Source organism: Oncorhynchus kisutch, linkage group LG23 (genome assembly GCF_002021735.2).
Source record: "Oncorhynchus kisutch isolate 150728-3 linkage group LG23, Okis_V2, whole genome shotgun sequence".
Taxonomy (NCBI): domain Eukaryota; kingdom Metazoa; phylum Chordata; class Actinopteri; order Salmoniformes; family Salmonidae; genus Oncorhynchus; species Oncorhynchus kisutch.
In genome coordinates this window covers 33,269,307-33,412,833 of record NC_034196.2, presented here as the reverse complement: position 1 = coordinate 33,412,833, position 143,527 = coordinate 33,269,307, and the positions used below count along the sequence as shown (strand labels likewise).

At 43.7% G+C, this 143,527-nt stretch overlaps 8 protein-coding genes across 20 annotated transcripts in view; 3 read left to right on the top strand and 5 right to left on the bottom strand.

The window, feature by feature from the left end:
* Window positions 1-10,253, top strand: part of polm (polymerase (DNA directed), mu) — a 14,991-nt gene extending 4,738 nt beyond the window's left edge. Inside the window, exons 5-11 of one of the 2 annotated variants that reach the window (XM_031803228.1) lie at window positions 133-204; window positions 292-412; window positions 540-672; window positions 6,640-6,742; window positions 6,965-7,555; window positions 8,068-8,151; window positions 9,225-10,253. In XM_031803228.1, the coding sequence (XP_031659088.1) occupies window positions 133-204; window positions 292-412; window positions 540-672; window positions 6,640-6,742; window positions 6,965-7,555; window positions 8,068-8,151; window positions 9,225-9,311 (1,191 nt within the window). In that variant the 3' untranslated portion in view covers window positions 9,312-10,253. Of the gene's footprint in view, window positions 1-132; window positions 205-279; window positions 413-539; window positions 673-6,639; window positions 6,743-6,964; window positions 7,556-8,067; window positions 8,152-9,224 lie in introns of both variants that reach the window. The other variant, XM_031803227.1, reaches the window with a different exon arrangement.
* A 7,334-nt stretch (window positions 10,254-17,587) lies between these two features.
* On the top strand, window positions 17,588-19,894 carry LOC109868798 (homeobox protein engrailed-like ceh-16). The gene is made up of 4 exons (XM_020458522.2): window positions 17,588-17,918; window positions 18,251-18,313; window positions 18,401-18,531; window positions 19,535-19,894. Exons 1-4 carry the CDS (start codon window positions 17,633-17,635, stop codon window positions 19,892-19,894), a joined length of 840 nt encoding a protein of 279 aa, XP_020314111.1. The 5' UTR covers window positions 17,588-17,632.
* An 898-nt stretch (window positions 19,895-20,792) lies between these two features.
* h2az2b (H2A.Z variant histone 2b) lies at window positions 20,793-23,519 on the bottom strand. Its single transcript, XM_020458019.2, has 5 exons — window positions 23,392-23,519; window positions 22,443-22,520; window positions 22,168-22,281; window positions 21,891-22,020; window positions 20,793-21,737 (listed from the first exon to the last, which is right to left on the bottom strand). The coding sequence occupies exons 1-5, from the start codon at window positions 23,392-23,394 to the stop codon at window positions 21,676-21,678; spliced, it is 387 nt and encodes a 128-aa protein (XP_020313608.1). The 5' UTR covers window positions 23,395-23,519; the 3' UTR covers window positions 20,793-21,675.
* A 3,053-nt stretch (window positions 23,520-26,572) lies between these two features.
* Window positions 26,573-29,257, top strand: purbb (purine-rich element binding protein Bb). The gene has a single exon (XM_020458018.2). It carries the CDS (start codon window positions 26,588-26,590, stop codon window positions 27,650-27,652), a length of 1,065 nt encoding a protein of 354 aa, XP_020313607.2. The 5' UTR covers window positions 26,573-26,587; the 3' UTR covers window positions 27,653-29,257.
* Window positions 29,258-40,848: 11,591 nt separating this feature from the next.
* Window positions 40,849-41,483, bottom strand: il1b (interleukin 1, beta). The gene is made up of 2 exons (XM_031802661.1): window positions 41,365-41,483; window positions 40,849-41,250 (listed from the first exon to the last, which is right to left on the bottom strand). Exons 1-2 carry the CDS (start codon window positions 41,481-41,483, stop codon window positions 41,040-41,042), a joined length of 330 nt encoding a protein of 109 aa, XP_031658521.1. The 3' UTR covers window positions 40,849-41,039.
* Window positions 41,484-55,543: 14,060 nt separating this feature from the next.
* On the bottom strand, window positions 55,544-68,838 carry cnnm3 (cyclin and CBS domain divalent metal cation transport mediator 3). Of its 10 annotated transcripts, XM_020457575.2 has the most exons (14): window positions 67,989-68,759; window positions 66,454-66,648; window positions 66,143-66,282; window positions 65,607-65,783; window positions 65,322-65,479; window positions 64,925-65,068; window positions 63,475-63,633; window positions 60,885-61,054; window positions 60,166-60,262; window positions 59,105-59,235; window positions 58,885-59,014; window positions 58,494-58,562; window positions 57,871-57,884; window positions 57,551-57,651 (listed from the first exon to the last, which is right to left on the bottom strand). In XM_020457575.2, the coding sequence occupies exons 1-12, from the start codon at window positions 68,724-68,726 to the stop codon at window positions 58,513-58,515; spliced, it is 2,289 nt and encodes a 762-aa protein (XP_020313164.1). In that variant the 5' UTR covers window positions 68,727-68,759; the 3' UTR covers window positions 57,551-57,651; window positions 57,871-57,884; window positions 58,494-58,512. The 10 variants fall into 10 exon arrangements, 8 of the variants coding, with proteins under 8 accessions (XP_020313161.1, XP_020313166.1, XP_031658677.1 ...); XR_004204990.1 differs by lacking the exon at window positions 57,871-57,884 and having other exon boundaries at window positions 55,544-57,651; window positions 57,926-58,562; XM_020457572.2 differs by lacking the exon at window positions 58,494-58,562 and having other exon boundaries at window positions 55,544-57,651; window positions 67,989-68,760.
* Window positions 68,839-75,226: 6,388 nt separating this feature from the next.
* LOC109868799 (metal transporter CNNM4) lies at window positions 75,227-107,944 on the bottom strand. 2 transcript variants are annotated; one of them, XM_031803051.1, is made up of 7 exons: window positions 106,128-107,941; window positions 100,338-100,481; window positions 96,942-97,079; window positions 96,341-96,510; window positions 86,808-86,904; window positions 76,370-76,545; window positions 75,227-76,170 (listed from the first exon to the last, which is right to left on the bottom strand). In XM_031803051.1, the coding sequence occupies exons 1-7, from the start codon at window positions 107,539-107,541 to the stop codon at window positions 75,874-75,876; spliced, it is 2,436 nt and encodes an 811-aa protein (XP_031658911.1). In that variant the 5' UTR covers window positions 107,542-107,941; the 3' UTR covers window positions 75,227-75,873. The 2 variants fall into 2 exon arrangements, with proteins under 2 accessions (XP_031658911.1, XP_031658912.1); XM_031803052.1 differs by lacking the exons at window positions 75,227-76,170; window positions 76,370-76,545; window positions 86,808-86,904 and adding an exon at window positions 93,177-94,883 and having other exon boundaries at window positions 106,128-107,944.
* A 1,365-nt stretch (window positions 107,945-109,309) lies between these two features.
* On the bottom strand, window positions 109,310-137,523 carry sec14l7 (SEC14-like lipid binding 7). 2 transcript variants are annotated; one of them, XM_031802941.1, is made up of 12 exons: window positions 137,391-137,523; window positions 137,119-137,194; window positions 130,209-130,252; window positions 129,497-129,559; window positions 124,656-124,844; window positions 122,221-122,316; window positions 119,774-119,834; window positions 119,356-119,439; window positions 118,454-118,560; window positions 115,418-115,560; window positions 114,666-114,838; window positions 109,310-110,963 (listed from the first exon to the last, which is right to left on the bottom strand). In XM_031802941.1, exons 1-12 carry the CDS (start codon window positions 137,442-137,444, stop codon window positions 110,833-110,835), a joined length of 1,221 nt encoding a protein of 406 aa, XP_031658801.1. In that variant the 5' UTR covers window positions 137,445-137,523; the 3' UTR covers window positions 109,310-110,832. The 2 variants fall into 2 exon arrangements, with proteins under 2 accessions (XP_031658801.1, XP_031658802.1); XM_031802942.1 differs by lacking the exon at window positions 129,497-129,559.
* Window positions 137,524-143,527: the final 6,004 nt, after the last annotated feature.

The window sequence follows — 143,527 nt, the reverse complement described above, 5'->3', positions numbered from 1 at the left end:
TCTCGCTCTTTCTGCCTGTGTGTATTTCTCTCTCTTTCTGCCTGTGTATTTCTCTGGTCTCTTCTCTCCAAGTCTCTTATCAGAACCTCTCAATCTGCCTCTCAGTCCCTCCTTCTCCCTGTTTATCTTTAGGAGGTTCTGGAGGATGGTGTATCTCATGAGGTGGAGACCACCACGCATTCAGAACAGTTTAAGGCCATGAAGGTGAGTTAGGGTGCACTGAGACCTCCATCTCTGGTTATGGTTCTCTGTCCTTTGCTTCCACTTATTGGAGAGAAGGGTGTGTTTCAGGCCCTAACAGGTATTTTCGGGGTAGGGGCGAAGACAGCGGACCGTTGGTTCAGGGAGGGAATACACACCCCCTCTGACCTGCAAAGATCAGGACACACACTCAACAGAGCGCAACGAGCAGGTGTGTGTGTTTGTGTGAAGAGCCTCTCTGAGCAGTGGTAGTAAGCCCAAAGTGCCCTCTGCACAATAGTTTTCTACAGTCAGTGCAAAGGTCACTCAATCCTCTTTTCTTCTTCTTTCCCTCTCAGGTCTGCAGTATTATGATGAACTGAACCTGCCTGTCACAAAATCAGAGGCTGTTGCAATTGGTCAGATTGTGGAGAGTGCGGTCCATGCTGTGCTCCCGGGGGCAGAGATCACTCTGATTGGAGGATTCAGGAGGTACGCTGAGCAGTTTTCACTGCTCTATGCATTCAGGGACATATAACTGGTCTGTATCTCTCTACGTTTCTTTCTTTCCCCTCTATATCTGTCCTTCGTTGATCTTGTTCCTCTCTATTTCTTTAGTGTAGGGTTGTGAACGTTTAATCGAAATTTGGTTCTTTCCCCCCACAAAATTAAAATCACAGTGCAGCTGGCTCTCCTGCTCTCTCTTCACTAATGATGCCAGTGTGTCTTCAGTCTGTTGCGTGTAGAATATCCTAGCACATTCATTGATGATAGGCTTTACTGAAGTTGCGAGACATTGCAAGTTAAGAAATTGCGAAATACAGCATTCCATTGCGAGATACAGCTATTGATTGCAGCTCTCTCTCCGTCCCTCTCTAGCTCGCTATCAAAGATGGGCCTACTGCACGGTTCTGACTCCGTCTGCCTAGTGGCCGACCTGCCTATACTGTGCCCCTCCCCTCTCTCTCCGTCCCTCTCTAGCTCGCTATGAAAGATGGGCCTACTGCACGGTTCTGACTCCGTCTGCCTAGTGGCCGACCTGCCTATACTGTGCCCCTCCCCTCTCTCTCCGTCCCTCTCTAGCTCGCTATGAAAGATGGGCCTACTGCACGGTTCTGACTCCGTCTGCCTGGTGGCCGACCTGCCTATGCTGTGCCCCTCCCCTCTCTCTGCCTATGCTGTGCCCCTCCCCTCTCTCTCCGTCCCTCTCTAGCTCGCTATGAAAGATGGGCCTACTGCACGGTTCTGACTCCGTCTGCCTGGTGGCCGACCTGCCTATGCTGTGCCCCTCCCCTCTCTCTGCCTATGCTGTGCCCCTCCCCTCTCTCTGCCTATGCTGTGCCCCTCCCCTCTCTCTCCGTCCCTCGCTAGCTCGCTATGAAAGATGCGAGTGTTTGTTCTCGGAAGTACTGCAACTTATCAGTCTCCTCCGTTCCAAAAATACTGAATCTTAGTAGTCGATGCCTAGTGGAAAATGTTTTCTGCTAAATGTCTTGCTAAATGTCTTGGTAAGTGACAGTATTTTAAATAATGTACATACTTTTTTTAGGAGCGAGTGGTCTGCACGCAGGCAGCTCTAGGCCATTTTATTGACCGTTATGGTTGAATAGTGATGGAGGTTAGTAAAATGCCCGTTCAGTGGCGCTTCGAAAAGATTCCCAGAGAAGGTTTAGTTTCAGCATTTAAAAGGTTTTCAAGGCTATATGACTGTGGTAGGTTGAACTTCATTGAGGCGTTTTCAAGGCTATATGACTGTGGTAGGTAGAACTTCATTGCCTGGCCCTAGTGGTCATACGTGCGTAATAGAACCATCAAATTTGATTTGTCATATACACATTGTTAGCAGATGTTAATGCGAGTGTAGCGAAATGCTTGTGCTTCTAGTTCTGACCATGCAGTAATATCTAACAAGTAACCTAAACTAACAATTTCACAACAACTACCTTATAAACACAAGTGTAAAGGAATTAATAAGGATATATACATAAAAAATATTTGAATGAGTGATGGTCGAACGGCATAGGCAAGATGCAGTAGACGGTATAGAGTAGAGGTCGACCGATTATGATTTTTCAACACCGAAACCGATTATTGGAGGACCAAAAAAGCCGATACCGTTTAATCGGACAATTTTATATTTTTATGTATTTGTAAAAATGACAATTACAACAATACTGAATGAACACTTATTTTAACTTAATATAATACATCAATAAAATCAATTTAGCCTCCCAAGTAAATAATGAAACATGTTCAATTTGGTTTAAATAATGCAAAAACAAAGTGTTGGAGAAGAAAGTAAAAGTGCAATATGTGCTATGTAAGAAAGCTAACATTTCAGTTCCTTGCTCAGAACATGAGAACATATGAAAGCTGGTGGTTCCTTTTAACATGAGTCTTCAATATTCCCAGGTAAGAAGTTTTAGGTTGTAGTTATTATAGGAATTATAGGACTATTTCCCTCTATACCATTTGTATTTCATTAACCTTTGAATATTGGATGTTCTTATAGGCACTTTAGTATTGCCAGTGTAACAGTATAGCTTTCGTCCCTCTCCTCTCTCCTCCCTGGTGCAGCGTTACCCAAGCAGAGCACGGGGAACAACTACTAGAAGGCTCAGAGCGAGTGACGTTTGAAACGCTATTAGCGCGCGCTAACTAGCTAGCCATTTCACTTCGGTTACACCAGCCTCATCTCGGGAGTTGATAGGCTTGAAGTCATAAACAGCGCAATGCTTGACGCACAATGAAGAGCTGCTGGCAAAACGCACAAAGTGCTGTTTGAATGCATGTTTACGCGCCTGCTTCTACCTACCACCGCTCAGTCAGATACTTAGATACTTGTATGCTCAGTCAGATTATATGCAACGCAGGACATGCTAGATAATATCTAGTAATATCATCAACCATATCATCAACCATATGTAGTTAACTAGTTATTATGATTGTTTTTTATAAGATAAGTTTAATGCTAGCTAGGAACTTACCTTGGCTTACTGCATTCGCGTAACAGGCAGTCTCCTTGTGGAGTGCAACGAGAGAGAGGCAGGTCGTTATTGCGTTGGACTAGTTAACTGTAAGGTTGCAAGATTGGATCCCCCGAGCTGACAAGGTGAAAATCTGTCGTTCTGCCCCTGAACAAGGTAGTTAACCCACCGTTCCTAGGCCGTCATTGAAAATAAGAATGTTTTCTTAACTGACTTGCCAAGTTAAATAAAGGTATATATAAAATAATATATATTTAAAATATATATATATATATATATATATATATAATAAAAATCGGCAAATCGGTGCCCAAAAATACAGATTTCCGATTTGTTATGAAAACTTGAAATTGGCCCTAATTAATCGGCCATTCCGATTAATCGGTCGACCTCTAGTATAGAGTACAGTATATACATATGAGATGAGTAATGGAGGGTATGTAAACATTATATAAAGGCATTGTTTAAAGTGGCTAGTGATACATTTGTTACATACATACATGAAGGATGATAGTGGGGTGAACAGGCAGTGGCTCGGGTGGTTGTTGTCCTTGATCTTTTTGGCCTTCCTGTGACATCGGGTGGTGTAGGTGTCCTGGAGGGCAGGTAGTTTGCACCCGGTGATGTGTTGTGCAGACCTCACTACCCTCTGGAGAGACTTACGGTTGTGGGCGGAGCAGTTGCCGTACCAGGCGGTGATACAGCCCGACAGGAAGCTCTCGATTGTGCGTTTTAAAAGTTTTAGTGTTTTTGGTGACGAGACAAATTTCTTCAGCCCCCTGAGGTTGAAGAGGCCCTACTGCGCCTTCTTCACCACACTGTCTGTGTGGGTGGACCATTTCCGTTTGTCCGTAATGTGTACGCCGAGGAACTTTCCACCTTCTCCACTACTGTCCCGTCGATGTGACTAGGGGGCTACTCCCTCTGCTGTTTCCTGAAGTCCACAATCATCTCCTTTGTTTTGTTGACATTGAGTGTGAGGTTATTTTCCTGACGCCACACTCCGAGGGCCCTCACCTCCTCCATGTAGGCCGTCTCGTCGTTGTTGGTAATCAAGCCTACCACTGTAGTGTCGTCTGCAAACTTGATGATTGAGTTGGAGGCATGCATGGCCACGCAGCCGTGGGTGAACAGGGAGTACAGGAGAGGGCTGAGAATGCACCCTTGTGGGGCCCCAGTGTTGAGGATCAGCGGGTTGGAGATATTGTTACCTACCCTCACCACCTGGGGGCGGCCCGTCAGGAAGTCCAGGACCCAGTTGCACAGGGCGGGGTCGAGACCCAGGGTCTCGAGCTTGATGACGAGTTTGGAGGGTACTATGGTGTTAAATGCTGAGCTGTAGTCAATGAACAGCATTCTCACATAGGTATTCCTCTTGTCCAGATGGGTTAGGGCAGTGTGATTGCGATTGCGTCGTCTGTGGACCTATTGGGGCGGTAAGCAAATTGGAGTGGGTCTAGGGTGTCCGGTAGGGTGGAGGTGATATGGTCCTTGACTAGTCTCTCAAAGCACTTCATGATGACTGAAGTGAGTGCTACGGGGCGATAGTCCTTTAGCTCAGTTACGTTAGCTTTCTTGGGAACAGAAACAATGGTGGCCCTCTTGAAGCATGTGGGAACAGCAGACTGGGATAGGGATTGATTGAATATGTCCGTAAACACACCAGCCAGCTGGTCTGCGCATGCTCTGAGGACGTGGCTGGTGATGCCGTAAATGTTTTACTCACGTTGGCTGCAGGTTTTCGTAGCGGGCCATGTCAGTGGCACTGTAGTGTCCTCAAAGCGAGCAAAGAAGTTGTTTAGCTTGTTTGGGAGCAAGACATCCTGGTCCACGACAGGGCTGGTTTTCCTTTTGTAGTCCGTGATTGACTGTAGACCCTACCACATACCTCTCGTGTCTGAGCCGTTGAATTGCATCTCTACTTTGTCTCTATGCTGACCCTTAGCTTGTTTGATTACCTTGCAGAGGGAATAGCTACACTGTTTGTATTCGGTCATGTTTCCGGTCACCTTGCCCTGAATAAAGCAGTGGTTCGCATTTTCAGTTTTGCACGAATGCTGCCATCAATCCACGGTTTCTGGTTGGGGAATGTTTTAATACACGCTGTGGATGCAACATCAGCGATGCACTTGCTAATAAACTCGCTCACCGAATCAGCGTATTCATCAATGTTATTGTCCGACGCTATGCGGAACATATCCCAGTCCACGTGATCGAAGCAATCTTGAAGTGTGGAATCCGATTGGTCGTACCAGCGTTGAACAGACCTAAGCACGGGTGCTTCCTGTTTTAGTTTCTGTCTATAGGCAGGGAGCAACAAAATGGAGTCGTGGTCAGATTTTACGAAAGGAGAGTGGGTTATGGCTTTATATGCGTCGCGGAAGTTAGAATAACAATGATCCAGGGTTTTGCCAGCCCGGGTCTCGCATTCAAAATGCTGCTAAAATTTAGGGAGCCTTGTTTTCAGATTAGCCTTGTTAAAATCCCCAGCTACAATAAAGGCAGCCTCAGCATATGTGGTTTCCAGTTGACATAGAGTCAAATTAAGTTATTTCGGGCCGTCGATGTGTCTGCTTGGGGGGATATACACGACTGATTATGATCGAAGATAATTATCTTGGTAGATAATGCGGCCGGCATTTGATTGTAAGGAATTCTAGGTCAGGTGAACAAAAGGACTTGAGTTCCTGTATGTTGTTATGATCACACCACATCTCGTTAATCATAAGGCATACACCCCCGCCCTTCTTCTTACCAGAGAGATGTTTGTTTCTGTCGGCCCGATGCGCCCCACCCGGCGCGTGAAAAAGCCAGGTGGGGCCTCCCGGGTGGTGCAGTGGTCTAGGGCACTGCATCGCAGTGCTAGCTGTGCCACCAGAGATTCTGGGTTCGCACCCAGGCTCTGTCGCAGCTGGCCGCGACCGGGAGGTCCGTGGGGCGACACACAATTGGCCTAGCGTCATCCGGGTTAGGGAGGGTTTGGCCAGTAGGGATATCCTTGTCTCATCGCGCACCAGCGACTCCTGTGGCGGGCCGGGCGCAGTGCACGCTAACCAAGGTAGCCAGGTGCACGGTGTTTCCTCCGACACATTGGTGCGGCTGGCTTCCGGTTGGAGGCGCGCTGTGTTAAGAAGCAGTGCGGCTTGGTTGGGTTTTGTTTCGGAGGACGCATGACTTTCGACCTTCGTCTCTCCCGAGCCCGTACAGGAGTTGTAGCAATGAGACAAGATAGTAATTACTAACAACAATTGGATACCACAAAAAGGGGGTAAAAAACATATTTTTTTAAAGAAAAAGCCAGGTGGCTGTACCGACTCTGATGACGTATCCCGAGTGAGTCATGTTTCCGTGAAACAAAGAACATTACAATCTCATTATTCTGCATTGTGAATTGACTTGGAATTGTAAGATATTTTTTCTTTCTGTTTTTAATTGTGAGCAAACGTGTTCATTTGTCACATCCCTACTATAGAGGTAAGCAGACTGGTCATGATGTGGACTTCTTGATAACCCATCCCGACGAGGGCAGAGAGGAGGGGCTCATGCCTAAGGTGGTGTCCTGGCTTGAAGCACAGGTAACACACACCAGATGTTTCTATTTTCCATCCAAACAACTTTACACTATCTATTACAATTCCCAGAAAGCATTTCCCCATTTCCTTTTGTCAACTAAATATGGAATGTATGCTTAGCTGTTTACTATACGAAACACCATCAGGCCTGTTCAGTTCAACATGCCCACCTGAGTAAGGGTGTTTCTGTACCCCCACGGGTGTAACACTCTATTCTGTCCCCAGGGCTTCCTGTTGTACCAGAAGACCACTGGGAACTCTTATCTGGAGAGCAAAGAGGGTCCTGCGAGGCCAGCCTCTAACATGGACCGCTTTGAAAGATGCTTCTCCATCTTTAGACTGAGCACAGACAACGAAGGGAGGGAGAACCAGACGGGGAGGGAGAACCAGACGGGGAGGGAGAACCAGACGGGGCGGGAGATCCAGACGGGGCGGGAGATCCAGACGGGGCGGGAGATCCAGACGGGGCGGGAGATCCAGACGGGGCGGGAGATCCAGACGGGGCGGGAGATCCAGACGGGGCGGGAGATCCAGACGGGGAGGGAGATCCAGAAGGGGAGGGAGATCCAGACGGGGGATGGTCCACAGACATACTCACCGACACTGACCAATACAGATCCACACACCCACTCAGACTCTCCTCACCCACTTCCCCAGACCCTTGTGGTGGTGGGTGACCATGCCCAGAAGGTGAGCTGGGTGCTGGGTCATTCTCAGTGCTCAGGTCCCCGGTCCTGGAGAGCAGTGAGGGTAGACCTGGTGGTCTCTCCATACAGCCAGTTTGCCTTCGCATTGCTGGGCTGGACTGGATCGAAGGTACGGCCTAAACCTAACCCCCGACATCTAACTTGTGATACTGTTATAAGGCTTTAAGATGCAACTCACCCCCCACCAGCCTTCCATGTGAATCTTAGGCCTTATCTCATTTGGGGAAAAGTCTGTCCTCTGTCTTCTTTCCTCCGGAAACCAATAAGTAGTCAAGGAGAGTGTACATTTGTTAGTAGGAAGAGTGTCCTCCCCTCCTCAATAGCCACCTTTCATTGAGGATAGTCATGTGTATCCTACCAGAGTCCTTCCAGGAAGAGTTTTGATCTGCTACACCCCCTTTGAAGCAGTTGTTTTCTCAGAGGAGAAAAGCATGCAAACATTTAAAAACAATATGCTAATTACTGTCAAATGTCTTGCACAACTAGCTACATTTTGTTTGATCACTTTCCACGTTTATTTTGGGATTCCACCCCTGTAAATGTATTTTGCCTGATGACGTGCGAGCGGAGTGCATTTTCAACTAGACTTCTCTCTTTTACTCCCTCTCTCTCTCTGTGCAGTTGTTTGAGAGAGAGCTGCGTCGCTGGGCAGTACATGAGAAGGCCATGACTCTGAGCAGCCATGCTCTGTACGACAGAAAACGGGTACACACCCTCTCTCAAACACACACACATTTTCAATACAGTAGTGGTTCATTTCTGTATTATCAAATGAGATACAAACTTATCACACAAGTCAGAGTTATACTTAAACTAAATCTTTATTCACTTATTAATAAGGGAGCAGGTCAATACAACACACATATGAAGTGAATTGATTGCGTGCTCTGCGATAACGATGGCTGGTCGATGAACCACTCTTAGATGATTTGTTGAGACCCCTGAGACAGGATACCTTTTTTGCTACCTTTTTATAGCAAAGATACATCCTCTTAGTCTACATGACAAACAACAGATGTGTGGAATGGGTCAGAGGGTTAGGATTTGTATAAAATATACTAATAATTCACAGCAGACAGTATCAGTATCTTTACAGCAGAGAGTATCTGCTGTAAAGACTTCTCATTGTGTAGCAACCAGGGTATGGTCCCCAAAAACAAGGTTTGTCTCATAATTATCAGGACTCGAGCCATCTCCACCCTGGTACCTCCCAGCACACAAACACCAACTCATGCGATGAAATGCGGCCTTTTCGGTTTTATCACCAAAGGCATCGTAAATCTACTGTCTGCATTAAGCCCAAGGCCCACTGTTCACACAGACACAATATAGTTATAACAACCCCCTATTCTGTTGCATAACACAACCATTTGATGCAATAACAGTATTATAACAGTCTTGTAATTTCAGTCTCACAATACTTCATTTGAATCCTCACATCATAGTCAAGAAAGATTCAAACATTTCAAAGGGCACAGATACTTGGACACTAATGGATACAGACACACTCTCTCAAAAGTCATACACATGCACACATTTGAAATAGTTTATTTGGGTACACACAGCATTGTGTCTTTGTGTGCTCACTTCAAAGGGCTGGCACCTGCACAAAGACGTGATGCTGACAATCAGCTGTAGTGATCTGAGGGTTAAACTATGGTCTTATGTTTCCTAACTCTGTCTTTTCTATCTCCCTCTCTTATTCTCTCTCTTGCTCTCTCTCTCTCTCTCTCCCTTGTCTCTCTCCTCCTCATTGCTCTCTCTTGCTCTCTGATCAGACGCAGTATCTAAGGGCTAGTTCAGAGGAGGAGATCTTTGCTCATCTGGGTCTGGAATATATCCCTCCCTGTGACCGGAACGCCTGACGACAACATACTGGACTGATAACAAATACAGTCTAAGAGCAAACCCACGCTAAATTAAACCTAAACATAAGCCAAATCCAACTAAACCTTATCCCGAGAACAACACACAGGCCAGATACAGCCTAGGGTAGGCAAGAAGGGGAGGTGAGAGGTGGATAGATCGTTACATATCTGTATTTTATTAAATTATAAATAATAAAAAACATACAGACCCAGGATGTTGTAAAGTACCAAATCTATAGATGTGTTTAAATTAGTTAACTAAATTAAAATAACTTAACTTCTCGAGCCATTAATTGTACAGTATGTGCTTTTTTTCATATCTGACATAGATCATAGATCATTTTCTTTCCTTGGTGCCTTGTTATTGAATACGTTTTTAATATTTACTGCAATTTGTCTGCTTGTTTGTAATATTTAGAATGCAGTTAAACTATGTCAATTAAAATTATATCAATCATTTTAGACTTACCAAAAAGCTTTTAAATGTGACATAATGTAGGCCTAAACTGTGTGCATCATGAGGGATGCTTAAATAAGTGCCCTCATGCAGTGTGTGTGGTTTTGTTACATTTTGCATGATGACTGCAGTGGCCTATTTACACAGCAGGTGTACGCTACACACACACCACCATCCAACTTACGGTCTCAGAAATAGAAACATTATGTACAAAATAAGTTTTTAAAAATGCCAGAAAACACACACGTAGCATAATTGGTTAGGGGATCGTAAAACGGCAGCCATCTCCTCTGGCGCAGGTGACAAATAAAATGGGACTCTATTACCTCTCATGACATGTCTGAGCATATATATGTTTGTACATTGATATATGTATATACAGTGTACCATTTGATATATTATCAATTTATGCATTGTGGTGGTTTCTGTGTGTACTCTTGTTTTTAGTTGACAGAAATAAAACTCCCCTATTATTGAATGAGGATAATGTGGGTGCAGCAGTTTATATACGACCAGGGGGGGCGTAAGAGTTGGTGAGGGACAAGTTAAATATATATATATACTGAACCAATATAAACGCAACAATTTCAAAGTTTTTACTGAGTTACAGTTCATATAAGGAAATCAGTCAATATAAAGAAATTCATGAGGCCCTAATCTATGGATTTCACAAAACTGGGCAGGAGTGCAGCCATGGGTGGGTATGGGAGGGCATAGGCCCACCCACTTGTGAGCCAGGCCCAGCCAATCAAAATGAGTTTTTCCACACAAATGGGCTTCATTATAGACAAAAGTACTCCCCAGCACACCCACGCAGGTGAAGAAGCCAGGTGTGAGAGTCCTGACCAGTTGGATTTACTGCCAAATTCTCAAAAATGACATTTTATTTCAGCTCATGAATCATGGGACCAACACTTTACATGTTGCTTTCATATTTTTGTTCAGTTTATAACTGGGAATGAAGTGACAAAAGGTTTAATGCAGAGCTCCTGAGTGGCGCTGCGGTCTAAGGCACTACAGTCCCTGGTTAGATTCCAGGCTATATCACAACCAGACGGGATTGGGAGTCCCGTAGGGCGGCATACACTTGGCCCAGCGTCGTCCGGATTGGTGTTTGGCCTGGGTAGACCGTCATTGTAAATAAGAATTTGTTCTTAACTGACTTGCCTAGTTAAATGAAGGTTAAATAAATGTCCAGGTAGCTATTTGGCTAACTATTGAAATATTTAGCAGTCTTATAGCTTGGCGGTAGAAGCTGTTCAAGGTCCTGTTGGTTCCAGGCTTGGTGCATAGGTACCAAGTCTATGACTCAGGTGGCTGGAGTCTTTGACCATTTTTGGGGGGGCCTTCCTTTGACATTGCCTGGTATAGAGGTCCTGGATGGCAGGGAGCTCGACACCAGTGATGTTCTATGACTAATATAGTCATCGGATGAAATTAAATCCAGACAGTCAGCCAACCAATCAACAATTGCATAACATTTTGAATTTTGAGGTTGATTTGATTTAAATCGGCATGAGATACAATTACACTCTTCAGTCTTGAGAAGAAATCTGGTTAACCATACTTTATTTTCTGTAAATGTCTGCTTTCTCAGACTGCTGAACTACCAAACATACATTTGACACAAATGTACCCAAGATTCAAACTTGCAGTAGAAAATGATATACAAGAGAACATTCAGTTATTTTGCTCAACATTTAAACACGGGTCACATAATTAAAAGCTCCTCACTCTGCAACCCTGCATTATATTTCATGTTCACATAATCACCACCTCTTCCTACAGGGTTTTAAAGGTTTATTGGAAACAGACAGGGTCATTTCTCATATTGTGTGTGTGCCTCCACTGGCGTTTCCAGCACCTCTTCCTAACAGCCTCATTATCCTCTAAATGCCGGTCCAACTTCAAAAGCACCGTCACCTCTCACACACACACACCTCAGATCGCTCTGTCACACCAAACTCAATGGAACAGGATCAGCTTAGTGAAAGACCCCTAGGACCCCAAGGCATTTCTAATAGTCAAACTAGTTATGAGTTCAAATAAAAAATGTATTTATATAGATAAGCATGTAAAGGGGCTTGTCAATCTCAGAATGTGTGTCTGCATGTGCTTGTGTGTGTGTGAGAGGCGGAGCAGCAGTTCTTCTCCACGACGCCTGCTCCCGATTGGCACGTCACGTGTTCCCACGCCGGTGATGCCACACGTGTGAAACAAAAGTTTACTGACTGACTGGGAGGGAGAGACACACAGCAACACCTTTGTGTTCTGAGAGGAGCAGCAGAGACTGGAGGTCTGTGGGACTGGGTCGTGTTCTGAGAGGGGCAGCAGAGACTGGAGGTCTGTGGGACTGGGTCGTGTTCTGAGAGGGGCAGCAGAGACTGGAGGTCTGTGGGACTGGGTCGTGTTCTGAGAGGAGCAGCAGAGACTGGAGGTCTGTGGGACTGGGTCGTGTTCTTCAGGAAGTACTGAACACATCACTACTGGTGTGTGTGTTCATGCACTTTTGTGTGTGTGTGTATGTCAGAGAGGGTGTGTGTGTCTCCTATGTCTCACCTCTACAGGGACTGAAAAGTAGACCGCCTGTCTGTGGGGCCAGACTGGAGGCCTGCCTACTGTAGGTAATAATGGTTTTGTTGTGGGGGGGGGGGGGGTCATGACCAAAGGCTTGTCCCACCCCCCCCCCTCTCCTTTTGATCATAGGAGTCACAGTGCTTTTCTTCCATGACCAGTATATCAAAGCACCAGGAGCCTTTGAAGGAGCTGATGGGAATCTGTAAGACAAGGAGAAGAGGTCTGATTGGCTGGCTGTTATACACCACACAGGGCGGGACACTGGTGGACAACAGGAGCCAAACAGGTTAATAATCATTCCATCACAGATAAACTAACATGAACAAACAGGCCGTGAATAGCAGATTCACTGATATAAAACTTCAATCAGAGGGTTTATATCAGCAATGTTTAAGTGTCCTTCAACTGATTGTTCTGATGATACTGTACATGTATTGAATTAAGATAAAAGGCACCTCTGTATGTGTGGTATTTGGACATGTGTTACAATATTTTATCAATTCCCCTTTCCATTTTGGGCTGAAGTATAAATGCTGCCAGTTAGACTGCTTCCTGTCCTCTGTCTCCTAGTCCCGCACTGGGCACAGATCTTGGATCACCTTAACCTCCACAAATCCTAACCATAACCATTTGGGGGTTAAAGTGCTAAACTGCTTAGATCAGTGTCTAGTAGGGACAACTTCTGTTTGTGTATGTCTGTCTACACGTGTGCATGTGTCGTCCACGACAGTGCCTGTGTGTGTGCATGCCTGTGTGTATGTGCGTGCCTGTGTGTGTGCGTGCCTGTGTGTATGTGCGTGCCTGTGTGTGTGCGTGCACCCCTGCATGCTCGTGTGTGTGTCCTGAGAGGGCAAGGAGAGTGTCTGTGTCCATAACAGAACAGCAAAAAGGGCCAAACAGTACCATTAGAGATGAAAGGCTGTGAATGGAGCCAATCAAAGAGAAGCACAGCTGAAGACCGTCAGCCCACAGACAGAATGGCCTCTCCCTGGATCTCACACACACACACAAACCAACTAATAATGGTGAGCTAATAATGTAACTGTGTGAGTTAATACAGTTGAACACACACACATACAGCAGAGTGTTGGTCCATTTCATTTTGTCAAAAGTTGAATTTGAGAAAAGAGAAAAGGGGTCTATCTCAAATCGGGAGTGGAATTTAACATGAAGGTCAAATATGGCCCAGTTATGTAGTAGGGCGGGACCCAGGTGGAAACAGTGTGGCCATAAATAAGTGTAATGGCAGAGCAAACAAACTACATGAGCTATAGCTAATACAGTTGAAGACACACATACAGTGCCTTGCGAAAGTATTCGCCCCCCTTGAACTTTGCGACCTTCTGCCACATTTCAGGCTTCAAACATAAAGATATAAAACTGTATTTTTTTGTGAAGAATCAACAACAAGTGGGACACAATCATGAAGTGGAACGACATTTATTGGATATTTCAAACTTTTTTAACAAATCAAAAACCGATCAAAAACCTTTACTTTCAGTGCAGCAAACTCTCTCCAGAAGTTCAGTGAGGATCTCTGAATGATCCAATGTTGACCTAAATGACTAATGATGATAAATACAATCCACCTGTGTGTAATCAAGTCTCCGTATAAATGCACCTGCACTGTGATAGTCTCAGAGGTCCGTTAAAAGCGCAGAGAGCATCATGAAGAACAAGGAACACACCAGGCAGGTCCGAGATACTGTTGTGAAGAAGTTTAAAGCCGGATTTGGATACAAAAAGATTTCCCAAGCTTTAAACATCCCAAGGAGCACTGTGCAAGTGATAATATTGAAATGGAAGGAGTATCAGACCACTGCAAATCTACCAAGACCTGGCCGTCCCTCTAAACTTTCAGCTCATACAAGGAGAAGACTGATCAGAGATGCAGCCAAGAGGCCCATGATCACTCTGGATGAACTGCAGAGATCTACAGCTGAGGTGGGAGACTCTGTCCATAGGACAACAATCAGTTGTATATTGCACAAATCTGGCCTTTATGGAAGAGTGGCAAGAAGAAAGCCATTTCTTAAAGATATCCATAAAAATGTTGTTTAAAGTTTGCCACAAGCCACCTGGGAGACACACCAAACATGTGGAAGAAGGTGCTCTGGTCAGATGAAACCAAAATTGAACTTTTTGGCAACAATGCAAAACGTTATGTTTGGCGTAAAAGCAACACAGCTCATCACCCTGAACACAACATCCCCACTGTCAAACATGGTGGTGGCAGCATCATGGTTTGGGCCTGCTTTTCTTCAGCAGGGAGAGGGAAGATGGTTAAAATTGATGGGAAGATGGATGGAGCCAAATACAGGACCATTCTGGAAGAAAACCTGATGGAGTCTGCAAAAGACCTGAGACTGGGACGGAGATTTATCTTCCAACAAGACAATGATCCAAAACATAAAGCAAAATCTACAATGGAATGGTTCAAAAATAAACATATCCAGGTGTTAGAATGGCCAAGTCAAAGTCCAGACCTGAATCCAATCGAGAATCTGTGGAAAGAACTGAAAACTGCTGTTCACAAATGCTCTCCATCCAACCTCACTGAGCTCGAGCTGTTTTGCAAGGAGGAATGGGGAAAAAAATCAGTCTCTCGATGTGCAAAACTGATAGAGACATACCCCAAGCGACTTACAGCTGTAATCGCAGCAAAAGGTGGAGCTACAAAGTATTAACTTAAGGGGGCTGAATAATTTTGCACGCCCAATTTTTCAGTTTTTGATTTGTTAAAAAAGTTTGAAATATCCAATAAATGTCGTTCCACTTCATGATTGTGTCCCACTTGTTGTTGATTCTTCACAAAAAAATACAGTTTTATATCTTCATGTTTGAAGCCTGAAATGTGGCAAAAGGTCGCAAAGTTCAAGGGGGCCGAATACTTTCGCAAGGCACTGTACCACGAAAGACCAATCAGTGACTACATTAAGAGTCCAAATGGAATGGGCCTTTAAACAAGGAAATCACAGAACCAGGAATATGCCTTAGCAATGTATTAATGAGTGTGTGTTGGGTTGACTAACTCAATGCCATGTGAGTGTCACTCATATACCAGGTTTTAAGATTCTGGAAGTAGGGCATTGTCATGAATAAAATGTCATAACCTGTTTTTATTTTATTGAACCTGTTCTGTAACTGCAGATTAGAATGTTCCGGGAGCTTCCATCGATAGAATAAGAACTCATTCTAAAGTTCCGTCTTACACAGACAGCAGGGCTTCCCAATAGCACCCTCCCCCCCCCTCTCCATACCCTGCAAGGACTGTATGTATAAATTAGCAAGGAAATAGATTAATAAAATAAACTACATTCAAATTAGAAGTAGTAGTGCAGAGACACATTCCTAGGATTCATTTCCTCAAGAGATCTGCCTTCCACAAACACACACACACACACACTGAGGAATTTGCACACAGGCCTATTGACTACAGATAGGACTTCAAAAGATTCTGATCTTTTTGTTTACTCTCTCCTTCCATATCTCCATCCCTATCTCAATCTCTGTCTCTTTCACTGCTAGGCACTCAGTCTCTTCATGCTGTAGAGTGGGATGGGTACCTAGCCCACCTGTCTGTCTCCCCTGTCATTCTGATCAGTGATAGTGAGCTGGGTGCTGTGCTTTGATCTGGGGCTGTTGAGCAAGAAAGAGAGTTTACTGTTATTTTTTATAGTTTATTTCACTTTTGTATATTATCGAACTCACTTGCTTTGGCAATGTTAACACATGTTTCCCATGCCAATAAAGCCCCTTGAATTGAATTGAGAGACAGGAGTCTCAGACCGGAGAAGTACTGCAGGAGACAGCACGACCATCTCTCCCATACCACTGGCATACATAGGCCATCAAAGACCCTGATTTTGTGTGTGTGTGGCTTCCTACATAATAGAACAGGCCTCTGTCCCAGGAACTCCGCATTAATGATTATTTACCACAGAGTGACTATAGACGGTTATTACTTGCATTAATTAATAAGAGCCTTTTTGTACAGCAATGCAGCTCCTGTGGTGCTGTAGCCTATCTCCTCCACTCTCCAGCACTTTGTCTCCGAAGGCAGGGGAGGGAGAGAGGGCTGAGTGGCTGAGCGATTGATACATTGTGTTAGGGATTCAATCTAATCTAATCAAAGTTTATTGGTCGCATACACAGTTTTGCAGATGTTATTGCAGGTGCAGCGAAATGCGTATGTTTCTTGCTCCAACAATGCAGCAATATCTAGCAATAAAATAACAATACACAGATAATAATCCAAAATCGGCTTAATTACAAACTGACTCATTGATAAAATAGTTACGGTCTGTTATTCGGACCGGTGGGTGGAATGGATCCGAGGGCTGCTGCGCGCACTATCTCTCCACTTCTCCGCCTCCAGGCGGCTGTCTCTGCGCGCAAACGGAGACCGGTCCCTTCAGTGGAATGCGGATCTTTGATACTCAAAAACCCGAATGACATAGACGTCTCGAGGCGACCGTATTCAGAGAATAAATCACATTCGGTAGCTTCTCAGAACTCCAATGGGAAACTAAATAGCTTCCATAAATGTGAAACAGTGATGTGGTTGATTTGAATAATACTACGCTTTTGGCGACATGACCAGTTGAACACTTTAGAAAGCCTAAATACTACATACAATAGACCAAGGGGTTCAATACATTTTTTTGCGCAACCAAACAACAACCCAATTATTAAATCAGAGCTGTCAGTCCTCTCGCTCACCAGTGGAGACGAGACCCAATGAGACTGAACATTATTAGACAACAATGTCTTTCGGGATCAGGAAGATCAGACATTATTTCATTATGTTGAGCGGAGTGAGGACAGTACGAATGGGATGGTGTGTGTGTGTGTGTGTGTGTGAGGGGGGGGGGGGGGGGGTAAACTTTCCAGACTCACTGGAGCCAGTAGGTAATGGTCTCATCTCATTCAGGTTGATTGAGATGTCTTAATTACTGCAGTTGTGAAAACTGAAGGAGGAAGGGGAGGATGTTCTTTGATCCTTAGCTGAGTGAGTTGTAAATGAGGAGGAATTCCCTGGATAAATACTGACTCTACTCCTGAGACTCAGATGATTACTCCATTTACCAGGACACTGACCCGCTGAGAGAGAACACACAGTCTTCACTGGATTTACCCAGCTTTGAGAAAAGGTTGTTTGCATTTCTGGAACCCAAAGGATAATATTAGATTATATTTCTCCAAAAGGACAGTTTTTCCACCCAAACAACAGGACTTTTGCTGGATTTTGATTTATTTTGTTGGATATCTCCATCATACAACCATGAGGGGACATTTCTCCATCGAGTGGCTTGCCCAAAGTAGCCAGGCATTAGGAAGCATGAGACCCTCGCCTCTCCCCTCTTCCTGGTTCTCTGTTGGACCCAACAGCACCTCTGTGACCCAACCTGAGAGCCTGCCTGGGTTCTACTGCCGACCGAGACCCGAGAATCAGGAGAACCAGGCAAGGAGAGGACAGAGGCTCAACCCATTCAGCTATCCCTGCCTGGCAGGCCCTGAGATGTGTACACATACCAAGAGGAGTAGCCCCCTCCACCACAACCACCAAGGTAGGTTCACTTTTCCTCAAATGAACTCACCTCAGGATCTGAGCTTAGATGGGGAGCATACATTAATTTAAATAGTGTCTTGTTGTTTTGGGGTGTGTTTTAAGCTGTGTATTGGAGGAATTAATTGACTCAGAGATAGAGAATTCATAAGTAATAGCTACATCTGATTTAGCTCTTAAAGTGCTGAAAGCTCCATAGTTAGGACGCACCTCAGAGACATGAATTTGTTTGAAAGGTTCAGAGCACACAAACGTTTTGGGAACCACTATGATGTAACATATAGATGGATTTGAAATCTAACTTCTCTCCATTTCTACCCTCTCTCTCCTCAGAAGTGGCTGAGACTGGCTTCATCAGTAGAACAGAGGAGGGAACGTCAGGGTACGAGAGCGAAGGCGGGCGATCCCTCTCCCCCACCACCCCCCCGGACGGCACCTTCACCTCTCCCTCCTTGTCTCCCATCTCTCTCTCTCTTCCTACAGGGAGGCGGCCACGTACAGCCTACAAAGCGGAGCAGATCAACAGGCTGGAGACGGCCTTCAAGAGGAACGCCTACCTGGGCACTCAGGACAAGGCCGAGCTCTGCGAGAGACTCAACCTTACAGACAAACAGGTAGGCACCCCCCCCCCCAAAAAAAGGTTGCAAGATCGAATCCCTGAGCTGACAAGGTAGAAATCTGTCGTTCTGCCCCTGAACAAGGCAGTTAACCCACTGTTCCTAGGCCGTAATTGAAAATAAGAATTTGTTCTTAACTGACTTGCCTAGTTAAGTCAAGGTTAAAAAATGTGTCAAATTACCCGCCAAACCATGGGTAATTTTGTTAGTCACGCCCACTCAGATATCATATTTAAAACTGCAAACATTTATCTCTACCCCATGGCAAAATGTGTAGAATTGCAGCAAACCTGCTTTAAAAGTGCAACATTTTAGGGCCTCCCGAGTGGTGCAACGGTCTACAGCACTGCATCGCAGTACTAAAGGCGTCACTACAGACCCGTGTTCGATCCTGGGTTGGATCACAGCCGGCCGGGATCCCATAGCGCGGCTTACAATTGGCCCTGAGTCCTCCGGTTTAGGGGAGGGTTTGATCGGGGGGGAGCTTTACTTGGCTCATCAAGCTCTAGCGACACCTTGTGGCGAGCCGGGCACCTGCTAGCTGACCTCAGTCGTCAGTTGAATGGTGTTTCTTCTGACATTGGTGTGGCTGGCTTCCAGGTTAAGCGGGCGGGTGTTAAGAAGCGCGGGTTTGGTGGGTCATGTTTCGGAGGACGCATGACTCGACCTTCGCCTTCCAACCAGTTTGGAGTTGCAGCGATGAGACAAGATCAAAAAGGGGTTAAAATAAAATAGCAGGAATTTAACTCTAAAATGTAACGTTTTTTTCTCTCCGCTGTCAAGAGGTGGGCCGCTGAAATGTTTTGCCCGCAAGGTAGGGTGGACCCCCTCTCAAATTTCACTTAGGTCCCCCAAAAGGCTAGGACTGCAGGTGTGGGTATGGATGTGCGTATGCAGACCCACAAGCCACCTCGGCCCTTAATAATGAGTTCAGATTTTGTGGCCCCATCAATGTTGCCCATCAATCCCTGAACTAACTCTTCTCTCTGTTTCTCCTCAGATCCGTAACTGGTTCCAGAACAGGCGTATGAGGATGAAGAGGATGGTCCAGGATGCTCTGGCCCAAGCCTGCCAAGCTAAAGTAACATCTCACCTGCTGCACTACACCGAGCTACAGGCCTACCGCCCAGGCCCCAACCCCACCTACCATCCCTATCACGCAGGAGCCGAGGGGGGCACTTCCACCCCATACCTCCACAACCAATACAGCTCCTCCATGGCCGGTCCAGCACTGCCCAGCCTCCCTGCCACCCCCATGGACTCTTTATACCAATACGTCAGCCTCCCCGGGCTGGTGATGCCCACTCCAAGGTCTAACCCACTGATGGGGGCCTACCAGCCTCACTCTCACCTGTGTTAGAACTTTTGGATGAAATAGGGTGGTTCTCAATAGTCTGAAGTGATTTTAAGGAAGTGAGATGAGGGTAGAAGCTACTTTAGACTATTGAGATGTATCCCACTACCTCACCAGCTTCTATAATATTCTAATGTATTGGCAACTAAAAAAAGCTACTTAAAGGAGTGGCGAAATTGTTAAGTTTTCCAATCAGGGTAGAGTGCAATAATGAATGTGTTCCTGCTTTCTTTTGTATTGTCATACTGTAGGTTCTATTCAAGTATATTCACTTTTAATGAAACTATGTGGCTGCTGTATAAGTGTTCTAAAGAAGTGAGAAATGTTTTTTTTTGTTCTTCAATTTGCATTATAATCAAGATAATCTCTTTTCCTCCACTTGATTTCTATATTTGGAAGTATCGTGAAAAATAAACATAATGCCTGAATATAGACTGGATTTTGTTGTACTGTGATAATGTCTGATTTCAAACACCTCAATATCTCTGACCAGTTTACAAATGGTCGAGGGCCACCTACTGCCTAACAGAGAAGTTGTCATGCTGTGTGGATGTGACTCAGTATGCACCAGCTAACTCACATCTTTAGTTTTTATATTTTGTTGTGTGTATTTTCTATAATTGAAGGCTCATTAGTAAGAGACTGTGGTCTCAGTATGACTCCCTGATAAAATGTAGATTACATTAAAAACATTTAAGAGAAAGTCCACACTCACGAATGTGTCCTGATTTTTTTTTTAATTGATTTCTCAGAACAAATGTTTCACTAAACTTAGTTTTAGTCCCCCCCCCCACCTCAAATTCATGAGTGCCGACCGACTACTATATCTCTAAAGGTAAGAGAGGTCAAAGCTACATAGAAAACTATTAATCATATTCTGGCTAAAATATGAACACACACGGAGGGTTTTTAAAAAAAGACTTTATCTTTTGTAGGTATAAAACAAGTTTGTAGCAAAATCCAATCAACTCAAAGTTTTTCAAAACATGACAAGAACTTCAGCATTTGTTGGTCAGTAGCTAGGTCTCCATCCAATTGGCAACAGATTTATGCGAATACTCAAAAATGTAGATAATGAAAATATGAAATTTTTTCCATCAGTGGCGTTTCCACCAAACTGACCTTTTACAGATAGAAATCTGTGTGTGATGACAGTGCACACAAAATGTACTTCTAAAGTTCCATGTATGTGTTTCCATTGCATTTTCAACTCTACCGCTAGTTGTCACAAAAATTGTTGCATTAACTTGCAAATATGCCTACTCTGTGGTTATTGGACAGAAGCATCAAGCTCATCACCATACACTTCCACCACCACCCTGTGAAGTTCATCATAAAATTTCATCTGTAGCCTAATAAAATGCATGGTTTCTTCTAATCAATATTTGTGCATAAAGGAGTTTTCACTGGCATTTCTCACATCATACATTTTACCAACACAAAAAGATCCCACCACGTCAAACAAACAAATGGTCTGTTGGCATTTATAAAATTGTACCGAAAATTCCTGTTTCCATCACTGCTGTCTTGGTTTTTTATACACTATGACTTTACTCGCATAAAAACTGTGGATGGAAACGTGGTTATTGCACAAGTTTCTTGTCTGCAAAAAACCCTACCCTAAAACACACCCCTTTAAAACAGTACAAATCAACACATACCTCAAAGACTACACATCTCCCTCGAGAGACTACAACTATGGTTACAAAATTTCCCCCCAAAAAATATGAGAAACAAAATGAACATGGCTGCCCATTCCTTCCTGGTGATGTGGGAGGTCACTTCCTCTATGCAGTCTTCTGTTGGCCCTTCTTTCCAATCAGAGACTTGTGGATGTGAGGGATCACACCTGCAGGAGGGAGAAAAGGGGACATTACGAATGGGCGCTAGTGATACACATTGGTAGGTGAAGAGGTGAGTTTGCCCTACCCCATGTAATATAAAGTGCTTTGAGTTACTGGAAGAACAATACATAAACCCAATTCATTAGTTTACAACTCACCTCCTCCAGCAATGGTAGCCTTGATGAGCGAGTCCAATTCCTCATCTCCGCGGATGGCCAGCTGTAAGTGACGTGGAGTGATACGCTTCACCTTCAGATCCTTGGAGGCGTTCCCTGCCAACTCCAACACCTGAAAGGGAAACAAAAATATGTTCAGTAAGTGTGCGTTAGGGAAGTGTTGGAGCAAAAGCCTGCTCTATTGACCTTCGTCAGAGTCCTCAATGAGTCTCCTTTTGGGGGGGGGGGGGGGGGGGGGGGGTGAATAAAAACATCTCACTTCAGCGGTGAGGTACTCCAAGATGGCAGCACTGTAGACGGCTGCGGTGGCTCCCACTCTGCCATGGCTGGTGGTCCTGGTTTTCAGGTGTCTGTGGATACGACCCACCGGGAACTACACAAGGAGAAACATACACACAATGAGAAACACTCTAGGCAGAAGATGCCTATCTGTTATGTAGGATTCACTTGTGACTAATTCAACAGGGAAAACCCAGGAAAAGAGACTGATTCACATGTGACCACAGAAAACCAGGGGAAAGAGTGGGTACATGCCTGGAGTCCAGCCCTCTGGGAGCGAGAAACAGCCTTTGCCTTAGCTTTACCACTGTCCTTTCCAGCCTTTCCTCCTGCCTGGAAGGGGAGAAACAGAAATTCAGTATATGTTACATCAACTAGATAAAAACATTTTAAATTTTTTTTACTTCTCAATGCCTTGCTGAACTGTGGCCAGGATGAAAAAGACTCAATGGTGTACAAATTAATTATTAATACACTAGCATTTTCTTAATGTTATTTTTGTTTACAACTTCAAGCAACCTGTCATTACAATCACACTTATCCCGCCAATTGGAAGATAATGAACCATTTCAGGTATATAGTTTACCTAACTGTCATTTGATTTATTGAAGATGATTCATTCAAATGTTGCAAAAAAAAAAAAAATCTAAATATGCATAAAAACGCAGTAAGAATGGTTTTAGCTATCTAAAACTGTGAAATATTGGTATGCTTGTAGCTAGCTAACGTTAGCACAGGTTTTCTTGGCTGCTCGCCAGTAGTATCTCTGCTCGCTAGGCGGATTAGTGATAACCTGGTTTAGCTAGCTAGCTCGGTGGAAACTTGCTACCGTAACGTTAATTCAATACACAACCCAAACTTTGCGAATATCTTGGAATATTAACATAATAACAACCAAAAAGAGTCAGGGGATAACGTAGCCAGATATTAGATATAGTTAAGATGTGTTTGAAATAAGTATGAGAAGCGAGTCGGTTGTAAAACAGATGGCGTACTAGCTAAATGTAGATGGCGCTCTTTCGTTAGCTAGCTTTCGAGTGTCAATCGACGACGTCCTAACGTTATTTTGCACGCAAGCTTGAATTCGTGAATGCTACTTGCCCGTTTAGCATATCATTTACATTTAATCCAATTTACTATAATATGTCCTATAATACAGAGTGCACACACAGAATGTGCATAAAAATAATAAAAAACTCGTTACCATGTCGCCGGTGACTTTTCCCTGTTCTATTTCGAAACGGAGAGAAACAATAAACCACGAAGCAACGCCAAGCGGATGAATGAGGATTCCTCGAGCTTCCAGAGCCAACCAATAGCTTTTCTGCTTGCTGGTTCGAACGGTCTCTTCAACCAATTGCAATCGTGTTTGTACAGTGTTTACTCATTCCTGCAACTGTATTGGACGTTTTGGGATAGTAGAAAACACCAGAGAAATACTACCGCATTTATAATTCACTGAAGGTACGGTCACACAAGTAGGTCCTAGATGCAGATTAAGATGAAATACCAACAATTCTGTGACATGAACAAATTTAAACTACATAATCCATGTAATTGAGTTGATATATGATTTTTTTTCCCGGTGAGATTCAGAATGATCATTCAGATAGAACGAATGAGTAGCTACATTTGTACTTAGGTTTTTTAATACATGAATAATGATGGGATAAATATTGTGCTTTTCCATGTGCTCAGAGCGTTACATTGTATTAGAAAAACTCCTCTCATCCACCACACTACCATTAACTCTGACGTACCTGAATCGCATGTCACTCTGTTCACCATCTCTCACTTGATCAACGTTGTTGCTGCCAGACCCGGGTAGAATACATGAGTGCTGTGATTTAGTTTGGCTGGCACAATCGAAGCAATAAAAATGCCCCAAAAGTGCAAACTCCAAACTAGTAAGTGATGTGCCCCTCAACTAACCTATGCTGCTTTACAGTATTTGACCAATGTTACCTGCCAGTAGATTCAAAACCCTGTACCAGTGGACATTGATATTTGCAACCTATGTAGTAGGTGAGCAGGCTAGGCACTGTGTTGGCTGCTGCCCTTCCTCCTGGGGTGTATTCAAAAGGATGCAAATTTACAAATGTTAAAATATAAATGTAGTATATTGGACCAATGTTTGTATTGATATTGTCTTGTTAGGATTTAGGTTAAACCTTGTTTTACAAAGAAGTAAATAAAACATGTAATGTAAAGCCTAGACTGTGGCTTTAATAAGTATTTACTCTAATCTTATCAAATTGACAGAGAGAAGCATGTCTGTATTCTACTATCTGCACTTTATGTAGTGTTATGCTCTCTTGGGAAACCCTCTGGCTCGCCCATCTTCCTTGTGAGAGAAGCTCATCCCAGTCAGGCCTCCTTAGGGGTGGAGTGAGTCTCCCCTGCTGCCAGTGCTGCTGTGTTTGGAACTGGACTGGACTGATGGGCATTACCAATCAATTAATCTCCTCCTACATAGGAGATTAAATATCAATGTGGTTTGTGCACCCCCATAAGTGCCGCTGTCAAGAATATGTCAGGCACCCCAATATTCAATGTGTAATTTGTACCCATGACTTACATGATAAAAGGTGAAATATAATGGGATAAAACATCGATATGGGTGTTGCCTGCCTGCTGGATGTATACTGAGTGTACAAAACATTAGGAACACCTTCCTAATATTGAGTTGCACCCCCTTTTGCCCTCAGAACAGCCTCAATTCGTTGGAGCATGGACTCTACAAGGTGACTTCAATGCTTCACACAGTTGTGTCAAGTTGGCTGGATGTCCTTTAGGTGTTGGACCATTCTTGATACACACAGGAAGCTGTTGAGTGTGAAAAACCCAGCAGCGTTGCAGTTCTTAACGCACTCAAACCGGTACGCCTGGCACCTACTACCATACCCTGTTCAAAGGCACTTCCATCTTTTGTCTTGACTATTAACCCTCTGAATAGCATGCATACATTATCACGCTCAATTGTCTCTAGGCTTAAAAATCCTTCTTTAACCTGTCTCTTCCCCTACATTTACACTGAATTAAGTGGATTTAACAAGTGACATCAATAAGGGATCACATTTTTCACCTGCATTCACCTGGTCAGTTTATGTCATGGACATAGCGGTTCCTAATATGTTGTACACTCAGTGTATATGAGGTTAATGTAAACGGGGCCTCTTTGCCACATTATCAATATATTGTAGCGTGCTTGTTTTGGAACCAGAGTGACCTGGGCCCAGTTTTAAAAAAAATCCAGATCAAAATGACGCTTTGTTGTCTCAACCCAGTTTACCCCATTCGATTTTGTTCCCCCTTCCTTTTAGAAAATATTTAGACCAAATTTTATGGGATCATATAACATGATCTTTGTTGTAGCATATGATGTGATATGTTATGGTTTGATTCTGTTTTTGTCTTTTAAACTACATCAAGAAAAAAACGAGGGATCACATCTGAGGGAGGAACAGAATTTAACTCATGTTTTTATCTGGATTAAATGTTTTGAAAAACTGGGCACTGGGTTCGAGTCTTAACCAATCCACCACTGAATTCCCTACACTGGTGTCATAAGTGAGATAGTGGAGGAGGGATATATAGTGTAGTGATCTTTGGTGCTTGCCTCTGAATCAGAGACCCATGTTCAAGTCCAGTGTACAACCCCTCTGAATTTGCTACAGTACTAGCTGACTGATCATGGGTTGATTGTTTGATTGGTGGCAGGTAGTCTAGCGGTTAAGAGAGTTGGGCCAGTAACCAAAAGGTTGCTTGTTTGAATCCCCGATCCGACTAAGTGAAAACATCTGCCGATGTGACCTTGAGCAAGGCACTTAACCCTAATTGCTCTGGATAAAAGCGTCTGCTAAATGACAAAAAAATAAATAATAGTATGGGCACCACTGTGGTGGAATTAATAGCAACATTCATATCTGGATGACAGAGAAAATATTAGGAGTTAGATGGTTAAATATTTTTTGTACCAATGCCTAGGTTTATGAAAATGTACAAGGTAAAATGTATTAATCTCAGTGTAAATGGCTGGTCTTTTGTGACATTGTCAAATGACTGTCACTGTATAGTATAAGTGTAACAATTGATATGGAATTGCTTTTATTACTGCTGTTGTCTGTAGTAATCCACCAGTCTAAAGTTTCAGGTTTGCCCAGTTTAGCCTTAAATGCCATAGCAACTGCACAGAAAAGGATCAGCTACAATTTATTGGAACTTCATAGTAAAAATGGTTGTAAAAATGTTGGCCCGTTGATTGGACGGTGGTGTGGTCGTGATCCCGGTGTCCAGTAGGGTAAAAGCTCCACGAGAATTACGTCAACAGAACCTACATCTGAACCAATTACATGTTACAAGGTTAAGATGTAAGCGTGATTGACAGCGGAAATCGACCAATGAGGGAAAGAGAATTCGTTGAACCTGGAGTGATTGGCAGACCCAAGGCCAATGCGGGAGCGCTTGGGGCGGGTTTTGGTGATGACCATGAAGGGGGTGTGCAAGCCGAGAGGGAGATACGCAGGAGAGGGAGAAGCTGGCTGGCGGTGCTGAAGATGGCGGATGGTGACAGTGGGAGCGAGCGCGGCGGTGGCAGCAGCGGAGGAGGAGGAGGAGGTGGTGGAAGCGGGTTCCAGCACTCCCAGAGAGAGCAGGAGACCCAGGAGCTGGCGTCCAAGCGACTGGATATCCAGAACAAGCGCTTCTACCTGGACGTCAAGCAAAACAACAAGGGCAGGTTCATCAAAATCGCCGAGGTCGGGGCCGGGGGCTCCAAAAGTCGCCTGACCCTGTCCATGTCAGTTGCGGCGGAGTTTCGTGACTACCTGGGGGATTTCATAGAGCACTACGCCCAACTGGGGCCTAGCAGCCCGGAGCAGATCGCCCAGTCCTCGGTCGGAGAGGACGGCGGGCCCAGGCGAGCCCTGAAGAGCGAGTTCTTGGTCCGTGAGAACCGTAAATACTACCTCGATCTGAAGGAGAACCAGCGGGGGAGGTTCCTGCGGATCCGACAGACCGTAAACCGAGGGCCCGGGTTCGGAGTAGGGGGGCCTGGAGGAGGCATGCAGGCCGGGCAGACCATAGCCCTTCCGGCCCAAGGCTTAATAGAGTTTAGAGACGCCCTTGCCAAGCATATAGATGATTACGGTGGAGACGACGAAGAGTTGGCGGGTGGAACCGCAGCTGGGGCCTATGGGGAGCTTCCCGAGGGCACATCCATCATGGTGGACTCTAAACGGTTCTTTTTCGACGTCGGGTCCAACAAATACGGCGTGTTCCTGCGAGTGAGCGAGGTCAAACCGAGCTACAGGAACTCTATCACCATCCCGTTCAAAGCGTGGGGGAAGTTCGGAGGAGCTTTCAGCCGCTATGCGGAGGAGATGAAAGAGATCCAGGAGCGACAGCGGGATAAAATTTATGAGAGGAGAGAGGAGTCGGAGGGAGAGGAGGTGGATGACGACTGAGTAGTTGAAACTGCTTATATAGTTCAGTTCACACAGTAAGATCAGCAATAGATATGTGGCAGAAATGACAGATTTAAGTGCATGACGAATCGAACTTTAATACTAGAAAATATCGTGGCGTTAAAAAGTAAATTTGACACGAACTATTGATGTATTTAACACCTGGAGTTTGTTTATGAGGGTTATATGGGGTGTGAAGTAAAACAAAAAGTTAAAGTTATGGGACTAGTATAGTAGTGTGTAAATGAGACTTTTCTCATGGATTTAAAAAAGATTGCAATTGTGTTTTGTAGAAAAAGAAATATACCTAAAACCAGCAACGTGGTTTTCATAACAATTTAAGAAGCCAATGACATCTTTATAATAAATGTTTCCTTTCAAATATAGATATATATTTAAAAGAGTAAGGAGTGTACCTTGACCCCATTGATTTAGCTATTTCCATTTCTCCGTGTAAGGAGATAACCAGCATCCATTGTATTCCCATTCTAGGTTTCTCCTATGTGGGCAGTGTGTGTGGGATCCTTACAAGTTAGTGAAAGTAGTAGGAAGGAATGTCTAGAATGCTGCCTGCTGTCATTTCGTGGAGGTTTATATTTAGTGTGTTAACCGATAGAGATAGCTATATAACACAGGCAGGCCCCTTAACAGACGATTATGATGAGAAACGTTAGAGAGAACTACTATCTAAAGGCCTCAGAGACTAAATTGGAGCTGTGTGCTAATGTAGTTAGCTCACAGTATCACGTCACTCTCCAAGCAAATAGACCTAAACATGGAGTGATTTTTAAAAATTACATATAAATGCCAGGCAATATTTACAAAGTCTGTTTCCTCTGACTTAATGGGTTTGAAAGTAATCTGTAAGTCTCTGTAAGAGTGGAGCAGTGTGTCTCCTCAGTCCTCACGCAATGTGACCTGGTGTCAATAGATTGACAGGCCTGTTAACCAATCAGCAACCAGGAAGGACAGTATCTTCCTGCTGTATGAGTCCCATGGGAGCTTTCTCTCAGCGTTGACACACGGATGGGACCCCCACTTATCCACACACACACACACACACACACCAACACACTGCGGGAGCCTTGTGAGCAGGCCAATGCAAGTGATCACTGGGTGAAACCCAGAGCTACTACTACTACTGTCACCCAGCCAGCCAGGCTGTGTGTGGCATCAATGATAACATACCACCAGTTCCTCTGCTCAGGCCCAGCCAGGAGAGACCACACACACTCTGTGTCTCAGAGCCCAGGCCTCAGCACCGCCACACCACTAACATCACACTACGCCACTGGACAGTAACGTATGGATGGATGGTTTCCTTTTTATTTCGAAAGAGAACTATATTGAAAGAATATTATACGTATAAAAGAGAAGATACTGAACAAACCAGCATACAATATTTTTTAAATACCTTAAAAAGAAAAGGAAAAATGTATATGAATTATATAGCCTAAGTATTTCATGAAACATAGCTGGGATGTGACTAAATAGTCCATGATGTTGTTTTCTTTGAGCTTTTTCTTTATTTTCATTTGTTGGGTTTCTCCCAGAGAGTGAAAGAAATAACACTTCTGTGATTAAAAAGAATATAAATGCAATAGATATTGTGATTGTTACTTCAGAAAATCCCTTTCTCTCCCTCTCTCTCCTCACTCCAACAACCAGCAGCTGCTGAAAGGTACTTCATAGTTCTCCATTTTAACTTTCTCTTCTTAGGTTTTAAAGGTCCTACTACAATCAGTGAAAATAATTATAGTCCCTGCTATTCTCTGTTGCTTGTAGTTGTTCCCAAATAAACATGTAGAACCAGTCACAGACAGTTGATCTGAGTTGGGGGGAAAACTACCCAACGCATCATCAATGTCTAGGAGCCTTCATATTACACATTCTCAACTCCAAGCTTGAAGTTGCCTTTGTTTAACTTATGCCATATTCTCCTTTAACTTTGTTGCCAGTGCCATCAAGGCAATTAGGTGTTTTTGTAATTGAAAACGACTACTAAATAGTGTGCTATAACTACATGAGAAGGCAAACTCAAAGCACTGATGGACATTCGGGGCTCAGTTAGGTATTTAAAATGCATAGTAAACCAATTGCTTTCTGACACTAAGAATGTGTGGTGTTGGATTCTTTGCCACTTTGTTGTTGCACTTTAAGATCGTAAACACGATGTAATATTATTTCTCAGACTCAGCCAGTTTAGGGGGGGTGGGGGGCTCTGGGGGAGTTTCCAGTCTTCTCCCCAGCACAATCTCAACGACATGGCAGCTGTCGTAAACATGTGCCCTGCTGTTGCAACATATCAAGACCCTCTCTTCATCAGTCAATAAAGTAGCTCTTTACTTAGGAAAACAGCCTATCTTGCCACAACATTTACCTCAACACAACACAAGGTAAATGTCTCAAGCATACAGAAGAAATAGGAGCTAGAAGGCATATCTTTCTGGTTTTGATCTACACATTTGTCACAACTGTTCAAATAAATGAGTGTGTTTGAGATACTCAGACTAGGTTTATAATATGTCTGCACAGATGATCGGTTCATTATCAACAGCAAAATATCTGTTGATTTGTATAATCTGTTTATCTGGAACAAGTGCCTCCATCAGACCAAATTAAACTAGGGGTAACATGTTTGAGGTACCATAGAAGTTGTCCTTAACCATATGTCTCGCAGATTACTTTACCCCCAATCCCAACCTTAACTATTTTGGGGGTTGAAAATATATCTGACCCTATATCTGAGGTTAGGAGTAACATCTACCTACATATGTGGATTGGTGAAAGCACGTGCCGTGTCGGCTGAGAGGGGAGGGTGAGCCCTGTCATGCGAAGCAGCAGGAAGACGACTGTAGGCGTAACCTGACTCCTCCTCATCTGCAGTGGTCTCTTTCTCTGTTCTCTGGGCCTATCAGGTCTCTCGCCCTCTTTCTACCTCCTCTTTACTCTCTTTCCCTCTCTCTCTCCCTCTCCCTCTCCCTCTCTCTCTCTCTCTCTCTCTCTCCCTCTCCCTCTCTCTCTCCCTTTATTTCTTTCTTTCTTTCTGTAAATCTGGAGTGAGGACAGCCGTGTTTGTGTGTGTGTGTGTGTGCTGACAGGGCAGAGGGTGCTATTTTAATGTTGGAGGCCTGGACAGACTAACATTCCTCCTGTCGTGTCTAGGAGTCAGCTGTGCCATTAGATCCTGAGTGCCCCACACACACACACGCATGCTCATATACACACATGTACTCACATTCTCACACTCAGGGTTTGATAGTGTTAAAGCCTGTTCACACGCAGTGCACAAACCCAATTACAGACATACGACAGACTGCACATCCAGAGAGACGGAGCCTGGCCAGACTGGACTAGCACAGATGCTCAGTGTCTCAGATATTACACACACACACACACACACACACACACACACACACACACACACACACACACACACACACACACACACACACACACACACACAGAGCGATGTATACCTCACCCGGCTACCAATCTTTCTGTCTGGTCTAAGCAGCTGTGATGTGATGGTTAGAGGAGAGAGGTTCAACATAGTCAACCATTCTGACTGCCTGCTCTACCGGCTGTTAGTGGTGGGCTGTGATGTGTGTGCTGGTTGTGTAGCAGTTGGTGAGTCACTGATGGAATTGGTGGTGTGTGTGTGTGTCATTTTAGCAGTCATTGTGTGTCTCCAGGAGGAAGGGTTTGGCCAGTGAATCAACTGAAAGCGTGACACAGCTCTCTCTCTCTCTCTCTCTCTCTCTCGCTCTTACACACACACTCCCTTCCTCTCCCACTCTCTCCTTCACCTCTCCCCTTCTCTCCCTCTCTCTCCTTCCTCTTTCCCCTCCTCTCCATCGCTCTCCTTCCTCTCCCATTCTCTCCCACTCTCTCCTGCCTCTTCTCCCCTCCTCTCCCTCTATCTCCTCCCTCTTCTCCCCTCCTCTTCCTCTCTCTCCTCCATCTTCCCCTCCTCTTCCTCTCTCCCCTCCCTCTTCCCCTCCTCTTCCTCTCTTCTCCCCTCTAACTCTATCTCCTCCCTTTTCTCCCCTCCTTCCTATCTCCTCTCTCTTCCCCTCCTCTTCCTCTCTTCTCCCCCTTTCCTCACTCTCCTCCCTCTTCTCCCTCCTCTTCCTCTTCTCCCCTCCTCTTCCTCTCTTTCCTCCTTCTCTCCTCCTCTTCCTCTCTCTCCTTCTTCTCATGTCTTCTGGCAAACTGTTTTTGTGAGGCAGAGCAGAGAAGTTAACTGGCATGTGAAGGAGAGAGAGAGAGAGAGAGAGAGAGAGAGAGAGAGTGGTCTGTGGAGGGGAGGAACACACAGCATGACTACATCACCCTATCCTGTGATGCTTTGAGAGTGTGTGTGCACCACCTGACACACGTTAAGATCTTAGGTTAGACAATGAGTGTGTGTTGAGGGTTAGTAAAAGGGTTGTGGATGATTCTGGAAAATTATTTTCCCCCCTCGAGGCTGATAACGTGTTCTACTACCAGATTCCTGCAGTGCAGAATGGGTTTACTCTGTTATTCCTTCAGGCTGTGCAAGCTTTGATATGGAACCAGATACATTTCCCCATTGACACTGTTATGCGGTCAGTTTTACATCTAAACTGCACATAGATCAGTAATATCTCTGTTACTCCCTAGGCTAGAGTTTTACCCAGAGCTCCTGACACAACCATACGACGCAGCGTCGATAATGTCACCCGCCACAAACACACAGAGGCATAGTTGCAGACAAAAAGCTGGCAAATGCCCTTTTTAGCAAGCGACACAGGGTGGGGTGGAGGTAGAGGAGGGGGCATGAGAGGGAGGTTAGCTCTAAACCCCATGTCAGTGTGTAGACAGGAAGCAGCTTTCACGCACAGAAGGAAGGGCAAATGAGAACATTTCCTGCTGGACTCTCCACCCATCAGATTCCTCCTGATGACAAATTTGACTGCCTATTTCTCTTAGATGGGAGAACGATGGGTTTACTCTTATAAACCAATCTATGGTCATTTTTGCATTATAAGTCATCCCCTGGGCACAGATCTAGAATCTGCTTACCCTCCCCAAATCCTGACCTTAATAATTATGGGGGGAAACGCAATACTGACCTTAAGTCAGTGTCTAGGGGCAACGTCATCCTACAGTCCTACTGATCCTTTCCTTACAGACAGCCTCACGCTGACCTCAAATCCTCCCCCCAATGACAGACAAACTTTCTCTTCTTCAAGCACAGTAGATGTGTGAGAGAGAGGGAGAGAAAGAGAGAGAGAGAGGGAGGGAGGGAAGTGGAAGTAGTGAGACTATGAGCCATGTCATACCACACTGGGCTCTGTGCCAGATCAAGCTGGGATTATTCCACATGCTCCCAGCAGCTCTGCCATCACGCTAAGTGTGTGTGTGGATTCAACATTTGAGCAATTGAGGAAGCCTGTAAAACACCTTGGCTTGGACCCATGTGTGACTGTATGACATCATAGTGTTGGCCAGTATGTATAAAAGCACTTTATGAAGATAGAGTTAACACTATTATCCCTGTATGATTAGATCAGAATGGTAGCTAGCAATAATCAGCCTAAACCAACAGTAGTGTCTCATCAGTGGAGCTAAGCGTCGGCTGAGTCACTTCCTACAACCATATTTTATCATAATGTGAGAGTCCAGTGTGTATGTGTGTGTGTCTGTGTGTGTGTCTGTGTGTGTGTGAATGCGTACATGCATGTAAGCGTGTGTGTGTGTTGCATGATTCAGAGGGCAAGGTCCAAAAGGCTTCTTAACAGCTTCTACCCCCAAGCTATAAGACTGTTGAACAATGAATCACCCAGACTATTTACATTAACCCCCCACCCCCAGATGCTACTCACTGTTTATTATCTATGCATAGTCACTTTACCCCCTACCTACATGTACAAATGACCTCAACTAACCTGTACCCCCACACATTTACTCGGTACCGGTACCCCCTCTATATAGCCTCGTTATTGTTATGAAATATGATGTATTTTTATTTCACCTTTGTTTCACCAGGTCGGCCAGTTGAGAACAAGTTCTCATTTACAACTGGAACCTGGCCAAGATAAAGCAAAGCATTGCGACACAAACAACAACACAGAGTTACACATGGAATAAACAAACATACAGATTAATACAAGAGAGAAAGTATATATACAGTGTGTGCTAATGAGGTAGATTAAGGGGGTGAGGCAATAAATAGGCCATAGTGGCGAAATTATTACAGTGTGGCAAATTAAACACTGGAGTGATAGATGTGCAGAAGATGAGTGTGCAAGTAGAGATACTGGGGTGCAAAGGAGCAAAATAAATAACAATATGGTGATGAGGTAGTTGGTTGGGCTATTTACAGATTGGCTATGTACAGGTGCAGTGATCTGTGAGCTGCTCTGACAGCTGATACTTAAAGCTAGTGAGGGAGATATTAGTCTCCAGCTTCAGTGATCTTTGCAGTTCATTCCAGTCATTGGCAGCAGAGAACTGGAAGGAAAGGCAGCACCCACTCGTGCTGCGAGTGGGTGCTGCTATGGTGACCAGTGAGCTGAGATAAGGCAGGGTTTTTACTTAGAAACGACTTATAGATGACCTGGAGCCAGTGGGTTTGGCGACGGATATGAAGCGAGGGCCAGCCAACGAGAGCATACAGGTCGCAGTGGTGGGTAATATATGGGGCTTTGGTGACAAAACGGATGGCACTGTGATAGACTGCATTCAATTTGCTGAGTAGAGTGTTGGAGGCTATTTTGTAAATGACATCGCAGAAGTCAAGAATCGGTAGGATGGTCAGTTTTACTAGGATATGTTTGGCAGCATGAGTGAAGGAGACTTTGTTGCGAAATAGGAAGCCAATTCTAGATTTAATTTTGGATTGGAGATGCTTAATGTGAGTCTGGAAGGAGAGTTTACAGTCTAACCAGACACCTAGGTATTTGTAGTTGTCCACATATTCTAAGTCAGAACCGCCAGAGTAGTGATGCTAGGCGGGTGCGGGCAGCAATCGGTTGAAGAGCATGCATTTAGTTTTACTAGCATTTAAGAGTAGTTGGAGGTCACGGAAGGAGAGTTGTATGGCATTGAAGCTCCTCTGGAGGTTCGTTAACACAGTGTCCAAAGAAGGGCCAGAAGTATACAGAATGGTGTCGTCTGCGTAGAGGTGGATCAGAGAATCACCAGCATCAAGAGCGACATCATTGATGTATACAGAGAAAAGAGTCGGCCCGAGGATTGAACCCTGTGGCACCCCCATAGAGACTGCCAGAGGTCCGGACAACAGGCCCTCCAATTTGACACACTGGACTCTGTCTGAGAGGTGGTTAGTGAACCAGGCGAGGCAGTCATTTGAGAAACCAAGGCTGTTGAGTCTGCCAATAAGAATGTGGTGATTGACAGAGTTGAAAGCTTTGGCCAGGTTAATGAATACAGCTGCATAGTATTGTCTCTTATCGATGGCGGTTATGATATCGTTTAGGACCTTGAGCGTGGCTGAGGTGCACCCATGACCAGCTCTGAAACCAGATTGTATAGTGTATATTGAATCTGTTTGTTAACTTGGCTTTCGAAGACCTTAGAAAGGCAGGGTAGGATAGATATAGGTCTGTAGCAGTTTGGGTCTAGAGTGTCCCCCTTTGAAGAGGGGGATGACCGCGGCAGCTTTTTAATCTTTGGGGATCTCAGACGATACGAATGAGAGGTTGAACAAGCTAGGGGTTACAACAATTTCGGCGGATAATTTTAGGAAGAGAGGGTCCAGATTGTCTAGACCTGGTGATTTGTTGGGGTCCAGATTTTGCAGCTCTTTCAGAACATCAGCTATCTGGATTTGTGTGAAGGAGAAATGGGGGAGGCTTGGGCAAGTTGCAGTGAGGGCTGCAGTGCTGTTGACCAGGGTAGGGGTAGCCAGGTGGAAAGCATGGCCAGCCTTAGAAAAAGCTTATTGAAATGGTCAATTATCGTGGATTTATCGGTGGTGACAGTGTTCCCTAGCCTCAGTGCAGTGGGCAGCTGGGAGGAGGTGTTCTCCATGGACTTTACAGTGTTCCAAAACCTTTTTGAGTTTGTGCTTACAGGATGCACATTTCTGTTTGAAAAAGCTAGCCTTTGCTTTCCTAACTGCCTGTGTATATTGCCTGTGTGAAAAGTTGTATATCACGGGGGCTATTCTATGCTAATGCAGTACGCCACAGGATGTTTTTGTGCTGGTGAAGGGCAGTCAAGTCTGGAGTGAACCAAAGGCTGTATCTGTTCCTGGTTCTATATTTTTTGAACGAGGAATGCTTATTTTTGTGTTACTTTTTATTTAATTTTTTACTTTAGTTTATTTAGTAAATATTTTCTTGAACTGCATTGTTGGTTAAGGGCTTGTAAGTAAGTATTTCACGGTAAGGTCTACACCCATTGTATTCGGCGCATGTGACAAATACAATTGGATTTGATTTGAAACGTTGTATGGTATCGATGCCGAGGACTATGGTGAGAGCAGATGGGGTGTTTTCAATATTACAGAAGTGCTAAAAACAGCCCTGTGTGTTTGTGCATGTCAGCAACAGAATATAGCAGCCTATTTGCAACAAAATAAAGACACACAAGCAGAGAGAGAGAGAGATACACACCATATACTGGTGCTACTGTATCGTTTACACTGTAGTGTGTTTATAATTCTACTGCTGCTATGGGCTTCCCTAGTGACCCAGAGAGGAAGCCCACTGAGCATGCTCAAAAACAGAGGGGATGGAGCAGGGTGAGAATGAGGGAGAGGGAGCAGGAGAAGGAGAGAGAGTTGCATGACAAAGGAGAGAGAGAGAGAGGGTGCGAGTGAGCGATTAAGTGAGAGAGGGAGAGGAAGGGGGTGAGGGAGTACCATGATGGCTGGAATGAGAAAGAGGGAGGGATGGAGAGTAGCATGACGGAGGGATCCATGCCTGCACGAGGAAGCGCTGATCCTGCTGTGATGCCGGGTCTGTTGGGCTATATTTAGCTCGTGTTGCCATGTGCCCGGAATGTCCATGGCAGATGCACACACACACAGATTCAAACGTACACATGCAAAAACACCCGGGTGTGTATGTGTATGTATGCGTGCCACAGAGGGTAAAGAATGAAAATCAACAAATGATAACCATCTCTCTCTGTGTTTAGTTTCTAATGGTAACACAACATGTCTCTGTTCAGATTATAATGGTAACACAGCATCTCTCTCTGTGTTCCGTTTCTAATGGTAACACAGCATCTCTCTCTGTGTTCAGTTTCTAATGGTAACACAGCATCTCTCTCTGTGTTCAGTTTCTAATGGTAACACAGCATCTCTCTGTGTTTAGTTTCTAATGGTACCACAGCATCTCTCTGTTCAGTTTCTAATGGTAATACAGCATCTCTCTCTGTGTTCAGTTTCTAATTGTAACACAGCATATCTCTCTGTGTTTAGATTCTAATAGTAACACAGCATCTCTCTGTTCAGTTTCTAATGGTAACACAGCATCTCTCTGTGTTCAGTTTCTAATGGTAACACAGCATCTCTCTCTGTGTTTAGTTTCTAATAGTAACACAGCATCTCTCTCTGTTCAGTTTCTAATGGTAACACAGCATCTCTCTCTGTGTTTAGATTCTAATAGTAACACAGCATCTCTCTGTTCAGTTTCTAATGGTAACACAGCATCTCTCTCTGTGTTCAGTTTCTAATGGTAACACAGCATCTCTCTCTGTGTTTAGTTTCTAATAGTAACACAGCATCTCTCTCTGTTCAGTTTCTAATGGTATCACATCATCTCTCTCAGTGTTTAGTTTCTAATGGTAACACAGCATCTCTCTCTGTGTTCAGTTTATATTGGTAACACAGCATCTCTCTCTGTGTTCAGTTTCTAATGGTAACACAGCATCTCTCTCTGTGTTTAGTTTGTAATGGTAACACAGCATCTCTCTCTGTGTTCAGTTTCTAATGGTAACACAGCATCTCTCTCTGTGTTTAGTGTCTAATGGTAACACAGCATCTCTCTGTTCCGTTTCTAATGGTAACACAGCAGCTCTCTCTGTGCTCAGTTTCTAATGGTAACACAGCATCTCTCTCTGTGTTCAGTTTCTAATGGTAACACAGGATCTCTCTGTTCTGTTTCTAATGGTAACACAGTATCTCTCTGTGTTCAATTTCTAATGGTAACACAGCATCTCTCTCTGTGTTCAGTTTGTAATGGTAACACAGCATCTATCTGTGTTCAGTTTCTAATGATAACACAGCATCTCTCTCTGTGTTCAGTTTCTAATGGTAACACAGTATCTCTCTGTGTTCAGTTTCTAATGGTAACACAGCATCTCTCCGTGTTCAGTTTCTAATGATAACACAGCATCTCTCTCTGTGTTCAGTTTCTAATGGTAACACAGTATCACTCTGTGTTCAGTTTCTAATGGTAACACAGCATCTCTCTGTTCAGTTTCTAATGGTAATACAGCATCTCTCTGTTCTGTTTCTAAAGGTAACACAGTATCTCTCTGTGTTCAATTTCTAATGGTAACACAGCATCTCTCTCTGTGTTCAGTTTCTAATGGTAACACAGTATCTCTCTGTGTTCAGTTTCTAATGGTAACACAGCATCTCTCTGTGTTCAGTTTCTAATGATAACACAGCATCTCTCTCTGTTCAGTTTCTAATGATAACACAGTGTCTCTCTGTGTTCAGTTTCTAATGGTAACACAGCATCTCTCTGTGTTCAGTTTCTAATGGTAACACAGTATCTCTCTCTGTTCAGTTACTAATGGTAACACAGCATCTCTCTGTTCTGTTTCTAATGGTAACACAGTATCTCTCTGTGTTCAATTTCTAATGGTAACACAGCATCCCTCTCTGTGTTCAGTTTCAAATGGTAACACAGCATCTCTCTCTGTGTTCAGTTTCTAATGATAACACAGCATCTCTCTCTGTGTTCAGTTACTAATGGTAACACAGCATCTCTTGTTCTGTTTCTAATGGTAACACAGTATCTCTCTGTGTTCAATTTCTAATGGTAACACAGCATCTCTCTCTGTGTTCAGTTTCTAATGGTAACACAGCATCTATCTGTGTTCAGTTTCTAATGATAACACAGCATCTCTCTCTGTGTTCAGTTTCTAATGGTAACACAGTATCTCTCTGTGTTCATTTTCTAATGGTAACACAGTATCTCTCTGTGTTCAGTTTCTAATGGTAACACAGCATCTCTCTGTTCAGTTTATAATGGTAACACAGCATCTCTCTGTTCTGTTTCTAATGGTAACACAGTATCTCTCTGTGTTCAATTTCTAATGGTAACACAATATCTCTCTGTGTTCAGTTTCTAATGGTAACACAGCATCCAGCTGTGTTCAGTTTCTAATGGTAACACAATATCTCTCTGTGTGTTCAGTTTCTAATAGTAACACAGCATGTCTCTCTCCCTCTGATCATCACTAGCCTTAAGAGGGATGAGGAGTGCATTGGTGACTGTACATTTTCAAGGTCAAATGATGCACAAGCTAATACAGTGCAAATACACAATCAACACACAAGCAATGAATATATAGAACCTATATAAACCTATTGAAACATTAACATGTAGATGGCTGGAACGAGGGGGCAGGGCGACCTCTATTGGTCTTCTGTGAGTTTTCAAGGGTCCCCAAAAGCAGGAAGAAAACTAACAAGAACAAAATACCTGAAGCAAGACCAAACATTTCAATGTATTTTCAAAGAGCAGTACAGTATTTGACTTGCTTACAGATCACAATAGAATATAATTCCATTAATAGCGAACTCATATAAGCTAGCAGCATTTATTGGGGTGGGGGTCTGCACTTTAGAATCCTCTCTCCACCCCTGATATGAATCTGTCCTATTTTTACCCTCCTAGAGCCAAAACCGCATATCACCCCACAACCTGCATCTCTCTACTACTCCACATACATTATGTACAGCTACAGCATAGGAGCCAACATCGCCACACATGGCGGGAACCAACCACATGGCGTACAGAGATATCACTATGCAAACCAGCATACTGACGACCAATGAGGAGGCCTCTTCCTCCTCTGGTTGGCTGGGTCCATTTCATCCCGCCATGCGAGATTCTAGGTTTATGGGTTTGATGGACACAGAGCTCCAGAGCCCTGATTCACGCTGTGTATGTGTGTGTGTGTGTGTGTGTGTGTGTGTGTGTGTGTGTGTGTAAGAGTCGCTGCAGAGCAGCTTGTAGATATGTGTTTGAGGTAGATCGTCCATCCTCCTGTTATTGTCTGTTTTGCTCTCACATCTCCACTAAAACATCCAAATGCATTGAAATTTAATACCATTTTTTAACTTAACTTTCAACATATGGCAAAATACATCATATACTCATTGAAATTGTTTTTTTTAGTATTGCTTTAAAAAGACAAATAACATTGTGTATTACATATTAGTTGACGCTAGCTGTTATGTAATATATTAGCTTAGCTTTTTAAATAAATAATAATAGTAGAAAAGGGATAACTGACTTTCTTATAGAAAATAAACAAAATAGCATTGATGTCACAATTTCACAGTGGATAATACTCCAAATAAAAATGACATTTGCAATGTTAGACAAGGAAAAATAAGGAACTTTCTTATAGGAAATAAAACAAAATAGGTTGTAATTCTCCTCTTCACTGATACAAAGCAGATCATTCAGTCAGAGCACAAACAGACACATTAAAAAACATTTTCCCATAACTAGATATTACCCAATAGTACAGAAAGTTGACTACATAAAAACAAATGAGAACTGTCCTGCTTGGAGGACAATTAATGATTCTACTCTACTGTACTTAGCTGGTGGTACTGAAACCATAAGATAAAGAATTCAATATTAAGTTACTTTTTTTTATACTGAGCATTTACGGTCTGTGACGCAAACTTTGCAAAGCTAGAGCAAGGGCTCTTGATCCTGTCTGTAGCCAACAGCGTGATCAGTAGTAACTGGGCCGTCCCTGAAAGAGAGCTGGGGCTACTGAGCCACAACTCAACGCTGCAGAGAGAATGAACACACAGCACCACCTGCTGGTCACATCACACACTCACTACAAACAAACCACTTTCAAAAGACATTGGTGCACAGAAAAAAAGGTACTATCTAGAACCTAAAAGGGTTATTCAACTGTCCCCATAGGAGAACCCTTTGAATAACCCCTTTTGGTTCAAAGTAGAACAATTGTGGTTCCTGGTAGAATACCTTTGGGTTCCATGTAGAACCCTTTCCACAGAGGGATCTACCTGGAACCAAAAAAGGGTTCTCTTATGGGGACAGCCGAAGAGTGTGGTGGTAGAAGGGTCTATCAATTCAACACCTCTACAGTATCCATCTGTCTGATCTCTCTCTCTGGCTGTACTTGGTATATACACTCTTGGGACTGGGTCTATGTTGCGTGTTTAGTTGTTGACATAGAAGTTGGTGAGCTTTCTGAGGTCCTCTTTCTGACACATCGCTACGGGCTGGCGTTGCTCCAGTGAGGTGCTGATGAACCAGCCGGGGTACTTGGCCGACTCGAAGGTGGTCAGGGAGATGCCTTTGGTTGTCATGTAGAAGAGGAAGCGGGCTGTGTCTCCTTGAGCGCTGATGGTCCTCAACTGGTCGTCAGAACTCCGGTAGAGAAAGAGAGAATGGGAGGGCAGGAGAAATGATTAGGATGATGAGAGGTGAATTGAGTATGTAGAGGTAAGTGTGTATGTGTGTGTTTGTGAGAGTGAGAGACACACCTCCAACTGTAGGATGGGAGCTGTGCTGTCTGTCTGCTTGGAGCAGGACAAGTTGAAGTCGCTACTGGCAATCCTCAAGGCAACCGGCTGGGCCTGGATAGTGTGGGAGTTCTTCATATTAATATTATACATGGAGAGGTTGAACCTCGCTGAGAGATAGAGAAAGAGAGAGTTAAACTGTCCACCCTACACACATACAAGTAATCAGAATGATTACAAGTTGTCACACCCTGACCATAGTTTGCTTTGTATGTTTCTATGTTTTGGTTGGTCAGGGTGTGAGCTGAGTGGGCATTCTATGTTACATGTCTAGTTTGTCTATTTCTATGTCTGGCCTGATATGGTTCTCAATCAGAGGCAGGTGTTAGTCATTGTCTCTGATTGTGAACCATATTTAGGTAGCCTGGGTTTCACTGTGTGTTTGTGGGTGATTGTTCTTGTCTCTGTCTCTGCACCAGATAGGACTGTTTCGGTTTTCACATTTTCATTATTTTGGTAGTTATTCATGTATAGGTTTTCCTTTATTAAATTAACATGAATCATCACAACGCTGCATTTTGGTCCAACTCTCCTTCACCACAAGAGAACCGTTACACAAGTAGCAAAACATGTATAAATTCTGTCAAGAAATATATATATATATATATATATTTATTTATATTTCTGGAGTTGCCCCAAGTATCACTCAGTTTTAAAGGTTCAAAGAGATTTTAAAGACTGTTCTATTTAACATGCCACCACTTTTAAGTCAATTGAATATCATAGTGCCTTATTGGTCCTCTTTGTGTATGAGCACACTGACTCAACCTACGGCCACCCAAGCTCACAGAACAGGACCACTGAGTGCTGAAGCATCTCACTACCAAGTTCCAAACTGCCTCTGGAAGCAACTTCAGCACGTTAACTGTTTGTTTGGGAGCTTCATGAAATGGGTTTACATGGCCGAGCAATCAAATCTGGAGCAGTGGAAACCTGTTCTCTGGAGTGATGAATCACACTTCACCATCTGGCAGTCCAATGGATGAATCTGGGTTTGGCAGATGCCAGGAGAATGCTACCTGCCCGAATGCATAGTGCTAACTGTAAAGTTTGGTGGAGGAAGAATAATGGTCTGGGGCTGTTCTTCATTGTTCGGGTTAGGCCTCTTAGTTCCAGTGAAGGGAAATCGTAACGCTACAGCATACAATGACATTCTAGACGATTCTGTACTTCCAACTTTGGGGCAACAGTTTAGGGAATGACCGTTCCTGTTTCAACATGACAATGCCCCCGTGCACAAAGCGAGGTCCATACAGAAATGTTTTGTCGAGAGGAGTGTGGAAGAACTTGACTGGACTGCACAGGGCCCTGTACTCCCTGTTCACCCACGACTACGTGGCCATGCACGTCTCCAACTCAATCATCAAGTTTGCGGACGACACTACAGTGGTAAGCTTGATTACCAACAACGACGAGACGGCCTACAGGGAGGAGGTGAGGGCCTTCGGAGTGTGGTGTCAGGAAAATAACCTCACACTCAACGTCAACAAAACTAAGGAGATGATTGTGGACTTCAGGAAACAGCAGAGGGAGCACCCCCCTATCCACGTCGATGGGACAGTAGTGGAGAGGGTAGTAAGTTTTAAGTTCCTCGGCGTACACATCACAGACAAACTGAATTGGTCCACCCACACAGACAGTATCGTGAAGAAGGCGCAGCAGCGCCTCTTCAACCTCAGGAGGCTGAAGAAATTTGGCTTGTCACCAAAAGCACTCACAAACTTCTACAGATGCACAATCGAGAGCATCCTGTCGGGCTGTATCACCGCCTGGTACGGCAACTGCTCCGCCCACAACCGTAAGGCTCTCCAGAGGGTAGTGAGGTCTGCACAACGCATCACCGGGGGCAAACTACCTGCCCTCCAGGACACCTACACCACCCGATGTCACAGGAAGGCCATAAAGATCATCAAGGACAACAACCACCCGAGCCACTGCCTGTTCACCCCGCTATCATCCAGAAGGCGAGGTCAGTACAGGTGCATCAAAGCAGGGACCGAGAGACTGAAAAACAGCTTCTATCTCAAGGCCATCAGACTGTTAAACAGCCACCACTAACATTGAGTGGCTGCTGCCAACACACTGACTCAACTCCAGCCACTTTAATAATGGGAATTGATGGAAATTGATGTAAAATATATCACTAGCCACTTTAAACAATGCTACTTAATATAATGTTTACATACCCTACATTACTCATCTCATATGTATACGTATATACTGTACTCTATATCATCTACTGCATCTTTATGTAATACATGTATCACTAGCCACTTTAAACTATTCCACTTTGTTTACATACCCTACATTACTCATCTCATATGTATATACTGTACTCGATACCATCTACTGCATCTTGCCTATGCCGTTCTGTACTATCACTCATTCATATATCTTTATGTACATATTCTTTATCCCTTTACACTTGTGTGTTTAAGGTAGTAGTTGTGGAATTGTTAGGTTAGATTACTCGTTGGTTATTACTGCATTGTCGGAACTAGAAGCACAAGCATTTCGCTACACTCGCATTAACATCTTCTACCCATGTGTATGTGACAAATACATTTGATTTGATTTGATTTGACATCTTTTGGGCTGAATTGGAAGGCGACTGTGAGCCAGGCCAATTTGCCCAACATCCCTGCCCGACCTCACTAACGCTCTTGTGGTGAATGGAAGCATGTCCCTGCAGCAATGTTCCAACATCTAGTGAAAAACCTTCCCAGAAGAGTGGAGGCTTTTTTAGCAGAAAAGGGGGGACCAATGATATATTAATGCCCATTATTTTCAATATAAAATTGTAGGTCTTATTCTGGTGATATGATGATCGATGCTTGGCTGCCGTTTGGCAAATAAAAATAATCTTACTCTTTTATCCATAATAATCTCATCATGTAGCCATCATGTACCCGTTGCGAGCTGTTGGCTAGAAGGCAGGTTCCAATACCAGAGTGGGCACATTCCCTATATAACACAATTTATTTTGTGATAAAACTATCAGTAGAGTTGAAAATATGATGGAAACCCATTTAACTTGTATTTTTTATTCGGTACATAGGAATTTAGCACAAAAGTTATGTTTATTATGTGCACAACATCACGCACAGACTTCCATTTGATGGAAACATCTCTGGTGAGAAAATGCACATATTGTTTTAATGCATATTTTTGAATATTTGCATTCAAATCTGTTGCCAAACAGACTTGTTGTGGATAAAAAATCTGTGTGTGATAAGGAAGTGCACTGCAGTGCATAAAATGTGGTGAGAAGTTGACTGAAAGAGAAAGACAATAGTTGAACAGTTTTGAACATATTCATTTCTTAAAAAATGAAAAAATGAAAAAAAGCAAGAGAGAGAGAGAGTGAGCTACCTATATATATTTTTTTCACTTTCACTTACTTAGCTAGCAAATGCAGCTAGATAGTTTAGCCTACTCAAACACTTGGCTCAAGCAGAGAGGGATGCTATGTTAGCTAGCTGGCTATGGCTATCTAACACAAACTCTTCCAAGTCAAGGTTGTTTATTGCCAACGGGGCCCTCCGGTGTAACTGCTAAACTGCTTGCTAACTGTACACTGTACTGCATGATTGTTGCATGTTTACAAACGCGTTAGTCCTAGTAGCTATGTTGATGTTGACTTGACGTTAGCTAATATGGTGACAACGATGTAGGCTGTGAGTAGCGGTTAGCGGTTATGATATGAAGCTGGTAACAGACAGCTGATGTGTTGTGCTCTGAAGTCGCTATGCGAATGGAAAAGGTGAGAGGAGGAGAGCGCGTAGATCCTAGAAGGAATAATACAACGATCTGGCTGCTATGAAAGTGAACTTTGTTTGCGTGTGATTCATTCCGCCAGGTTCTGTTAAAAAACGTTTCTTAAATGGAAGCAAACGGAACGAAATGGGGATAAACATAAATTAATTTGTCCAATAGAAATTGGAGGTAGATTGGATTGAAACTCTAAACTCTAATATTTACACCCAAGATTAGCTAGATGTAGGCATGATTGTCCAAGGCGATATTAAATTAGTCAGTCTGTCACCTTGATTAGTCTAATTTCTCTCGACCTGTGCACCTACGTTGTAAACTTTCATTCGTAGGCTAGGTTGTAGCAACCTCATGATGGGTATGAAAATTAGAGTATCATGTAGTAAGTAGCCAAAACATATCCATGTTACATTGAGCTGGGTGTATAGAATATGAATTACAGTCTTCCAATAAGCTGTAATGGAAATAAGGCCATGCTCATTAAAAAAATAATTGTCCTCCCTCATCTTCAACGGCACCGACTGCCACTGAAGTGCACACAGAATGTTTTTCATGTACCAAATAAAAATCTAAAGTTGAATGTGATTCCATCGCATTTTCAACTCTACTGATAGTTTTGTCACAAAAACTGTTGCAAATAGTACAGTAAATGCGCCTAGTCTTGGCACTGACAGACACAGTGTGGCTAGGCTGGTAGTCATCATGATGACATTATTATGGATAAAAGTGTTGCCACTCCCATTTCTCACTAATTCATTTTAAGGACACAAAAAGATCCCACCATGTCCAACAAACACATTATCTGCAGGCATTTATTAAATTGCACCAAAACTTCCTGCTTCCATCACAGCTGTCTTGATACATGTTGTATAGTATGCATAATGGAAACATGGTTATTGATGGTAAAAGAATAAATTGTACAATGGTACACTTACAAATAGTGCCATCGAATGTGGTTAAGGTGTGTGTGGATGATTGAAGTAGCCTTACAATTCCATCTTCAGGTCATAAAGATCACAGGTTAATTGATATAATAATATTACTATTAGGTAATTACCATTAGACCCATAGACTCTAATTATATGTTTTATATCCCACAAAGTACAGAGCAAGTGTCTGAATCCTGAAAAGAGCCTATGCATTGCTTATAAGACTATTATTGTACTGTATTTAATTGACCCCCACAATGAAATTGGAGAGGGGACTGTGGATCTGTCTCCATCCCTACTATCAAACATTAATCATGCGCAATATATCTCAGACAGCAATGACAGCATAGCACAGTCACCGGATCTCAACCCTATTGAGCTGTTGTGGGAGCAACTTGACCGTATGGTATGCAAGAAGTGCCCATCAAGCCAATCCAACTTGTGGGAGGTGCTTCAGGAAGCATGGGGTGAAATCTCTTCAGATTACCTCAACAATTGACAACTAGAATGCCAAAGGTCTACAAGGCTGTAATTGCTGCAAATGGAGGATTCTTAATTAATTATAACCTTGTCAACATCTTGACTATATTTCCTAATAATTTTGCAACTCATTTCATGTATGTTTTCTTAGAAAACAAGGACATTTCTAAGTGACCCCAAATAGTGTAAATACAACAATGACTTGATTAAACATTGACTTTGGCTTTACTGCTATTAGCCCATAGAAACACATTGAATAACAGATTCATACATGGAAAAACAGATAGTAAATACATGTATCAAAAGGAAGTTTGTTTTGTAGGTTCTGTCCTATATCTGAGAGATGCCATATTTACCCCCTTTTTGGGGGGCACTAAACTATTTCCATATACTGTATATACAGTACCGGTCAAAAGCTTGAGAACACCTACTCATTCAAGGGTTTTTCTTTATTTTTTACATTGTAGAATAATAATGAACACATCAAAACTATGAAATAACACATATGGAATCATGTAGTAACCAAAAAAGTGTTAAACAAATCCAAATATATTTGAGATTTGAGAATCTTCAAAGTAGTCACCCTTTGCCTTGTTGAAAGATTTTACACTCTTGGCATTCTCTCAACCAGCTTCACCTGGAATGCTTTTCCAACAGTCTTGAAGCAGTTCCCATATATAATGAGCACTTTTTGGCTGCTTTTCCTTCATCTCAAGTTGGTTGGGGTCGGGATTGTGGCCAGTTCATCTGATGCAGCACTCCATCACTCTCCTTCTTGGTCAAATAGCCCTTACACAACCTGGAGGTGTGTTGGGTCACAGTCTGTTGAAAAACAAATGATAGTCCCACTAAGCCCAAACCAGATGGGAGGGCGTATCGCTGCAGAATGCTGTGGTAGCCATGCTGGTTAAGTGTGCCTTGAATTCAAAATAAATCACAGACAGCAAAGCATCCCCACACCATATCACCTCCTCCTCCATGCTTTACGGTGGGAAATACTCATGAGGAGATTATCCATTCACCCACACCACGTCTCACAAAGACACGGTGGTTGGAAACAAAAATCTCCAATTTGGACTCCAGAACATAGGACAAATTTCCACCTGTCTAATGTCCATTGCTTGTGTTTCTTGGCCCAAGCAAGTCTCTTCTTCTTATTGGTGTCCTTTAGTAGAGTTCTTTTTGCAGGAATTCGACCATAAAGGCCTGATTCACACAGTCTCTTCTGAACAGTTTATGTTGAGATGTGTCTGTTACTTGAACTCTGTGGAGCATTTATTTGGGCTGCAATTTCTGAGGCTGGTAACAATTTTTTTTATTTTTTTATTGATTTATTATACCAGGCGGTGTCAGAGGAAGGCCCTACAACTTTTCAAATCATTTTATTTATTTAATTTAACCTTTATTTAACCAGGTAAACTAGTTGAGAACAAGTTCACTTCCAACTGCGGCCTGACCAAGATAAAGCAAAGCAGTTCGACACATACAATAACACAGAGTTACACATGGAATAAACAAACATACAATCAATAATACAGTAGAAAAATCTATATACAGCATGTGCAAATGAGGTAGGATAAGAGAGGTAAGGCATTAAATAGGCCATGGTGGCAAAGTATTTACAATATAGCAATTAAACACTGGAATGGTAGAATGTGCAGAAGATGAATGTGCAAGTAGAGATACTGGGGTGCAAAGGAGCAAGATAAATAAATACAGTATGGGGATGAGGTAGATTGGATGGGCTATTTAAAGATGAGCTATTCTGCAGTGATCTGTGCAGTGATCTGTGAGCTGCTCTGACAGCTGGTGTTTAAAGCTAGTGAGGGAGATAAGAGTCTCCAGCTTTAGTGATATTTGCAGTTCGTTCCAGTCATTGGCAGCAGAGAACTGGAAGGAGAGGCGGCCGAAGGAAGAATTAACTTTGTGGGTGACCAGTGAGATATATCTGCTGGAGCGCGTGCGGGCGGGTGCTGCTATGGTGACCAGTGAGCTGAGATAAGGCGGGGCTTTACATAGCAGAGACTTGTAAAGATGACCTGGAGCCAGTGGGTTTGGCGACAAGTATGACGCGAGGGCCAGCCAACGAGAGCGTACAGGTCGCAGTGGTGGGTAGTATATGGGGCTTTGGTGACAAAACAGATGACACTGTGGTAGACTGCATCCAATTTGTTGAGTGATTTATTTGTTCAATTTGTCGAGTAACTCTAATGAACGTATCCTCTGCAGCAGAGTTAACTCTGGGTCTTCCAAGAATTTCAAATATAAAATATATTTTGATTTGTTTAACCCTTTTTCTTACTACATGACTCCATGTGTGTTATTTCATAGTTTTGATGTCTTCACTATTATTCTACAATGTAGACAATAGTACAAATAAAGAAAAACCCTTGAATGAGTAGGTGTGTAAATATTTTGACCGGTAGTGTACCTCCATTAATGCTTTTAACTGCTACCAGGCTACCTTCAGACGAGTCTTATGGGCGTGAGAGCATAGAGCATGTGTGTGTTATAGAGCATGTGTGTGTTATAGAGCATGTCTGTGTTATAGAGCATGTCTGTGTTATAGAGCATGTGAGAGCATAGAGCATGTGTGTGTTATAGAGCATGTGTGTGTTATAGAGCATGTGTGTGTTATAGAGCATGTGTGTGTTATAGAGCATGTGTGTGTTATAGAGCATGTGTGTGTTATAGAGCATGTGTGTGTTATAGAGCATGTGTGTGTTATAGAGCATGTGTGTGTCATAGAGCATGTGTGTGTTATAGAGGATGTATGTGTTATAGAGCATGTGTGTGTTATAGAGCATGTGTGTGTTATAGAGCATGTGTGTGTTATAGAGCATGTCTGTGTTATAGAGCATGAGTGTGTTATAGAGCATGTGTGTGTTATAGAGCATGAGTGTGTTATAGAGCATGTGTGTGTTATAGAGCATGTGTGTGTTATAGAGCATGTGTGTGTTATAGAGCATGTGTGTGTTATAGAGCATGTGTGTGTTATAGAGCATGTGTGTGTTATAGAGCATGTGTGTGTTATAGAGCATGTGTGTGTTCGTGAGAGTTTCACCTTTTAATGGTGAGGTCATATTAGTGTGTCGACAGAAGTTGGCAGATCGGCAGCACAGACTTTAGACGAGTCTTGTATGTGTCGTAGAGCAAAACGGAGAACACCATCGTATTCGTGACAGTCTTTCCATAGAGGGTATCAGGTTGTTTGTGATGGTGATTATTTTATTATGCTAATTCAATTTCTGCGTGGGCGGGGGGGGGGGGGGGGGGGGGATTCTCGTTTTTTTTTTTTCGATGCACATTTGAATGACAAAAACTAAATAATTCTAATCATTGTAATACTGGTCTTTTTGATTCAGGTGCTAAAGGCACTATAGCATAGAGGATTTTGGAAAATGGCAGAACCCTGCACTATATTCCCTATTGGCTCACAAAAGTGGTTTTGTAACAATGAGAATCAGCCAGTAGTGTCCCTTGCTTCCCACATTAACAGTGTTTTCTGCTGCTCTAGGTCTGGGATTTGGTAGACTAGTGTCACGCCCTGGTCTTAGTATTTTGTGTTTATATATTTTTTGGGTCAGGCCAGGGTGTGACATGGGTTTATTTTGTGTTGTGTTTTTGTATTGGGGTTTTAGTAGGTATTGGGATTGTGGCTGAGTAGGTGTGTCTAGCATAGTCTATGGCTGCCTGAGGTTCTCAATCAGAGTCAGGTGATTCTCGTTGTCTCTGATTGGGAACCATATTTAGGTAGCCTGGGTTTCACTGTGTGTTTGTGGGTGATTGTTCCTGTCTCTGTGTTTTGTTATTCACCAGATAGGCTGTATAGGTTTTCACGTTCCGTTTCTTGTTTTTGTATATTCCTGTTTATTCGTTTATTAAACATGAATCTAACTTACCACGCTGCATTTTGGTCCGATCCTTGTTCTACCTCTTCGTCAGAGGAGGAGATAGAAGAGCGCCGTAACAACTAGCCAGTAATGGTAAAAGATGCAGGTTAACGTGTGTCGCTCTATCAGACCAGAGGGGAAAGTTAGGCTGGGTATGTAACCTGTGTGTTCCATCACCTCTACGGACTGTACTCTTACCATATTGGGAATTCCACTCACTCAATGCAGTGCACAGGAGGTAAGTGTGTGTGTGTTTTTGTGTTTATGTATGTGTTTATGGTTCCGACCTAGAATATGTGGACGTCTATAAGTACCTAGGTGTCTGGCTAGACTGCAAACTCTCCTTCCAGACTCATATCAAACATCTCCAATCGAAAATCAAATCAAGAGTCGGCTTTCTATTCCGCAACAAAGCCTCCTTCACTCACGCCCCAAGCTTACCCTAGTAAAACTGACTATCCTACCGATCCTCGACTTCGGCGATGTCATCTACAAAATGGCTTCCAACACTACTCAGCAAACTGGATGCAGTTTATCACAGTGCCATCCGTTTTGTCACTAAAGCACCTTATACCACCCACCACTGCGACTTGTATGCTCTAGTCGGCTGGCCCTCGCTACATATTCGTCGCCAGACCCACTGGCTCCAGGTCATCTACAAGTCCATGCTAGGTAAAGCTCCGCCTTATCTAAGCTCACTGGTCACGATGGCAACACCCATCCGTAGCACGCGCTCCAGCAGGTGTATCTCACTGATCATCCCTAAAGCCAACACCTCATTTGGCCGCCTTTCGTTCCAGTACTCTGCTGCCTGTGACTGGAACGAATTGCAAAAATCGCTGAAGTTGGAGACTTTTATCTCCCTCACCAACTTCAAACATCAGCTATCTGAGCAGCTAACCGATCGCTGCAGCTGTACATAGTCTATTGGTAAATAGCCCACCCTTTTTCACCTACCTCATCCCCATACTGTTTTTATTTATTTACTTTTCTGCTCTTTTGCACACCAATATCTCTACCTGTACATGACCATCTGATCATTCATCACTCCAGTGTTAATCTGCAAAATTGTAATTATTTGCCTACCTCCTCATGCCTTTTGCACACATTGTATATAGACTCCCCCTTTGGTTTCTACTGTGTTATTGACTTGTTAATTGTTTACTCCATGTGTAACTCTTTGTTGTCTGCTCACACTGCTATGCTTTATCTTGGCCAGGTCGCAGTTGCAAATGAGAACTTGTTCTCAACTAGCCTACCTGGTTAAATAAAGGTGAAAAAAACAAACAAAAAAACACATGCAGGCCACTCTCCCACACCTCTCTTCTCTTTCTCTATTGGTTTATAAAGAGGCTAAACCAATGGGGGACTTCCCTTCTCTTCACCAGAGACACCTGTTGTTGTTATTTTACCTTCAACAATATGGCCACTTTTTCCCAGAACAATATTGAAGTTATAGAGAACCGCTTTTTGTCGTGGAACTAAAAAGTGGTAAAAATAACTACAAGTGAAACATATATTTTGAGGCACTTTATTGGAGAAGTGAATTACTCTGGCATCTATACAGCATAGAGTCTCAGTCTCATAGAGTCTCAGTCTCATAGAGTCTCAGTCTCATAGTCTCTCAGTCTCATAGTCTCTCAGTCTCATAGTCTCTCAGTCTCATAGTCTCTCAGTCTCATAGAGTCGCAGTCTCATAGAGTCTCAGTCTCATAGAGTCTCAGTCTCATAGTCTCAGTCTCATAGAGTCTCAGTCTCATAGAGTCTCAGTCTCAAGTCTGAAAACCATGATTGTGTTCTTGCGCACACACACACACACACACACACACACATTTGGGTTTTTGATCTAGTACTACACAGCTGATTCAAATAACCAACTCATCATCAAGCTTTGATTATGTGAATCAACTGTGTAGTGCTAGGGCAAAAAACTAAATGTGCACCCAGGGGGAGCCCCAGGGGAATTACCTTTGTGTAACTTCATAAGAGTAAGTGATGCTGTGTACCACCTCTCTAGGCTCTACTAAGATCACTCCTACATCCCTCTGAAGAAGTGTGAGACATACAAAAAAGATGAGTCTAATAGTAATGACATGTATTTTAACTGTAAGAATGTATTACCTTTTAATGTGGCATGAAAACAACCAGTCATGATGTTTTCATCTGATTGTCAAACAAAACACTTCAAAAAGTAGGCTACCTGCAACCTGCGCACTCCAATAACCAGCATCCAAAGAGTGCACTGTGCACCCTCCATTTGGGCTGGACCCAGTAGATACAATGTTGCAGGTTCACTAGAGAAAGCTTAAGACAGGCCGGGCACCGGTTAGTCGAGGTAATTGAGGTAATACAGTGGGGCAAAAAAGTATTTAGTCAGCCACCAATTGTGCATGTTCTCCCACTTAAAAAGATGAGAGAGACCTGTCATTTTCATCATAGGTACACTTCAACTATGACAGACAAAATTAGAAAAAAATGCCAGAAAATCACATTGTAGGATTTTTAATGAATTTATTTGCAAATGATGGTGTAAAATAAGTATTTTTGCTGGACCCCAGGAAGAGTAACTGCTGCCTTGATGGGGATCCATAATAAATACAAATACAGAAATATAAAAATAAAAACAAAAATCACACGTTTATTTTACTGTCAGTATGTATTTGTTGTCAATGTTTTGCTGTCAAACTGGTGGCAGTTGTGAAAAACTTCAATAGTTGGAAGAGCTGCAGAATTAATTGAAAATAATGCCATTGTTGATAATGCACTTTTTTTTTCTTCTCTTGAACCATATCGTCTATCTACTAAAACTCATGGACAATATGGACACAGATATGGACACAGATATCACAGATCTCATTCCTGATACAAACCCGATACTCCACATGCGACCTCAGTTCGGACGCTCAGATCAGATATATATATATTTTTACATGGCCTATTGTTACCATGACAACCACACATTTAAAGGAACAGTGACAGGAAATGTGCATGGCATCTGTGTGCTACTTCAGAGGCTACATCAGTTTTAATGCGCAAATCTGACATGGGCCACATTTAAAACTGAGTGGACAGTCAGAAAAAAAACATCAGATATAGAAAGAAAATCATATTTGTGTAAACAGTGTGAATTGATGTTACTGAACTGCACCGATTGCTCTCGCAGGTGTGGCATGCTTTTGGCTCCCTCTAGTGACATATAGGCTTCTACACCAAAGGCCACTCAGACCGTTATGCACCATAGGGCCCTAAAGACAATGAGCTAAGGTCAGTGTTGCTCGTTCCATATAGATGATATACACTGAGTATACAAAACATTATGAACACCTGCTCTTTCCATTACAGACTGACCAGGTGAAAGCTATGATCCCTTATTTATGTCACTTGTGAAATCAATCACTGTAGATGAAGGGGGAAGACAGGTTGAAAAATGATTTTTAAGCCTTGAGACAATTGAGACATGGATTGTGTATGTGTGCCATTCAGAGGGTGAATGGGCAAAACAAAATATTTAAGTGCCTTTGAACAGGGTATGGTAGTAGGTGCCAGGCGCACCGGTTTGTTTCAAGCACTGCAACGCTGCTGGGTTTTTCATGTTCAACAGTTTTCTGTGTGTATCACGAATGGCTCACCACACAAGGACATCCAGCCAACTTGACACAACTGTGGGAAGCATTGGAGTCAACATGGGCCAGCATCCCTGTGGAACGCTTTTGACACCTTGTAGAGTAGAGACAAATTGAGGCTTTTCTGAGGGCAAAACAGGGAGGGGGGGGGTTCAATTCAATATTAGGAAGGTGTTCCTAATGTTTAGTATACTCAGCGTATAACCTCAATGTTACTTTAGTTGAACAAAACAGTGGATCTCCTGAGTATGTGGATGATGCAACATGGGGTGTTTAGGAGGAATATGACTAATGTGATTAATTCTCAAACTTATTTGATCTACAGTGAGCTGCAAATTATTGGGACAGTGACCAATGTGTTGTTTTAGTTCTATACTCCAGCACTTTGGATTTGGAATTATACATTAACTATGAGATTAAAGTGCAGACTGTCAGCTTTAATTTGAGGGTATTTCCATCCATTTACCATTTAGAAATTACTACACTTTCTGTACATGGTCCCCCCATTTTAGGGGACCAAAAATATTGGGACAAATTCACTTATGTGTTTTAAACAGGGGAGGATGGCTCATAATGTCTGGAACGGTGAAAAAGGAATGGCATCAAACCATGTGTTTGATGTATTTGATACCATTCCACCCATTCCGCTCCAGACATTACCACAAGCCTGTCCTCCCCAATTAAGGCGCCACTAGCCGCCTGTGGTATTAAGGTAATACGATGTTGAGTATTTGGTCCCATATTTGGTCCCATTGAGACTCAACACCTTTGTTGGATGGATTTGCTGTTTGTTTTGGTTGTGTTTCAGATTATTTTGTGCCCAATAGAAATGATATAGTAAAAAGTGTATTGTGTCATTTTGGAGTCACTTTTATTGTAAATAAGAATAGGTTTTTAAACACTTGTACATGAATGTGGATGCTTTTATGATTATGGATCCTGAATGAATTGTGAATAATGAGTGAGAAAATTACATGCACAAATAGCATACCAACAAGACATGCTAACCTCTCTGCATTTCAATAACATGGGAGGGTAGCATTATTTTTGGGGGGAGGGGGTATGATATTTGTGTATCTAACTTTCTCACTCATCATTATTCATGATTTATTCAGTGTTATCTGTATTCATGGTAGCATCTACATTCATGTAGATATTTACAATAAAAGTGACTCCAAAATGACAATACATTTACCATTCATTTCTATAATGGAAGAGGACCATTTCACATGGGAGAAAGGAGCCATTTCATTGGATGTAGTCTGGAGAATGTTGCAATGTGCAACTAAACCAAACGCTTTCTTTCTGGCGTAGCATTTGGCACGAGCAGTGTGAACAGACCCTAAAACCATCTAATCCTGAAATGAGGGAGTAAAGCTGCATTGTAACTAAAGTAACAAATCAGGCTAAACAAACAAAAACAAACAGAAAAAAGACAGATGTATACAAGGACTGGGTTTATTTACTAACAAACAGCAGATATTGAAATAGTTCAATGCAATGTTCTCTGCACACACAACTCTCAGCTTCCAGAGAAGAATTGGGAGAAAAAAAATCTATACAAAAAATTCCTGGAAAGAAACTAGCGCTGGTCCGGTTCTCATCATCATGGTAACAGTATTCTACATTTGTACCTGAAAACTACGAGTTTAAATCTGCATCCTTGATTCATATTCTCTCTAGATAAGCATATATATATTAATATACCGTTTTTTACCCCCATCAAAAAAACCAACATTTCTCCCAAACAATATAAGTAGCATAAGTAATGATGACCTTTTTTACAATATACATAGTCTTTTAATACAATATAAATGGACTTGAAACATAACCAACAGTACAATATTGTTAAAACAGATGGAAAATATTTACTTTGAATCACATAGTTAATCCCTTGTCTTAGCATATGTCATTAATTAGTGTATGTCTGTAATTAGATCAACTAAAAAAAACGCTTTATGGGGTGGAGAACGACTGAGGTAACCAAGATGGCCGCCAAAATAGCCAACCCCTATCATGGTTGCTGGGAAACATGGGTCGTATTCATTAAGCACCAAACGGAGGAAAACGTACTGAAACAGGGAGGGACTACCTAGACTTGTCCAATAAGGACAATACTTCTCCAATTTATTTTTGTTTTCCGTTTCAAAACATTTTGCTACAGTGTGCACTAATGAATATAACCCCGGTAGAGTCTCTGGTCCACGCCAAAGACTCCAATCTCCATTCCAAACCCTTATGTTAGCAGATCTGAAGGAACCAGATGGGTGCTGCCATCACCTTTTCATCAGATCTGTTTACTAAGGGCTAGGGCCTATGAGCAAAGGGTAGACAACTAGGGGCCAGGGGAAGGACCAAGGGGGTTGATTCTGGACCAGGCCTTTATCTAGGCGTTTCCTGTCTCCACAGGACAGTGGGTAACATATGTATTCCCTGCACACATGGGTAGTTACACTGCAACATGGGAAATTGAGTTTCCTGAAAGAGTCACACGTGCACACATACACACCACTTCTGTGTGTGTGTGTGGAAAGTTAATGGAACTCAACCTACTCGGCTATCAAGGATGAGAAAATCAACAAGGTGCTTTAGATGTGACAGACACAAACACATTGTCTATTCTGTATGGTGTCTATGTGGACTTGTGTCTGTTTTATCTATTATGTATGGTGTCTGGGTAAATATACTGAGTGAATAAAGGGGATTGTCTATGGCAACTTGGCCAAACAAAAGGAATGCATGAAAGCAGACTGGGTCAGAGTTGGCACGCCGTAAGAGAGGTCAAATGGGAGAGGGCACGCACACGCACACACACCTACCACTCCCATCACAGCTCAGACCTGAAGCTAAACAGTGACTGTGCAAAGGAATGGACACAAGCGTTGCATCAGCTCTCTTAAAGGGATAGTATGAACATTTTAAAATACATATTTGTTTCTTTACTGTTGGGTGATGTAGCCCTTTAACTAGAGAAAACAGTTCCAATCATCCCGTAGGTCTCCTGATATACTGTATACAGGCCTTCCATTAGGTCTAGATAGACATATGTGGGAGTGTATCAAATAAAATATGGACGTATAATCAAACAATTAAAGCAAATCACCAAAAGCGGTGTACACATTTCTGGCCTTTTTTTGACCAACCTGTGTCTAATGCTTGGATGGACGGGTTGTGACAACACACACAGGGGGTTGACGCGAGTTGCTTTGGCACACAGATAGGCTAATAATGAAGGAACAGGCAAAGGAGGCTAATTTACAACAGGGAGGAGAGGTGCACACATACATACACACGATTGGCATGAATGCGAAACGTACAATGAATGAGGAAAACGGCTGAGGATAGTGCAGTAGCCACACACCACTCACACAGATGTTCACTCCAGCCAGGTCCAATTACTGCATTCCAGAGATAAGAGATTCACTGATAAAAACAGATATTTTTTAAAAAGCCTCCTTGTTGGTTGTCTGAGTAACACAGTTCTGACAGAGAGAACTTCATTACCCATGAGCCTCCTCTTCCGTTGAACTTTCCTGGGATTTACTGCCACCTGTGGAACCCAGCCAATGAGAGAGAGGGGGAGGCCGTGAGTGGGGAGATGACATCACACAATGACATAATGCCACCGATTAGTAGGTTACAATGCAGCCCACTATGACATCACAATGCCACCCTGTGACATCACAATATGCTCTTTGACATTGACATTCAATGCAATGGACACATTTTGGTGCTTGTTTCTTTTTGTCAACAGACATGCAGTCTTTACCTCCTGTGGGTGTCCTGTTCACACAGAAGGAGATGGAGAAAATCAGCATACGTACCCAGTAGAGAGGGATGAGATGGTGCAGCCAGAAAAGGACAGAAAGATGCGACGAGATAGAACAAGGAAACAGACATAAGCTTTTCAAACACACACACACACACACACACACACACACAGACATAAGCTTTTCAAACACACACACACACACACACACACACACACACACACACACACACACAACCTGACCTGATTGCATCTCATTATCTGTAAGATACAAAGAAATGGCACTAAATATTTAGAGAAGAAACAGTCTAAAAGAATCCCTCTAACTGGGTCCATTCCACACAAAGCTTTATCCCAGTGTCTGTGAAGGATCTGGCAAAGAGACTAACCTTTCTGAAGGCCATATTCAGAGTTGAAATCTGCACACTTAACTTTCACATAAACCATCCAGTGATGTTAATAGAAGACTTCAGTTCACATGTCTGAATAAAGCCCTAAATGACTCTCAGGTGCTTTGTGACTGACTGAAAATTAAATTCTCTCAATGCCTTGGTGTCCTTTTAGTGTGTGTGTGTGTGTGTGTTGTAGTTGTCATGCCACTGAGGAGACTGCGTTTTGTTTACCTCATGCACACAGAAAACACTAACAGTAGTTTTCAATGGTGTCAAAAAAGGAAAAGTTTATAGGGAACTCTGGAGTGGCCGGAGGAGAGGAGACGACAGGGGAGAGGAGGAGACGGGAGGAGGAGGAGTCAGAGAAAGGAGGAGACAGAGGAGGGGAGGAGGAGGAGTCAGGGAAAGGAGGAGACAGAGGGGAGGAGCAGAAAGGGAAGAAAAATAAGAGAAAAAAGAGAGAAGAGAAGTCTTAGTTCACCTAAAGGGAGTACAGCTTATACATTATGGAGAGAAGTAACAATTGTTATTATACTCTCATCTTCAGTTTCTCTTCATTCTAGCCCATGGTGTTAGTACAAGGATGTGTGTATACAGTGTGTACAGTGTGTGTTACTCCTACCTTGTGTGACAGTGTTCCTCTCGTTGAGCAGCTTGGTCTGACTGTTAGGCAGGATCTTGATCTCAGGAGATTCTGGGCTCTGGCCAACACGCGACGCCATCAAAGCATTCAGGTACTGCATCCGAGTCACCTGGCAGAGGGACTGTACTGTTAGTCTGACACACCCGGAGAAAGACAAACACACACACACACACACACACGCACACGCACACGCACAGACCCGTATGAGCTGCAGATCAGTGAGGGCGTGGACGGTGTAGTCAGGACAGTAGCTGGACGGGCTGGTGGCGTCTCCCATCTCAAATGGATCCCTGGGAGGACGACGCTGGGTCGAAACTGGAGACTGGTGCACTGGACACACACACAGGTGAATCAAACACGCACACACACAAATGCTGCAGTCAGCTAAATGTTGTGCCACCGCCAGTAAATTTATGCCACGATAGTGTTGCACTGAATTTCACAGGAAACTCAAGAGACAGAACTCCAGTGTCAGCTCATTTTGTGCATCCCTGTCAAACTGTGCTGCCTTCAAATACAGCATCAAGTAATTATGACACTAACTTTGCATTATGTAATCAAATAATTACAACAGAGTAAATGTAAATGAGGCTAGTAGTCTGGAACTCATCCTAGAACAGGGGCAGGTAACTACATTCAGCCACAGGAACATTTTTGTTGGAGCGGACGGCTCGCAGTCGCCGTTCCAATTCATCCCAAAGGTGTTGGATGAAGTTGAGGTCAGGGTTCTGTGCAGGCCAGTCAAGTTCTTTCACACAGATCTCAATAAAACATTTCTGTATGGACCTCGCTTTGTGCACGGGGGAATTGTCATGTTGAAACAGGAAATGGCCTTCCCCAAACTGTTGCCACAAAGTTGGAAGCACAGAATAATCTAGAATGTCATTGTATGCTGTAGCATTAAGACTTCCCTTCACTGGAGGGGCCTAACCCGTCCACATACTTTTGGAAATATAGTCTTGTTTTAATCGTGGGAACACTGAGAACAAACTTATTTCTTACTGAATTTTACAAAAAACTATTTTGTAAAAAATGACTTACGGGCCAATTTGGCTGACTCCTGTCCTATAAACTCTAGCTAGCCAATGTGGACTGATAATCTACAGGGATGTATTCAATAGGCACTACGCAGAGGAAAACAGACCGAAACGTTGTGAAACATTTTATAACATCTTCCATTGACAGCCCTAATGAGCATGACCCAGGTAATGGTACGAGTGAGGTATCTAAGCATGTGTGTGCTGCAGTTCTGTGTCTTACCTGAGGTTGGCGCTGTGAGTGCAGACACACCGTAGTATGTGAACGCTCCGTTTTCAAACTTCAAGCCCTCTTTACCGATTTCAACCTCCACACGCCCCTACAGGGACATAGTCAAGTACTGTAAAACATGTGCCAACACACACACACACACACACACACAGACCTGTAGTAGCAGTATGAAGTAGTCTACGGGGTGGTTGTGTGTGTAGAGGTAGTGGTCACACACACACTGACCTGTAGTAGCAGTATGAAGTAGTCTACGGGGTGGTTGCATGTGTAGAGGTAGTGGTCACACACACACACACACTGACCTGTAGTAGCAGTATGAAGTAGTCTACAGGGTGGTTGCGTGTGTAGAGGTAGTGGTCACACACACTGACCTGTAGTAGCAGTATGAAGTAGTCTACGGGGTGGTTGCGTGTGTAGAGGTAGTGGTCACACACACACACACACACACACACACACACACACACACTGACCTGTAGTAGCAGTATGAAGTAGTCTACGGGTGGTTGCGTGTGTAGAGGTAGTGGTCACACACACACACACACACACACACACCTGTAGTAGCAGTATGAAGTAGTCTACGGGGTGGTTGCGTGTGTAGAGGTAGTGGTCACACACACACACACACACACTGACCTGTAGTAGCAGTATGAAGTAGTCTACGGGGTGGTTGCGTGTGTAGAGGTAGTGGTCACACACACACACACACTGACCTGTAGTAGCAGTATGAAGTAGTCTACGGGGTGGTTGCGTGTGTAGAGGTAGTGGTCGGGGCTCAGGCGGTTGGAGGGGTCAAAGTGAACTTCCTGGTTGACACTGGGGTGACGGAGCAGGTGGAACAACACCTTCTCTGACACGCGGGCTGGACTGAAGTGCTCTACCTCTGCAAGGAGAGACACACACAGCACCTTTTCAGAACACACACTGATTATCATTGCTTTGTTCAAGCATCCTGTCTAACACACAGGTCTGTGGAGCTTTAGTTATCCAATACATTTGTGTAGGGCTGGGGCAAAAGCCTGCAACTATCCAGGAGCAGGATTGGCGAACCCTGGCCTATGGTTTCATCACTGATCAAAAGCATACTAGTTTGTCAAACAAACGTTACATCTTGTCTTTTCTATTGTAATTATTTACACTATTTTATCGTAGTATACATTCTGTTCTATTTTCAGTCCAAACCTCAGCGGCTAAAGGTCAATCTATGTCAAGAAGCTGGAGAGGACAGAGAAAGGTCAAATAACACCCACCCACATCCAGAGTGTAGTCCAATAATGCAGACAGATTAACGATCTAGGTTGAATATCCATTCCTGCATATTTTCCACTGTGAAGACTGAGTGTGTTTCCATTAACTTCTGTTACAGTGATGTAATCATTACTAGTGGTGATAAAGTGTTACTGTCCTGGTTAGAGGTCGACCGATTATGATTTTTCAACGCCGATACCAATATCGATTATTGGAGGACCAAAAAAAGAAGATACCAATTAATCGGCCTATCTTTTTATATAAATTTGTAATAATGACAATTACAACAATACTGAGTGAACAATGAACTTAATATAATACATACATAAAAATCTATTTAGTCTCAAATAAATAATGAAATATACGTATATACTGTACTCTATATCATCTACCGAATCTTTATGTAATACATGTATCACTAGCCACTTTAAACTATGCCACTTTGTTTACATACCCTACATTACTCATCTCATATGTATATACTGTACTCGATACCATCTACTGCATCTTGCCTATGCCGTTCTGTACCATCACTCATTCATATATCTTTATGTACATATTCTTTATCCCTTTATACTTTTGTGTATAAGGTAGTAGTTATGGAATTGTTAGGTTAGATTACTCGTTGGTTATTACTGTATTGTCAGAACAAAAAGCACAAGCATTTCGCTACACTCGCATTAACATCTGCTAACCATGTGTATGTGACAAATAACATTTGATTTGAAACATGTTCAATTTGGTTAAATAATGCAAAAACACAGTGTTGGAGAAGAAAGTAAAAGTGCAATATGTGCCATGTAAAAAAAAAAGCTAACGTTTAAGTTCCTTGCTCAGAACATGAGAACATATGAAAGCTGGTGGTTCAATATTCCCAGTTAAGAAGTTTTAGGTTGTAGTTATTATAGGAATTATGACCCATCGACTATTTCCTTTTATACCATTTGTTTTTCATTTACCTTTGACTATTGGATGTTCTAATAGGCACTTTAGCATTGCCAGCCTAATCTCAGGAGTTGATAGGCTTGAAGTCATAAACAGCGTGTGAATCAAGCATTGCTAAGAGCTGCTAGAAAAAGCAGTAACATTTGAATGAACGTTTACGAGCCTGCTGCTGCCTACCATCGCTCAGTCAGACTGCTCTATCAAATCATAGACTTAATTATAATATAATAAACACACAAATACAAGCCGTAGGTCATTAATATGGTCAAATCCGGAAACTATAATTTCGAAAACAAAACGTTTATTCTTTCAGTGAAATACAGAACTGTTCCGTAATTTATCAAACGGGTGACAACCCTAAGTCTAAATATTCCTGTTACATTGTACAACCTTCAATGTTATGTCATAATTACGTAAAATTCTGGTCAATTAGTTCGCAACGAGCCAGGCGGCCCAAACTGTTGCATATACCCTGACTCTGCGTGTACCCCGACACAATTTCCCTAGTTAATATTGCCGGCTAACATGAATTTGTTTGAACTAAATAGGCAGGTTAAAAAATGTTTTACTTCCGTGTATTGATTTCAAGAAAGGCATTGATGTTTATGGTTAGGTACAGTCGTGCAATGATTGTGCTTTTTTCGCGAATGCGCTTTTGTTAAATCATCCACCGTTTGGCGAAGTAGGCCGTGATTCCATGATTAATTAACAGGCACCGCAATGATTATATGCAACGCAGAACAAGCTAGTTAACCTAGTAATATTATCAACCATGTGTAGTTAACTAGTGATTATGTGAAGATTGATTGTTTTTTATAAGATAAGTTTAATGCTAGCTAGCAACTTACCTTGGCTCCTTGCTGCACTCGTGTAACAGGTGGTCAGCCTGCCACGCAGTTTCCTCATGGAGTGCAATGTAATCGGCCACGATCGGCGCCCAAAAAAGCCGATTACCGATTGTTATGAAAACTTGAAATCGGCCATGCCCATTAATCGGTCGACCTCTAGTCCTGGTAAACCACTGACTGAATGAGACAGGTACCGCAACAACACAACTCACGAGATCATTGTATGTCTCCGTGCGTTACGCACATGCGTGTGCACCCTCACCTCTGGAGAGGAAGCGGTGTGTGGCCAGCAGTAGCTGAGGTGAGGTGCGGATCTTGGGTTCTCCCTCTGGGAGTTTGAACAGAGAGAACTCTTGGTGGACACTGCGAGGTTCCAGAGGAATCTCCAGAGGGGCCATGGGACGCTTCACCTTCATGTCCACTACAGATAGGGTGGAGGGGGTAGGGGTTAGGGGACAGGGAGAGGTGTTAGGGGGCAGGGAGAGGTATTAGGGGGCAGGGAGAGGGGTTAGAAGAGAGGGATGAAAGAGGATGAGATTAGGAAAGACAATGCCGGAGAGAAGGAGAAGTGATGTTTAACCATCAATATTTCCTTACAAAATACACATTCCATCCTCTTTCCCAACCATTTTGTGTAGACATTGCAGACAGACAGACAAAGAGAGACAGACAGACACACACTACTGTTCAAAGGTTTGGGGTCACTTACAAAGCTCTGTAGGCCCCGGTGTACAACTGAGCAAGAGGACAAGTACATTAGAGTGTCTAGTTTGAGAAACAGGTGCCTCACAAGTCCTCAACTGGCAGCTTCATTAAATAGTACCCGCAAAACACCAGTCTCAACGTCAACAGTGAAGAGGCGACTTCGGGATGCTGGCCTTCTAGGCAGAGTTCCTCTGTCCAGTGTCTGTGATCTTAATCTTTTCTTTTTATTGGTCAGTCTGAGACATGTATTTTTCTTTGCCCTAGAAGGCCAGAATCCCGGAGTCGCCTCTTCAATGTTGACGTTGAGACGGGTGTTTTGCGGGTACTATTTAATGAAGCTGCCAGTTGAGGACTTGTGAAGCGTCTGTTTCTCAAACTAGACACTCTAATGTACTTGTTCTCTTGCTCAGTTGCGCACCGGGGCCTCCCACTCCTTTCTATCCTGGTTAGAGACAGTTTGCGCTGTTCTGTGAAGGGAGTAGTACACAGTGTTGTACGAGATCTTCAGTTTCTTGGCAATTTCTCGCATTTCTCAGAACAAGAATAGACTGACACGTTTCAGAATAAAGTTATTTGTTTCTGGCCATTTTGAGCCTGTAATCAAACCCACAAATGCTGATGCTCCAGATATTCAACTAGTCTAAAGGCCAGTTTTATTGCTTCTTTAAAATCAGAACAACAGTTTTCAGCTGTGCTAACGTAATTGCAAAATGGTTTTCTAATGATCAATTAGCCTTTTAAAATTATAAACTTGGATTAGCAAACACAACGTGCCATTGGAACACAGGAGTAATGGTTGCTGATAAATGTAGATTTTCCATTAAAATCAGCCGTTTCCAGCTACAATAGTCATTTACAACATTAACATGGTCTATACTGTATTTCTGATCAATTTGATGTTATTTTAATGGATACATTTGTTTTGCTTTTCTTTCAAAAACAAGGCCATTTCTACGTGTATGCGCACGCTCACACACACACACGGTTTCTCGCGCTCTCTCTCTTACTGTAGCCGTCGGACTCATCCAGGATCTCTGATTTGATGATCTCCTCGATGACATCCTCCAAGGTGACCAATCCCAGCACCTCGTAGAAGGGATCCCCCTCCCCCTCGTTGTTCACCTTCTGAACGATGGCCAGGGCAGAGTTTCCTGGAGAGAGAGGGGGGTGAAAGGGGTTAAAGGTCAAAGTTGAGGAGAGCTGGGTACCTTAGTGGTCATATTGCAAGCCGACAACAACTTTTTCCACATTAGTCCACAAGGAGGGTAGGTGTGTGTATGTGTGTGTATGTGGTGATCGTTTTAGAAATATAGCCACAATATCAAGTCAATTTCTTTACCGTCACTCCTACCCTCCTAATACACACACGTATTAACACACACACACGTATTAACACACAAACACCTTTCTTGAACTCCTCCAGCATGGCGTCCAGTTTAGTGTCATTGAAGACAAAGTGCAGTGGGTGATTGTAGAACTTGGTGATGGTCGTCATGGGAGTACAGTCGTCAGGATCGACCAGAGCCAGGTCCTTCACGAACAAGATCTCCACGATGTTGGACCTGGGTAAATTACATTAGATACCTGTTAGTGCGTGTGTGCTTGAATGACGCACCGGTCTTCTTTGTAGACAGGATGTGTGTGTATGTTTCTTTAAGTGTATGTCCCTGTGTGTGTGTGTCCACCCACTTCTCCTCTTCATAGATGGGGACTCGTGTGTATCCACTCTGCATGATCTCTGACATGGTGGAGAAGTCCAGCACAGCGGTGGACGGCAGCATGAAACAGTCGTTCAATGGAGTCAGGATGTCCTCCACGGTCTTCCTGCGCAGTGCACCACGGCTAAACTCCTCCTTCACAAACTCACTGCAAATCACAATGATGACAAACGATAATGATGGATTATAACATTAACTCGGTGTCAAAGAACTTTACAATCCCATATCAACTCATAGCCTCTAAACCCTAGACAGAGGGCAGTCACCTCCAGTCTTGCAAACTTTTCAACCCTCGCAAACCTGATCAGGTGTGTTAATGTTGGGCTGGAACAAAAGCCTGCCCCTGTTGGTCCTCTTGACCAGGTGGGGTACAGGGGCTAGATATAGATTTAGTTTATTGCAGTATAGGAATCACCATAGACACAGTTGTCCTATTGATCAGTGATAGAGCAGTGTATGGCAACCATGGAAATAACACACATGGTCATACCGATGTGTGTCAGGTACCTGTAGGGATCATTGACGTTGGTGCGGATCATCTCCATAGCCCTCTCCCTCACACCGCAGGTGCTGATGTCACGTCTCAACACCAGGTCCAGCACCAGGCCCAGCGGGCACGACAGTGGGCACGTCAGCACCATACACACCTGGCAGAGGAAGATGTAACCTGTTCAATCCTACCTTCTTGTTAAGAAAAAAATGTATATGAGGTTGCTAGGAGCCACCGGTCCAGGTATTCCCTCCCTGTTTGAGTCTGTTATCTCTCGTTTGGTGCCTAATGAACATGACCCTTTCCTTCTGTTAGGTTCCATACAGACCTGTGCCAGCCAGGTGAAGCCTGGGGCTAGCTGGAAGCCGTAGCCGGAACACACTATGTGGGGAACAAGCTCTGACACCAGGAAGATGAGGAACCCGCTGGTGAAGACTGCGGGCGCTATGGAACCCAGGACCCTGTAGAGTAGCACACCGAGTACCGAGTGGCCCAGAGCGCACAGGAACAGCAGAGAACACACCTAGAACCGAGAGTGGGGATGGTGTGAAGTTAGATAGTGTGGATTTCAGAGTGATGTCATACATCAATATTATTTGATTTGATTTAAGACGGTAGGCCAGGGGTCTCTAGTCTTGGATGTGCAGGCTTTTATTCCAACCTAGCACTAACACAGGGTTGGGTAGTAACTGATTACATAGACAATTTAATCAGTTGCGTTTCCAGTTAAAATATTGGAATCAGATGATACTTTTGAAAAACTAGATGATTTCTTCTCAGATTACTTTTAAATTCAGAAAGGATGTTTGTGAAAAAAATACATCATGATACCTAAATGCTGCATGTTTAAGTTTGTGCCATCTGAGCGAGTCTAACCCCAAATCAGAGACTACTATGATGACACATCAAATGCGGTTGATGGATCCCTTTAGTCTTCTTCTAATGCCTCTTAAAGGAAATGTAATCCAAAATTACAAAGTAATCAGATTACATGACTGAGTTTGGGTAATACAAAAGTTGCATTACTAATTACAATTTTGGACAGGTAACCAACCAGTAATGGATTATATTTAAAAAGTAACCTACCTAACCCTGATAACATAGCTATTTCAACAAATTAAGGTCCAGACACGTGCTGATTATTTGAAACAAGTGTGTTAGTGCTGGGATGGAACAAAAGCCTGCACACCCAGTAGCATAGCATCCAGGAGGGGTATACATTGGGACCCCGGCATAGGCATCATGCAACCTAAAAATCTGAGGGGTCAAAGTATTGAGGCTCTGCCCCCCTGTCCGTAAATTTGAGAATTTGGAATTTTTTCAAACATCTGAAACATATTTGTTCTGCAATCTAGAGCCATAATCATTATTCTTAATTCAATTGAGAACAAAAACACGTTTTTTTCTGCATATCTAAGCATACCTCGAGTTGTCCTTTTTTAAAGAAACAAAATATGCTAAATATGCTCAAATCTGGGTAAAAGATTGAAAGGAATGTGAGTTTTATTCAGCACATTTATTCAGTCTACCAACTTTGCCAGCTAAAATAGAATTCTAGCTACTCTAATTTGATTGATAGCCTAACATTTCTACTTGGTAGCTAGTTATGTGGTTTGGTAGATCGGAAATGTATGTGGGCTAGCTAACGCCAACTTGCTAAAAGGCTAGAAGTATTACAGAGAATTAAAAAAATAATAATAATAAAAAAATAAATATATATATATATATATATATATATATATATTTATTTTTTTATATAATCAGGACAAATCTGAAGAGGTATGTGCCCCTGTATCCCCCATGGACATCACGTCTCAGACCCCAGGTCTAATCCTTGTGTAAATTGTAGTAGTAGTGACCCACCAGGCAGTTGCCTCGTCTCCGGATTGGCTCGAGGCGCTTGGCGGCCCGTTTGTCCTCCTCGGAGCCGCAGCTGTGGAAAACGTAGAGCTCCAGGGGGTCCAGCCACAACAGGCTGAGGTTCACACTCCTCAGTACCCCGCACACCAGGATCAGCAGCACGATCAGCACCGCCATACCCCACGGAGGGATGTAGTCTGCCGGGAGACCTGCGTCGTTGTTGATCTGCAACCTGTCCGGTCCCACCGAAACCCAGCTTCCGTTCTTCAGCACGCACAGGTGGTGGTGGTGGTAGGCAGGGTTGGCATCATCCCCTCCTCCCGTGGAGGATGCAGCGGGAGAGATGCTGCTCTTGTCCCGCGTCTGTACCGTTATCAACCCGCTGTACTCCTCGTCCGCTGTGAACTCCCCGGTGACCTGGAAGGCGGCGGAGACACGGCGGGTCTCTTGCTCGCACGGGTCAGCTGCATCCTCCACCACCCCGGTCTCCTCCTGTCTTGTTCCAGCGAACGCCACCCACGGCCAGGTCCCATTTAGATCCCAACCGAACAGCCGAAGCTTGAAACTGGCCCCTTGCGGTGCAGAGATGATCCGCTCCTTCATATACACCTGGCCTTCTGGGTCCTCCAGTCGCAGCCCCAGAACCCACGGGGCTTGCTGGGTGCAGGCGCCGTCCCTGATCCTCCAGCAGAGCAATAATATCATCAACAAGAACCGTAGGTCTGCCAAGCTGGCCACCATATTGGAATTGGGCAGCTGGGCTTTGCGCGAATCATGTGACTGCCTGCCAGTGTCGCAGCTGCCCGCCCACTGAGGCTCTGCGAGCCACACAGCGCTCAGAAAGAAACTGGTTCCCTTTCGACGCCATTTTGGGGAGAAAGTGAATGAGCTTCGTTACGTCCACTGCTTTCGTTTGGAGCCGCAATGGACGTAAATTCCTCTTTTCTTTTTAAAACGCCTTCTCGAAAATTAACCAATGAGTCTCTATGGCTGATGACACCCAATCAAAAAAGTGGATTGTACCACGCCCATATTTGTTTGGGAGTCTTAACAAGTCAGCTTCCAGCCAAATGTAAAAGGTCCTTGCTATCCGGGATCCTTGGGACGTCCCTACCCCGCCCCTCACTCCCATTGAAGTTTACATTTAAAATGGTTAGGTAAGGTTTAGGGTACGGATGTCCCAAGGATCCCAGATAGCACTGACCAAAACTTAAAGGGGCTTCATCAATATTCCTTGAGGCATAATAGAGACCACTTAGGCAGCCTAAAGATGATGTAACTGCATGATGTTAAAGCATTATTTAGTCATCCAGATTTCTGCTGTCCTCCGTTATCCCTGTGAGTCCAAGTACAGAACTCCAGGTAGAAGTTTCCTTTTGGCACAGATTTAGAATCAGCTTTCCCTCCAACTCCTAACCCTGATCGCAGAAGAGTTTAGGACCAAATGCATGATACTCTGTACAGAGAGACAGCTCCATCCGAAACAAAGACATCCCCTGGAGGATACAATCACCACAAAAGTAGCCTAAACAGTCACACCCAGCACCACACTGACTGGGCAAGTTAAAACATGTTGACTAAGGGTCTGTCACAGAGCCAAACACTGTAGTTATGTATAACCCCAATGAAACACAGCAGAAACGTGCAGTGGAAGAGTTAAATTCCTATCTTCATGTAGCAACCTGCAGACTTCAACTTTCTGAAGAAAAACTGTCTTCGACAAACTGAACTACATGCTGTTGGGAAGTTATACGCACCACGAAGAAAGATATCTTTTGTTACATGGCATTGGCAACAAGTAAATCTAACAGTCACTAATGTTTCTAATCGGCGTGGCCTACTGTTGACATTACCATTGTGGGGATTTATTTAACCTTTTCTATATGTTTGACTCATCTAGGTGGGAAAAACAGAACACAGACTGTGGCAAAAAAGAGCACACGAGACACAGGAGTTTACATAGAGAAATATATCTCAGGTTTATTACCCCAATATCGACTTCTTCAGAACTCCATACAGATTCATTATTATAAAACAGTAAGTACACATTGCTTACCACAGAAAGTATTGCTGATCAGTCATTACACATGAAAGTCGTTGTGGGACACAAGCACTCCAAGCCCTAACCTCAAGTAATAAATAATATAGCATTTAGAACTGGCTTCTTGTGAAAGACTAGCGGAGAGAAAAACATAGTGAGATCAGTGTGAACCCAGAGGCCAGACCCCTAGTCTGTGTCAGACTGTTCAGTGTGTGCTTATGGGTCTATCTGAAGAATCATTGTATCCATTCTAATGTCATGCACAAAAAACATCCTTCTTGGAGTTCTATTCTATTCCGTAGTGGGGGTCTGGCTCTCAGGCGAGCAGTATGTCACACAACAATTCCACAGATGTCTTAAGTTGAAGGAGTGTGCATTTGGCATGGTGACAGCAGGAATGTCCACCTATTGCCAGAGAATTTAATGTTAATTTCTCTTCCATAAGCCGCCTCCAACGTTGTTTTAGAGAATTTGACAGTATGTCTAACTGGTCTCACAACTGCAGATCATGCGTATGGCGTCGTGTGGGTGAGCGGTTTGCTGATGTCAACGTCGTGAACAGAGTGCCCCCATGGTGCCAGTAGTGTTATGGTATGGACAGGCATAAGCTACAGACAACAAACACAATTTAATTTTATCGATGGCAATTTGAATTCACAAAAACACTGTGACGAGATCGTGAGGCCCATTTTTCTTTGGGCATCTGTGATCAACAGATGCATATCTGTATTCCCAGTCATGTGAAATCCATAGACTAGGGCCAAATGAATGCGTTTCAATTGACTGATTTCATCATATGAACTGTAACTCTGTAAAATCTTTGAAACTGTTGCTTTTATATTTTTGTTCAGTATATATAGTAATTGGCGTGACAATGGCCACATTATAGTTGGCAGACAGGCTAGTATGGCACCCTCGTGTCTCCTCAGTCATCACCTCCATCAGCCACCAGTGAATCAACCACCCACAGTGGAAAAACGGTCTCTGGTCTGAGAATACAGCACCATGAATCTTTATACCTCCTGGTCTAGGTCCCAGGTCTAATCACAACACTGGGGCTGAGCTAACAACCACACAACCGATCCTGGCTGCCAGTTAAGCTCTGCCGTCCCGCCAGGAACCATCCCGCCAGGAGCTGGACAACCATCCCGCCAGGAGCTGGACAACCATCCCGCCAGGAGCTGGACAACCATCCCGCCAGGAGCTGGACAACCATCCCGCCAGGAGCTGGACAACCATCCCGCCAGGAGCTGGACAACCATCCCACCAGGAGCTGGACAACCATCCCACCAGGAGCTGGACATTAAAAAAAGCTTATAGGACTGTTTAGATCAGCGGTCAAAGAATTTAAACATTACTTGACCAGCGAGAGGGAAGGGGGTAGAGAGAAGGAGGGGAGAAGTGGTGGTGTGAGGGGAGAATAGAAGCTTGGGGAGTGGGTACAGAAAGGACCGGAGAAGAGGCAAGAAGGGAGGAAGAGAGGAAAGAACATTAGGAAAGGAAAAGAGGGGAAGGAGGCATGCTAGTCTGCCCAGACAGCTAGCTAACAGCCAGCTAACATCTAGCTACGCTACCACAGTGCTCTGACTTTGATCATTCATGTCAAATTACAATTCACGGTCAGTGTTACTTAACGCTACATGAAGCTACTTCAGCTGGGGGGAAAAATAATCAGAGAGAAATGTTCTTTGAGGTCAAATCCAAGCAATGTTTTTATTGCTATTTCAATGTCTTCCTAGTAAAACGTCTTAGTCTAAAGAGATACGTTTTTATCTCCGGTAAGTATTCTCACAGAGGCTACTTTATACATGTTCCATATAGGCATCCTCGCTTACTCCAATTACACACAAAATAGCAGACAAACACCTGTTTCTTCATATAGTATTTACAGTAGCATAATACAAGCAGGAAATATATAACATCTCTTCGCCTGTCACAATAACCCGTTGATAGACGCGATTGTCGTAAATGGAAGCCCGTTTCACAAGAGAACACATAACAAAAAACAGAATATTATTACTTTTCAAATAAATACAACATTTCTAAGTAGTCAAACAATTCTTTCCTAACATCACCGTTCCCGGTACACTGACTAGGAGCATCACAGCCAACCAGTGGCTAGACTGCCATCCAGACCAGTGCTGTAACAGAACCAGTAAGACAATTCTACGAGTGACCTATGTGAACCAGCAGTCAGGTCTAGCGTTTCTGTGTGAAGTAGTGTGTAAGGCCACACCCACCATAGACTTAGAAAATTCTAGAATAGACGACCCCATTCAATACCCTGTACTAAGGGGCTTGTGTCAGTTCTATTCATTCTAATATGTGCTATACTCTTAAAATTCAGGTATGAACTCTTCCCTGTGGAACAGAATAAATACTCAGTCGTACCTCAGTTTGTAATTTTCTTACCAAATTCATGTGTGTAAATCAATATTTTATCATGTTGTTTCCTTCATGTTGACGGTTGCTTGAGTTACTTCATTGTCAGTTCATATATCTCTGGGGCTCAAGATCGGTAGATTTTCATGATAGCAGCGTTATATATCTGGTCTGCCCTCCATCCATAAAGAATGCATGGTGAAGGAGAGTCATCTCTAAACTCTGTGTCCATTCCTCTGGAGGAGAGCCCAGTCCTACAGTTCCTCTATATGTGTTATAGACACCATATCTACCCATAAACAGCAAGCCCGGGCACAGAGCATGTAACAATTTCACTAATACACACAGTAAAACCTACATCACATTGAATCTGAATGGTCAATTGTGGATCCCCTGTTTTGGAATGTCATTTTTGGAGTACATACAACATAAATGAGAAGGGAACATTGTGGTAGAGGTGGCATGCCTTTTTTTCAGGTCATTAGCAGTGCCAACCACCACTCACTGACTGTAACATCACACAATAAAACTCTCAATTCTAAAGTTCATTGTGACATCACAAATTGGAACTTTGAACTCCATTGTGACATCACCCCTGAAAATAGTGAATTCTACAGTATATACCATTGTGACATCACCCCTGAAAACAGTGAATTCTGTATTCCATTGTGACATCACAGTAACACTCAGAACTCTAAACTCCATTGTGACATCACTCCAAAGCAAACAATAATGTTAAATCACAGTGTCTCAGACACCCAAGTGCTATTCCACTGCTTATGTGAAATGAAATAAACAGGAAAAGAAGCTAGTATCATAGTCGAATTGAGCTCTGTTCACAGGTAGGTGTGAGTGTGTAGGTGTTAGGGGGAGTTGGTTGAAATACAGTAGTAAAGTCTGTTCTGGAGTGTCAGTGTCATCATTCACAGTACATGGAGTTTTGAAAGTTCTCAACAAAATAAAATCTATAGAATATAAAACATTTGACATCAAATACATCTCTCTTATATATATATATATATATATATATATATATATACACACACACCAAGTAATATGTAATGCAAAATAAATATTACTATTTATATTTAAATAATTCATAATATAATACACTTCACATCTCTGGTCAGGAGGTGGGTCTGTGTTAAACAAACCCACCTGTTAGTCAATTAGTCAGCCAACTCCCCCCTTCCAGTAATCCCACCCCCACCCCAGCCTGATAGGCCTGACAGGGTCAGGTAATCAATCACTTCTAGTGTGTTTCATTCCACAAATATCTCAAAATAAGATGCAGCCCAGGAGGTACACACGCAAACCCTTACTCTCCTGTTGAGCCCTTGTGTAAACAGACCCCAAACGCAACAATCGCTATCTTTAACAATCATCTACTCACAACCTCCTAGTTCGGTTTTTGGGGAAATCGTCATCTTTGGAAAAAAGAAAGAACAGACAAACAAAAAAAATGAACCAAGATTCTAGGACTCCCTCATGAGAATGTTCCATTTAGGGGGGGGGGGGGGGGGGGTTCGAAAGTCATTGCCATGGAAACTGGGCATGTGGGAGGGGAGTGGGACAGAAGGTTTTTAGAGAGAACACACAGGTACAGATGTGTGGGTGAGGGTTCACAGTGAACACTAAGCTAAAAATGCATGTCTCTCTCTACATTTCTCTTTAAAAACATATTTTTCAGGTCACATTATATATTTTACCCAAAACCTGAGGGCAGAGAATTAACACATACTATAAACATACTATAGGCTGGGGTGTATATCACCCCCTCCTCTATCCTCCTCACCCACATAGCTGATCCCAGGCTGTGTCTGCAGCATCCGTAACGCTGACACACACACACAGATGTATTCACACACACACACACATACACACAGACAGAACCGTATGACAGAGACTAGATACATCACACTTGGCCTCCGCACTGCGTAACACACCAGTGCTCCTGGTCACTTTCTCCTCCCATCTTGAGAGGAGGGTGGGAGGATAGGGGACAGAGGAGGGTGGGAGGATAGGAGACAAGAGGAGGGAGGATAATGGACAGAGGAGGGAGGGAGGATAGTGGGCAGGGGAGGGAGGATAGTGGGCAGGGGAGGGAGGATAGGGAACAGAGGAGGGAGGATAGGGGACAGGGGAGGGTGGGAGGATAGGGAACAGGGGAGGGTGGGAGGATAGGGGACAGAGGAGGGAGGATAATGGACAGGGGAAGGTGGGAGGATAGGGGACAGAGGAGGGAGGATAATGGACAGGGGAAGGTGGGAGGATAGGGGACAGAGGAGGGAGGATAATGGACAGGGGAAGGTGGGAGGATAGGGGACAGAGGAGGGAGGGAGGATAGGGAACAGGGGAGGGTGGGAGGATAGGGAACAGGGGAGGGTGGGAGGATAGGGGACAGAGGAGGGAGGATAATGGACAGGGGAAGGTGGGAGGATAGGGGACAGAGGAGGGAGGATAATGGACAGGGGAAGGTGGGAGGATAGGGGACAGAGGAGGGAGGATAATGGACAGGGGAAGGTGGGAGGATAGGGGACAGAGGAGGGAGGATAGGGGACAGAGGAGGGAGGATAGGGGACAGGGGAAGGTGGGAGGATAGGGGACAGAGGAGGGAGGATAATGGACAGAGGGAGGATAATGGACAGGGGAAGGTGGGAGGATAGGGGACAGAGGAGGGAGGATAATGGACAGGGGAAGGTGGGAGGATAGGGGACAGAGGAGGGAGGATAATGGACAGAGGAGGGAGGATAATGGACAGAGGAGGGAGGATAATGGACAGAGGAGGGAGGATAATGGACAGAGGAGGGAGGGAGGATAGGGGACTGAGGAGGGAGGATAGTGGACAGAGGAGGGAGGATAGTGGGCAGGGGAGGGAGGATGGGGGACAGAGGAGAGACAGAGGATAGGGGCCAGGAGGATTCCCATAATGCACCTTGCTCCTTAGAATCTTCCAGTGCTCCAGGGATAGTGTCAGTCAGGGCCAACAGAACTTGAGAACGAATGGAATAATGTGTGTGTATTTATTTTAACACATCTTAGCAAACCCCCGCAGGGGTAGTTGTCAGATGGTGCTCTCGGTGTGTGCGTGACTGATGGTGTGCATGTGTGTGTGCGGGGTGTTGGTGTGTGTGAGGGTGTTGTGTGTGTGTTTGTGGGTAGCTGGGTCTGCGTGTGCCACCCAGGCAGTTCTGTGGCTGCTCAGAGAGCAGAGAGGTCATCTCACCTGGCCCATTCTCCTCTCCTGGCCCATTCTCCTCTCCTGGCCCATTCTCCTCTCCTGGCCCATTCTCCTCTCCTGGCCCATTCTCCCCCCCTGGCCTCGCAGAAGGGGGGGATTTGAGGGGGAGAGAGGTGAGGGGATGAGGCAGGTGGGGGAGAGAGGATGAGGAGGAAGATAGAGGTGGGTGAGGGGTGCGTGCACCGAGAAGGGGGAAGGGGTTGTCTTGGGCAGAGGTTTGCCTTTTATGGGAGGAGGGGTGGATTGGGGCAGAGCCGGGCGGGGATTGACTTGGCTGGGGTTGGTGGTTTGGGGTAAGGGGGGTACGGTCGGTGGGAGGAGGGGTGGGCTGAGGGATGGCAAGGGGGTGTTTGAAGGGTGGGGTGGCCAAGGGGAGAGGGGTGCGGGGAAGGGCTGGGGGTGGTGATGGGGGGCAGGGATGCGGAGGTGCTGTCCAGGTGGGGGTGGCTCCCCTCGGGTGACTGGGGGGTGCTGTCCAGCCTGGACGCCAGCAGACCATTCTGGTACTGGGAACGAGTGATCTGAGGTGAGGAGAAGAAAGCGACAGAGTGAGGAGGAGAGAGTATAGAGAGACCAAGGCCCTGTTAAAAAACAAACCCTCACCCAAGCATGTGCGACTACTAGACAGAATAGTGCTGTCAGCATGAAGGTGACTAAGATATATGTAGAGTTATAAGCAGGTTAAAAGTCAAGGTCAGGGGTTAAAGTTGAGAGTGTTACCTTGACATACTGCAGGTCAGTAAGAGCACGTACGTAGAAGTCTGGTGTGTACTGGCAGGTGGTGAGCTGCGTGTTGCTAGCGGTTACCGAGCTGCAATCTCCGGGAGCGCCACGCTCAGTGCAGCTCAGCGACGCCGAGCGGTTCAGACCACTACTGTGAGTAGGAGAACGGAACTCTGGGATACGGAGAGGGAGAGAGAAGGTGAGCTTGGGATAATACACCTATACACATTCACACAAGAACACACACATTCACTCGCACCAACATGAATGCATGCACACACACATATTAGGTAAACACACACATGCATGCACGTGCACAGACAGAGGAGAACACAGAAGAGAACAGGGGAGAACAGAAGAGAGGAGAACAGAAGAGAGGAGAACAGGGGGAGAACAGAAGAGAGGAGAACAGAAGAGAGGAGAACAGGGGAGAACAGAAGAGAGGAGAGCACAGGGGAGAGGAGCACAGGAGAGAGGAGCACAGGAGAGAGGAGCACAGGAGAGAGGAGCACAGGAGAGAGGAGCACAGGAGAGAGGAGCACAGGAGAGAGGAGCACAGGAGAGAGGAGCACAGGAGAGAGGAGAAGAGAACAGGGGAGAGGAGCACAGGAGAGAGGAGCACAGGAGAGAGGAGCACAGGAGAGGGGAGCACAGGAGAGGGGAGCACAGAGAGGGGAACAGGAGAGAGGAGAACAGGAGAGAGGAGCACAGGAGAGAGGAGCACAGGAGAGAGGAGCACAGGAGAGAGGAGCACAGGAGAGAGGAGAAGAGCACAGGGGAGAGGAGAAGAGCACAGGGGAGAGGAGCACAGGAGAGAGGAGCACAGGAGAGAGGAGCACAGGAGGAGAGGAGCACAGGAGAGAGGAGCACAGGAGAGAGGAGCACAGGAGAGGGGAACAGGAGAGAGGAGCACAGGAGAGAGGAGAACAGGGGAGAGGAGAAGAGCACAGGAGAGAGGAGCACAGGAGAGAGGAGCACAGGAGAGAGGAGCACAGGAGAGAGGAGCACAGGAGAGAGGAGCACAGGAGAGAGGAGCACAGGAGAGAGGGGAACAGGAGAGAGGGGAACAGGAGAGAGGGGAACAGGAGAGAGGGGAACAGGAGAGAGGGGAACAGGAGAGAGGAGCACAGGAGAGAGGAGAAGAGAACAGGAGAGAGGAGAAGAGAACAGGAGAGAGGAGAAGAGAACAGGAGAGAGGAGCACAGGAGAGAGGAGCACAGGAGAGAGGAGAACAGGAGAGAGGAGATAGGAGAACAGGAGAGAGGGGAAGAGAACAGGAGAGAGGAGAAGAGGGGAGAATAGAAGAGAGGAGAACAGGGGAGAATAGAAGAGAGGAGAACAGGGGAGAACAGAAGAGAGGAGAACAGGGGAGAACAGAAGAGAGGAGAACAGGGGAGAACAGAAGAGAGGAGAACAGGGGAGAACAGAAGAGAGGAGAACAGGGGAGAACAGAAGAGAGGAGAACAGGGGAGAACAGAAGAGAGGAGAACAGAAGAGAGGAGAACAGAAGAGAGGAGAACAGAAGAGAGGAGAACAGAAGAGAGGAGAACAGGGGAGAACAGAAGAGAGGAGAACAGAAGAGAGGAGAACAGGGGAGAATAGAAGAGAGGAGAACAGGGGAGAATAGAAGAGAGGAGAACAGGGGAGAACAGAAGAGAGGAGAACAGGGGAGAACAGAAGAGAGGAGAACAGGGGAGAACAGAAGAGAGGAGAACAGGGAGAACAGAAGAGAGGAGAACAGAAGAGAGGAGAACAAGAGAGGAGAACAGAAGAGAGGAGAACAGAAGAGGGGAGAACAGAAGAGAGGAGAACAGGGGAGAACAGAAGAGAGGAGAACAGGGGAGAACAGAAGAGAGGAGAACAGAAGAGAGGAGAACAGGGGAGAACAGAAGAGAGGAGAACAGGAGAGAACATAAGAGAGGAGAACAGAATAGAAAGAGAACAGAAGAGAGAGAACAGAAGAGAAAGAGAACAAAGAGAGGATAACAGGATAACAGAAGAGAGATAACAGGGAGAACAGAAGAGATAGAACAGGGGAGAACAGAAGAGAGGAGAACAGGGAGAACAGAAGAGAGGAGAACAGGGGATAACAGAAGAGAGGAGAACAGTGATAATAAATAGAGGAGAACAGGGGAGAACATAAGAGAGAGAACAGGGGAGAACAGAAGAGAGGAGAACAGAAATAAAGAGAACATAAGAGATAGAACATAAGAGAGGAGAACATAAGAGAAGAGAACAGAAGAGAGGATAACAGGGGAGAACAGAAGAGAGATAACATTTAGAACATAAGAGAGGATAAGATAGTAGAACAGAAAGAGGAGAACAGGGGATAATAGAATAGAGTTAAACAGGGTTAGAATAGAAGAGAGGAGAACATGGGAGAATAGAAGAGAGGAAACATTTTAGAATATAATAGGAGAACAGGGATAATAGAAGATATGAGAACATAAGAGAAATAGAACATATAGAGTAGAACAGGGTAGAACAGAATAGAGGATAAGATGAGGATAATATAAGATAGTAGAACAGAAGATAGGATAATATATTAGAACAGAAGATATTATAACATTGTATAACGAATATAGGAGAACAGGTAGAATAATATAGGATAACAGGGGATAATAGAAGAGAACATTTAGAATAGAATAGAGGAGAACAGTTAGAATATAATATAGATAACAGAATAGATGATAACAGGATAATAGAATGATATAAACATTTATAATATAAGATATTATAACATTTATAATAAAATTATTATAACATTTTAGAACAGAATATATTAAACATTTATAACATAATATATTATAACATTTTATAACATAAGAGATATAACAGAAATAAATATAACATAATATATTATAACATTTTATAACAAAAGATTATAAGATATTATAATATAATATATTATAACATTTAATAACAGAAGAGATTAGAACATAATATATTAGAACATAATATATAGAACAGTTATAATATAATAGATTAGAACATAATATATTATAACATTTAGAATATAATATATTATAACATTTTATAACAGAGAATATAGAATATAATATATTATAACATTTTATATATAATAGATTATAACATTTTATAATAGAATATATATAACATTTATAACATAATATTAGAACATTTATAACAGAATATATTATAACATAAATAATATAACAGAATATATTATAACATTTATATTAGAACATTTTATAACATAATATATTATAACATTTATAATATAATATATTATAACATTTATAATAGAATAGAGATAACATTTTATAATAACATAATATTATAACATTTATAACATAAATATTATAACATAATAGAAATATAACATAAATATTATAACATTTTATAACATAATATATTATAAGATATATAATATAATATATTATAACATAATATATTAAATATATTATAACATTATAATATAATATATTATAACATTTAATAACATAATATATTATAACATAATATATTATAACATAATATATTATAACATTTAGAATATAATATATTATAACATAATAGATTATAACATTTATAATATAATATATTATAACATTTAGAACATAAGATTATAATATAATATATTGATAACATTTTATAATATAATATATTATAACATTTTATATATAATATATTATAACATTTATAACATAATATATTATAACATAATATATTATAACATAATATATATAACATATTATAACATTTATAATAGATATATTATAACATTTTATAACTAATATATTATAACATTTTATACATAATATATTATAACATTTTATAACAGAATATATATAACAGTTTATAACATAATAGATTATAACATTTATAACATAATATATTATAACATTTATAACATAATATATTAAACATTTTATAACATAATATATTATAACATTTTATAACATAATAGATTATAACATTTATAACATAATATATTATAACATTTTATAACATAAGAGAGTATAACATTTTAAATATAATATATTATAACATTTTAGAATATAATATATTATAACATTTTATAACAAGATATTATAACATTTTATAACATAAATATTATAACATTTTATAACATAATATATTATAACTTTTATAACATAATATATTATAACATTTATAACATAATATATTATAACATTTTATAATATAATATATTATAACATTTAAACATAATATATTATAACTAATATTTATAACAAATATATTATAACATTTTATAACATAATATATTATAACATTTATAACATAATATATTTAACATTTTATAACATAATATATTATAACATTTTATAACATAATATATTATAACATTTATAACATAAAGATTATAACATTTTATAACATAAATATTATAACATTTTAAACATAATATATTATAACATTTTATAACATAATATATTATAACATTTATAACATAATATATTATAACATTTATAACATATATATTATAACATTTTATAACATATATAGTATAACATTTATAACATAATATATTATAACATTTTATAACATAATATATTATAACATTTATAACATATATATTATAACATAATATATTATAACATTTTATAACATAAGATATTATAACATTTATAACATAATATATTATAACATTTATAATATAATATATTATAACATAATATAACATTTATAACATAAGATATTAAACATTTTATAATATAATATATTATAACATTTTATAACAGAATATATTAGAACATTTATAACATAATAGATTATAACATAATATTTTATAACATAATATATTATAACATTTTATAACATAAATATTATAACATTTTATAACATAATATATTATAACATTTTATAACATAATATATTATAACATTTTATAACATAATATATTTAACATTTATAACATAATATATTATGAACATTTTATAACATAATATATTATAACATTTTATAACATAAATATTATAACATTTTATAACATAATATATTATAACATTTTATAACATAAGATATTATAACATTTTATAACATAATATATTATAACATTTATAACATAATATATTATAACTTTTTATAACATAATATATTATAACATAATATATTATAACATTTTATAACAGAATATATTATAACATTTATAACATAATATATTATAACATTTATAATATAATATATTATAACATAATATAACATTTTATAACATAATATATTAAACAGAAGATATTATAACATTTATAACATAATATATTATAACATAATATATTATAACATTTTATAACATAATAGATTATAACATAATATTATAACAGAATATAACATATATAGAATATATATAACATAATAGATTAGAATAGATTATAACATAAGATATTATAACATAATATAATTATAACATTTTATAACAGAATATATTAGAACATTTATAACAGAATATATTATAACATAATATAGGAGAAGATATTAAACATAATATATTATAATATATTATAACATAATATATTATAAATATTATAACATAATATATTATAACATAATATAGGAGAACATTTTAGAACATAATAGATTATAACATTTTATATTAGAACATGGGAGATGATAACAGATCAGAGCATGATTGTACAGCAGAATCTCATGGCTCTGACAGCATTAATTCAGACACAGATGAAGTCAGTTGACGCAGCACGCACGCACGCACGCACACAGCAGCAGAGAGCAACAGGTATATGCAACACAAACACATGGAAACACAAGACACAGGTTGGGTATGATTGACTGATGATTAGAGGAGGAAGTGGTTATATACGGATCGGGACTGATGGGGACCAAATCAACAGCCAGGACCAAGGATGATGGTATCATGGCTACCAATCAACAACCAGGATTCTGTGGCGTTTGATCTCCTTGAGTTTATGGCCCTGGGATCTGCATGCCATGCAAACGAGGCTCTGATTGGCTTGGCGGGAGGGGGAAGGGGTCTGGACATTATGAGTGTGTGTGTGTTGGTTAGGGGAGGTGGGGTGGGGTGGGGTGAAGGAGTGTGTAGCTCGTTCCTTCTAGGCACACTTCTGAAAACATTGGATAGGTAATGAGGTATAGCCCACCTTGTCTATGGGTAGGCTGGGTCAAACTGGCCTCGTATTGCCTCTACCCATCTACTCTTTTTAGATCTACACAAGTGCCTAGGGGAATGGTCTAGGGAACTATCAGTTATAGGAAGTAGGGAGGGTCAGAAGTAGAGCAGTGATCATAGAACTCTACATTCTATGCTAGTGACAGGATCAGGTAGTAGTGGCGCAAGGTAGAAGACGGTCTTTAACCACAGATCTAGGATAAGATTACCCAAAATGTAACCAGTAGGGCAATGAGAAAACATCTGAACCTAGACCAGTAGTTAAGGCAACTAGGTAGAAGGGGTCAGGGGTTAAAGGTCAGAGATGAGAGGGAGTGCCGTGGAGCAGTGGCTCCACCTAGAGCCCCATCCAGCAAGTTCCTTCCATCCTCCTTCCTTTTCCTCAATCTGAACTGTGTGGTCCAGCAGTTCCAAAGGTCCAAAGAAACTGGTATCACTCATTCTATGTACCTGACCCTGCTCCAATATCATGAAAATACTTACACTCCTTACTGTTCTACCTTCCATACTTCCTCCCTACTGTCCTACCTTCCATACTTCCTCCCTACTGCCACTACTTCCTCCCTACTGTCCTACCTTCCATACTTCCTCCCTACTGCCACTACTTCCTCCCTACTGTCCTACCTTCCATACTTCCTCCCTACTGTCCAACCTTCCATACTTCCTCCCTACTGTCCTACCTTCCATACTTCCTTCCTACTGTTCTACCTTCCATACTTCCTCCCTACTGCCTCTACTTCCTCCCTACTGTCCAACCTTCCATACTTCCTCCCTACTGTCCTACCTTCCATACTTCCTTCCTACCTTCCATACTTCCTCCCTACTGTCCAACCTTCCATACTTCCTCCCTACTGTCCAACCTTCCATACTTCCTCCCTACTGTCCAAACTTCCATACTTCCTCCCTACTGTCCAACCTTCCATACTTCCTTTCTCCTTTCTAAAGAAGAAAGGAAAGATACATAATATATAACTTGTAAACCCTAACCTTATTGAAATAGGACCCATCAACGGCACTAACTGAGTAATGTTGTCCCAGGCTCCTCTGCTCTGTCCTGCTGACTGGGGACAAACACACTGATGTGACCTGATGTGGCACACGGTCTGTTAGCATCACATACTGTATAGGGGCTCAGCTGTCAGCATCCGCAATTACTGAGCAGAGTAAGAACTGCACCACATCTCTCAGTCCCTCCTAGTGAGAGATGACTGCAGAGGACCGGCTCGGTCACCAAAGCATGAATAATTCAATACCACCCCACTCCACTGAGAGTGTAGTGGAGCGTAGATATGCGTTATGCTAAAATTGAGTTATTAACTAGCATTAGTGCCGCTGACTGTTATCTCGACCGGCGTTCAATGTTTAGCCAATTGTTTGATTTATTTCAGCGTTCAGCCTGGTTTGTCCAGGCTACTGTGAGTCTGCTATCAAGCTCTGGAGAAAAGCATTCGAGGATTGAGGGCCTGATTGGATTACTAAACCTTTGTAACTCCTGGTTCCCAGAGGGAATAAAACCAGCAGAGAAAGAATAGATCTTGGGAGTTAAGAGTCGTTTGGGAGTTCAAATGTTTGTGTTTTACTCTACTTAAAACTAAAAACAACAGGTAAAACAAACCATTAGTTTAACTGGCCCTGTATGTAAGGGATAGATATTCTAGTGGATCTCCACGCTGTTTGTCTAGCAGGTTGTACTTGCTGGAACAGGGCTCTGAAGAAGAGGATGATGGGAGGGAAACTTAAATGTGATTTTGGCATATAAAGTGACACCACCCCCCTCCCCCATGTTACCCCCCTCTTAGGCTGGTTGGTTCTTTACCTGGAAAGCGAGAGAACAGAGAGAATCTCTTAAGGGAGAGGCGTCGTGGAGGGGGGGACGCCACTGAGGGGGAGAGAGGGGGAGTGACGGCTGAGAGAGGGGTGGGCAGAAGGGGGAGAGAGAGAGACGCTCTCGTTTACTCATCGGTAGGCAGTAACAGCACTGTAGGAGTTAAATCTGCCTCTCTCGGCCCGACTGACCTGAAGACACACAAACCTTTCTCCTTCACAGAGCACTTTGACATGATCGCCTCTATACATCATATACATTTGGTGAACAATACATTAAGTCTCTGTCTAAAATGGCACCCTATTCCCTACTATAGTGCACTACTTTTGGCCACGGTTAGCCACATAGGGCTCTGGCCTAAATTAGTGCACTACATTGAGGATAGGGTGCAATATCAGCTTCGCCCTGAGTGACTCGTCATTTTCAAAGGTCAATGAAGGCCTGTCAGATTGGAGGCAGACAGACCAATGGTAGGGGCTTAACTGAGTGACATCAGACACTGATGTGAGTTGGACAGTTTGACATGTAGGCAGCAGTACATAGCATATAGCACATGCATACACATACAACAGAGACCACTATTACAGAGATATTAGACAGAGACAGATGGAGAGAGAGAGAGAGAAGAGAAAGACGGGGGAGAGAGAGAGAAGAGAAAGACGGGGGAGAGAGAGAGAAGAGAAAGACGGGGGAGAGAGAGAGAGAAGAGAAAGATGGGGGAGAGAGAGAGAGAAGAGAAAGATGGGGGAGAGAGAGAGAGAAGAGAAAGACGGGGAGAGAGAGAGAGAAGAGAAAGATGGGGGAGAGAGAGAGAGAAGAGAAAGACGGGGAGAGAGAGAGAGAAGAGAAAGACAGGGGAGAGAGAGAGAAGAGAAAGACAGGGGAGAGAGAAAAGAGAAAGACAGGGGAGAGCGAAAAGAGAAAGACAGGGGAGAGCGAAAAGAGAAAGACGGGGGGAGAGCGAAAAGAGAAAGACGGGGGAGAGAGAAAAGAGAAAGACGGGGGAGAGAGAAAAGAGAAAGACGGGGGAGAGAGTAAAGAGAAAGACGGGGGAGAGAGAAAAGAGAAAGACGGGGGAGAGAGAAAAGAGAAAGACAGGGGAGAGAGAAAAGAGAAAGACGGGGGAGAGAGAAAAGAGAAAGACAGGGGAGAGAGAGAAGAGAAAGACAGGGGAGAGAGAAAAGAGAAAGACAGGAGAGAGAGAAGATAAAGACAGGGGAGAGAGAGAAGATAAAGACAGAAGAAAGAGAAGAGGAAGGAAGACGGAGGAGAGAGAGAAGAGAAAGGAAGACAGAGGGGAGAGAGAAGAGAAAGACAGAGAGAGAAGAGGACCGTTGTTCTGTAACGGTAATATTTGGGTTTAACTTTAAAAGGCTTTCGACAAGCAGAACCTACTCTGCTAATGTCTGAATGTGTAGTGCCATCTACAGGACTGACAGCATAGAAAGCCTAACTTAATTCCATTTTATGACTCTCAGTACACTGATTATATTGTCAAATCTTTTAGGGAGTTCTGCTGGTCATACTGGTATCTGACCACTAGGTGGAAGCAGTGTTTATAAAAAGATCTGGTTTCCGAGATACATTTCTCCCCTATTTCAACAACTCCAGCTCATGTGGGACTAAACACTGCTCTCTGTATCAGGGATTGTGTGTAACACGTTAGGTTCCGATACTACCCATAGTTAGTATCACAGTTCCAGCCCTGTGGCAGCATCACCTTCCTGCCAACTAAGCCGTCTCACACACACACACACACACACACACCACCCTAGTCATAAACACCTTCCCCTCCTCCTTTAAGGGTGACAGTGGTGTGTGTTTCCTTCTACCTGTTTAATACATCATCTGTAGATCACATTTCTGTGTTCTGTTGGATCTCCTATTACACACACACCACAGGGGGCTGGTGGCAGAATGGACTCGTGGTGATGACTGGAGCAGGATCAGTGGTATGGGATCACATGGTTTCCAGGTGTTTGATGCCATTCCATTCGCACAGTTCTGGATATTATTATGAGCCGTCCTCCCCTCAGCAGCCTCCTGTGGGGCTGCATGTGAGCGTGTCATTGTGAGCTTTGCCAACACACACGCCTCATTGTCAGCTTTGCCAACACACACGCCTCATTGTGAGCTTTGCCAACACACACGCCTCATTGTGAGCTTTGCCAACACACACGCCTCATTGTGAGCTGTGGACAGTGCTAGTAGCAGCACTATCTACTCTGGTGTGTGTTGGAGTTGAACATTTATGGATGTTGGTCAGGGAAGCTGGTGTTTCAGAAATAAAACATAACACCACTAGAAAAACAGGAAAACTGTCTGACTGAAGTTTATTGTTTGTGTTCCTGCCAGTGTGTATGACAGAGAAAGTTGGAGAGACTTTGTGTTTGTCTTTGACAGTTTGTATGTGTGCATTGCTTGTCTTTTGTCTGATCGTATACTGCATACAGTACACTACGTGTGTGTGTGTGTGCTCTCACCCAGTGATGCTGTGCTCAGTGCCATGACTCCATAGTAGGAGAAGGGTCCTGTCTCAAACTTCATGTTCTCGTTTCCAGCCTCCACCTCCACTCGGCCCTGAGGAACACACAGTAACGCACACAGTAACGCACACAGTAACGCACACAGTAACGCACACACCCAGTGACCCAAATAAAGATAGGTACCCGCACACTGATGAGTACACCTGGAGTATGTGCAGTAAAACTTCAAGAGCATTCATCAGTGTGCCTGTACCTACCTTCATGTCATACACATGAACACACCCAGAGACATGCAGTGTCTACTGTTTCAGTGGTGTTGTGTGATCACTGATCGACCCACAAAGGCTGGAATCCGAACTCCATTGATATTCCATGCATGATTTACACAGTCAAGTTAAACCTGAGCATCTGATGATAGGACTTCTGCCTGGGATTATGGATTTATGGGGTTATTATAACATGATAATTATAGATGCTTATTATTGTATTTCTACTGCTAGAGTGATGTCTGATCTATCTGCTACGTTTCTTTGAGAGAGCTCTCCTAACAGGGTAAAAGAAAACCCTGGCAATCTCATCAATATTATATCACAGTGCAGGTGTGCATGCTGAGGCTTCAGCGTCACACACCCACTCTGAGGGTTTAATGTCAACGTGCCCTGGCTCAACACATCCCACTGAGGGTTTAATGTCAACGTGCCCTGGCTCAACACATCCCACTGAGGGTTTAATGTCAACGTGCCCTGGCTCAACACACCCCACTGTGAGGGTTTAATGTCAACGTGCCCTGGCTCAGCACATCCCACTGAGGGTTTAATGTCAACGTGCCCTGGCTCAACACATCCCACTAAGGGTTTAATGTCAACGTGCCCTGGCTCAACACACCCCACTCTGAGGGTTTAATGTCAACGTGCCCTGGCTCAGCACATCCCACTGAGGGTTTAATGTCAACGTGCCCTGGCTCAGCACATCCCACTGAGGGTTTAATATCAACGTGCCCTGGCTCAACACATCCCACTCTGAGGGTTTAATGTCAACGTGCCCTCCTGGCTCAACACACCCCACTCTGAGGGTTTAATGTCAACGTGCCCTCCTGGCTCAACACACCCCACTCTGAGGGTTTAATGTCAACGTGCCCTGGCTCAACACACCCCACTCTGAGGGTTTAATGTCAACGTGCCCTGGCTCAACACATCCCACTCTGAGGGTTTAATGTCAACGTGCCCTGGCTCAACACACCCCACTCTGAGGGTTTAATGTCAACGTGCCCTGGCTCAGCACATCCCACTGAGGGTTTAATATCAACGTGCCCTGGCTCAACACATCCCACTCTGAGGGTTTAATGTCAACGTGCCCTGGCTCAACACATCCCACTCTGAGGGTTTAATGTCAACGTGCCCTCCTGGCTCAACACACCCCACTCTGAGGGTTTAATGTCAACGTGCCCTGGCTCAACACACCCCACTCTGAGGGTTTAATGTCAACGTGCCCTGGCTCAACACACCCCACACTGAGGGCTCCAAGATGGCGTAGCAGTAAGTCGTCCTGTCGTGTCCCTGTATTTATCGTTTCTTTTTCGTTTTTTACATATTTTTACATATTTTCTCCACATATCTCTTTGAAAACATTTTGCTAAACCTAAGCTTCCAAATACTCTCCTGCAACCCGACTCACCCAATGTAGCTATTTTTCCTAAATTCCTAAAGTATATATATTTACTTCGGGACCACTCAACTGAAGCTAGCCAGCTAACCAGCGGGTATGCTAGCGGTCTTCAGCTAACCGGTCATCAGCTAACCTGTAGTTCGGAAAGCTCTCGCCTGTTCGTACAACGCGACTCTAACCAGAGCATAACGGACCTATTTATTTTTCATCCCCGGATTCCCACCGCAAACGGAACATCTTTCAGCTGGATTTTTCAGCAACTAGCTATCTAGCTAAACCGCAACCCCGGGTTACTCCTGGCTAGCGTTTCCACCCACTTAGCTTGAAGCTAGCCCGGCCATAGCACCTGTGCTACCACCGTAGCATACTCCTGAGCTACAATACCCGGGCCCACGACCGGTCTATCGATGTCATCGCATGAAGAGGAATAAACAGACTCACCCCATCGCGACGTCCCCCAAAGGCTAACTCTCTAGCCCTCACTATCTCCCTGCTTGCTAATTCGGCCTGCTAACTGCTAGCTTGTCCAGCTCCGGTCCGCTAACTGCTACCTTGTCTAGCCCGGGCCTACAAACTGTTAGCTTGTTAGCACAGGCCTGCTAACCGCCTGAATCGCCGCGTCCCAAACGCTTACCGGACCCATATTTACTTTCTATCTCTTTTGACTTTTAATTTGTTTATACCTTCCGGAAACCTGCCTCACCCAATGTGATACGGAATCGCTATTATTTTTTTTATTTTTAGAACACACTCAAGAACCTCCAGAAGCTAACCAGCTAACTAGCTACAAGCTATTTAGTCATTGTTATTTTTTTTTTACCTGGATAACACTCGCCAGTCCAGCTTCCCTGCCCCATCCACCGCTGCCCCCTGGACACTGATCTCTTGGCTACATAGCTGATGCACGCTGGACTGTCCATTAATCACGGTACTCCATTCTGCTTGTTTGTTTTATCTGTTGGCCCCGTTGCCTAGTCTACGCCATTTTACCTGCTGTTGTTGTGCTAGCTGATTAGCTGTTGTCTCACCTACTGTTTTAGCTAGCTTTCCCAATTCAACACCTGTGATTACTGCATGCCTCGCTGTATGTTTCTCTCAAATGTCAATATGCCTTGTATACGGTTGTTCAGGTTAGTTATCATTGTTTTAGTTCACAATGGAGCCCCTAGTTCCACTCTTCATGCCCCTGATAACTCCTTTGTCCCACCTCCCACACATGCGGTGACCTCACCCATTACTACCAGCATGTCCAGAGATACAACCTCTCTCATCATCACCCAGTGCCTGGGCTTACCTCCGCTGTACCCGCACCCCACCATACCCCTGTCTGCGCATTATGCCCTGAATATATTCTACCATACCCAGAAACCTGCTCCTCTTATTCTCTGTCCCCAACGCTCTAGGCGACCAGTTTTGATAGCCTTTAGCCGCACCCTCATACTACTCCTTCTCTGTTCCGCGGGTGATGTGGAGGTAAACCCAGGCCCTGCATGTCCCCAGGCACCCTCATTTGTTGACTTCTGTGATCGAAAAAGCCTTGGTTTCATGCATGTCAACATCAGAAGCCTCCTCCCTAAGTTTGTTTTACTCACTGCTTTAGCACACTCTGCTAACCCTGATGTCCTTGCTGTGTCTGAATCCTGGCTCAGGAAGGCCACCAAAAATTCAGAGATTTCCATACCCAACTATAACATCTTCCGTCAAGATAGAACTGCCAAAGGGGGAGGAGTTGCAGTTTACTGCAGAGATAGCCTGCAAAGTAATGTCATACTTTCCAGGTCCATACCCAAACAGTTCGAACTACTAATTTTGAAAATTACTCTCTCCAGAAATAAGTCTCTCACGGTTGCCGCCTGCTACCGACCCCCCTCAGCTCCCAGCTGTGCCCTGGACACCATTTGTGAATTGATCGCCCCCCATCTAGCTTCAGAGTTTGTTCTGTTAGGTGACCTAAACTGGGATATGCTTAACACCCTGCCAGTCCTACAATCTAAGCTAGATGCCCTCAATCTCACACAAATCATCAAGGAACCCACCAGGTACAACCCTAACTCTGTAAACAAGGGCACCCTCATAGACGTCATCCTGACCAACTGGCCCTCCAAATACACCTCCGCTGTCTTCAACCAGGATCTCAGCAATCACTGCCTCATTGCCTGTATCCGCTACGGAGCGCTCCCTGTCAAACGCTCCCTAAAACACTTCTGTGAGCAGGCCTTTCTAATCGACCTGGCCCGGGTATCCTGGAAGGACATTGACCTCATCCCGTCAGTTGAGGATGCCTGGTCATTCTTTAAAAGTAACTTCCTCACCATTTTAGATAAGCATGCTCCGTTCAAAAAATGCAGAACTAAGAACAGATACAGCCCTTGGTTCACCCCAGACCTGACTGCCCTCGACCAGCACAAAAACATCCTGTGGCGGACTGCAATAGCATCGAATAGTCCCCGTGATATGCAACTGTTCAGGGAAGTCCGGAACCAATACACGCAGTCAGTCAGGAAAGCTAAGGCCAGCTTCTTCAGGCAGAAGTTTGCATCCTGTAGCTCCAACTCCAAAAAGTTCTGGGACACCGTGAAGTCCATGGAGAACAAGAGCACCTCTTCCCAGCTGCCCACTGCACTGAGGCTAGGTAACACGGTCACCACTGATAAATCCATGATTATCGAAAACTTCAATAAGCATTTCTCAACGGCTGGCCATGCCTTCCACCTGGCTACTTCAACCTCGGCCAACAGCTCCGCCCCCCCCGCAGCTCCTCGCCCAAGCCTCCCCAGGTTCTCCTTTAACCAAATCCAGATAGCAGATGTTCTGAAAGAGCTGCAAAACCTGGACCCGTACAAATCAGCTGGGCTTGACAATCTGGACCCTCTATTTCTGAAACTATCTGCCACCATTGTCGCAACCCCTATTACCAGCCTGTTCAACCTCTCTTTCATATCGTCTGAGATTCCCAAGGATTGGAAAGCTGCCGCAGTCATCCCCCTCTTCAAAGGGGGAGACACCCTGGACCCAAACTGTTACAGACCTATATCCATCCTGCCCTGCCTATCTAAGGTCTTCGAAAGCCAAGTCAACAAACAGGTCACTGACCATCTCAAATCCCACCGTACCTTCTCCGCTGTGCAATCTGGTTTCCGAGCCGGTCATGGGTGCACCTCAGCCACACTCAAGGTACTCAACGATATCATAACCGCCATCGATAAAAGACAGTACTGTGCAGCCGTCTTCATCGACCTTGCCAAGGCTTTCGACTCTGTCAATCACCATATTCTTATCGGCAGACTCAGGAGCCTCGGTTTTTCGGATGACTGCCTTGCCTGGTTCACCAATTACTTTGCAGACAGAGTTCAGTGCGTCAAATCGGAGGGAATGCTGTCTGGTCCTCTGGCAGTCTCTATGGGGGTGCCACAGGGTTCAACTCTCGGGCCGACTCTTTTCTCTGTGTATATCAATGATGTTGCTCTTGCTGCGGGCGATTCCCTGATCCACCTCTACGCAGACGACACCATTCTATATACTTTCGGCCCGTCTTTGGACACTGTGCTATCTAACCTCCAAACAAGCTTCAATGCCATACAACACTCCTTCCGTGGCCTCCAACTGCTCTTAAACGCTAGTAAAACCAAATGCATGCTTTTCAACCGGTCGCTGCCTGCACCCGCATGCCCGACTAGCATCACCACCCTGGATGGTTCCGACCTAGAATATGTGGACGTCTATAAGTACCTAGGTGTCTGGCTAGACTGCAAACTCTCCTTCCAGACTCATATCAAACATCTCCAATCGAAAATCAAATCAAGAGTCGGCTTTCTATTCCGCAACAAAGCCTCCTTCACTCACGCCGCCAAGCTTACCCTAGTAAAACTGACTATCCTACCGATCCTCGACTTCGGCGATGTCATCTACAAAATGGCTTCCAACACTCTACTCAGCAAACTGGATGCAGTTTATCACAGTGCCATCCGTTTTGTCACTAAAGCACCTTATACCACCCACCACTGCGACTTGTATGCTCTAGTCGGCTGGCCCTCGCTACATATTCGTCGCCAGACCCACTGGCTCCAAGTCATCTACAAGTCCATGCTAGGTAAAGCTCCGCCTTATCTCAGCTCACTGGTCACGATGGCAACACCCATCCGTAGCACGCGCTCCAGCAGGTGTATCTCACTGATCATCCCTAAAGCCAACACCTCATTCGGCCGCCTTTCGTTCCAGTACTCTGCTGCCTGTGACTGGAACGAATTGCAAAAATCGCTGAAGTTGGAGACTTTTATCTCCCTCACCAACTTCAAACATCAGCTATCTGAGCAGCTAACCGATCGCTGCAGCTGTACATAGTCTATTGGTAAATAGCCCACCCTTCTTCACCTACCTTAGTCACCTACCTTAAATAAAGGTTAAATAAATAAAAATAAAATAAATTTAAAAAGGGTTTAATGTCAACGTGCCCTGGCTCAACACATCCCACTCTGAGGGTTTAATGTCAACGTGCCCTGGCTCAACACATCCCACTCTGAGGGTTTAATGTCAACGTGCCCTGGCTCAACACATCCCACACTGAGGGTTTAATGTCAACGTGCCCTGGCTCAACACATCCCACTCTGAGGGTTTAATGTCAACGTGCCCTGGCTCAACACATTCCACTGAGGTTTTAATGTCAACGTGCCCTGGCTCAACACATCCCACTCTGAGGGTTTAATGTCAACGTGCCCTGGCTCAACACATCCCACTGAGGGTTTAATGTCAACGTGCCCTGGCTCAACACATCCCACTCTGAGGGTTTAATGTCAACGTGCCCTGGCTCAACACATCCCACTGAGGGTTTAATGCCAACGTGCCCTGGCTCAACACATCCCACTGAGGGTTTAATGTCAACGTGCCCTGACTCAACACATCCCACTGAGGGTTTAATGTCAACGTGCCCTGACTCAACACATCCCACTGAGGGTTTAATGTCAACGTGCCCTGACTCAACACATCCCACTGAGGGTTTAATGTCAACGTGCCCTGGCTCAACACATCCCACTCTGAGGGTTTAATGTCAACGTGCCCTGGCTCAACACATCCCACTGAGGGTTTAATGTCAACGTGCCCTGGCTCAACACATCCCACTCTGAGGGTTTAATGTCAACGTGCCCTGGCTCAACACATCCCACTATGAGGGTTTAATGTCAACGTGCCCTGGCTCAACACATCCCACTGAGGGTTTAATGTCAACGTGCCCTGGCTCAACACATCCCACTCTGAGGGTTTAATGTCAATGTGCCCTGGCTCAACACATCACACTGAGGGTTTAATGTCAACGTGCCCTGGCTCAACACATCCCTCTCAGGGTTCATTTTGGCAGCTATTCCTTTTAGTCTTTAAATACCTTTTAGTCTTAGTCACATTTTAGTCATTTCATCCTTCGTTAGTTTTAGTTATTATCAGTCGACTAAAACTCTGGACAATTTTAGTCTAGTTTTAGTCAAAGACATTTTAGTCACGTAAAATCTGTGCATTTTTTTCTATTAAATAATGAATATAGGCCTCTAACCTCAACCTCTAACTTCCATCATGTTCACATTCAGAAGGTCTTGTCCAACGTGGCTTCGTATAAATTAGCTGGCAACATTGATATTGTGGCAGATTGTAACCAATTCCAGCTCCATTTAACCACATAGGCTATAAAGCCTTGGCTACAGGTTAAACAATTAACAACTCAGATCTTCTTCCCATCATACCTGTTGAGGGGGGGGTAAGCATTTCCAAAAATCGCAGAAGTATTACTTTACTCCTAGTATAGCTATCGTTTTCCCCGTAGGAAAAAAAGCGTTGAGAGAGGCAACACAGATGAATAACAGATGGGAGAATGGAGCTTCTGGTGTGATGAAAACAAACATATCCTCCACGACAGAAAGAGAGAGAGTAAACATTGTTTCTAGTTGAGGTTAGTTACAAGTGAAGGGTCCTGGCTTCGCATCACTTCAAAGGATTGAGGAGTGACTGAAGTGACCTCCTGGGAGGTGTGCAGGAGAGCCAGGCAGAACAGTGACCTCCTGGGAGCTGTGCAGGAGAGCCAGGCAGAACAGTGACCTCCTGGGAGGTGTGCAGGAGAGCCAGGCAGAACAGTGACCTCCTGGGAGCTGTGCAGGAGAGCCAGGCAGAGCAGTGACCTCCTGGGAGGTGTGCAGGAGAGCCAGGCAGAACAGTGACCTCCTGGGAGCTGTGCAGGAGAGCCAGGCAGAGCAGTGACCTCCTGAGAGGTGTGCAGGAGAGCCAGGCAGAACAGTGACCTCCTGGGAGCTGTGCAGGAGAGCCAGGCAGAACAGTGACCTCCTGGGAGCTGTGCAGGAGAGCCAGGCAGAACAGTGACCTCCTGGGAGGTGTGCAGGAGAGCCAGGCAGAGCAGTGACCTCCTGGGAGCTGTGCAGGAGAGCCAGGCAGAACAGCACAATCAGACCGCGCAACTAAAACAAGTCAATTCTGCCAACGAGAGGATTGCATGAAATGAAAAGGGAGCTTCATGTCAAATTAACTGTCTATTAGTCTCATATGGTATTCTCCCCTCGTCACATTTTCATTGACTAAAATGAAAAGTAATTTGTAAAGGGTATCATATTTTCCAAGGGCATCTCATCTTGTTTTTGTCATTGTTTTAGTCTGGAAAAATAGGTTGTACAGTGATCCCAATGACCTCCTGGAGATGACCCCCCCCCACACACACCTTCCTGAATGGTGGTAGCAGAGCAGCTGCATACTGGGTCAGATCCAGGGTCAGAAGCTACATACTGTGTCAGATCCAGGGTCAGAAGCTACATACTGTGTCAGATCCAGGGTCAGAAGCTACATACTGTGTCAGATCCAGGGTCAGAAGCTACATACTGTGTCAGATCCAGGGTCAGAAGCTACATACTGTGTCAGATCCAGGGTCAGAAGCTACATACTGTGTCAGATCCAGGGTCAGCAGCTACATACTGTGTCAGATCCAGGGTCAGCAGCTACATACTGGGTCAGATCCAGGGTCAGCAGCTACATACTGGGTCAGATCCAGGGTCAGCAGCTACATACGGGGTCAGATCCAGGGTCAGTAGCTACATACTGGGTCAGATCTAGGGTCAGCAGCTACATACGGAGTCAGATCCAGGGTCAGTAGCTACATACTGGGTCAGATCCAGGGTCAGCAGCTACATACGGGGTCAGATCCAGGGTCAGTAGCTACATACTGGGTCAGATCTAGGGTCAGCAGCTACATACGGAGTCAGATCCAGGGTCAGCAGCTACATACTGGGTCAGATCCAGGGTCAGTAGCTACATACTGGGTCAGATCCAGGGTCAGTAGCTACATACTGGGTCAGATCCAGGGTCAGTAGCTACATACTGGGTCAGATCCAGGGTAAGCAGCTACATACTGGGTCAGATCCAGGGTCAGCAGCTACATACTGGGTCAGATCCAATCCTCGCTCTCTTCGACCCATTCTGTCTCCTCTCCTTCCTTTACCTTTCCACCTGACTCTAGTCACGTCTTCTCTACTCTCCTTCTCCCCCTTCCTTGTTCCCCTCTTCTCCCTTTCTCTCCCCTTCCCCCCTCAGTCTCTCCTTACATAGTAGGGATCAATTAGTGAAGGGCAGGCCTGCCCCTGAGCAAGCTTCACATGAAGTCATCTGACACACCCACCCATATACACTGTGCTCAAGTGCTGTACACTTAAAGAGCTAAAGCCAATAGCCTGAGTCACACCACAGGAATCAAACTGTTGACCTTAATCCAGTCTGTGTGTTTAAAGCTGTGAGGGAGCCGTCTAGCTGGAAGATGAGGATAGATATTGCATTGGTGTTGAAGTTTTTACATGTTGGACTACGTGTGTGCATGTACTGTGTACCTGCAGAATGAGTATGAAGAAGTCGACAGGTTTGCCTCTCTGGTAGATGTAGTGCAGAGCAGAGCGCTTGTCGCTGTCGTTGAACTTGATCTCCTGGATGACGTCAGGGTGCCTCAGAATCCTCAGTAATACCTTCTCAGTGACCTGACTGGGACTGAACAGACTCACCTCTGTTGGGGGGAGAGACAGACCCAGAAATCACTTACAGATTGTACCATCAATTCAGACAAATCAGTCACACTAAGTAGAACTGTAGAACACATGAACAGTATGCAGTTACAGACTGTAAGACTTGTTATGAGGATGTATGACCCATTTAGGATGTCTAATCATCTCAACATCATCCTGACTAAACACCAACAATTCTGTTGATATATAGAGAATACTTTTTTTATGACATTATAAAGTCTCAAATGCTTATAACAAGTTAACGCGTTATACCTTCAGGCGTGTAACCTTCAAGTGTAACCGACAAATCTCCACTGAAATGCCATGACATCTGGTTGACCTGTGTTAAGTTCTTAACTATAATACCATGGTATGGTAATATACTAAAAGTGTTTACTACTAGCTACTTCCTGTCAGGTGATAGTCAACTCACCTGTAGCCAGGAAGCGATGAGCAGCCAGCATCAGTTGAGGAGAGATCTTCACCCTGCATTCGTTCTCTGTGTGCTTAAAGGCAGAGAAGTCACGCATTCTCTTGTTAGGGTCCACCTTCTTTCTGTTCCTATTGTCAGCTGGAGAGTAGAGAAAGAGGAGAGAGAGGAGAGAGAGTAGAGTAGAGAGAGAAAAAGAGTAGAGAGAGAGAAAAAGAGTAGAGAGAGAGAAAGAGTAGAGAGAGATAAAGAGTAGAAAGAAAAAGAGTAGAGAGAGAGAAAAAGAGTAGAGAGAGGAGAGAGGAGAGAGGAGAGAAAGAAATAGGAGAGAGGAGAGAAAGAAAGGAGAGAGAGAGAGTAGAGAAAGAAAGTAGAGAGGGAAAGTAGAGAGAGAAAGAAAGAGTAGAGGAGAGAGATAAAGAGTAGAGAGAGAAAGAGTAGAGAGAGAGAGAAAGATGAGAGAGAGAAAGAGTAGAGAGAGAGAGAAAGAGGAGAGAGAGAAAGAGTAGAGAGAGAGAGAAAGAGTAGAGAGAGAGAGAAAGAGTAGAGAGAAAGAGTAGAGAGAGAGAGAAAGAGTAGAGAGTAGAGAGAGAGAGAAAGAGGAGAGAGTAGAGAGAGAGAGAAAGAGTAGAGAAAGAGTAGAGAAAGCAGAGAGAGAAAGAAAGAGTAGAGAGAGAGAAAGAGTAGAGAGAGAAAGAGGAGAGAGTAGAGAGAGAAAGAGGACAGAAACAAAGAGGAGAGAAAGAAAGAAAGAGGAGAGAGAGAAAGTAGATCGAGAGGAGAGAGAAAGAGTAGAGAGAAGAGAGAGAGTAGAGAGGAAGTAGAGAGAGGAAGTAGAGAGAGGAAGTAGAGAGAGGAAGTAGAGAGAGAAAGTAGAGAGAGAAAGTAGAGAGAGTAGAGAGAGAAAGAGTAGAGAGAGAAGAGAGAGAAAGAGTAGAGAAAGGAGAGAGAGGAGAGAGAAAGAGTAGAGAAAGAGTAGAGAGAGGAAGTAGAGAGAGGAAGTAGAGAGAGAAAGTAGAGAGAGTAGAGAGAGAAAGAGTAAGAGAGAGAAGAGAGAGAAAGAGTAGAGAGAGAAAGAGGACAGAAACAAAGAGGAGAGAGAAAGAGTAGAGAGAAGAGAGAGAGTAGAGAGAAAGTAGAGAGAGGAAGTAGAGAGAGGAAGTAGAGAGAGAAAGTAGAGAGAGTAGAGAGAGAGAGAAAGAGTAGAGAAAGAGTAGAGAAAGCAGAGAAAGAAAGAGTAGAGAGAGAGAAAGAGTAGAGAGAGAAAGAGGAGAGAGTAGAGAGAGAAAGAGGACAGAAACAAAGAGGAGAGAAAGAAAGAAAGAGGAGAGAGAGAAAGTAGATCGAGAGGAGAGAGAAAGAGTAGAGAGAAGAGAGAGAGTAGAGAGGAAGTAGAGAGAGGAAGTAGAGAGAGAAAGTAGAGAGAGTAGAGAGAGAAAGAGTAAGAGAGAGAAGAGAGAGAAAGAGTAGAGAAAGAAAGGAGAGAGAGGAGAGAGAAAGAGTAGAGAAAGAGTAGAGAGAGGAAGTAGAGAGAGGGAGTAGAGAGAGAAAGAGTAAGAGAGAGAAAGAGTAGAGAGAGAAAGAGGAGAGAGTAGAGAGAGAAAGAGGACAGAAACAAAGAGGAGAGAGAAAGAGTAGAGAGAAGAGAGAGAGTAGAGAGAAAGTAGAGAGAGGAAGTAGAGAGAGGAAGTAGAGAGAGAAAGTAGAGAGAGTAGAGAGAGAAAGAGTAAGAGAGAGAAGAGAGAGAAAGAGTAGAGAAAGAAAGGAGAGAGAGGAGAGAGAAAGAGTAGAGAAAGAAAGGAGAGAAAGGAGAGAGAAAGAGTAGAGAAAGAGTAGAGAGAGGAAGTAGAGAGAGGAAGTAGAGAGAGAAAGTAGAGAGAGTAGAGAGAGAAAGAGTAAGAGAGAGAAGAGAGAAAGAGTAGAGAAAGAAAGGAGAGAGAGGAGAGAGAAAGAGTAGAGAAAGAGTAGAGAAAGCAGAGAAAGAAAGAGTAGAGAGAGAGAAAGAGTATAGAGAGAAAGAGGAGAGAGTAGAGAAAGAAAGAGGACAGAAACAAAGAGGAGAGAAAGAAAGTAGATCGAGAGGAGAGAGAAAGAGTAGAGAGAGAGAGTAGAGAGAAAGTAGAGAGAGGAAGTAGAGAGAGAAAGTAGAGAGAGTAGAGAGAGAAAGAGTAGAGAGAAGAGAGAAGAGAGAGAAAGAGTAGAGAAAAGAGAGAGTAGAGAGGAAGTAGAGAGAGAAAGTAGAGAGAGTAGAGAGAGAAAGAGTAAGAGAGAGAAGAGAGAAAGAGTAGAGAAAGAAAGGAGAGAGAGTAGAGAGAAAGAGTAGAGAAAGAGTAGAGAAAGCAGAGAAAGAAAGAGTAGAGAGAGAGAAAGAGTATAGAGAGAAAGAGGAGAGAGTAGAGAGAAAGAGGAGAGAGTAGAGAGAAAGAGGAGAGGGAGAAAGTAGAGAAAGAAAGAGGACAGAAACAAAGAGGAGAGAGGAGAGAAAGTAGAGAGAGAGAAAGAGTAGAGAAAGAGTAGAGAGAAAGAGTAGAGAGAAAAAGAGTAGAGAAAGAAAGAGTAGAGAAAGAAAGAGTAGAGAGAGAAAGAGTAGAGAGAAAGTAGAGAGTAGAGAGGAAGTAGAGAGAGGGTAGAGAGAGTAGACAGAAAGAGTAGAGAGAGGGAGGAGAGAGAAAGAGTAGAGAGAGTGGAGAGAAAGAGTAGAGAGTACCAGGAGAGAGTAGAGAAAGAGTAGAGAGAGAGAAGAGAGAGAGAAAGAAAGAGTAGAGAAAGAGTAGAGGAGAAAGAGTAAAGAGAGAAAGAGTAGAGAAAAAGAGTAGAGAGAGGGGAAGAGTAGAGAAAGAGTAGAGAGAGAGAGGGGAAGAGTAGAGAGAGAAAGTAGAGAGAGAGTAGAGAAAAAGAGAGTAGAGAGAGACAATAGGAAGAGAGGATAGAGGGAAAAAGACAACAGCCATGTTTACCAAGAGTGAATTCACTATCTACAAAGAACATTTTTTAGGAGGATGTGAGCTCTGTTGACAATCCTGAAATGAGATGGGACACAGTGATAGAGGGGAGATGACAGTATGAAATTGGTGGAGGGGTTGGCATTGCCTCTGTTTCAATACAACACAACTCCTCCTGAAGAGCAGATAGGTAGGGTTTTTCTCCAGCCCTACACTTGAACGCACGATTCAGTTAGACAAGGTCCTGTGGAGAAGCTGCTTCTTGAAATCAGATGTGTTAGAACAGGGTTGGAAACAAATCCTGCAGGAGGGTTGTTCTCCAGGAGTAGTGTTAACCAATTGCCATTCATAATTTAACTCATTACACTCCAGTTCACTACAGAATAAGTAAATTGACTCTGGACTGATCCATTGTGAATCTGTAGTTTAAAATCAGGGTTAGTTGATGTCGACTCACTATAAAGGTCGGACTCGTCCAGGATCTCTGATTTGATGATCTCCTCGATGACATCCTCCAAGGTGACCAATCCCAGCACCTCGTAGAAGGGATCCCCCTCCCCCTCGCTGTTCACTTTCTGAACGATGGCCAGGTGAGATTTACCTGGAAGGGTGAACACCAGAGAGAGTCAAGGCCAGAACCCACAACACAAAGAAGCAGAAAATACCCAGACCCAGTGTTTCCCAGTGAGACTGTGATGAGACCAAGATCAGTCAGTACTGGGGTTAATCAGTCAGTCAGTACTGGGGTCAGTCAGTCAGTACTGGGGTCAGTCAGTCAGTTAGTACTGGGGTCAGTCAGTCAGTCAGTACTGGGGTCAGTCAGTCAGTACTGGGGTCAGTCAGTCAGTCAGTACTGGGGTCAGTCAGTCAGTCAGTACTGGGGTTAATCAGTCAGTCAGTACTGGGGTCAGTCAGTCAGTATTGGGGTCAGTCAGTCAGTACTGGGTTCAGTCAGTCAGTCAGTACTGGGGTCAGTCAGTCAGTACTGGGGTCAGTCGGTCAGTCAGTACCGGGGTCAGTCAGTACTGGGGTCAATCAGTAGGTCAGTACTGGGGTTAATCAGTCAGTCAGTACCGGGGTCAGTCAGTCAGTCAGTACTGGGGTTAATCAGTCAGTCAGTACTGGGATCAGTCAGTCAGTACTGGGGTCAGTCAGTCAGTACTTGGGTTAATCAGTCAGACAGTACTGGGGTCAGTCAGTCAGTCAGTCAGAAGCTGTTTCGTAAAATCAGATGTGTTAGAACAGGGTTGGAAACAAATCCTACAGGAGGGTTGTTCTCCAGGAGTAGTGTTAACCAATTGCCAATTGTCAGTCAGTCAGTCAGTACTGGGGTCAGTTCATCAGTCAGTCAGTACTGGGGTCAGCTCATCAGTCAGTCAGTACGGGGGTCAATCAGTACTGGGGTCAATTAATCAGTCAGTCAGTACTGGGGTCAGTCAGTCAGTACTGGGGTCAGTCAGTCAGTACTGGAGTCAGTCAGTCAGTCAGTACTAGGGTCAGTCAGTCAGTCAGTCAGTACTGGGGTCAATCAGTCAGTCAGTACTGGGGTCAGTCAGTCAGTCAGTACTGGGGTCAGTCAGTCAGTACTGGGGTCAGTTAATCAGTCAGTCAGTACTGGGGTCAGTCAGTCAGTCAGTACTGGGGTCAATAATTCAGTCAGTACTGGGGTCAGTTCATCAGTCAGTCAGTACTGGGGTCAGTCAGTCAGTACTGGAGTCAATCAGTCAGTCAGTCAGTCAGTACTGGGGTCAGTCAGTACTGGAGTCAGTCAGTCAGTACTGGGGTAAATCAGTCAGTCAGTACTGGGGTAAATCAGTCAGTCAGTACTGGGGTAAATCAGTCAGTCAGTACTGGAGTCAGTCAGTCAGTCAGTACTGGGGTCAATCAGTCAGTCAGTACTGGGGTCAGTCAGTTATGGGGTCAGTCAGTACTGGGGTCAATCAGTCAGTCAGTACTGGGGTCAATCAGTCAGTCAGTACTGGGGTCAATCAGTCAGTCAGTACTGGGGTCAATCAGTCAGTCAGTACTGGGGCCAGTTCATCAGTCAGTCAGTACTGGGGCCAGTTCAGTCAGTCAGTCAGTACTGGGGCCAGTTCATCAGTCAGTCAGTACTGGGGCCAGTTCATCAGTCAGTCAGTACTGGGGTCAATCAGTCAGTACTGGGATCAATCAGTCAGTCAGTACTGGGGCCAGTTCCTCAGTCAGTCAGTACTGGGGTCAGTTAATCAGTCAGTCAGTGGGTCAATCAGCTGGAGTTGATGGTGTTGTGAAATATCTGAATATTGAGAGGAGACTGTTCCTGGTTCCTGGGTGTTAGGGTACTGGAGGTAGTCTACTTAAGTGTACTGTATATAGTAAGTCACATAACATCACTCACCCCCCCCCTAGTCTGTTCTGATCTCTGGTTCTTCCCCCAGTCCTCCTCTCTTTAAGCTCTAAGTCCATACAAGAAAGGGGGGTGGGGATAGAGAGAGACAGAAGGGGGTAATCCATCTCCTGGTTTACTATTTCTCCTCTCTTCGCTCTTATCCTCCTCTCCGCTCTTATCCTCCTCTCTTTGCTCTTATCCTCCTCTCTCCGCTCTTATCCTCCTCTCTCCGCTCTTATCCTCCTCTCTCCGCTCTTATCCTCCTCTCTTCGCTCTTATCCTCCTCTCTCCGCTCTTATCCTCCTCTCTTCGCTCTTATCCTCCTCTTCGCTCTCATCTTCCTCTTATCCTCTTCTCCGCTCTTATCCTCTTCTCCGCTCTTATCCTCCTCTCTCCGCTCTTATCCTCCTCTCTCCGCTCTTATCCTCCTCTCCGCTCTTATCCTTCTCTTATTCTCCTCTCCGCTCTTATCCTCCTCTCCGCTCTTATCCTCCTCTGCTCTTATCCTCCTCTGCTCTTATCCTTCTCTTATCCTCCTCTCCGCTCTTATCCTTCTCTTATCCTCCTCTCCGCTCTTATCCTCCTCTCCGCTCTTATCCTCTTATCCTCCTCTCCGCTCTTATCCTCTTATCCTCCTCTCCGCTCTTATCCTCCTCTCCGCTCTTATCCTTCTCTTATCCTCCTCTCCGCTCTTATCCTCCTCTCCGCTCTTATCTTCCTCTTATCCTCCTCTCCGTTCTTATCCTCCTCTTATCCTCCTCTCCGTTCTTATCCTCCTCTTATCCTCCTCTCCGCTCTTATCCTTCTCTTATCCTCCTCTCCGCTCTTATCCTCCTCTCCGCTCTTATCCTCCTCTCCGCTCTTATCCTCCTCTCCGCTCTTATCCTCCTCTTATCCTCCTCTCCGCTCTTATCCTTCTCTTATCCTCCTCTCCGCTCTTATCCTTCTCTTATCCTCCTCTCCGCTCTTATCCTCCTCTCTCCGCTCTTATCCTCCTCTCCGCTCTTATCTTCCTCTTATCCTCCTCTCTGTTCTTATCCTCCTCTTATCCTCCTCTCTGTTCTTATCCTCCTCGCCGCTCTTATCCTCTCAGGTGTTGGGAACACACTGTTCTGTGTATTTTACAAGCTCTGTCACAGGTATAATATTGAGTGTGATATACCCCATTGTATTTTCAGCCTGCACGTAAAGGTACAGCGAACACAGTGGGAATTCATTGGCTGAGTCAGTCAACCTAACACACACACACATATGTATACCTTTCCACTGACATCTCACACACTGCTGTCACCCTCCAGCCAATAAGGAAGAGAGTAGAGACACACCAGTGGGTCAGAAGAGTGAGGTCACACGGTGATTATAGTCACAGCGATGATCTGAATGCGTGGTTGTTAGGCTCAGTCAGTGTCGTCCATCTTTGATCTCTGACTGTCTGTGGTGTGAAGATCAGCACTGTCCTGTCACTATCCCTCCACTAGGTCACCATGCTGTCTAACCGCAGATACAAGGCTACTTCAACAACTAACCCTTAACCCTCACCCGTACCTTGTCCCCAACCTTACTCATGTGTTAATGTTGGGATGGAACAAAAGCCTGCATATCCTGTGGGTCTGCAGGACCAGGTGGGGCACTTTACTGTTAGCACCACAGGCACTTTGGCAGCAGCAGCTTGCTCTACAGCTGAGACCCCAGCTCCAGACTGACAGTTCAGCTGTTCCCAACCGATCCAGTCAACCCACTGGTCACCCAGAGAGTGGGTGACCCTCTTTACAATAAGGCCTAGGCTATATATATATATAAACAGTTATGACAGCTGGTGACATCTGTTATTCTTCACACACTCTCAATGATACAAACTGTAGTTTGGGTCAGCTAACTGGCAAGGCATATAGTTAGCCACCTAGGTTGTGTTATAAGCATGCAACATCAAATGACTTGATGTTGATAACATGCGTTACAACATTTGAGTGAGGGGTTACAACAGCCTAGCTAGCCTAGCCCCTGGATATCCCTAAGACTGAGTGACGATAGCAGCCCTAAGAGTGAGTGACGATAGCAGCCCTAAGAGTGAGTGACGTTAGCAGCCCTAAGAGTGAGAGACGATAGCAGCCCTAAGAGTGAGAGACGATAGCAGCCCTAAGAGTGAGTGAAGATTAGCAGCCCTAAGACTGAGTGACGATAGCAGCCCTAAGAGTGAGTGACGATAGCAGCCCTAAGAGTGAGTGACGATAGCAGCCCTAAGAGTGAGTGACGATAGCAGCCCTAAGAGTGAGTGACGATAGCAGCCCTAAGAGTGAGTGACGATAGCAGCCCTAAGAGTGAGTGACGATAGCAGCCCTAAGAGTGAGTGACGATAGCAGCCCTAAGAGTGAGTGACGATAGCAGCCCTAAGAGTGAGTGACGATAGCAGCCCTAAGAGTGAGTGACGATAGCAGCCCTAAGAGTGAGTGACGATAGCAGCCCTAAGAGTGAGTGACGATAGCAGCCCTAAGAGTGAGTGACGATAGCAGCCCTAAGAGTGAGTGACGATAGCAGCCCTAAGAGTGAGTGACGATAGCAGCCCTAAGAGTGAGAGACGATAGCAGCCCTAAGACTGAGAGACGATAGCAGCCCTAAGACTGGGTGACGATAGCAACCCTAAGACTGGGTGACGATAGCAGCCCTAAGACTGGGTGACGATAGCAGCCCTAAGAGTGAGTGACGATAGCAGCCCTAAGAGTGAGTGACGATAGCAGCCCTAAGAGTGAGTGACGATAGCAGCCCTAAGAGTGAGTGACGATAGCAGCCCTAAGAGTGAGTGACGATAGCAGCCCTAAGAGTGAGTGACGATAGCAGCCCTAAGAGTGAGTGACGATAGCAGCCCTAAGAGTGAGTGACGATAGCAGCCCTAAGAGTGAGTGACGATAGCAGCCCTAAGAGTGAGTGACGATAGCAGCCCTAAGAGTGAGTGACGATAGCAGCCCTAAGAGTGAGTGACGATAGCAGCCCTAAGAGTGAGTGACGATAGCAGCCCTAAGAGTGAGTGACGATAGCAGCCCTAAGAGTGAGTGACGATAGCAGCCCTAAGAGTGAGTGACAATAGCAGCCCTAAGAGTGAGTGACGATAGCAGCCCTAAGAGTGAGTGACGATAGCAGCCCTAAGACTGAGAGACGATAGCAGCCCTAAGAGTGAGTGACGATAGCAGCCCTAAGACTGAGTGACGATAGCAACCCTAAGACTGGGTGACGATAGCAGCCCTAAGACTAGGTGACGATAGCAGCCCTAAGAGTGAGTGACGATAGCAGCCCTAAGACTGAGAGACGATAGCAGCCCTAAGAGTGAGTGACGATAGCAGCCCTAAGACTGAGAGTTGATAGCAGCCCTAAGACTGAGAGACGATAGCAGCCCTAAGACTGAGTGACGATAGCAGCCCTAGCCCAATGCTCTCCCCCCGTGTGGCCCTACTTTCCTAAATGACAACAGAACTGAAATGACAACAGAATGGACCAATAACTAATTATGGCAAAGTTCCTGGAGAGTTATAGGTATAGACTTCTGTTCCAGGCCAGCACTAACACAGCTGATTCAACTAATCAACCAGGTGTGAATAGTGCAGGTCTAGAACAAAAACCTATTCCCTGTAGCTATCCAGAGACAGAGTTGATGACCCCTAGATTGTGATGTGTCACAGTTGTTCCCTGCCATGACAACTGTGTTGAGATATTCCACTCATCAATACAGCCAGGGGCACATCTGTCTCTGTGTCAGTGTGTGCGTGTGTATATGAGTGTATTGATTATGGGGAGTGACGGATGCATTATAAATAGTTACATACACCAACCATGTATGTAAATATGATGTATGACACATGCTTCCCCCGACCCTCCAGATATACACACCTTTCTTGAACTCCTCCAGCATGGAGTCCAGCCGTGTGTCGTGGAACACAAAGTGGACCGGGTGGTTGTAGAACTTGGTGATGGTCTTCAGGGTGGTGCAGTCGTCAGGGTCCACGAACGCCAGGTCCTTCACATACAGGATGTCCACGATGTTGGAGCGCTCGTCGTCGAACACGGGGATACGTGTGTAGCCGCTCTCCATGATCTCTGACATGGTGTTGAAGTCGAGGACCGCGTCGTTCTGGATCATGAAGCAGTGGGCCAGAGGAGTCATCACGCTCTCCACCGTCTTATTCCGGAGTTCCAGCGCTCCTTGGATCATGTTGAGCTCCTCTTTGACCAGGTCGTTGTAGGGTTCTGTCACCCTGAGCATCTCCACCAGCTTCTCGCGGTTATACACAGTGCCGATCTCCTGGCCCAGGAGCACGTCTAGGAGCTTGCTGACGGGGAAGGAGAGGGGGAAGGTGAGCAACATGAAGAACTTGGTCACCTGGATGGTGTTGGCGCCCACCGCCAGCCCGTGGCGAGAACACAGCGCCTGGGGGACTATCTCACCGAAAATCACAATACCCACTGTGGAGGCGACCACGGCGCCCAGCCCAGAGCCTATCAGGTCATCCAGGAGGATGGTGAGTGTGGTGTTGACCAGGACGTTACCAAGCAACAGAGAACAGAGAAGGTAGTTCCCCTTGCTGCGGATGGGCTCAATTTTGCGGGCGTATTTCTTCTCCTTCTCTGAGCCACAGCTCTGGACTATACGTAGCTCCATGGGGTCCAGAGCCATGAGCCCCAGGTTCAGCCCGCTGAACATGCCAGACAGCACCAACAGACAGCAAATGAGGATGATCTGGAACCACAGGGGGAGGAGAGTTTTTTCCCCCTCCACCACCCGCAGTCTCCCGTCGCTATCCCCGAGCAGAGCCCACCTGCCATCAGCCAAACTCCTGATGCACAGCCCATACTCCTTGTGCGGCTCGCTCTTACGAAGCGGTTTAATGTTTATGCTGAGTACCCCCGTGGTCCCCCGGCTACTGATGTTCATGTAGTTTGCGATGCTGAAGTCTTTTGTGAAATCAACACAAGTGCTGTTAGGTGTGTCGTCAATAATGTTATTGTTTCCCCCATCCTCGCTCCCATCCCCTCGTTCTGTGAAGCGTATCTGAGCCCAGGTGCCCGAGTTGAGCTGCACTCCGTAGAACCGGAGCTGCACTGTGCTCTCCTCCGTTAATTGGATGACCCCATCGTCAGTGGTCGAGGCCGGTTTGTCGCTCCTCTCCAGCCGCATACCGAGCACCTGGCTCCCGCTACTGCGGACACTCGAAGTGGCTGTCTCGGTGCGTCCCCCCACTGCACTCCAAAAGAAAACGATTAGAGTCAGAACGTAGCCTTGCTGCCCGCTCCATTCTGTCGCCATGTTTGTTTCACTGTACTGGCGACCTGGGTGCTGACGTCACTACTCATCTCCCTCCAGCCCCGCTCCTATTACCATAATAACCCTAAAGCACCGCCTATCGGACACGGCAGGTATAGCCATACACACGTACACGTGTGTAACATACTGTTGGGGTTCAGCAAAGGAGGTTGGTGGCACCTTCATTGGGGAGGACGGGCTCGTGGTAATGGCTGGCGTGGAATAGGTGGGATAGTATCAAAAACATTAAACACATGGTGTCCATGTGTTTGATGCTATTCCATTGACTCCGTTCCAGCCATTATTACGAACCATCCTCCCTACCCCTTGACGTTCACATGTTGTTGTGTTACAGTCTGAATTGAAAATGGATTCAATAGATTTTTCTCTCACACCCATCTACACACAAAGTGAAAACATGTTTTAAGCACTTACAGTTGACCAGGGCAGCTCTAGCAGGGCTGCAATTTGACGAACTGACTTGTTGGAAAGGTGGCATCCTATGACAGTGTCACTGAGCTCTTTAGTAAGGCATTGTCAATAAGAATTTGTTCTTAACATTCTACTGTCAATGTTCGTCTATGGAGATTACATTTTCAACAACGGGTGTGTCTGAAATAGTTGAAGGGGTGTCCCCATACTTTTATATATAGTGTATGTACTTCGAGTTCATGTTAGCCAGACTAATTATGTAGACCTATAGTGTACACACATTTTGGACTGAGCAATTTTAGTGTTTGCTAATTTCATTCAGTATCTTATCATTTATTAGGCTAACCGTTATGATTGTGTTTATAGCCCATACATAGGCTTTATAGTCCCCTCAAATGGTCTACAAGAAAGAACATTATTACATTGCGCCTAATCAATGATCCATGTCTTGCATCTTGATATCAGCCCAAGGCATATTATCCCTAATTAAATTGCATCATTACATTAAGCCATAAAGGACCAAGGCAATGTGGCGGTTTATAGACAGTCAAAGACCCAGATGTTATGTAAAGGGTCTCACCCGCATCTCTCTGGCTCTGGCGGCCAGGCACCGCAGTGTGGGCAACAGTGGGTCTCAGTTCAATTTAAGTTTCAACCAAAAGACCCTGTCTAAAGGTTGTTGTTTTTTAGATGGGATTCAGAGTTGAAGACCACTCAACCAAACCAAAGATGTGCATGATGTGGTAACGTCTGTGCTCAGTGGCAAAGCAGATGGATAGTCGATGGTCATTCGTGTCACTGAGACAGTTGCAGTCAGTGTTACTGATGCAACTCACCGCCGGCGGTCACTGGTAGATGTGACTATGAGCCGATTGTCTCTCAATCTCTTAAGGGATGGATGGGTCAAAAACAAAGGGTGGACAACAACGACATCAACAAATATCAACAACAAAACGTGTTAAAGTCTATGCTCCACGTGCATTTTTAAACAGACTAAAATATGAATAATAAAACAATTTAGGTTAAAAGGCTAGTTTAATGATTGAAATAATCTAATCTCTTATTTAAAAAAATAAACCTATGCTTTAGGCTATTCAATTTGTGCGTACCAGTTTTAAATATGTCACCGTGTAGTAGCCTAGTGAGGTAGATGTGACTTAATTCTCTGCTGATCCATGATTTTTAAAAATCCAATGACTTTTCCGTGACCTAGAGCTACGTAACAATAACACGATACTGTAGAAATCACGGTTGTGTTTAATCCAATGATAGTAGTTTTTATGCGATCTTATATTGCCATCTAGTGGACAAAAACGGAATATCCCTGATTGGGAAGCGCTTTTAAAATAGAGCAGTCAAATAACATTTATTATTCAAAAAAATAATCATGGTACAAGAACATTTCAAATGTCATGATTCTACAAAATTTGAATATTATGAATATAATTCTGATCAAGAAACATCTTAAACATTTTCAGGATTCAACTTGCATTTTGAAAATAAAGATTTTACGATTCTGAGAGATAGCCTTTCTAGAATGACTGATCTATTGACAATGAGTGCATCTTAACATTGTGTAAGAATCATCTCTTTAGGGTTGCTATAATAGTAAAACAACCTATATATGTAGCCTATCTATCAGCTGTCAATTAATACAATTGATAATGAAACTGTTAATGAGAGGCATCGTTAGTGAAAACACTAAACTATATTCATTGCTCCACTTCATAATCATTCCTTCATTCCTTCCACATGCACTGTGTCTTTTTACATTGAACTAATGTATCCTATATAACAAAGTGTCTTTTCTGTGCTGAAAACTGTCGCTATTCCATTCACACAATACTATAAAACAACGACGTATAGTCCTAACTCAAATCTAACATGACTCTTGTACAGATCCTTTTTTCTAGAAAAGCATTGGAAAATGTCCTGTCATAATAGCTAATGCTCATAACTGAGAACAGTGGTGTTTAAACTGCACTGTATACTCTACGTTGCTATCTTCACTCCCCCAGATCTCATATTCGTGTGTTTGTGTGTGGGCATGTGTGTGATGCCAGATGTCTGGCCCCTCTCTCCTGGGGCTCTGTGTCTGTCTGTCAGTACGTGTGTGTGTGTTGTGTGTGTGTGTTACTCCAGCCGTCCACCCCCTCTGACACTCCTAGGGTTCTGTGTCTGTCTGTCAGTACGTGTGTTTTGTGTGTGTGTGTGTTACTCCAGCCGTCCACCCCCTCTGACACTCCTAGGGTTCTATGTCTGTCTGTCAGTACGTGTGTGTTGTGTGTGTGTGTTACACCAGCCGTCCACCCCCTCTGATACTGCTAGGGCTCTGTGTCTGTCTGTCAGTACGTGTGTTTTGTGTGTGTGTGTTACTCCAGCCGTCCACCCCCTCTGATACTCCTAGGGCTCTGTGTCTGTCTGTCAGTACGTGTGTGTTTTGTGTGTGTGTGTTACTCCAGCCGTCCACCCCCTCTGATACTCCTAGGGCTCTGTGTCTGTCTGTCAGTACATGTGTTTTGTGTGTGTGTGTGTGTGTGTTACTCCAGCCGTCCACCCCCTCTGATACTGCTAGGGCTCTGTGTCTGTCTGTCAGTACGTGTGTTTTGTGTGTGTGTGTTACTCCAGCCGTCCACCCCCTCTGATACTCCTAGGGCTCTGTGTCTGTCTGTCAGTACGTGTGTTTTGTGTGTGTGTGTTACTCCAGCCGTCCACCCCCTCTGATACTCCTAGGGCTCTGTGTCTGTCTGTCAGTACGTGTGTTTTGTGTGTGTGTTACTCCAGCCGTCCACCCCCTCTGATACTCCAAGGGCTCTGTGTCTGTCTGTCAGTACGTGTGTTTTGTGTGTGTGTGTGTGTGTGTTACTCCAGCCGTCCACCCCCTCTGATACTCCTAGGGCTCTGTGTTTGTCCGTCTGGCAGTAGAACATTGACAGTGTAGCTGATCTTCTTCGACTGCAGCACGCTGTAGGTGTTGTCAAAACGCAGCACGTCTACACACAGGACACAATACAGAATTACTACTGTGTATCTGTCTGGCTGTATGTGTGTATCTGTCTGGCTGTATGTGTGTATCTGTCTGGCTGTATGTGTGTATCTGTCTGGCTGTATGTGTGTATCTGTCTGGCTGTATGTGTGTATCTGTCTGGCTGTATGTGTGTATCTGTCTGGCTGTATGTGTGTATCTGTCTGGCTGTATGTGTGTATCTGTCTGGCTGTATGTGTGTATCTGTCTGGCTGTATGTGTGTATCGGTCTGGCTGTATGTGTGTTTCTGTCTGGCTGTATGTGTGTATCTGTCTGGCTGTATGTGTGTATCTGTCTGGCTGTATGTGTGTATCTGTCTGGCTGTATGTGTGTATCTGTCTGGCTGTATGTGTGTATCGGTCTGGCTGTATGTGTGTTTCTGTCTGGCTGTATGTGTGTATCTGTATAGCTGTATCTGTTAGTGTGAGTGTCTATTTGTTTGTGCATGTGTATACAGTGCATTCAGGAAAGTATTCAGACCCCTTCACTTTTTCCACATTTTGTTGCATTACAGCCTTATTCTAAAATGTATTAAATAGTTTTTCCCCCTCATCAATCTACACCCCATAATGACAATGCAAAAAACGTTTTTTTCATATAACTGAAATATCACATTTACATAAGTATTCAGACCCTTTACTCAGTACTTTGTTGAAGCACCTTTGGCAGCGATTATAGCATTGAGTCTTCTTGGGTATGATGCTACCAGCTTGGCACACCTGTATTTGGGGAATTTCTCCCATTTTTCTCTGCAGATCCTCTCAAGCTCTGTCAGGTTGGACGGGGAGCGTCGCTGCACAGCTATTTTCAGGTCTCTCCAGAGATGTTTGATCGGGTTCAAGTCTGGCCTTTGGCTGGACCACTCAAGGACATTCAGAGACTTGTCCCGAAGCCACTCCTACGTTGTCTTGGCTGTGTGCTTTTGGTCGTTGTCCTGTTGGAATGTGAACCTTCGCCCCAGTCTGAGGTCCTGAGAGCTCTGAAGCAGGTCTTCATCAAGGATCTCTCTGTACTTTGCTCCATTCATCTTGGAATTCAATCTTGGTTTCATCAGACCAGAGAATCTTGTTTCTCATAGTCCGAAAGTTCTTTAGGTGCCTTTTGGCAGACTCCAAGCGGGCTGTCGTGTGCCTTTTACTGAGGAGTGGCATCCGTCTGGCGGGTTCGGGTTCTTGGTCACCTACCCTACCAAGGCCATTCTTCCCCGATTGCTCAGTTTGGCCGTGCGGACAGCTCTAGGAATGGTGGTCTTGGTGGCTCTACACTTTTTCCATTTAAGAATGATGGGACCTTCAATACTGATCTTTTTTGGTACCCTTCCCCAGATCTGTGCCTCGACACAATCCTGTCTCAGAGCTCAACGGACAATTCCTTCGACCTCATGGCATGGTTTTTGCTGACATTCAACTGTGGGACCTTATATAGACAGGTGTGTGCCTTTACAAATCATGTCCAATCAATGGATTTTACCACAGGTGGACTCTCAAGGATGATCACAGGTGGACTCTCAAGGATAATCACAGGTGGACTCTCAAGGATGATCAATGGAAACAGGATGCACCTGAGCTCAATTTCAAGTCTAATAACAAAGGGTCTGAATACTTATTTAAATGAGGTATTTCTGTTTTAAATTTTTATAAATGAGCAAAAATGTCTAAAAACTTGTTTTTGCTTTGTCATTATGTGGTATTGTGTGCAGATTGATGAGGATTTTAATTTATTTTATAAATTTTAGTATAAGGCTGTAATGTAACAAAATGTAGAAAAAGAGAAGTGGTCTGAACATCTTTGTTTGTATGTGTTCATCTACAGTGCCTTGCGAAAGTATTCGGCCCCCTTGAACTTTGCGACCTTTTGCCACATTTCAGGCTTCAAACATAAAGATATAAAACTGTATTTTTTTTGTGAAGAATCAACAACAAGTGGGACACAATCATGAAGTGGAACAACATTTATTGGATATTTCAAACTTTTTGAACAAATCAAAAACTGAAAAATTGGGCGTGCAAAATTATTCAGCCCCCTTAAGTTAATACTTTGTAGCGCCACCTTTTGCTGCGATTACAGCTGTAAGTCGCTTGGGGTATGTCTCTATCAGTTTTGCACATCGAGAGACTGACATTTTTTCCCATTCCTCCTTGCAAAACAGCTCGAGCTCAGTGAGGTAGGATGGAGAGCATTTGTGAACAGCAGTTTTCAGTTCTTTCCACAGATTCTCGATTGGATTCAGGTCTGGACTTTGACTTGGCCATTCTAACACCTGGATGTGTTTATTTTTGAACCATTCCATTGTAGATTTTGCTTTATGTTTTGGATCATTGTCTTGTTGGAAGACAAATCTCCGTCCCAGTCTCAGGTCTTTTGCAGACTCCATCAGGTTTTCTTCCAGAATGGTCCTGTATTTGGCTCCATCCATCTTCCCATCAATTTTAACCATCTTCCCTGTCCCTGCTGAAGAAAAGCAGGCCCAAACCATGATGCTGCAACCACCATGTTTGACAGTGGGGATGATGTGTTCAGGGTGATGAGCTGTGTTGCTTTTACGCCAAACATAACGTTTTGCATTGTTGCCAAAAAGTTCAATTTTGGTTTCATCTGACCAGAGCACCTTCTTCCACATGTTTGGTGTGTCTCCCAGGTGGCTTGTGGCAAACTTTAAACGATACTTTTTATGGATATCTTTAAGAAATGGCTTTCTTCTTGCCACTCTTCCATAAAGGCCAGATTTGTGCAATATACGACTGATTGTTGTCCTATGGACAGAGTCTCCCACCTCAGCTGTAGATCTCTGCAGTTCATCCAGAGTGATCATGGGCCTCTTGGCTGCATCTCTGATCAGTCTTCTCCTTGTATGAGCTGAAAGTTTAGAGGGACGGCCAGGTCTTGGTAGATTTGAGGTGGTCTGATACTCCTTCCATTTCAATATTATCGCTTGCACAGTGCTCCTTGGGATGTTTAAAGCTTGGGAAATCTTTTTGTATCCAAATCCGGCTTTAAACTTCTTCACAACAGTATCTCGGACCTGCCTGGTGTGTTCCTTGTTCTTCATGATGCTCTCTGCGCTTTTAACGGACCTCTGAGACTATCACAGTGCAGGTGCATTTATACGGAGACTTGATTACACACAGGTGGATTGTATTTATCATCATTAGTCATTTAGGTCAACATTGGATCATTCAGAGATCCTCACTGAACTTCTGGAGAGAGTTTGCTGCACTGAAAGTAAAGGGGCTGAATAATTTTGCACGCCCAATTTTTCAGTTTTTGATTTGTTAAAAAAGTTTGAAATATCCAATAAATGTCGTTCCACTTCATGATTGTGTCCCACTTGTTGATTCTTCACAAAAAAATACAGTTTTATATCTTTATGTTTGAAGCCTGAAATGTGGCAAAAGGTCGCAAAGTTCAAGGGGGCCGAATCATTTCGCAAGGCACTGTATGTGTGTGTGTGTATCTGTGTGTGTCTCTACCAATGTGTGTGTGTGTATACCACAGGAGGTTGGTGGCACCTTAATTGGGGAGGATGGACTCGTGGTAATGGCAGGAGCGGAATGAGTAGGATAGTATCAAATACATCAAACACATAGTTTGATACCATTCCATTCGCTCTGTTCCAGCCATTACTATGAGCCGTCCTCCGCTCAGCAGCCTCCATTGGTGTGTACTCACAAGTTCCAGGCTCGGGGCAGGTGAGTGAGCGGTCCTCTGGGACCATGTGTGAGTTGTAGCGTTCACTAGGCACCACCTGCAGCATGTCCCCCACCTTCTGAGCCCCACCCCCCTCCTGGGTCCGCATGAACACCCCAAAGCCTATGTCTGCCCCATCACTGGCAAACTGCCACCTAGAGAGGAGAGGGTGGAGGAGGAGATGGAGGGAGAAGGGGGAGGAGGAGAGGGAGAGAGGAATGGAGGGATGTGGGGAGATAGAGGGAAGGAGGAAGGAAGATGGACGAGAAGAGAGGGGAGGTCTTACTCCACGTGACATCTTTACCAGGGCTGCATCTCAATAGTGTAAAGTGGCTTCCTCTCCTTCATCTGCACTGATCTGAAATCACCACTGGGTAGGAGAAATCAATATGGAAGACACCCATGTCAGTTTGGGGTCAGGGTTTAACTCTAGTGTGTTTGGTCAGACTTAAAGCTGGAATCCTTAATGGTGAAACTGCCACGTCCGTTTGGGATATTACAACAACTAAGAAGTTACTGCAAACAACAAACACTGTTGTTTTCCCTCAGGCATCATTGCATGAGAGATAGAACACAATAAGTACTGCAGATTTTTTGTTTGTTTCAGCAACAAAAACAACAAAGGCGAACAGTAACACTGTTTCACCTTATGAGGATTTCAGCTTTAAGGTCAAAGATTACAGCCAGGTTTGGGAAGTAAGGTAAGTCAGTTGTCAGGGTTAAAGGTTGGTTACCTGAGGATGCTGCTGGGGGAGGTGATGTCATACTCCAGTGTGAAGGCGGAGCCTCGGCTGATGGTCACACTGTTGTCATACTGGACCTTGACCATATTGTCCTGAACATAGTACGACCTGGGCACCGTACCGCCATAGTTTATCTACCACCACAACACACACATCAATTCATGCACAAACACCTCTCTCTCTCTCTCTCTCTATGTGTAAAGGGAGAATAAATCAACATTAATATGGGTTGTATTTTTACAATGGTGTTTGTTCTTCACTGGCTGCCCTTTTCTTGTGGCAACACAAATCACAAATCTTGCTGCTGTGATGGCAAACTAAAGTATTTCACCCAATAGATATGGGAGTTTATCAAAATTGGATTTGTTTTTTGAATTCTTTGTGGGTCTGTGTAATCTGAGGGAAATATGTGTCTCTAATATGGCCATACATTTGGCAGGAGGTTAGGAAGTGCAGCTCAGTTTCCACCTCATCTTGTGGGCAGTGTGCACATAGCCTGTCTTCTCTTGAGAGCCAGGTCTGCCTACGGCGGCTTCTCTCAATAGCAAGGCTATAGCAAGAGTCTGTGGTCACTAAAGATCCCATGGCACTTATCGTAAGAGTAGAGGTGTTAACCCCGGTGTCCTGGCTAAATTCCCAATCTGACCATCAAGGTCACCTAATCATCCCCAGCTTCCAATTGGCTCATTCATCCCCTTCCTCTCCCCTGTAACTATTCCCCAGGTTGTTGCTGTAAATTAGAATGTGTTCTCAGTCAACTTACCTGGTAAAATAAGGGTTAAATAAAACAACAACAAAAAACACGTATTGCTTTCCTTAATTCTGGGTCAGTCACAGTGGTCAGGTATTCTGCCACTGTGTACTCTCTGTTTAGGGCCAGTCACAGTGGTCAGGTATTCTGCCACTGTGTACTCTCTGTTTAGGGTCAGTCACAGTGGTCAGGTATTCTGCCACTGTGTTCTCTCTGTTTAGGGTCAGTCACAGTGGTCAGGTATTCTGCCACTGTGTTCTCTCTGTTTAGGGTCAGTCACAGTGGTCAGGTATTCTGCCACTGTGTACTCTCTGTTTAGGGCCAGTCACAGTGGTCAGGTATTCTGCCACTGTGTACTCTCTGTTTAGGGTCAGTCACAGTGGTCAGGTATTCTGCCACTGTGTTCTCTCTGTTTAGGGTCAGTCACAGTGGTCAGGTATTCTGCCACTGTGTACTCTCTGTTTAGGGCCAGTCACAGTGGTCAGGTATTCTGCCACTGTGTACTCTCTGTTTAGGGCCAGTCACAGTGGTCAGGTATTCTGCCACTGTGTACTCTCTGTTTAGGGTCAGTCACAGTGGTCAGGTATTCTGCCACTGTGTTCTCTCTGTTTAGGGTCAGTCACAGTGGTCAGGTATTCTGCCACTGTGTTCTCTCTGTTTAGGGTCAGTCACAGTGGTCAGGTATTCTGCCACTGTGTACTCTCTGTTTAGGGTCAGTCACAGTGGTCAGGTATTCTGCCACTGTGTACTCTCTGTTTAGGGTCAGTCACAGTGGACAAGTATTCTGCAACTGTGTACTCTCTGTTTAGGGTCAGTCACAGTGGACAAGTATTCTGCTACTGTGTACTCTCTGTTTAGGGTCAGTCACAGTGGACAGGTATTCTGCCACTGTGTTCTCTCTGTTTAGGGTCAGTCACAGTGGTCAGGTATTCTGCCACTGTGTACTCTCTGTTTAGGGTCAGTCACAGTGGACAGGTATTCTGCCACTGTGTACTCTCTGTTTAGGGTCAGTCACAGTGGACAGGTATTCTGCCACTGTGTACTCTCTGTTTAGGGTCAGTCACAGTGGACAGGTATTCTGCCCCTGTGCACTCTCTGTTTAGGGTCAGTCACAGTGGACAGGTATTCTGCCCCTGTGCACTCTCTGTTTAGGGTCAGTCACAGTGGACAGGTATTCTGCCACTGTGTACTCTCTGTTTAGGGTCAGTCACAGTGGACAGGTATTCTGCCACTGCGTTCTCTCTGTTTAGGGTCAGTCACAGTGGACAGGTATTCTGCCACTGTGTACTCTCTGTTTAGGGTCAGTCACAGTGGACAGGTATTCTGCCACTATGTACTCTCTGTTTAGGGTCAGTCACAGTGGACAGGTATTCTGCCACTGTGTTCTCTCTGTTTAGGGTCAGTCACAGTGGACAGGTATTCTGCCACTGTGTACTCTCTGTTTAGGGTCAGTCACAGTGGACAGGTATTCTGCCACTATGTACTCTCTGTTTAGGGTCAGTCACAGTGGACAGGTATTCTGCCCCTGTGTACTCTCTGTTTAGGGTCAGTCACAGTGGACAGGTATTCTGCCCCTGTGTAATCTCTGTTTAGGGTCAGTCACAGTGGACAGGTATTCTGCCCCTGTGTACTCTCTGTTTAGGGTCAGTCACAGTGGACAGGTATTCTGCCCCTGTGTACTCTCTGTTTAGGGCCAAATAGCATTCTAGTTCGCTCTGTTTTTTGGTAAATTCTTTCCAATGTGTCAAGTAATTATCTTTTTGTTTTCTCATGATTTGGTTGGGTCTAATTGTGTTGCTCTCCTGGGGCTCTGTGGGGTCTCTTTGTGAACAGAGCCCCAGGACCAGCTTGCTTAGGGGACTCTTCTCCAGGTTCATCTCTCTGTAGGTGATGGCTTTGTTATGGAAGGTTTGGGAATCGCTTCCTTTTAGGTGGTCGTAGAATTGAAAAGCTATTTTCTGGTATCAGCCTAGTTCTGCTCTGCATGCATTATTTGGTGTTTTACGTTGTACAAAGAGGATATTTTAATATCAAAATAATGCATGCAGTCTCAATTTGGTGTTTTTGTGAATTCTTGGTTGGTGAGCGGACCCCAGACCTCACAACCATAAAGGGCAATGGGTTCTTTAACTGATTCAATTATTTTTAGCCAAATCTTAATTGGATGTCGAATTTGATGTTCCTTTTGATGGCGTAGAAGTCCCTTCTTGCCTTGTCTTTCAGATCGTTCACAGCTTTGTGGAAGTTACCTCCCTCCCTCCCTCCCTCTTTCTCACCATGGTTCGACAGCGAGGGTCACCATCAGGGTCAGTAAGTGTTCCTCCGTACGCCACCGGGAGTTGCTCCGGGTCAATGTGCTTAAGTAACACCTCCTGCCAGTTAGCTAGAGACGGAGAGAGGGGGAAAAGAGAGGGGGAGAGAAAGACAGGGGAGGTTCAAATGTTTGTTACAGCTGTACACTTGGCCCACCACCACCTGATGTGAGATTGCCCCCTAATGGCGAGAAGTGACATCTCAAAACGATACAGACCAGGGCTCTCCAATCCTGTTCCTGGACAGCTACCCTCCTGTAGGTTTTTGCTCCAACTGTTGTTACTACCTGTTGTAACTAACCTGATTCAGCTTATCAACCAATTAGATTAGGGTTGGAGTAAAAATCTACAGGACGGTAGCTCTCCAGGAACAGGGTAGGAGAGCCGTGGACTAGACAGGAGAGCCGTGGACTAGACAGGAGAGCCGTGGACTAGACAGGAGAGCCGTGGACTAGACAGGAGAGCCCTGGATTAGACAGGAGAGCCGTGGACTAGACAGGAGAGCCCTGGATTAGACAGGAGCGCCGTGGACTAGACAGGAGAGCCGTGGACTAGACAGGAGAGCCCTGGATTAGACAGGAGAGCCGTGGACTAGACAGGAGAGCCCTGGATTAGACAGGAGAGCCCTGGACTAGACAGGAGAGCCGTGGACTAGACAGGAGAGCCCTGGATTAGACAGGAGAGCCGTGGACTAGACAGGAGAGCCCTGGATTAGACAGACACATACCATATCAAAGAGCAATATTAGGTGATATTTTCTCATTTACAGAAACCATATTCCAATAGTCCATATTGATAAGAAAAATACCTCAGATATACTGTAACTGCTCCCTAGTGTGTAGTATATATAGGAACACAGTACTCACATCCCAGAATGATGATCTTGTGACGTGTCTCTTCACTCAGGAAGTGTTTGACCAGGTTGTAGGCCATCGGGAATAGCTTAGGAGCTGCAGGGAGAGAGAGGCACTATAAATACACACCCGGACGCACGCACAACACAGGAGGCTGCTGAGGGGAGGACGGCTCAAAATAATTCTGCTCCAGCCATTACCACAAGCCCGTCCTCCCCAATTAAGGTGCCACCAACCTCCCGTGACATTTTATTGACATAGATATTGTAAGACATAGATTGTAAGACATAGATACCACACACACACACACACACACACACACACACACACACACACACACACACACACACACACACACACACACACACACACACACACACACACACACACACACACACACACACACACACGCAGAATCTAGATGACTCACTCTTGATGAGAAACACCCTCTTGAGTCCTTCAGGATAGTTCTCCTCAAACATGGTAAGAATCTGCAACAGTATTAGCGAGGGACAGCCAGCCAGCCAACAGACAGACAACAGCCAGACAGACACTTTGTTTTTCAGACATGTCTATTCATGGTGGTCTCACCCATAGAGATGCATAAACACTAAAAGATGAGGGTTCCCCAAGGGATCTTTAGGAAGGGTGATGGTTCTATGTGGAGCCATAATTACTCAAATAACCCTTTGAGTTCTGTTCTTCAATGGTTCTTTAAAGTTCGCAAAAGGGTTCTTTGCTCTTTTAGTGATAATTCAATGTAGGCGAGGTGGCTCATTAGAATATATATAATATGACTGACCAGAATAAAAACCTGTATGGTTCTTCTACAGGATCTACAAAGAACATTTCAGATTGAGAAAGGTTTTTTATAAACTCAGCAAAAAAAGAAACGTCCCTTTTTCAGGACCCTGACTTTCAAATATAATTCAAAAAAATCCAATTAACTTCCCACATCTTCATTGAAAAGGGTTTAAACACTGTTTCCCATGCGTGTTCAATGAACCATAAACAATTAATGAACATGCACCTGTGGAACGGTAGTCAAGGCACTTAACAGCTTACATATGGTAGGCAATTAAGGTCACAGTTATGAAAACTTAGGACACTAAAGAGGACTTTCTACTGACTCTGAAAAACACCAAATGAAAGATGCCCAGGGTCCCTGCTCATCTGCGTGAACGTGCCTTAGGCATGCTGTAAGGAGGAATGAGGACTGCAGATGTGGTCAAGGCAATAAATTGCAATGTCCGTACTGTGCGACGCCTAAGACAGCGCTACAGGGAGACAGGACGGACAGCTGATCGTCCTCGCAGTGGCAGACCACGTGTAACAACACCTGCACAGGATCTGTACATCCGAACATCACACCTGCAGGACAGGTACAGGATGGCAACAACAACTGCCCAATTTACACCAGGAACACACAATCCCTCCATCAGTGCTCAGACTGTCCTCAATAGGCTGAGCCCAATTTACACCAGGAACACACAATCCCTCCATCAGTGCTCAGACTGTCCTCAATAGGCTGAGAGAGGCTGGACTGAGGGCTTGTAGGCCTGTTGTAAGGCAGGTCCTCACCAGACAACACTGGCAACAACGTAGCCTATGGGCACAAACCCACCGTCGCTGGACCAGACAGGACTGTCAAAAGGGGCTCTTCACTGTCTCACCAGGGGTGATGGTCGGATTCACGTTTATCGTAGATGGAATTGGCAACAACGTAGCCTATGGGCACAAACCCACCGTCGCTGGACCAGACAGGACTGTCAAAAGGGGCTCTTCACTGTCTCACCAGGGGTGATGGTCGGATTCACGTTTATCGTAGATGGAATGAGCGTTACACCGAGGCCTGTACTCTGGAGTGGGATCGATTTGGAGGTGGAGGGTCCGTCATGGTCTGGGACGGTGTGTCACAGCATCATCGGATTGAGCTTGCTGTCATTGCAGGCAATCTCAATGCTGTGTGTTACAGGGAAGACATTCTCCTCCCTCATGTGGTATCCTTCCTGCAGGCTCTTCCTGACATGACCCTCCAGCATGACAATGCCACCAGCCATACTGCTTGTTCTGTGTGTGATTTCCTGCAAGACAGGAATGTCAGTGTTCTGCCATGGCCAGCGAAGAGCCTAGATCTAAATCCCATTGAGTACGTCTGGGACCTGTTGGTTCGGAGGGTGAGGGCTAGGACTATTTCCCCCCCAGAAATGTCTGGGAACTTGCAGGTGCCTTGGTGGAAGAGCGGGTATCATCTCACAGCAAGAGCTGGCAAATCTGGTGCAGTCCTTGAGGAGGAGATGCACTGCAGTACTTAGTGCAGCTGGTGGCCACACCAGATACTGACTGTTACTTTTGATTTTGACCCCCCCTTTGTTCAGGGACACATTATTCAATTTCTGTTAGTCACATGTCTGTGGAACTTGTTCAGTTTATGTCTCAGTTGTTGAATCTTGTTATGTTCATACAAATATTTACACGTGTTTTCTTTAAATAAACGCAGTTGACAGTGAGAGGATGTTTCTTTTTTTGCTGAGTTTAGAACCCTACTACATAACATTTCCATAAAGAAGCATAAAACAGGGTTCTATATAACCCCAAAAGGGTTGTAACCATAGCAGAACCCATTTTTGGTGCTATATAGAATTTTTTTTAAATTATTATTTATAGAACCTTGGGAAAGGGTTCTTTATAACACCATACAGGTTCCATTTAGAACATGATGGGCATGGTTCTATATTAAACCTTCAAAAAAGGGTTGTATATAGCACCAAAAAGGGTGCTGCTATGGTTACAAGCCAAAGAACCCATATCTGGTACTATTTAGAACCATTAGTGTGTATATATTGTGTTCTAATCTATTTAATTCAGTGGGCTCACCTCTCCATAGGCCTCTAAAGCAGGCTTCCACAGGTGCTTCAGGCCCAGTCCCTCACAGTCATAGATCAGGGTTATCGTCTCCACATTAACGCCCAACTGAGAGAGGGAGAAGGAGAGGAGGTGGGGAGGGGAGAGAGAGTGAAAAAGGGGTGGGGGATATTTTAAGAGCGTTTTAGGTCAAACCTCTCGTTCTTCTATATAATAATAATAATAATAACAATATTATACACCATTTAGCAGACACTTTTATCCAAAACGTCTTACAGTCATGGGTGCATACATTTTATGTATGGGTGGCCCTAGCGGGAATCAAACCCACAACTCTTGGTGTTGCAAAAATCTCTTTAATGAATGTCTGTCTGTACTGTCTCTGGCACTGTAATAAATAAAGCCTTATCTTATTGAATATATATGTAATAAATGTCTGCTTCTGGCACTCTGAGATTAGAATAAAGGCCTGTCATACTGTAATACATATTCCACATTTTGTGTGATACATTCAAAATCGATTAAATATATATATTTTCTCCCTCATCTACAATACACCATAATGACAAAGTGAAAACATGTTTTTAGAAATGTTTGAGAACGTATTGAAAGAATCTCATCTACATACACTACAAGGCCAAAAGTATGTGGACATCGCTTCAACTGAGGAAATCACTACCGAGTTCCAAACTGCCTCTGGAAGCAGTGTCAGCACAAGAACTGTTCGTTTGGAGCTGAAATGGGTTTCCATGGGAAAGCAGCCACACACAAGCCTAAGATCACCATGCGCAATGCCAAGTGTCGGCTGGAGTGGTGTAAAGCTAGCAGCCCGTTAGTTGAAGTGAATGGAAATCTAAACCCTACAGGATACAATTACATTTTAGACGATTCTGTGCTTCCAACTTTGTGGCAACCGTTTGGGTAAGGCCCTTTCCTGTTTCAGCATGACAATGCCCCCGTGCACAAAGCGAGGTCCATACAGAAATGGTTTGTCGTGATCTGTGTGGAAGAACTTGACTAGCCTACAAAGTGCCCTGACCTCAATCCCATCAAACACCTTTGGGATGAATTGGAACGCCGACTGCGAGCCAGGCCTAATCGCCCAACATCAGTGCCCAACCTCACTAACGCTCTTTTGGCTGAATGGAAGCAAGTCCCCTCAGCAACGTTCCAACATCTAGTGGAAAGCCTTCCCAGAAGAGTGGAGGCTGTTATTGCAGCAAAGGGGGGACCAACTCCGTATTAATGCCCATGATTTTGTAATGAGATGTTCGATGAGCAGGTGTCTCCATTGTATTTTAGGTTATTGTCCTGCTGAAAGGTGAATTTGTCTCCCAGTGTCTGTTGGAAAGCAGACTGAACCAGGTTTTTCTCTAGGATTCTGCCTGTGCTTAGCTCTATTCATTTTTTTTAACCTAAATACTCCCTTGTCCTTGCCGATGACAAGCATACCCATAACATGATGCAGCCACCACCATGCTTGAAAATATGAAGAGTGGTACTCAGTGATGTATTGTGTTCGATTTGCCCCAAATATAATGCTTTGTATTCAGGACCAAACGTTCATTGCTTTGCCACATTTTTTGCAGTACTTTAGTGCCTAGTTGCAAACAGGACGCATGTTTTGGAATATTTTTATCCTGTACATCTTTTCAATCTGTCAATTAGGTTAGAATTGTCGAGTAACTACAATGTTGTTGATCCATCTTCAGTTTTCTCCTATCATAGCCATTAAACTGTTTTAAAGTCACCACTGATCTCAATGGCCGAAATCCCTGAGCAGTTTCTTTCCTCTCAGGCAACTGAGCAAGGAAGGACACCTGTTTCTTTGTAGTGATTGGGTGTATTGATACACCATCCAAAGTGCAATTAATAACTTCACCATGCTCAATGGGATATTCAATGTCTACTTTTTATTTGTACCCAACTACAAATAGGTGCCCTTCTTTGCGAGGCACTGGAAAACCTCCCTTGTCTTTGTGGTTGAATTGGTATTTAAAATTCACTGTTTGTCTGAAGGACCTTACAGATAAACTGTATGTGTGGGGTGTAGAGATGAGGTAGTCATTCAGAAATCATGTTTAACACAATTACTGCACACAAAGTGAGTCCATGCAACTTATAATGTGACTTTTTAAGCACATTTTTACTCCTGATTGTATTTAGGCTTGCCAAAAAAAGGGGTTGAATACTTTTTGACTCAAGACATTTGAGCTTTTCATTTGTAATTCATTTGTCAAAATGAAAAAAAAAAAAAGGTAATTCCACTTTGACATTGTGGGGTAATGTGTGTAGGCCAGTGACAAAGAATCTAAATGTAATCCATTTTATATTCAGGCTGTAAAACAAATAAATGTGGAAAAAGTCCAGGAGTGTGAATGCTTTCTGAAGGCACTGTTTGTGTTAATATTGTCATACATATAAAAGCATGGTAGTTCAAAGTGTACCTTCTCTGTCTGTTTCTGACACTCTCTGCGGAGCATCTCTGTGTCTCTGATCTTGGTCCTCATGAAGTCCTGTTTGGTGCAGGACAGCAGCAGACCTTTGGGGTCCAGGGGCCCAATGACATCGTACCAGATGGGACTTCCCTCGAGGTCGTACCCACACATCCCCCCGGACACATACCGCTCGATCACCTGGGGAACCACATCATACAGTCAGACCCGGCGCCAGAACGAATCAGTTGGACATGCCTTTGATTACCATAGGCGGGCCCGTTTTTTTAAAGTTTGGGGAAGCTTACAATTTATCCTACCTTTTCTACCGATCTGGTTGCCAGTTATGAATATGTACATAGAGTTGAAGTAGGAAGTTTATATACACCTTAGCCAAATACATTTAAACTCCGTTGTTAACAATTCCTGACATTTCATCTTAGTAAAAATTCCCTGTCTTAGGTCAGTTTCACATTTTAAGAATGTGAAATGTCAGAATAATTGTAGAGAGAATGATTTATTTCAGCTTTTATTTCTTTCATCACATTCCCAGTGGGTCAAAAGAAAACATACACTCAATTAGTATTGGTTAGCATTGCCTTTAAATAGTTTAACTTGGGTCAAACGTTTCGGGTAGCCTTCCACAAGCTTCCCACAATAAGTCGGGTGAATTTTGGCCCATTCCTCCTGACAGAGCTGGTGTAACGGAGTCAGGTTTGTAGGCCTCCTTGCTCGCACACGCCTTTTCAGTTCTGCCCACAAATGTTCTATATACCTTGACTTTGTTGTCCTCAAGCCATTCTGCCACAACTTTGGAAGTATGCTTGGGGTCATTGTCCATTTGGAAGACCCATTTGCGACCAAGATGTTGAGATGTTGCTTCAATATATCCACATCATTTTCCTGCCTCATGATGCCATCTATTTAGTGAAGTGCACCAGTCCCTCCTGCAGCAAAGCACCCCCACAACATGATGCTGCAGCTTGCAAGCCTCCCCCTTTTTCTTACAAACATAACGATGGTCATTATGGCCATTTTGTTTAATCAAACCAGAGGACATTTCTCAACAAAAAAAACACGATCTTTATCCCCATGTGCAGTTGCAAACCGTAGTCTGGCTTTTTTATGGCAGTTTTAGAACAGTGGCTTCTTCCTTGCTGAGTGGCCTTTCAGGTTATGTTGATATAGGACTCGTTTTACTGTGGATATAGATACTTTTGTACCTGTTTCCTCCAGCATCTTCACAAGGTCCTTTGCTGTTGTTCTGGGATTGCACAAAAGTACATTCATCTCTAGGAGACAGAACACATCTCCTTCCTGAGCGGTATGATGGCTGCGTGGTCCCATGGTGTTTATACTTGCATACTATTGTTTGTACAGATGAACGTGGTACCTTCGGGCGTTTGGAAATTGCTCCCAAGGATGAACCAGACTTGTTGAGGTCTACAATTTTTTTCCTGAGGTCTTGGCTGATTTCTTTTGATTTACCATGATGTCAAGCAAAGAGGCACTGAGTTTGAAGGTAGGCCTTGAAATACATCCACATACCTCCAATTGACTCAAATTATGTCAATTAGCCCATCAGAAGCTTCTAAAGCCATTACATAATTTTCTGGAATTTTCCAAGCTGTTTAAAGGCACAGTCAACTTAGTGTATGTAAACTTCTGACCCAATGGAATGGTGATACAGTGAATTATACATAAAATAATCTTCTTCTTTTTTCTTTAACCTTTATTTAACTAGGCAAGTCAGTTAAGAACAAATTCTTATTTTCAATGTCCTAGGAACAGTGGGTCAACTGTTTGACAGATTTGAACGAGATTTGTACCTTGTCAGCTCGGGGGTTTGAACTTGCAACCTTCCGGTTATTAGTCCAACGCTCTAACCACTAGCGTACCCTGCCACCCCATCTCTGTAAACAATTGTTGGAAAAATGACTTGTGTCATGCACAAAGTAGATGTTCTAACTGACTTGCAAAGACTATAGTTTGTTTACAAGAAATTTGTGGAGTGGTTGAAAAACAAGTTTTAATGACTCCAATCTAAGTGTATGTAAACTTCCCACTTCAACTGCATGCACATTTTCATGGAACAGTTTAATTTCAATAATAACATTTTAGTTTCTGAAAATCATTGTCACGTGGTTAATCATAACACACTTAAGTCAAATTAATCTATGGCGAGAGCACTAGCCTCTGCCATATGGCATATTGATACATTGTGATCTATTGGCGGCTAAAGAAATGAGCATGGAACTCAGAGATAGCCTATAGATCAATGCAGCAGTAGTCCTATAACGTCCTTCATCAACTAAGTCAAATAAATAGACCTAAACTGGACAAATAAAATCAGAAGAAAATATCCTTTGAATCACATTCAGCTCTCTTCACCTGTCTGCCTCCCATTCTATATGTCTTAACTTGAGCTATTGCTAGTGAAATTCAGCATTGTATCAAATTATCACAGGGTCTGGCCCGAAGTTGTCCTAACAAATTTGCAACAATGTACCAACTAGCCTATTCCGGGCCCTCAAAGTTTCCTGCGCCAATGAGTTTGGAACAGAAAGCTGTGTTTTAGGATGTTTTCACTGGATATATGGGATCATCAGATCATGATATTTTACTAATTCACACCCAGGCTTGGTGATTATCAAGGCCGGGAGTGTTGACAAGATTTTTTAAATACTGAGGAATTATCAGTGGCAACGGATACAAAAAACAGACTTTGTTGACTTTGTGAGGCGAAGAAAAAGTGTGTTGCGTATGTGGAGAGTTAAGACAGAAATAAGACATTGCCAAATGGGCACTTTCCTAAATATGCATTCTGGAGACGCACCATATCTTCACCACACACCCCCTTCCCCTTTTCTTCATGCAAATTATACTCACAACACATTATCTTATCACATTTTTTTGACCGTTTTCACTGACAGCCAGAATTCAATCAGCTAGACCTATTGCCAAGCACACAACCCAAATTGCGGCTTCCCAAACACACTTGTGATTTGAAACAATCCACAGCAGTTTTCTTAAAATAAGCAAATTGTCTTTTGTGGCTAAGTCATGCTTCCTGGTGAAATATTTTGAATTATTTTATTTAGACAGGACTAATTATACTGAACCAAAATGTAAACGCAACATGCAAGAATTTCAAATATTTTACTTACAGTTCATATAAGGAAATCAGTCAAATGAAATAAATAAATTTGGCCCTAATCTGTGGATTTCACATGACTGGTAATACAGATATGCATCTGTTAGTCACAGATACTTTAAGAAAAAAGGTAGGGGTGTGGATTAGAAAACCTGTTAGTATCTGGTGTGACCACCATTTGCCTCATGCAGGGCGACATCTCCTTCGCATAGAGCTGATCAGGCTGTTGATTGTGGCTTGTGGAATGTTGTCCCACTTCTCTTCAATGGCTGTGCGAAGTTGCTGGATATCGGCGGGAACTGGACCACACTGTCGTACACGTCAATCCAGAGCATCCCAAACGTGCTCAATGGGTGACATGTCTGGTGAGTATGCAGGCCATGGAAGAACTGGGAAATGACAGATTACAGATCCTTGTGACATGGGGCCATGCATCATCATGCTGAAACATGAGGTGAAGGCGGCGGATGAATGGCACGACAATGGGCCACAGGATCTCGTCACGGTATCTCTGTGCATTCAAATTGCCATCGATGAAAGCAAATGTGTTCGCTGGCCGTAGCTTATGCCTGCCCATACCATAACCCCACCATGGGGCACTCGGTTCACAACGTTGACATCAGAAAACAGCTCACCCACACAGCGCCATACACGTGATCGGTGGTTGTGAGGCCAGTTGGATGTACTGCCAAATTCTCTAAAACAACGTTATAGGCGGTTTATGGTTGAGAAATGAACATTCAATTATCTGGCAACAGCTCTGGTGGAGATTCCTGCAGTCAGCATGCCAATTGCACGCTCCCTCAAAACTTGAGACATCTGTGGCATTGTGTTGTGTGACAAAACTGCACATTTTAGAGTGGCTTTTTGTTGTCCCCAGCACAAGCTGGACCTGTGTAATGATCATGCTGTTTAATTAGCTTCTTGATATGCCACACCTGTTAGATGGATGAATTATCTTGGCAAATGAGAAATGCTCATTAACAGGAATGTAAACAAAATTGTGCACAACATTTTAGAGAAATAAGCTTTTTGTGCGTATAAGAAAATGTCTGGGAACTTTTATTTCAGCTCATGAAACATGGGACCAACATACAGCTCGATAAGAATTAGTAGAACTCATACAGCTCGATAAGAATTAGTAGAACTCATACAGCTCGATAAGAATTAGTAGAACTCATACAGCTCGATAAGAATTAGTAGAACTCATACAGCTCGATAAGAATTAGTAGAACTCATACAGCTCGATAAGAATTAGTAGAACTCATACAGCTCGATAAGAATTAGTAGAACCCATACAGCTCGATAAGAATTAGTAGAACCCATACAGCTTGAGAATCAAGAGGATTTTACAACCCAGATATATTATAGTTGTTCTATTTAATTCTGTGACCATACCAATCTCTATCTGACCATGCTAGAAAGGAGGAAAGCCACACAAATGATCATAATGTGCGTTGTGTAAGATGGTAGTTTGTATCAACATCTGTGGTGTTATTACACTGTGTAATAACCCTGCTAGTCCTAATGGTGTAGCTGTACTCTGTCACAGGCGGAGCTGTACCTTTTCACCAGACAGACAAACACAAAGGCAGGCAGGCAGGCACACACACAGGCAGGCAGACAGACAGGCAGGCAGACAAACAGAAAGGCAGGCACACACACAGGCAGGCAGACAGGCAGGCAGGCAGGCAGGCACCTCAGGAGGCCTCCAGTCAGCGATGATGCTGTCTGCTTTCATGTGTTTCCTGAACTCCAGATGCTACAGAGGAGATAGAAACTCTTGTTCAGGACAGTCGTTTAGCAGTGAAAGTTATGTTGAATAAAAGTTGGCTTTGAAAAGATTCAAGTGTGTGTTTTTAATGTGGGATAATGTGGAGTTCTGGATAAACACAACCTCAAGGCTTTGAACTTTGAACAAAAGGGGAACACACATATAATGGAGCATTTTGGAAGCAGTGCACTCTAGGAAGGGATCAGGAGGCTTATACTGATACTTTAGTATCTCCTGTGTGTGTGTGTAATAAGTAGCTTGAAGATGCAGCTTCCAGGGTTCCATATTATAATCCGCTGATGTAGAAGAAAAAAAAATCCATAGAACTAGATTGTTTCTATTAAACAATCTCCATGGAGAACCTACAGACACCAGACATTCACCTTGTTATGTCACCATCTTTATTATTACATTCTAGTCTCTCTTATCAATACAACACATGTTACTCTTTAATTACAGGGTAATGCATCATGGATACACAGTGTATATTAACTTACACATGGTAAATTGGATATGTAGACATTATTATGTCCAGTCAATAAGTACAAGTCAACCTGAGGAAAGTAGCCAGTGTTTAGATATCAGAGAGTACAGGAGGACCTTGTTAGATCAACAAACACTTGAAACAGGGTCTCACCTTTCTAAGCATCGCCTCTGCTTTCTGAACATTGAAGCTTCGGGCTGGAAAAGAAGAAAAACAACACTCTTGTCATGATACAGAATAAGACAAAACAAGATGTAACATAGACAATCATATTGGCCATCCAAGCATGTACTCTCATTACCAGGCATAACATTAACACCTGCCAAGTGCAGGTAGATTTATGTATTGGCAGGTAAGAACGTCTTTTTGACCAGACATGTAGGTGGGTGGTCATTTTGCAGGGCTCTAAAGTGCAGTAGATTTGCATTTGTGAATAAAAAGTCAAAAGTTAAGTCTGAACATGTGATATATAGCGTGTACAGAGTGTACATTCTGAACCTTGTTTGAAGTCAGTAGGTCACATAAGGAGCTACTGAAATTTGAACATTTGAAAAATTCATGTAAAATTGTGTGAGATGAAAATGGACAAATGAAAGGTTGTGCAATGTGTAGGCCCACTGAGTGTACATTCTGAACCAAGGGGCTATTGAAATTTGAATGTAAAAAAAGTTTACAAAAAAGTGCTCCCTAACTAATTCAACTTGGAATACAAAATGCTGCTCACATTTCCACATGTTTATTAGCTTTGCAAAGCAAATTAATGTCCATATCGTGAAAATCAGACCTGTGCAATGTTGTGCACAATTTTTCCAATATCATGACACTTATTTGGAGTCTGTGGCTCAAGTGGTTTGAAAGCTATTGAGGCTTGAAAGCGTGAATATCTGTTGAATATCCAACCTGAAACTGTCTTTACCTCGGTCAAGAGAAAGGGCTCGAGTGGCCACGTTACCAGGGTCACCTCCCGCCCTTAAAGTGGCAGCTGAACATTTTGTCCCATCTGATATTTTGGTTAAGACTCACAAAAATTAAATGAAATTGAGCAATATAGGCGAATACAATACCTTCTTACAAATACTAATCTCTTGTTAGCGAAACATTACAAAGCATTGTCATCTCTTTTTTGTGTGATATTGATGTAATTTTGGTGGGAACCTTTTTTTAACCTTTATTTAAGTCAGTTTAGAACAAATAGTTATTTACAATGATGGCCTACACCAGCCAATCCCGGACGATGCTGGGCCAATTGTGCACCGCCCTATGGGACTCCCAATCACGGCCGGTTGTTATACAGCATGGATTCGAACCAGGGTGTCTGTTGTGACACCTCTAGCCCTGAGATACAGTGCCTTAGATCCGCTGCGCCACTATACCTGGTGATGTTCATGTTGTGCTGTTGAGAGTGAAATGCAAGACATATTTCGCGAAAGGGAGACATAATAAATTATTATTATGCTTGAGTGAAAAAACTCACCTATGGAAATTTGGTTATGCCAATATTCCTTAAGCATACAGTATGGACCATAGAACTGTCATGGCCTTGAATTTAGGTTGGCCGATGCTATTCATATAATTAAGTGCAAATAGTGTACAGGGTACATAGTAACACCATCCAATGACAGTGAGACAGCGAATCTGACACAGTTGAATAAGCTGGTTAAACGTTCTTTTGTAAGGCTAAAACACAGGATGAGGGATAACGCAAATATTGATCTATTCCATCTGCCTTGAAGTAATCTCCACTACGTGGAAGAGTCAACTCATGTGGACACAAATGTGCACACACACATGATTTAATAGCTAATATTTAATGGCATACCTTGCCTGTAGTGAATGCTGATACATTATTTGCAGAATGAGTTTTAATCTTCTACATTATAAAAGTCCAAACCCCAATGCATGGCACCTAGTAGCTACTACGACACTGCTATGTGTGTCTAATGACATTGTTCTCACACACCTGTGTGTACAGACAGTGAGTACACTACCATCATGCAAGTTGCAGTAATCTGGTCCCTGTGTTGTCTAATGACTATTACAGGATAGGTGTCCAGTTGCCTGCCTGGTTGTCTATGGGCTAAAGATACTGGACCTGTTCCCCTACCTGTCCACCTACCTCCATCAACAGGTCAATACACTTCCCTAAGGGACTAATAGGAAATTGAGTGCTCTATTGAATTGATCAGAGCCTTTGTCCAACCACAGAAAATAAAATAATCACACACATTCACAATGTGGCACAGAAGCTGGACAATGAAATACAGTCATAGACAGAACAGTTCACTCTTTGCTGCTTAAAACATGATTTTCTAGAACAGTGGTCGCCAACCTTTTCTGAGTCAAGATCACTTTCTTAATCCAAATGCATGCCGAGATCTACCGCTCTGATTTTTATTATGTAAGCCTATGTAACATTAACCAATTAAAAACAGTACTGTAGCAATGAGGTTTGTGCAGTAAGCTATAGGCTCATTACATTATCAACGCATACGGGCTTTGCTTGAATTTACCTGCCAATATTTTTTTTAATTATATTTCCACATTTGAGGTAGGCTATATGATCACACCGGTAATAGATTCATTGTTGTATTACTTGTGAGGCACAGCTGAGTGAACATACATTTAAATGATTTACTTTTTATTTTACTGGGCTGATGGTGGCTGCATTTGATGGTCAGTCTCAGCGGAGACAGCAGACTGAAGGTCCGTCTCTCAACATCCCTCCGCTCTCCCTTTCCTGCACTGACACTGACCAAAAAGGGACACTGTCTTCCATGATGGCCAAACTCATTATTATTTCTGCCTTGTGCACAAATTCATGTTGTTACTCATATGAACAGAGAAAGTGAAATATTCCTTGATATTAAAAAAGACCCAAGCGACTAATAATAACAACAACAACACAAGCCTATAGATACACTTTCCTATTCATTCATTACTGCTGCACTGCTTGTTGAAGCGCTGAGTGGAAATAGGAAGAACGTGCATTTTATGGCTTATAAAAGTGTTGAATATAAAGTGTTGACAGTGCTGAGTAAGAACTCACTCATAAAAACATCAGATCTTTGGTGGATGCGTTGACAGTCTCTCTCTTGTCATGGCTTTAAACGTTTTGCCAGCCGTAGGCTGCCTGAGACTAATACAAAAAACAAGGCTTTATCATTGGGTTTTTTACTGAAATGTTTGGCGATCGACTTGAAATGCCTTGGAAATCGACCGGTTGGTGACCACTGTTCTGGAATATAGGTAGCCTAGTGGGGCGGCAGTGTAGCCTAGTGGTTAGAGCATTGGACTAGTAACCGAAAGGTTGCAAGTTCAAATCCCCGAGCTGACAAGGTACAAAATCTGTCGTTCTGCCCTTGAACAGGCAGTTAACCCACTGTTCCTAGGCCGTCATTGAAAATAAGAATTTGTTCTTAACTGACTTGCCTAGTAAAATAAAGGTTAAAAAAAAGAGCGTTGGGCCAGTAACTGAAAGGTCGCTAGTTTGAATTCCTGAGCCGACTAGGTGAAAAATCTGTTGATGTGCCTTTGAGCAAGATACTTAACCCTAATTGCTCCTGTAAGTCACTCTGCTAAATTATGTAAATGTACACCAGCTTTTATAAAGATCAGGTTAGGGAAGTCATCTTATATTTAGCCTACTTTGTTTGTCCAAACCCGGTCTACTGGCTGAGTAAATATGCTCTTGTGGGCATAGGGCAGGAGGAGGAGAGGGCGCACAGTTCATCCCTATTGGTCAGGCCAGCGAGGTGCCCCATAAGCTGATGTTTACTTCCAAAACCTTATCAGAAACAAAGTGACCGAATGTCAGATGTCACCAGAGCAGAAGCCACACTGGCAGCCAGAAACGCTAGAGACCCGTCTCTAGATACACAGACATGGATGCAGTCCCCAAATCTTACAAGAGTCTTCACCTACCTATACACAAGTTTTGGAACAATCCATGTTTCTGATTATGTAGTGGTGCATCTTGTATCACACAGGTGGTTCTCTCTCTCTTCACCTCACCTCCCCTTTCATTTTCTCTGTGTGTGTGTTTCTTTATATTTATGTTCACAAATGTATTTGCTAGTATTTGATATAGAGGGCACTGTTTCGCTCTTTTTCTACAGCATTGAGGCTAATACTGGCTGGGGGAGTGGGGGTGGGCTGTTTGAAGGGATCTGTATTATGTACTCTCATGTAGCCTGTAATTTTGTGTATGTGTGTATGGGGGGGGTTGGGGGTAGCAGGGGCATAATATTGTTGAAAAATAAATTACTTCCTTGAAGACATGCTCCAGAACTTTGACTACTACTAAATCTCCCACTTTGGACTGGATGTGTAGTTCATAAATACAGTGGGGCAAAAAAGTATTTAGTCAGCCACCAATTGTGCAAGTTCTCCCACTTAAAAAGATGAAAGAGGCCTGTAATTTTCATCATAGGTACACTTCAACTATGACAGACAAAGGAGATTTTTTTTCTCCAGAAAATCACATTGTAGGTTTTTTAATGAATTTATTTGCAAATTATGGTGGAAAATAAGTATTTGGTCACCTACAAACAAGCAAGATTTCTGGCTCTTACAGACCTATAACTTCTTCTTTAAGAGGCTCCTCTGTCCTCCACTCGTTACCTGTATTAATGGCACCTGTTTGAACTTGTTATCAGTATAAAAGACACCTGTCCACAACTTCAAACAGTCACACTCCAAACTCCACTATGGCCAAGACCAATGAGCTGTCAAAGGACACCAGAAACAAAATTGTAGACCTGCACCAGGCTGGGAAGACTGAATCTGCAATAGGTAAGCAGCTTGGTTTGAATAAATCAACTGTGGGAGCAATTATTAGGAAATGGAAGACATACAAGACCACTGATAATCTCCCTCGATCTGGGGCTCCACGCAAGATCTCACCCTGTGGGGTCAAAATGATCACAAGAACGGTGAGCAAAAATCCCAGAACCACACAGGTGGACATAAACCTAAACTCGTCATGTTTGGAGGACAAAGAATGCTGAGTTGCATCCAAAGAACACCATACCTACTGTGAAGCATGGGGGTGGAAACATCATGTTTTGGGGCTGTTTTTCTGCAAAGGGACCAGGACGACTGATCCGTGTAAAGGAAAGAATGAATGGGGCCATGTATGGTGAGATTTTGAGTGAAAACCTCCTTCCATCAGCTAGGTCATTGAAGATGAAACGTGGCTGGGTCTTTCAGCATGACAATGATCCCCAACACACCGCCCGGGCAACGAAGCAGTGGCTTCGTAAGAAGCATTTCAAGGTCCTGGAGTGGCCTAGCCAGTCTCCAGATCTCAACCCCATAGAAAATCTTTGGAGGGAGTTGAAAGTCCGTGTTGCCCAGCAACAGCCCCAAAACAGCACTGCTCTAGAGGAGATCTGCATGGAGGAATGGGCCAAAATACCAGCAACAGTGTGTGAAAACCTTGTGAAGACTTACAGAAAACGTTTGACCTCTGTCATTGCCAACAATGGGTATATAACAAAGTATTGAGATAAACTTTTGTTATTGACCAAATACTTATTTTCCACCATAATTTGCAAATAAATAAATTAAAAATCCTACAACGTGATTTTCTGGAGAAAAAAAATCTCATTTTGTCTGTCATAGTTGAAGTGTACCTATGATGAAAATTACAGGCCTCTCTCATCTTTTTAAGTGGGAGAACTTGCACAATTGGTGGCTGACTAAATACTTTTTTGCCCCACTGTACATAATATATGAGCAGAATTACGGCCTTGCCTCAATTATCTACAAAATATATAGTTTGAAAGCGTCTGTCTTTCTGGAAGCTGTGTTGTGCCATTTTCCCTACATTTTCCACTACGTGGGCCAGCCCCCTAGCAATTTGAGTTCAACCAATGAGCGTCAACCCCTCGCCAAATGAGTGACAGCAAGCAATATGCACATCATGTACACACAGCAGAGCGAGAGAGAGAGCGAACAATGATGTGGTGCACATATCTGCACGTATTACACTACTTTCAGAACTACTTGCTAAAAGGTATACAAAATAATCTCTCTAAAGTTGGACTCCATAACAGTAAAACTGCCAAGTCTGTTTGCAATCTTACAACAACATTACTTCAAATAATGAACACTTTTTGGAGGATATCATTGGGGGGGGGGGGGGCTGATGCTGGAGACACAGGGGAGTGTAGAAGGGGCATTATCTGAATGTTTTTTGTGGGGGATGCTTGTGAAAATTTTAAAATGAAAAAAATATATATTGTTAAACAAATCTCCCTTCCTTAATTAAAGACATGCTCCAAAACTTGTCTCCTAAGTATTTGTTAAAGTGGCAATATGTACATTTTTGGGCGATTGTAACAGTTCCAATGCTGAGTGTGGGTTAACAATATCTGATAGGAAAACGAGTGTCTTTCTGTAACAGGTAACACGTGTACAAAATACTGTACTTGACTGTAAATTTACAAAAAATGTCACCACCATGAATAGGAGTCAAATATCATTTGAATACAGGGTTGTGGATTGACTGTTAGTCAAAACACAACACCTTGTCAAAATGCCTAGGCTACCTGTGTGATTTACCTCCCTATGGGGTCAGAGAGTGGAAAGTTATTACTCTACATTTGTCCTATGTGGTTGTCACAACATAACCTGCTCTCATATTCTTGGACAACAAGTTTCACTGTAGGGTTCACTCTCTAGGGGTCAGAGAAACTGAGAGCATGTGCTGTTGGCTAAGCCCATGTCCACTACATCAGTGAGATAATGAAGCCTTTAGGTCTACTTTTACTCAGACATAGACTACTGCATCAGCACAAATGTTTCATCCTCTTTCTATTCACGGGGAACATAGGCCTGCTTAAGTAAGAATAGAGATGTTGAAAAGCACTTTAGATAGTCCTACCCTATTTTAATTTGATCTCAGAAAAATGAGATTTACACATGACCATCCTGCCATCATATTGTAATATATGAAATTCATGTTGCGGGTAAAACAAATACCTATAAACATAACCTGCAGAAATGCAGGGTAGGACTATCTCATGTTGCTATGGGAACAAAGAAGTCGTTTTGATTTTACCTCGGAGCCAGCGGAGCAGGTAGTGATCATGCTGCGCGGGAAGGTCTGGGAGAATGTCCTCAAGCCGCTCCCGAAACTAGCAGCACGAGACAACACAATACTGACACAACGAACTAAATAAACAATTGTTGGGGGGGGGGGGGGGGGGGGGGATTAAGGAATACACTGAATAGGCTATATGACAAAAACATTTTAGACAGTAATTTGAATAAACAGAGGCTAGAATATAGGCTACAAAGAACATAAAATGTTATAGTGGAAAGTTAAATTACCTCGGCTAAAATGTCCACCTGCTTCGGGCTGAGGTCGCCCACTCGTCTGCTCATTCTCTCTGTTACGATTTGCCGCGCAGGCGCTCCAGTAAATCACTTTCTGTGAATGACCTCCGGTGGACTTAAGTGGTCTTCACTGTCACACACACACCTCCCATGCCATTCCCCTCCCCTTCCTCCAGGTAGTCATGCAGTCACGCATGACGCCGAGGCACACTGAACCAGGACCAGCCTATCCTTCCCAAATCCTCACCTTTAACTACACTGGGGAAATGCTAAATTGACCTCAGCTCAGCTTCTAGGAACAACTCCATCGCAGATAAACCCCGAAAACAGTACAGTAACGTTAGTCATATAGAATAGTAATAACTCTCCAACAATCAAAGAATGCAATGAATACAATTATATTTTATTATGGTATAATATACGCATATTTGGCATATTTTACAGGGAAATTTAGCACATCTAACATCATTCCCATGCATTTTAGCACATAGCTTACTGTAAAGATATGATGATCTAGTTAGGGGCTTTGAAGATACTTTATAGTCTGCTTTGGCAGAAATGTGCCCTTGCATTACAACAGTCCTTTACAAAACAGGTATAAAAAGTTAACAAAGGAACAGATGATGTGGATAAATAGAAGCTGCCTGGACAACCACTTCAAAAGGCAAAGCACCCTAACAATTGACCAAATTTCTAACAGAAATAAGATTTCAGAGATTCACAGCAGAGCTCTGTGACCACCAATACAATCAATAATGATCATATCATTGGCCAATTCATTAGACCAGGGATACTTAAATATGTCCCTCTAGGTACTGCTGGTTTCCATCTTTCCCTTCCAGTCAGACAGGGATTGATTCACACCTGGGTCCTGTTTGAACTACTTTGAATTCTTCTTTCCTCTCTTTTTCTTAAAGTGATCTAATCTGGTTGGATTGGTGGAAACACTAGGTTGATAACATTGCTATCATCTATCATATTGAGTCACTTCTAGGTCTATGAACCCCTTGACGTTCTCCACTCTGAACCTCTTGACATTCTCCACTCTGAACCTCTTGACATTCTCCCCTCTGAACCTCTTGACATTCTCCCCTCTGAACCTCTTGACGTTCTCCACTCTGAACCTCTTGACGTTCTCCACTCTGAACCTCTTGACGTTCTCCACTCTGAACCTCTTGACGTTCTCCACTCTGAACCTCTTGACGTTCTCCACTCTGAACCTCTTGACGTTCTCCACTCTGAACATTAGCACCTGAATGATGAATGATTCTGAGGGTTGAGCTTGCATTAAAGATTGGATGAAGGGGTTCATCTCTGAAGTTGCATTCTACATAAGAGTAGATATGAGTATTATTGCTGTTGGTCATGTTGTAAAGGAGACTATATTCTTCTCATAATCTACAACTGTATTTTATTTTATTTTACCTTTATTTAACAAGGCAAGTCAGTTAAGAACAAATTCTTATTTTCAATGACGGCCTAGGAACAGTGGGTTAACTGCCTGTTCAGGCAGAACGACAGATTTGTACCTTGTCAGCTCGGGGATTTGAACTACCCCAAACCTCAACTCATTCTCTTTGTCAGTGCAGAGGAGAGAAACAAAAGTCCCATCATAAACTCTTACTTCACCCTCCACACACCTCAGAGTCCAGGCACCATCTTTAGGTCCAAACCTTACTTTCTTCTCCTTGTTGATGGACATCTTGACCACTCGTACAATCCATGATTGTTCCACATCCACAACAAAGTAAGATGTCCCTGTTATTTGCAGATTTCCCAGGACAGCATGACCTTTTAATCTCTGTTCTTCCTTCTCTTTTGTAAGTGTTTGTCTTTCCACATTTAGAGAATAATGTGCTCTTTCATGGATTAGGGTGTTAGGAACTGGAATGGAACAAATGATGGTTCAAATAGTATTCAGGGATTTTAAATTAGACTGTTTTTGTTATATAATCATACAGTTATAAAACATCTAGTCGACTATAATTTCAAGCATCAAACATCAAAAGGGATGCGTAAAATGGCTGTAAGGGAGTCAGGTGCAGGAGAGCAGATATTGGGTAGCCAACGGAGCCTTTTATTTAGGCGAACCAAAAGCACACGGCAAAGTGAACACGAAATAACAATTCGGGTTAACATAACCCAGCGCAATAGACTAACGTGGGCATAACATGAAACAGAATAAACAATACCACACAAAGACATGGGGGAAACAGAGGGTTAAATACACAACACATAATGAGGGAAATGTGAACCAGGTGTGTGGAAAAACAAGACAAGACAAATGGAAAATGAAAAAATGGATCGGCGATGGCTCAAAGGCCGACGACGTCGACCGCCGAGCACTGCCCGAACAAGGAGAGGCATCGACTTCGGCAGAAGTCGTGACAGTCAATTACAGAAATTCTCATCATTACGACCAAAAACGACCCACACACACACAAACACTTTCCCACTGTCTGATAGATTTATTTTGTACTCACCACCAAAAACCACCCACACACACACAAACACTTTCCCGCTGTCTGATAGATTTGTTTTGTACTCACCATGATACTTATTGTTATTCACAGAATCTAAGGGGATAAACATACAGCATTTTGTAATGGTAACACGTAACATTAAAAATGTCACGACTTCCGCTGAAGTTGGTCCCTCTCCTTGTTCGGGCGGCGTTCGGCGTCACCGGTTTTCTAGCAGCCACTGATCCACTTTCAATTTTCCATTTGTTTTGTCTTGCAGCTGTACATAGTCTATCGGTAAATAGCCCACCCATTTTTACCTACCTCATCCCCATACTGTTTTTATTTATTTACTTTTCTGCTCTTTTGCACACCAATATCTCTACCTGTACATGACCATCTGATCATTTATCACTCCAGTGTTAATCTGCAAAATTGTAATTATTCGCCTACCTCCTCATGCCTTTTGCACACAATGTATATAGACTCCTCTTTTTTTTCTACTGTGTTATTGACTTGTTAATTGTTTACTCCATGTGTAACTCTGTGTTGTCTGTTCACACTGCTATGCTTTATCTTGGCCAGGTCGCAGTTGCAAATGAGAACTTGTTCTCAACTAGCCTACCTGGTTAAATAAAGGTGAAATAAATGTAAAAAAATAATTGTACACACCTGGTTTCCATTCCCATAATTATGTTCCTTATTTAACCCTCTGGTCCCCCCCCATGGTTTTGTGCGTGTTTGCTCTGTTTTAAGCTGTCGCTACATTTTGTGAGCTGGATTGGTTTCCCTGCGTGGAAATTATTTTGTTGTCATATTGAGTAAAGTCCGTTATTACTCATCCTCTGTGTCCTGCGCCTGACTCCGTCCCACCTACTGCACATCGACCCTTGACAAAAACAGCTTGTGTTATAGTCCATAACACCATGAAGCAAACACACACACACAATGCTTACCTAGGTGTTGCTTGAGACATTCTGCAGACATAAGAAAGAAGATTATTCCATTAGAAACGGAAGTTCTTCCAATTTTGGACATGAAGCATGAGCAAACAGAAGCTTTAAATTATCACATACAAATACTACTAACCACGTTTCTTGGCATGTACATTAACTATAAAGAAACAGATTTTAGTCAGGAAGAGGACATACAGTTAATGATTATCAATGCTGACCGACAATGTCCCACTATCATTTGATATGATATCAGCGAGAAAAGGCGAGGTGATAAAATGGCAGAAGTCATTCATTATCAACAGAGAGCAACTTGTGGTAACGTAAGCGATGTAACCATGCATAGGTGATATGATTCTGGCGGGCAGTGCAAAGTGAAAAAGTTGAAACTTTCTACATTATCAGTGATGTTGCAGGTGAAGTTCACACTGACATTCTCAACTATCTGTCAGTTTGACTTGTGGACCAATTAATGAATAGTTAAATAATTCAAATATAGTATTCACAGTGCATTCGGAAAGTATTCAGACCCCTTGACTTTTCCACATATTGTTACCGTACAGCCTTATTCTAAGTTGTTTTTTTCCTGGGCCTCCAGAGTGGCGCAGCAGCCTAAGGCATTGCATCGCAGTGCTAGAGGAGTCACTACAGAGCCGAGTTCGATCCCGGGCTGTGTAGCAGCCGGCCGCGACTGGGAGACCAATGAGGCTGCGCACAATTGGCCTAGCATCGTCCGGGTTAGGGTAGCAACTCCTTGTGGCGGCCGGGCGCATGCACGCCGACTTCAGGACACTCAGGCTTCCTGGTTAAGCAAGCATTGTGTCAAGAAGCAGTGCGGCTTGGCAGGTCATGTTTTGGAGGATGCATGGCTCTTGGCCTTCGCCTCTCCCGAGTCTGTACGGGAGTTGCAGCGATGGGACAAGACTGTAAATACCAATTGGATATCACGAAATTGGGAAAAAAATTAATCTAAATCCCCCATCAATCTACACATAATACCCCATTAATGACAAAGAAAAAAATGTTTTAGAATTTTGTGCATATTTATAAAAAATGTCAAACTCATATCACATTTAGGTAAGTATTCAGACCTTTTACTCAGTCCTTTGTCGAAGCACCTATAAAAATATTTTGAAGATAAATACACAGCGCAGAGGATGAGAGGACAAGAGTACTAAAAACAGAATAGAGTACTAATGGTCAATAGGGAATTGTTAATGGAAATATGTCGTACTGCAAGGACTTCTGATTGGTCAATCCCAGGCTAGGGCGGAGGGTTATAAGTGGTATCCTGTTTCTTTGTTCTGTGGAGAAAAGCTGAGCACAGGGGGAATGAACATCTACCATCTACCGCCCAGCATTACATCTATGATTTGTCCTTTTCAAATAAATACATTTTGTCCCAAATTTGCTTTGGGGTTTGTGTCATCAACTGCTAACACACCTTTGTGAGCAATTACAGCCTCTAGTCTTCTTGGGTATAACGCTACAAGTTCGGCACACCTTTATTTGGTTTTTGGTCACCTCCCTGTCCATGGCCCTTCAACCCCCGATTGCTCAGTTTGACTGGGCGGCCAGCTCTAGGAAGAATCTTGGTAGTTCTTCCATTTAAGAATGATGGAGGCAGCCTCCCGGGTGGTGCAGTGCTAGCTGTGCCACCAGAGACTCTGGTTTCGAGCCCAGGCTCTGTCGCAGCCAGCCGCGACCGGGAGGCCCATGGGGCGGCGCACAATTGGCCCAGCGTCGTTAGGGAGGGTTTGGCCAGCAGGGATATCCTCGTCTCATCACGCACTAGTGACTCCTGTGGCGGGCCGGGTGCAGTGCACGCTGACCAGGTCGCTAGGTGCATGGTGTTTCCTCCGACACATTGGTGCCGGCTGGCTTCCGGGTTGGATGCGCACTGTGTTAAGAAGCAGTGCAACTTGGTTGGGTTGTGTTTCGGAGGATGCATGGCTCTCGAGCTTCGCCTCTCCCGAGCCCGTACGGGAGTTGCAGCGATGAGACAAGATAGTAACTACTAACAATTGGATACCATGAAAAAGGGGGTAAAAAAAGAATGGACGAGGCCACTGTGTTCTTGGGGACCTTCAATGCTGCAGAATTGTTTTGGTACCCTTCCCCAGATCTGTGCCTTGACACAATCCTGTCTTGGAGCACTACAGAAAATTCCTTTGACCTCATGGCTTTTTTTTGCTCTGATATGCAGTCAACTGTTGGACCTTATATAGACAGGTGTGTATCTTTCCAAATCATGTCCAATCAATTGAATTGACCACAGGTGGAATCCAATCAAGTTAAGGAAACATCTCGAGGATGATCAATGGAAATCGGATGAACCTGAGCTCAATCTTGAGTCTCATAGCAAACGGTCTGAATACTTATGTAAATAAGGTATTTATGTTTATTTCTTATTATAAATTTGCTAAAAAATCTAAAAACCTGTTTTCGCTTTGTCATTATGGGGTATTGTGTGTAGATTGATGAGTAAAACAATTAATTTAATACATTTTCGAATAAGTCTGTAACTTCTAGGGGTCTGAATACTTTCTGAATGCACCGTATAATTAGACTAATATGAGGGCAGGGGTGGTGTAGCGGTTGGGGCCACTGCCTGTTGTTCCATCACATTTTCAACTCTACTGATGGTTTTGTCCTCAAAAAAATGACATTATATATCGAATGTGCCCACTCTGGTCTTGGCACGTGCGCTCTAGCC

Bases quoted from the DNA above. Each gene is read 5' to 3' on its own strand.
- LOC109868798 (XM_020458522.2), top strand. From the start codon at position 17,633: ATGAGGGGACATTTCTCCATCGAGTGGCTTGCCCAAAGTAGCCAGGCA. The intron at 17,919-18,250 runs GTAGGTTCACTT...CTCTCTCCTCAG, and splicing joins CCTCCACCACAACCACCAAG to AAGTGGCTGAGACTGGCTTC. The intron at 18,314-18,400 runs GCGGGCGATCCC...CTCTTCCTACAG, and splicing joins GTCAGGGTACGAGAGCGAAG to GGAGGCGGCCACGTACAGCC.
- h2az2b (XM_020458019.2), bottom strand. The intron at 22,282-22,442 runs GCATGTACCCAC...CTCCTTGTGTAG, and splicing joins CCCAGAGGGCTGGACTCCAG to TTCCCGGTGGGTCGTATCCA. The intron at 22,021-22,167 runs GTGAGATGTTTT...TTTCCCTTTCAG, and splicing joins TGGAGTACCTCACCGCTGAA to GTGTTGGAGTTGGCAGGGAA.
- purbb (XM_020458018.2), top strand. From the start codon at position 26,588: ATGAGGGAAAGAGAATTCGTTGAACCTGGAGTGATTGGCAGACCCAAG.
- il1b (XM_031802661.1), bottom strand. From the start codon at position 41,483: ATGAAGAACTCCCACACTATCCAGGCCCAGCCGGTTGCCTTGAGGATT. The intron at 41,251-41,364 runs GTGTCTCTCACT...TCTCTACCGGAG, and splicing joins CCCATCCTACAGTTGGAGGT to TTCTGACGACCAGTTGAGGA.
- cnnm3 (XM_020457572.2), bottom strand. From the start codon at position 68,726: ATGGTGGCCAGCTTGGCAGACCTACGGTTCTTGTTGATGATATTATTG. The intron at 66,283-66,453 runs GTCTGTATGGAA...TTCCTCTGCCAG, and splicing joins GCTTCACCTGGCTGGCACAG to GTGTGTATGGTGCTGACGTG. The intron at 65,784-66,142 runs GTACCTGACACA...TGTGATTTGCAG, and splicing joins AACGTCAATGATCCCTACAG to TGAGTTTGTGAAGGAGGAGT.
- LOC109868799 (XM_031803051.1), bottom strand. From the start codon at position 107,541: ATGGCGACAGAATGGAGCGGGCAGCAAGGCTACGTTCTGACTCTAATC. The intron at 86,905-96,340 runs GTACACAGTACA...TGTGTTCCTCAG, and splicing joins TCTTCATACTCATTCTGCAG to GGCCGAGTGGAGGTGGAGGC. The intron at 76,171-76,369 runs GTAACACTCTCA...TCCTCACCTCAG, and splicing joins CTGACCTGCAGTATGTCAAG to ATCACTCGTTCCCAGTACCA.
- sec14l7 (XM_031802941.1), bottom strand. From the start codon at position 137,444: ATGAGCAGACGAGTGGGCGACCTCAGCCCGAAGCAGGTGGACATTTTA. The intron at 137,195-137,390 runs GTAATTTAACTT...TCGTGCTGCTAG, and splicing joins AGGTGGACATTTTAGCCGAG to TTTCGGGAGCGGCTTGAGGA. The intron at 124,845-129,496 runs GTGCCTGCCTGC...GTGGTTCCCCAG, and splicing joins CTGACTGGAGGCCTCCTGAG to GTGATCGAGCGGTATGTGTC.